Source organism: Ciconia boyciana, chromosome 2, assembly GCF_034638445.1.
Source record: "Ciconia boyciana chromosome 2, ASM3463844v1, whole genome shotgun sequence".
NCBI classification, from domain to species: domain Eukaryota; kingdom Metazoa; phylum Chordata; class Aves; order Ciconiiformes; family Ciconiidae; genus Ciconia; species Ciconia boyciana.
In genome coordinates this window covers 1,208,559-1,317,610 of record NC_132935.1, presented here as the reverse complement: position 1 = coordinate 1,317,610, position 109,052 = coordinate 1,208,559, and the positions used below count along the sequence as shown (strand labels likewise).

General features: G+C 54.8%; 10 protein-coding genes and 2 pseudogenes across 22 annotated transcripts; 4 read left to right on the top strand and 8 right to left on the bottom strand.

Annotated features, from left to right (window-relative positions):
- Positions 1 to 586: 586 nt before the first annotated feature.
- On the top strand, positions 587 to 20,637 carry LOC140647326 (1-phosphatidylinositol 4,5-bisphosphate phosphodiesterase gamma-1-like). Its single transcript, XM_072851803.1, has 33 exons — positions 587 to 839; positions 965 to 1,486; positions 7,557 to 7,706; positions 7,816 to 7,909; positions 8,020 to 8,067; positions 8,711 to 8,795; positions 8,930 to 9,010; positions 9,102 to 9,136; positions 10,115 to 10,187; positions 10,300 to 10,401; positions 10,481 to 10,599; positions 10,700 to 10,785; positions 10,980 to 11,100; positions 11,216 to 11,384; positions 11,667 to 11,786; positions 11,999 to 12,106; positions 12,259 to 12,446; positions 12,651 to 12,851; positions 12,991 to 13,110; positions 13,431 to 13,614; positions 13,932 to 14,009; positions 15,184 to 15,287; positions 15,508 to 15,604; positions 15,910 to 15,976; positions 16,429 to 16,592; positions 16,715 to 16,811; positions 16,933 to 17,157; positions 17,471 to 17,619; positions 18,408 to 18,522; positions 18,761 to 18,922; positions 19,143 to 19,231; positions 19,354 to 19,538; positions 19,616 to 20,637. The coding sequence occupies exons 2-33, from the start codon at positions 1,267 to 1,269 to the stop codon at positions 19,665 to 19,667; spliced, it is 3,888 nt and encodes a 1,295-aa protein (XP_072707904.1). The 5' UTR covers positions 587 to 839; positions 965 to 1,266; the 3' UTR covers positions 19,668 to 20,637.
- Positions 20,638 to 21,653: 1,016 nt separating this feature from the next.
- On the top strand, positions 21,654 to 37,571 carry LOC140647325 (ubiquitin carboxyl-terminal hydrolase CYLD-like). 2 transcript variants are annotated; one of them, XM_072851802.1, is made up of 15 exons: positions 21,654 to 21,754; positions 24,309 to 24,774; positions 24,854 to 25,135; positions 25,348 to 25,417; positions 26,233 to 26,453; positions 26,889 to 27,042; positions 28,310 to 28,448; positions 29,095 to 29,205; positions 30,539 to 30,630; positions 31,701 to 31,767; positions 32,859 to 32,991; positions 33,314 to 33,422; positions 33,618 to 33,736; positions 34,233 to 34,452; positions 34,905 to 37,570. In XM_072851802.1, exons 2-15 carry the CDS (start codon positions 24,313 to 24,315, stop codon positions 35,087 to 35,089), a joined length of 2,364 nt encoding a protein of 787 aa, XP_072707903.1. In that variant the 5' UTR covers positions 21,654 to 21,754; positions 24,309 to 24,312; the 3' UTR covers positions 35,090 to 37,570. The 2 variants fall into 2 exon arrangements, with proteins under 2 accessions (XP_072707903.1, XP_072707902.1); XM_072851801.1 differs by lacking the exon at positions 21,654 to 21,754 and adding an exon at positions 23,713 to 24,046 and having other exon boundaries at positions 34,905 to 37,571.
- Positions 37,572 to 37,916: 345 nt separating this feature from the next.
- Positions 37,917 to 44,587, bottom strand: NAPRT (nicotinate phosphoribosyltransferase). Of its 2 annotated transcripts, XM_072851799.1 has the most exons (13): positions 44,380 to 44,587; positions 42,897 to 43,024; positions 42,720 to 42,802; positions 42,376 to 42,506; positions 42,183 to 42,298; positions 41,876 to 42,069; positions 41,516 to 41,656; positions 41,261 to 41,345; positions 40,877 to 40,957; positions 39,577 to 39,679; positions 39,301 to 39,458; positions 38,922 to 39,029; positions 37,917 to 38,746 (listed from the first exon to the last, which is right to left on the bottom strand). In XM_072851799.1, exons 1-13 carry the CDS (start codon positions 44,564 to 44,566, stop codon positions 38,687 to 38,689), a joined length of 1,575 nt encoding a protein of 524 aa, XP_072707900.1. In that variant the 5' UTR covers positions 44,567 to 44,587; the 3' UTR covers positions 37,917 to 38,686. The 2 variants fall into 2 exon arrangements, with proteins under 2 accessions (XP_072707900.1, XP_072707901.1); XM_072851800.1 differs by lacking the exons at positions 37,917 to 38,746; positions 38,922 to 39,029; positions 39,301 to 39,458; positions 39,577 to 39,679 and adding an exon at positions 39,694 to 40,550.
- Positions 44,588 to 46,812: 2,225 nt separating this feature from the next.
- On the bottom strand, positions 46,813 to 73,068 carry LOC140647323 (elongation factor 1-delta-like). Of its 4 annotated transcripts, XM_072851795.1 has the most exons (9): positions 72,926 to 73,029; positions 71,087 to 71,115; positions 60,150 to 60,273; positions 58,208 to 58,279; positions 50,133 to 50,229; positions 49,766 to 49,869; positions 48,632 to 48,880; positions 47,762 to 47,956; positions 46,813 to 46,910 (listed from the first exon to the last, which is right to left on the bottom strand). In XM_072851795.1, exons 3-9 carry the CDS (start codon positions 60,267 to 60,269, stop codon positions 46,872 to 46,874), a joined length of 876 nt encoding a protein of 291 aa, XP_072707896.1. In that variant the 5' UTR covers positions 60,270 to 60,273; positions 71,087 to 71,115; positions 72,926 to 73,029; the 3' UTR covers positions 46,813 to 46,871. The 4 variants fall into 4 exon arrangements, with proteins under 4 accessions (XP_072707896.1, XP_072707895.1, XP_072707898.1 ...); XM_072851794.1 differs by lacking the exon at positions 71,087 to 71,115 and having other exon boundaries at positions 72,926 to 73,068; XM_072851797.1 differs by lacking the exon at positions 58,208 to 58,279.
- On the bottom strand, positions 62,390 to 66,316 carry LOC140647322 (uncharacterized). The gene is made up of 2 exons (XM_072851793.1): positions 66,134 to 66,316; positions 62,390 to 64,216 (listed from the first exon to the last, which is right to left on the bottom strand). The coding sequence occupies exons 1-2, from the start codon at positions 66,146 to 66,148 to the stop codon at positions 62,954 to 62,956; spliced, it is 1,278 nt and encodes a 425-aa protein (XP_072707894.1). The 5' UTR covers positions 66,149 to 66,316; the 3' UTR covers positions 62,390 to 62,953.
- Positions 73,069 to 73,341: 273 nt separating the features above from the next.
- On the top strand, positions 73,342 to 76,430 carry TIGD5 (tigger transposable element derived 5). The gene has a single exon (XM_072851792.1). It carries the CDS (start codon positions 73,463 to 73,465, stop codon positions 75,248 to 75,250), a length of 1,788 nt encoding a protein of 595 aa, XP_072707893.1. The 5' UTR covers positions 73,342 to 73,462; the 3' UTR covers positions 75,251 to 76,430.
- A 3,673-nt stretch (positions 76,431 to 80,103) lies between these two features.
- PYCR3 (pyrroline-5-carboxylate reductase 3) lies at positions 80,104 to 82,590 on the bottom strand. The gene is made up of 6 exons (XM_072851123.1): positions 82,491 to 82,590; positions 81,950 to 82,014; positions 81,499 to 81,678; positions 81,054 to 81,266; positions 80,828 to 80,920; positions 80,104 to 80,471 (listed from the first exon to the last, which is right to left on the bottom strand). Exons 1-6 carry the CDS (start codon positions 82,570 to 82,572, stop codon positions 80,289 to 80,291), a joined length of 816 nt encoding a protein of 271 aa, XP_072707224.1. The 5' UTR covers positions 82,573 to 82,590; the 3' UTR covers positions 80,104 to 80,288.
- A 218-nt stretch (positions 82,591 to 82,808) lies between these two features.
- On the top strand, positions 82,809 to 86,786 carry LOC140647318 (protein brambleberry-like). 7 transcript variants are annotated; one of them, XM_072851787.1, is made up of 12 exons: positions 82,809 to 83,256; positions 83,513 to 83,641; positions 83,898 to 83,979; positions 84,068 to 84,230; positions 84,312 to 84,419; positions 84,527 to 84,694; positions 84,773 to 84,955; positions 85,052 to 85,151; positions 85,364 to 85,524; positions 85,767 to 85,876; positions 86,226 to 86,308; positions 86,451 to 86,786. In XM_072851787.1, exons 3-12 carry the CDS (start codon positions 83,956 to 83,958, stop codon positions 86,560 to 86,562), a joined length of 1,212 nt encoding a protein of 403 aa, XP_072707888.1. In that variant the 5' UTR covers positions 82,809 to 83,256; positions 83,513 to 83,641; positions 83,898 to 83,955; the 3' UTR covers positions 86,563 to 86,786. The 7 variants fall into 7 exon arrangements, with proteins under 7 accessions (XP_072707888.1, XP_072707883.1, XP_072707882.1 ...); XM_072851782.1 differs by lacking the exon at positions 83,898 to 83,979 and having other exon boundaries at positions 85,463 to 85,524; XM_072851781.1 differs by lacking the exon at positions 83,898 to 83,979.
- Positions 86,723 to 91,111, bottom strand: GFUS (GDP-L-fucose synthase). 2 transcript variants are annotated; one of them, XM_072851790.1, is made up of 11 exons: positions 90,811 to 91,111; positions 89,768 to 89,947; positions 89,568 to 89,682; positions 89,236 to 89,364; positions 89,089 to 89,162; positions 88,726 to 88,859; positions 88,501 to 88,565; positions 88,225 to 88,291; positions 88,056 to 88,135; positions 87,791 to 87,890; positions 86,723 to 87,327 (listed from the first exon to the last, which is right to left on the bottom strand). In XM_072851790.1, exons 2-11 carry the CDS (start codon positions 89,917 to 89,919, stop codon positions 87,272 to 87,274), a joined length of 972 nt encoding a protein of 323 aa, XP_072707891.1. In that variant the 5' UTR covers positions 89,920 to 89,947; positions 90,811 to 91,111; the 3' UTR covers positions 86,723 to 87,271. The 2 variants fall into 2 exon arrangements, with proteins under 2 accessions (XP_072707891.1, XP_072707889.1); XM_072851788.1 differs by having other exon boundaries at positions 89,768 to 89,929; positions 90,811 to 91,110.
- Positions 91,112 to 99,123: 8,012 nt separating this feature from the next.
- LOC140647320 (feather keratin-like) lies at positions 99,124 to 99,426 on the bottom strand. Its single transcript, XM_072851791.1, has one exon. The coding sequence runs from the start codon at positions 99,424 to 99,426 to the stop codon at positions 99,124 to 99,126; it is 303 nt and encodes a 100-aa protein (XP_072707892.1).
- A 3,800-nt stretch (positions 99,427 to 103,226) lies between these two features.
- Positions 103,227 to 103,528, bottom strand: LOC140646804 (feather keratin 1-like; annotated as a pseudogene).
- Positions 103,529 to 107,322: 3,794 nt separating this feature from the next.
- LOC140646803 (feather keratin 1-like) lies at positions 107,323 to 107,624 on the bottom strand (annotated as a pseudogene).
- Positions 107,625 to 109,052: the final 1,428 nt, after the last annotated feature.

Below are 109,052 nucleotides of genomic sequence, written 5' to 3'. Positions count from 1 at the left end.
CCTCCCCCAAATCCCTGCACAAAGCATCTGCCCCCATAGCACCAGCGGGTCTTTGCCCATCCAGCACCCATCAAAGGGACAAATCAGAGGCCGTGACACCAAGCCCTGTCCCCTGCTGCCTTCCCCCCTCTCTCTGGCTGTGTTTCTTTCCCCCCACTGGAGTCTCCAGCCCCTTTCTTCCCATATATTTGAGGCAGGACAAAACTCATAACAGCAGTGACGCCAGTCCCGGTCACTCATGAGGCTTCAGTCCCAGATCAGCGTCACGGCGGAGACAGCCAGGAGCTAAAGCCACAGCAGCCGCTTTCCTTATCTTTAACCCTTTTTTGGCAAACAACCAACCACATTTCCACCCGGGCAAACCCATCCCCGTCCCAGGGTGCACCCCAGCCGGCAGCAGGGCCTGGGGCACCCCCACAAAGCCAGTCCCCATCTTGAGTTCCTCTAGATGTCACCCTCAACCGTCTTTTCCCCGGCTCGGATTTTCCTTTCTCCAAGATCCTGCATTTTTTTTTTTTTTTTTTTTTTAAATTCCTTTCTGATCTCTTTCCGGCCATGTGTGATTGCAGTTTCCTCTGGGCGTCCATTTCATCAGCCCGAAATTAAGGAGCGGAGGAGAGGGGCGGCGGGCAGACAGCAGGAGCCACCCCCCCTCAACCCACCACCACCCCAACCCCGCATCCCGCATCCCACCCCACCGGGACCCCCGCTGCTCCCTGGGCTGGCCGAGCACCCCTCGGCACCCCATCGCCGCACCCCTCTCCCAACCCCGGCCCCGCTTGGCCCGGAGGCCGGGGGGGGGGATCTGCCACCTCAACGCAGGCACCATCAGTTTTGGGGTGACTTTGCTTTTTTTTTTGGCTGGGCTTCCCCCCCCCCACGCCACCCTCTTCACCCGCAAAGGTGCCCCCACCATCTGGCAGTGGCTTGATGGTTTTTCTCCCCACTGGCTCTGAACCGCAAGGCCATCGCTGCTGGCGCTGCCCGTCTTCTCCCACCACCACTGGATGCCAACGCCGGGGCCGGATTCAGCCTCGGCGAGAAGGTCACGGTACCTCCAGCCCACCCTTTTCCTCCCCACCGCTGCTGAGTCTGACTCTGTGCCACGGCCGTGGTGCGGCAGAGGAGACATCGGCCGTAGAGGAAACCCGTGCCCAGGGCGAGTGGAGAAAATCCCCAGGGAGGTTTCAGCTATTTTGTTCGTCCTCTCCTGCATGAGACAACCCTGGCTCTGCGGCTCCGCTGGGCGATGGCCGTGCAGTGAAGATGTCCGTGGCCAGGCTCAACAGCGTCAATGGCTTTCTGGAGGACGGCAGGATGGAGGCAGGGGACATGGGCAGGATCCTCCGCTGCCTGGAGATGGGCACCGTCCTCACCTTGTTCTATCAGAAGAAGTCACAGAGGCCGGAGCGAAGGACCTTCCAGGTGAAGTTGGAGACCCGCCAGATCATCTGGAGCCGGACACCCGAGAAGGTGGAAGGGGACAGTGAGTATGAGCGGCAGCGGCACTGGGGGCTGGGGATGTGCCAGTGGGGTGCCTGGCCACGGTGGGGTCCCTGGCCGTGGGGTGCTTGGCCGTGGTGGGATGACTGCCCACAGTGGGGTGCCTGGCCGTGGTGTTTCTGGTCATGGTGGGATGTCCTACTGTGGTGGGGTTGCCTGGTTGTGGGGTGCCTGGCTGTAGTGGGATGCCCTACTGTGGTGGGGTGACTGGCCATGGGGTGCCCAGCCATGATGGGGTGCCTGGCAGTGGGGTGCCTGCCCATGGTGGTGTGCCCTGCTGTGGTGAGGTGCCTGGCTGCAGTGGTATGCCTAGCCACAGTGGGGTGGCTGGCTGTGGCAGGGTGCCTGCTGCAGTGGGGTGCTTGGGTATAGTGGGGTGCCTGGCTGCAATGGGGTGCCTGGACATGGTGGTCTGGCCACCCACAGTGGGATGCCCGGCTTTGGTGGGACGTCTGGCCATGGTGGGGCACCTGGCCATGATGGGCTGCCCGGTCGTGGTAGGGTGCCCGGCTGTGGTGGGGTGCCTGGAAATAGTGAGGTGCCTGGCTAGGGTGGGGTGCCAGGCCACAATGGGGTGCCCAGCCATAGTGGGGTGCCTGGCCGCAGTGGGGTGCCCAGCTGCAGTGGGATGTCTGACCATGGTGGGATGGCCGGCCACAGTGGGGTGCCTGGCTACGGTGGGATGTCTGACCATGGTGGGGTGCCCATCCATGGTGGGTAGCCTGGCCATAGTGAGGTCCTGGCCATATTTGGGTGCCCTACCACAGTGGGGGCTCTGGCCATGGTGGGGTGCCTGGATGCAGTGGGGTGCCCTGCCATACTGGGATGCCCTACCATGGTGGGATGCCCTATGGTGGTGGGGTGCCCTTCCTTGGTGGGATGCCTGGCCATGGTAGGATGCCCAGAGATATAAATGGACGAGCTGCTGGGCTGAGCAGCCCTCACCTCCTCCATGCCAGCTCACGAGGTCCATAAGTTGCCATGGGGCTCAAGCTGCTGCCATTTCATCCCTGGGGTTTTATACCCTCCCTGGCAAGGAGGTAAAGGAGCCGGCCACCACCTTGCCTGCTTATGGTGCTTTTAACCTCAAAAATGGGGTGCTCAGGCTTCCGGGGCAGGCAGCAGCATGGGGTGGAGCGTGGGGGTGGCTCCATGAGAGGACTTGGCCAGCTGGGCTCTGCCCCACATGCATTAATGACGTCAATGGAAAGTTTGGACTGGTGGCACTGGCGTCCGGCACAGGAGATGCTCCCACTGGAGCATCAATAAAAATCACCCTTACTTGTGGATTCGCTGGTGGCTAGTAGGCTGTTGAGGCATACTCCCACCACAGAGCATCAGTGGGGCTCCATGCCTTGGTGCTTGTTAGCTGGTTGCTCATTACCTCAAGGCTTGCACCTCCTGTTAAATTGAGATAAAAAGAGCCAATGGATGAAAACACGGGGTTGGGGTGACATGGAGCTAGACCATCGCCTCATCCCATATCCCCATGCGGGGAGGAACCCAGTTTTGGGGTATCATCTCACCTGGACAATGGCAAAGCCCATCCTGGAGGTTTGGGACATGAGAGGTGCCTTTTTCCTGGGGGAGGGCTCAGAGGGTGTCATTAAAAATCACCAATCACTCACCCAAAAATCACCACCCGCTGCTAATTTTGTGCGAGACAGAGCAAAATCCCCAGGAAGGTTCAGCTCCTGCTTGGAGGGGCCAACCCTGAGCCGGACTGCCAGCCATGGTGAGGCTTTGAGCTGGGAAGCAGGGTGGCACAGGAAGGAGATGAGCATCGGCATGAGCAGGATCTGTGCTTGTCAGGACCTACTGGGTGCAGGAGAGGATTTGTGGGAGGAGGAAGGCTGGGCGAGGAGAGGAAGGGCACCCATTTTTGGAGAGGTGGTTTTGGTCCTCATGGGGAAGAGCTCATTCTCCGCTCACAGAAATAAAGCGTTTCCAGCTCCTTGCTTTTTTTTGGGACCGCCACGCATCACCACGTCAGGGTCTCAGGTCGCTCCCGATGCCCTGCCTCAGTTTCCCCACCGGTGCCTTGGGATCTGGTTTCTCCTATGCGACAGCCCAAACTCCCCCCGCCCTGGGAATGAGTGGGCATCCTCCAAGGTCATCCAGAAAGGGGAAAAAAAAGGAAGATCCCTCTGGAAATGGTACAATCCTGCCATCCAACCCCACCACCCACTTTCCCCAGCCCTGGGTGGGAGCAATCCCAGTCTTGGTGCTGGGCTGGAGCATCTTTACCCCCTGGCCCAGCCCTGCTCCATGCCCTCATGTCCTCCCACTTGCCGTGATTTTATGGAAGCAGCAGGATCTCCTTTTCATCCCTGGGGTCTCGCTCCCACCCCACGCCTGACCTCACGCCTGCCCGGGCCATTTTAAATCCCCCCTTCAACCAGGCGCCCTGCTTGCAGGGGGATTAGCGGGGATGACCGACAGCACTGATGTCTCTGTTACAGACTGGCAGGGCCAGGACACGGATCCTGGCTCTCCCCGAGACGCCCTGCACCATGAAGCTAATTACACGCTTCGTTAAGCAGCCGATGGACGCGTGTCCGTGCTGATGGGGTCGCCTGTAGCATCGCCTCCAAAATTAACCTCATCCCGCAGGGTTTCCAGCTCATTGCCCTCGGCAGACCTTGGTCCCCAGTGCAAGGATGAAATCTAGCGGAAAACAGCCCAAAAGGGATCTTTACAAGAAATTAAAAGAAATAGGGGTGAAGGCAGCTTGGCAAACCCAGGAGCATTTCAGAGGGGTGGTTTGCCACGACGACAGCTAATTGGGATCACACCTCCAGCCTTGCTAATGCCAAATAATTAGAATTAGGACTGTTTGGGGAGGAGAAATTCCAGATGGGGTTTAACGCCACTGGACCAGGAGGAAATCTTTTATTTCAGGTTTTAAATCAGCTTCACAACACCGCAGGGAGCCCTGGGGGATGCGGTCGCCCAATTCCCCACGTACAGGAGGGTCTGAGCTGCCACGTGTCCTGCAAGAAGAGGTGACTGAGGCGAACATGAGGGAACGTGGCTCGTGCCACCGTAGCTCTGTCCAGGCCAGCAGGATTTCCCAGCACAACCATTCCCTCTGACTGCTTTGCTTTGCTTTGCTCCTAATGTATTAAGAAAACTCCCAGGCTGTCAGCATCCCTAAAAGCCACCGGGCAGACCCTGGTCCTACATCATCTTCCCACCATCCCTATATTTAAAACCTTCTTTGCACCACACTGCTTACTTTGCATTAGAAGAGAAAAGGGATTTTCGCAGCTGAAACCGACTTCCAGAGTGTTTTAATCACCCGGGACCCCTGAGACAATGCAGGGAGGAGTTTGGAGACATAGTTCTGACATGATCGCTGCAAATCCGCTGCAGATGTGGTTTCCAGGAAGCCACGGGCCGCGTTGCATTGTGCAGCCCCGCGCCGCTCCCTCTTCCCTCGGCTCTTCGTGGGGCTGGGCTATTTACCCTGCGGAGAAGGACTTGGGGGTACTGGTGGATGAAAAACTGGACATGAGCCAGCAATGTGCACTCACAGCCCAGAAAGCCAAGCGTCTCCTGGGCTGCATCCAAAGCAGCGTGGCCAGCAGGTCAAGGGAGAGGATTCTGCCCCTCTACTCCAATGTCCTGAGAACGCCCCTGGAGCACTGCGTCCAGCTCTGGGGTCCCCAGCATGACAGACATGGACCTGTTGGAGCAGGTCCAGAGGAGGCCACGGAAATGGTCCGAGGGCTGGAACACCTCTGCTGTGAGGAAAGGCTGAGGGAGTTGAGGTTGTTCAGCCTGGAGAAGAGAAGGCTCCGGGGAGACCTTCTTGTGGCCTTTCAGTACTTAAAAGGGGCTGATAAGAAAGATGGGGACGGACTGTAGCAATAGGATAAGGGGCAAAAGTTTTAAACTAAAGAAGGGTAAATTCAGACTAGATATAAGGAAGAAATTTTTTAGAATGATGGTGGTGAAACCCTGGCCCAGGTTGCCCAGAGAGGTGGTCGATGCCCCATCCCTGGAAACATTCAAGGTCCAGTTGGACGGGGCTCTGAGCAACCTGCTCGAGGTGAAGATGTCCCTGCTCACTGCAGGGGGGAATGGACTAGATGACCTTTGAAGGTCCCTTCTCACCCAAACCATTTGATGCTTCTATGATTATTGGCAGCACCCAGAGGTTTGGGTCCAAGGCCAGATCCTAGCAGCATTGAATCAGGGGGATGGCTGCGTTGCAACTTGTTGGTGGAGCCCCGGTAGCCACCAGCTTCTCACCCCTCTCCAGTGCCCTGTGCATGGGCAGGTTTGGGGATGAGCAGCTGGTTTTTAACCTATAAACCCATTTTTACCCCCAAATATCTGCCTGTTTATACCAAAATGGGTTTGCTCCAAGCCATGGGGGCTGCACGGAGACAGCAACAGGGTTTCATTTCTTGAGATCTAGTCCCAAAACAAAGCACATGCAGGGGTGCAGACCTTCTGTGTATCATGTGTGCTAAAATCCCACCCCAATCTGTGAAATTTGGCTTGTGGTCATCCAGCGAGGGAAGGCTGGATAAAGCCTCCAGTGTTTTCCGTAGCTTTTCTGCCAAGAAAAACTATTCTGCACCTCTTTTCTTGCTTAATAAGCCCAATTTCTCCCCCATCCCTTATTCCTCCCTGTGCTTGGCTTTTATTTATCTCCTTTGGATTAGGCTGAGGGTTTCTGTCGAGGCACCAGCACGCCTGCACCCTTCCCCACTGCCGCATCGGAAACGCGGCTGGGCTGGAAATTCTCCGGGAAATGACCCATTTCCTCGGCAGGACAATACCCCGGCACGGTGGTCTGGCCGCCCTCAGCCACACAAAGCCCTTTCCGGTGCCGGTGCCTCAGCCCCAGAGGGCAAAACTACCCAGGGGTGATGCTCATGGTATCAAGAATAACTTTGGGTATTATTACTAATATCATCATATTATTTTTCTCCTCCTGGTGGGACGTGTCCACTTGGCAAAACCAGGGGCTGGAAATCTCCCCCGGCGGCATAGCGGTGAGGAAGATCATGGTCCGGAAACCCAGCCCTCCTGCCGCCAGCAGGGCTTTATATAGCGAGATAATGAGAGAGCAGCACGGCAGGAAAGAAACGCCCTGTGGTCCGGGCTGCCAGGGCTCCAAATTGCCACCTTTGGGCAGATGTCTTCAATTAAAAGATGAGCTCAGCCTGCCCCAGAGCAGGGTCTGTCTTGGGGAGGAGAAGGCAGGGGAGAGGTGGCTGGAGATGTTCTGGTTGGGATGGGGCAGGCTGAGTCTGGAGGACATGTGGCACCCACAAAGCCAGGAAACCGGTGGGCAGCACTGTGGGGATGCCACATCCTGGGGACACGGGTCCCTGGAGGACACACAGGAGTGAGGTGCCATCACACACCTGGGGGAAGTGCTGCAGGGACGCCCTGTCCTGAGGACATGGCTCCCTGGAGGACACGTGGCCATTGCACCCATGGTGCTGTGACACAGCTGCAGCAGTGCTGCAGGGACACCCCTTCCTGGGGATGCAGTTCCCTTGAGGACACATGGCCATGGCACCCACGATGCTGTCACGCAGCTACAGCAGTGCTGTGGGGATGCCCTGTCCTGGGGACACGGTTCCCTGGAGGGCATATGGCCATGGCACCTGTAGTGCTGTCACGTAGCTGCTGCAGGGACACCCAGTCCTGGGGACATGATTCCCTGGAGAACACATGGGCCTGGCACCCATAATGCCATCATGCACCAACAAGCAGTGCCATGGGGACACCTTGTCCTGGGGACACAGCTCCCTGAAGGACATGCAAAGCCATGGTGCCATCACACTAGTGGACATGTCACTGCAGGGCTGCAGTGACATATCTCCCTGGAGGACATATGGCCATGGCACCCCCATGTCATCACACACCCATGGGCAGTGTCATGGGGACACCCCATCCTGGGGACAAGCCTCCCCAGAGGGCATGTGGTCTCCTGGCAGTCCCACCTCCTGCAGCCTCCCCAAGCCCCGTACATGGGTCCGCGGTGGCAGGATGTCAGGGGACTGTCCCATGTCCCTCTCTCCCCACAGTCGACATTCGGGAGATCAAGGAGATCCGCCTGGGGAAGAACTCGCGGGACTTCGAGCGCTACCCCGAGGACGCTCGCAAGCTCGACTTCACCATGTGCTTCATCATCCTCTACGGGATGGACTTCAGGCTGCGGACTCTCAGCGTGGCAGGTGCGTGGGCTCCCTTCCCACTCCTCCCCGCCACCCTTGGGCTCTCACCCCCTCCCCAGCATCCCATTTCCCCCATCCTGGCCTCACTATCCTCCTCTTCCTCCTCCAGCTTTCTGTGAGGAGGACATCAACCTGTGGATAACAGGCCTCAACTGGCTGGTGGCGGACACCCAGAAAGCCCAGACCCCGCTGCAGATCGAGAGGTGAGGAGGGCCAGTGGGTCCCATTTCCCAGTCCCCGTCTGGGGGACAAACCCCCCCTGGGTTTGGTCCCCCCCTGGGGCTGAGCACCATGTCCATCCCTTCCTTCCCAGGTGGCTGCGTAAACAGTTTGATGGGATGGACAGGTCACGGGAAGGCAGGTGAGCGCTGGCATAGTCACATGCCGGGAAGCGGCCAGTGGGTTTGGCTGGACAGGGCCGTATCCCCCCAGTTGCACCCCAGATCTGGAGGCTGAGCCAGGCTGGGAGTGGGGTTTGTGGGGAAAGGTAGTACCAGGTTAGTTGGGGTTCTTGAAGGCACCAAAAATCAGAGACTCAAGTGCAAGTCCCCTCCTTGCTGCTGTGGGGACCATGGGGACCCCAATGCCCCCATCGCCACTGCTACATTTCCACCCGTGCCAGGAGGGATTGGATCATTAATGCAGCCCATAAACATCTTCCCAAGTCAGGAAAAACCCCAAATCAAGTGAATTTGGACTTAAATGATTATGGTGATGGGCATCACCTCCAGATGGGATGATGTCTTAGAGCACCCAATGGGTTCTTGGATGAGCTCCCTCTCCTCCACCCTTTGCTCATGCTTGTGCCAGACCCCCTGTAGTTGGGGGTCCTATGCCACTGCAGGGATCCACAGCCCAGTAGGGTGGGAGCCCCACGCCAGAGACCATGCTGGCACCAGAATTTGGGGTGGGACCTTCAATGTCAGGAGCTGAGACCCATCCGGGTGTTGTCCATCCTCTGCGGGGTCTGGCCGGTGCCCTGATGCTGGCTCACCCTCCTGCAGCATCACGGTGAAGGACCTGAAGGCCATGCTGCCCCAGGTGAACTACCGCGTCCCCAACATGAGGTTCCTGCGGGACAAGCTCGTGGTAAGGACCCCCCAGGCACCCCAACTATGCAGGGAGAGGGTCTTCAAGGCACCCCACAGCCAGGCTGGAGCCAGCCTTGGTGTCGCTGGCTCCGGTCGGGTGGCCCTGCTCTCATGCAGCACCCTCTCTGGCAGGAGGTGGAAGCCAGGAATGAGATGACTTTCTCCCACTTCATCCAGTTCTACAAAAACCTGATGTTTGATGCACAGAAGTCGGTAAGAACCAATGCTTGTCCTCCCAAGCATCCCCCGCCTGGTGCATTGTGTCCCTGGCCAGCTAATCCCAGTCCCCTCCTTTGCCTTGCAGGTCATTGAGCAGCTGGAGCTCTCCTTCCCCTTGCGGTGAGTACCCAGAAGCCCCGTGGCTCCCATCCCAGCCAAGCCTCCGAAGGTTGGGTCCATCGGGTGGGCAATCCAGCCGGGCTGCGGGGCAGAGCCGGGGGAGAGCGGAGGGTCCGGGTGGTGTGCGTGGCCCCGGAGCATCTCCCAGTGTCGGGGCAGGTTTGGGGTGGAAGGGATGGTGGGGATGGCAAGGGTGGTCTGCAGGGCGGGGATGGGAGCAGGGATGGGAGCGGGGGTGAGCAGGGATGGGAGCGAGGATGGGAGCAGGGATGAGCAGGGATGGGAGAGGGGATGGGGGTGTGGATGAGCAGGGATGAGAGCAGGGATGAGCAGGGATAGGAGTGGAGATGGGAGCAGGGATAGCAACAGGGATGAGAGCAGGGATAAGTAGGGATGGGAGCAGGGTTGAGTAGGGATGGGAGCGGGGATGGAAGTGGGGATGGGAGCGGGGATGGAAGTGGGGATAGGAGCGAGGATGGAAGTGGGGATGGGAGCAGGGATGAAAGCAGGATGGGAGAGGGGATGGGAGCAGGGATGAGCAGGGGTGCGAGCAGGGATGGGAGCAGGAACGTGAGGAGGGATGTGAGGAGGGATGTGAGCAGGGGTGGGAGTAGGGATAGGAGCAGGGATGTGAGTAGGGATGGGTGCTGGGATGTAGGGACATGTCACCCTGCCCTCCGCTCCATATCCTCAGGCAACGCTGCACACTCCAGCTGTGTGCCCGCCTCTCCCAACTCACAGGGTGACACTGGGAGTGTTTGCTCTAGCAGCACCCAACAGCTCGAGCTGCCCCTTGCACCCCCATGGCCTGTTCTTTTCCCGAGCCCCTTGCCAGCTGCCACTGCTGGCAGGAATGGGGCAGGAGTGGGGGACATCGGGGGGCTGAGCTGCAGGTGGACACTGGTGGCCTCGACTCCTCCATGGGGTCTACCCCAAATCCTGCTCCCAGTCCTCGCTGATGGCTGCTCCATGTCCCAGGAACGTGGACCGCCCTGAGCTGTGCCAAGTCTCCCTTTACGACTTCCAGAAGTTCCTGCTGCACGACCAGAAGGTGGGTGCTCTTAGAGACCTCTGCAGCATCCCTCTCAGCCCCAACCTCGGGCACCCCCATGGGATGCCCCAGCGCAGTTTCCCCCATAACGGCAGCCACGTTTGCACCACAGGAACCCTGGGCCAGCGACGTGGGCATGGTGCGGGACTACATGTGCACCTACCTCAAGGAGGGCTCCAACGAGGCGGCGGACCCCTCCTTCCAGCTGGACGAGGTGGGTGGCCCCACGTAGCACCCACCCAGGGGTGTTTCTCCAGCCCCAGCAGGCTCTGACCTCTCTGTTTCCCCTCTAGTTCCTCACGTACCTCTTCTCCAAGGAGAACATGGTGATGGATGCCAAGTATGAGCGCGTGGTGCCCGAGGAGATGAACCACCCCCTGTCCCAGTACTGGATCTCCTCCTCCCACAACACGTAAGGACATAGTGGGCTCTCCTCGGGGACCTCCATGAGCATCCCATCACCCCAGCTGGGGCAGCCTTGGCTGCTGATGGTCCCTCTTGCTCCTCTGCAGGTACCTGACCGGGGACCAGTTCTCCAGCGAGTCCTCCCTGGAGGCGTACGCCCGCTGCCTCCGCATGGGCTGCCGCTGCATTGAGTGTGAGTCCCCCCAGCAGCCTACGGTGATGCTCAGTCCCCCCTGGCACCCCACAGTCCATCAGACAGACTGTCCTCTGCACCCATCCCATGGCACTGAGTGGGAGGTCTTCCATGTCCTTTGGGGGCCCCAAAACGTGGTCCCTGGTGCACAGTCGGTGACTGGTATGCATTAACTGAGGTGTCTCCCCACTCAGTGGACTGCTGGGATGGCCCAGACGATCTCCCCATCATCTACCATGGCCACACGCTCACCTCCAAGATCAAGTTCCTGGATGTGCTGCACACCATCAAGGAGCATGCGTTTGTCACCTCTGAGTAAGCCCCAGCCCCTCAATGACACCCCAATTCTAGGACAGGCAGGCATCCCCTGCCCAAATTCCCCTCTCCTTCACCTTCGTCCCAAGCCACCACTTCCACCTGCTTCCTCCAGGTTCCCCATCATCCTCTCCATCGAAGACCACTGCAGCATCGTCCAGCAGAGGAACATGGCCTCCCACTTCAAGAAGGTCTTCGGGGACATGCTACTCACTAAGCCGGTGGACATCAATGCCGACGAGCTGCCCTCACCCACCCAGCTCAAGAAGAAGATCCTAATCAAGGTGTGGAGTGGGCACCACCCTAGAGCCTCTCTTTGCAGGAGGGACAAGGACCACGTTGGGCTGGGAGGGATGGGGATTATCCCAAATCCTGGGACTCAAGTGATATCGATCTGTGCACAAGTAGGACATCTCTCCAATGTCCTACTGCAAGAGATGGTCAAGAGGAACAGGGGGTGGTGGAGAGGTACCTGCAGGAGCCCGAGCATGGCCTGAGGGCTGGGAGCTCAGTGTGATGGGGACACCGTGCCCACCACTGAGCTCCCCTCCCTGGGCTGTCCCCAGCACAAGAAGCTGGTCGAAGGGAACCTGTACGAGGAAGTCTCCACCGCCAGTTACTCGGAGAACGACATCAGCAACTCCATCAAGAACGGCATCCTCTACCTCGAAGACCCCATCGACCACGTAAGGGGCTCCCTGCCAATGGCAGCCAGGGGCCAAGTGGGGTCTGTCAGACAGGGATGAGCGCTGGGGTTTGGGTTGGGCATGGGGCATGGGCTCTCCTAGACCATTGCAATGCTGTGGGGGACAGGAGGGGTCAGAAAAAGGGGTCTCTAAGCCCTGTCCCTCCATGCCATCATCCTTCCCACCCTGGTGATGCTCTTCCTCCCTTCCAGACCTGGAGCCCCCATTATTTTGTCCTGACGAGCAACAAGATCTACTACTCAGAGGAGACATCCCGCTACCAGTTCAACGAGGATGAGGAGGAGGTGGAGCAGAAGGAGGTGCATGAGGGGCAGGATGCGTCCACGGGGCAGGGGGCTTTAGGGAGGACTCTGTGGGGAGGGAGAGAGGGTGGCAACGGCCTGGTTGATGCCGATGGCTGGCAGGAATGCTGACCCTAGGGCATCTCTCCCATTTTGGGGTGAACTCGCAGGAGTTCAACAACAACGAGCTGCACTTCACGGAGAAGTGGTTTCATGGGAAGCTGGGAGGTGGCCGCGACGGGCGGCAAATTGCTGAGAAGCTGCTGCACGAGTACTGCACCGAGACGGGCGGCAAGGATGGCACCTTCCTGGTGCGCGAGAGTGAGACCTTCGTGGGTGACTACACCCTCTCCTTCTGGTAGGAGCCCCAGGGGGGAGGCAGGATCCCACCCTCCCTGAGCCAGGCGTCGGCCCTCCAGCCGCTCCTTGGTTTGGTGGGTGGAATGGCGTTTTTGGGGGGAAACACCACCTTTTTGCACAGCACGTGGACCCCCAAGCGTGGGATGGTGGGGACATGGACCTGAATTGACTCACCCCCGCCTTCCCCCCACCACCGTGGCAGGAGGTCCAGCCGGGTGCAGCACTGCCGGATCCACTCACGGCAGGAGGCCGGCGCCACCAAGTTCTACCTGACGGACAACCTGGTCTTCGACAGCCTCTACAGCCTCATCTGCCACTACCGTGAGGTGCCGCTCCGCTGCAACGAGTTCGAGATGCGCCTCACCGACCCCGTCCCCCAACCCAATGCCCACGAGAGCAAAGAGTGAGGATGGTTCCCATCCCCATCCCCTTGGTCCCCTGGGTCCACCAGCCTCCTCCATCCCTCGTGTCAGGTCTTGGGTGCCCCCCGGGATGTGGGGATGCCAGCACCAGCCCACCGCCTCCGTTCTCTGCCCGGCCAGGTGGTACCACGCCAGCTTGACGCGCCTGCAGGCTGAGCACATGCTGATGCGGGTCCCGCGGGACGGAGCCTTCCTGGTGCGCAAGCGCAGTGAACCCAACTCCTACGCCATCTCCTTCCGGTGAGTGCGGCCATCTCGGCACCCTGAAGCCGGTCAGGCTTGGCCACGGTGCCCACATTGCCATCCGAGCTGAGAACTGCCCATCTCATGTCTGCTGTGACTCCGTGCCAGGTGGCGGGGGTTTGCTTTGGGTCAGCAGGGTGAGACGGTGGGACACAAGATGCTGTCATGGGGAGGCTGTGGTGATGGGAAAGACACATCCTCAGGGCGGTCACCCCAGTGGCATCCCTGCCTAGGCAGGGCATCGCCTCCTGCCCGTCCCCATCATGGAGCCAAGGTCTGGCCACACCTCATGGCCCCCCTGGCTCTCTTGGCCCCAGGGCGGAGGGGAAGATCAAGCACTGCCGCATCCAGCAGGAAGGTCGACTCTTCATGCTGGGCAGCTCGGCTGAGTTTGAGAGCCTTGTGGACCTCGTCAGCTACTATGAGAAGCACCCACTCTACCGCAAGATGAAGCTGCGCTACCCCATCAATGAGGAGACCCTGGAGAAGATGGGCACCACCGTGAGTGCTCTGGGCAGTGGGGATGGTGGGGATAGGGGCTCTGTGCCACAGGCAACCAAGCTCCGTCCCCAGCTCCACCACGGTGGGAAGGGCTCCTCCAGGCTTTTGGTTGAAGCCCAACTGGAACCAGCCAAGCTCGTTCCACAGCCAATGCCCACAGTTATAACTCCACTGTAATTCACTTCCAACGATTTGCAAAGGGATATTAGGTCCCTCTCAACATCCTCTGGATCACCTGTGGTGGCCCAGCTCCCACCACATCCCCTTGTAGCCCCTGCCTGCATCCAGGTGACCCACTCAGGTGTCTTTCTTTGCAGGAGCTGGACTATGGAGCCCTGTATGAGGTGCGGACCCCCCACTTCTACGTAGAGGCCAACAAGATGCCAATGGCCAGGGTAAGGGGCTGAGCTGGTGTCCCTGGGAGATGGAGGGTGGTGGGACATGGCGATTCTAGTGCTGGGGCTCCTGGGCAGTGTCCCCCCAGACCCACCACATCTCCCACTACTGACCTGAGAAGTGGTGATGTTTTGCTGCATTTTTATGACCTTTGAGTGATGCTGGAGCTGGTGGGACCTTTCCGCCTCCCCGTCATTTGGGGACAGTCCGAGTTCCAGCAACAGCATTGTAATGGCGTGGTGGGCGAGGTCTGGAGAGATCCCAGCCTGAAGCAAGGACCTGGCACAAGTTTGCCCCAACAGTGAGGAAACCCCCATGGATCCCTTTGCACTAGGGAACCCCAAAAGAGCAGGTTTAGGGTCAGTTCCCAGGTGGTGCTGTCTCCATCCTTGGAGGTGTTTGGGACAGGGCTGGTCTTGGAGTGATCCATCTGGTCTCAGAGCTGGTCCAGTCTCCATCCTCAGAGATTTCTCAGACCAGATTGGTCTCAGAGTTGACCCCGTCTCCATCCTCAGAGGTTTCTGAAACTGGGCTGGTCTCGGAGCTGACCCAATCTCCATCCTCAGAGGTTTTTGGGACCAGGCTGGTCTGGGAGCTGACCCCGTCTCCATCCTCAGAGGTTTTTGGGACTCGGCTGTTCTTGGAGCTGACCTAGTCTCCATCCTCAGAAGTTTTTGGGACCAGGCTGGTCTTGGAGCTTACCCTGGAGGAGGCTGGACTGGACCCCAAGGTTCCTTCCCTGTGATCCTACGATGCCATGGTCCAACGCTGCTGTGCCTTAAAGGTCCCATTGCAGCAGAGCAGCTCTCAGGCTAAGACCAGACATGGCAAAGCTTAACCCAAATAGTTTTTTTCCAGGGAGTGTGGGACTATCAGGGGATTAACCCCTTCAGTGCACCAGGAGAAACCATTGGGGGACCCAGAAGAGGAACCCGCTTTGCACTGAATGTGGTGGTCCTACAGGACCACGGGCACCCTGCAGCCCTCCTGTCCCCTCTAACATGTCTCACTGCTGGCATGGGCAATTTGGGGGCATCACTTGGGGTGTCGGACCCTCAGGAGCCCCCATGCTCCACCATGAGGGCTTGAGGAGCTAGGCTGAGTGGGGCACGCTGCCTGCCAGTGTCCCCGGGCGCTGGGTGGTGACATGTGTCCCTCTCCCCGATGGTCCAGTGCACAGTGAAGGCTCTCTACGACTACAAAGCACAACGGGAGGACGAGCTGTCGTTCTGCAAGCAGGCCATCATCCACAATGTTGACAAGCAGGACGGCGGCTGGTGAGGGCAGTTGGGTGGCCCCCGGGTGGGCATCACTGTGGGTGGGAGGTGGAGGGGACGCCCTGGGTTTTCCCGTGGGTTGTCCTGTGGTAGGTTTTAACTGCCTCCTTTTCTGTCCCCCCACCCCTTCTCCGACCACCCCCTGACATTGCATGCAGCATGAACACCCCTGTCCCACCCCAGATCGATCCACTTGCCTTGATCCTCTCACCCCTTGCAGGTGGCGGGGGGACTACGGGGGCAAGAAGCAACTGTGGTTCCCAGCCAACTACGTGGAGGAGATCGTCAGCATGCAAGCACAGGAGCAGGATGAGGCCGTGAGTGCCCTGTCCCCATGCACCTGGGACCAAGGCTGCCTGAGATGCTCCCAGCCCCGCTCCAGTCCAGACCCTTATGCGGAGGCTGGAGGATGCTCCTGGCCACACGCCAACCCAGACCCTTATCCAGAGGCTAGGAGATGCTCAACCGCGGAGCAGAGCATGCCGAGAGGGTGTTTTTTCTCTGCTTTTGCTCAGACTTGGCCAATTCAGAGGGCTGGAGGGAGGCTGCCAAACGGAGCGGGCGCTGGGCTCAGTCCCACACAGCCGCCCCTCACCACCCCTTCTTCCTTCCTGTCTTGCAGTCGTCAGAAAACAGCCCCCTGGGGAACTTCTTGAAGGGCTTTATCGACGTGCCATCCTGCCACGTAGGTGAGTGTCCCCACCACGTCCCCACCGCGGCTGCGGGAGCTCTCTGGGATGGCGTGCACCCCGTGCTGAAGCTCGGTGCCGTGAGCTGAGGCTCCCCAAACTCATCATGCAATTGCCAGCCAGGCTCATGCTTGGCACAACGTACTGGGGAGCAACACGGGGCTGGGTTCAGAGGAAATGGGCTGATTTTGGGGGGTTTTGGAGGAATTTAGAAGTCTAGATGGTTTGGGGGATATTTACCCCTGGCTGAAAGGAAAATGCATTTCAGCGTGGAAAGCTGAAACCATTCATTAGAAAAATGGGACCCTCACAAGAAGAGGACCCCAACAGCTGGTGGGGTGCCAGGGGGGCTGGTGGGGGCCCGGGAGCGGGACCGCTGAGGTTTCATTTGCTCCACAGAGCCATCCGTTGGGAATGTCTTCGAGTAAAGCCCCCCTCTGATGTCCTTATAGTTATCTCCAAAGACGGGAGGAGCTCCAAACCATTTGTCTTCACCATCCATTCCCAGCAGATGTCCCACGCAGCCCAGTCACTGGACGTGGCCGCGGACACGCAAGAGGAACTCAGCGAGTGGGTGGCCAAGATCCGAGAGGCCACGCAGAACGCCGATGCCAGGGTGAGGGGCACCAGGGTGCAGAGGATGGGGGTGGACGGTCCCATCCCCCAGCGGATGGTCCCCAACATCTCCAAAGGAGAAGCCTGGGGGAAGACTTTCAGCTCCTGTTTTCCCTTGTGCAGATGCAAGAGGGGAAGATCATGGAGCGGAGGAAGAAGATTGCACTGGAGCTCTCTGAGCTGGTTGTGTATTGCCGCCCAGTGCCGTTTGATGAGGACAGTAAGAGCTGCAGAAGAGGGGTGATGGGATGAGCATGGGAAGAGATGGGTAGGGGGAACCAAGTGGTCGTGGTGGGCCAACTCCCCATGTCCTCCACTGATGGCCACCTTGGTGCTTTCAGAAATTGGCACGGACAAGGCATGCTACCGGGACATGTCCTCCTTCCCGGAGACCAAGGCAGAGAAGTACGCCAACCGCAGCAAGGGCAAGAAGTTCCTGCAGTACAACCGGCGCCAGCTCAGCCGCATCTACCCCAAAGGGCAGCGCCTGGACTCCTCCAATTACGACCCGTTGCCCATGTGGATCTGTGGCAGCCAGCTCGTGGCCCTCAACTTCCAGACGCCTGGTAAATCCTGCTGCTGGGGTCGCTGCTGGGCTCATCCCCACAGGTCACCCCAAAATCCCCATCCCTGGTGGCTCTGCCCTGGGTCCTATTGCTGGAGGTGGTTTGGATGATTTCTCCAACCTTTGCCCTCATCCTGATGGGGACATCTCCATGCAATTCTTGGGTGCTTCATGCAAAACCCAGCTGTGTCCCTTCTCCAACCAGGGTTGGGGGCTCTTAGCAGGGGGGTTTCCAGGACAGGACCTGCTGCCCAGGGACCTCAGGGAGTCCCTGAGCCCCGCAGCTCAAAGCTGCTCTGTCCCCACGACCGCAGACAAGCCAATGCAGCTGAACCAGGCACTCTTCATGCTCGGCGGCCGCAGCGGCTACGTCCTGCAGCCTGACATCATGAGGGACGAGACATTTGACCCCTTCGACAAGAATAGCCTGAAGATTGTGGAGCCCATCACAGTGCAGCTGCAGGCAAGTGGGCGAGGACAGCAAGTCAACCCTGAGGTGGTCACCATCAAGATGGGGGCTTGCTTCTTCCTCTATTTTGGGTCAACTGGGAGTGGTTTTTACATGTTTCAGCCCCGTATTTGCTCCATGGAGATCGTTACCCCATGATCTCTTTAGTTTGTTGGTCTTTCTCCACTTGCAGCATCATTTTTCCAAGGGGAGAACCCCAAAATTGCACAGAGCTGAGCCCAACCTGAGCAGGAGCAAGGTGGAGGGTAAAGTAGCTAAAAAAAGCCCAGAAGCACCTTACCCAACCCTTGGGTAATTTTGGTGTTAGAACTTGGATGGGTGGGTTTGTAGGCACCTGAGTCTTGAGCGTGACATGAATCCAGCAAAGGTTTTGTAAATAATTTGGTGGATACACCTAAAATCAAGCTAAAACCGATCCAAGATCATAAATAAGGTGTGGCGTGGCTAATTATGGCCATGAAGCTTTTGGCAAGCCCAAAACACCCAGAATTGTTTATGCTGAGGGTGGTGAGACACTGGCCCAGGTTGGCCAGAGTGGTGGTGGATGCCCCATCCCTGGAAACATCCAAGGTCAGGTTGGACGGGGCTCTGAGCAACCTGCTCGAATTGAAGATGTCCCTGCTTATTGCAGGGGGGGTTGGACTAGATGGTCTTTAAAGGTCCCTTCCAACCCAAACCATTCTATCTTTCTATGATTCTAAAACAGCCAAGCCATGGGGTTGCCCCGGAGAGTCATTCCTCATCTGACGTAGCCAGACCTCACCCTCTTCTTCCTCCTGCAGATCCTCGGTGCCCGGCACCTACCCAAGAATGGGAGGAGCATCGTGTGCCCCTTCGTGGAGGTGGAGGTGTGCGGCTCCGAGTACGACAACAGCAAGAACAAGACGGACGTCGTAGGTGAGAATCCATGCGGGTGATGTTCCCACCCAGCCCCTGCGCCCTGGGGACAGGCGGGGATGCCAGGACAACCCTAGCTGTGCCCTTTGGGGTCCTCTTGGACATGTGAGTGATGGGGCTGGGTTTCATGGAGGAGTGAAGAGGACAGACATCTCCCACTAACGTGCTGGTGCCATGCTGGTGATGTCCATGTGTCTAGCCCTGCTCTGACCCTCCCCGCTCTCTCCTCGCCCCCTAGCCGACAACGGCTTCAACCCCGTCTGGCTCTTCAAGCAGTTTGTCTTCGACATCAACAACCCTGAGTTCGCCTTCCTCCGCTTTGTGGTGTACGAGGAGGACATGTTCAGCGACCCCAACTTCTTGGCACAAGCCACCTTCCCCGTCAAGGGCCTCAAAACAGGTATGGTCCTTCCATCCGCACCACCACCACCATCATCATCATCATAGAATCATAGAGTCATAGAATGGTTTGGGTTGGAAGGGACCTTTAAAGGTCATCTAGTCCAACCCCCCTGCAATCATCATCATCATCATCATCATCATCTTCTTGGGGATCTGGCCATGGCGAGGGGCTCAGACCCTGCCATGGGGCTGAGCTCGTGTCATGGTGTGGTGTCCAGGCTACCGGTCGGTGCCGTTGAAGAACAGCTACACTGAGGACCTGGAGCTCGCCGCCCTCCTTATCCACATCGAGATCATCAATGCCAAGGCAGGTGGCCCGGGCGGCTCAGGGAACCCCATGCCTCAGTTCCCCCAGCTGGAGCAGGGGGGCAACAGCACCCTGGGGTGTCCTGTCCACCCCACCAGCCCCATACCCTTGTGTTGGAGCAGGAGGAAGACGAGGAGAACCTCTACTCGTCCATCCAGCAGCTACGGGACCGTGCCAGCGAGCTCTCCAGCCAGGTCTCCAGCTACGAGCGCACCAACGGCTGTGACTCCCGCTACCAGCAGCGCCTCGACGAGTTACGGGCGGCACAGGAGCGGCTCATGGAGCTCACCGAAGTCCGCAACCGCAAGTGAGTGTCCCCTCCCTGTGCCTTCAGGAGGTCCCTTTCAGGAGGGTCCCTAAGGCCACCACCTTGCTCCCCACAAGGTTGATGGAGAAGAAGAAGAGGGACCGGCAAATGGTCACCAAACGCAGCTGAGCTGGATGGACATGAGCCTGCCAGCCCGCTGCGGACCCCCCCCCGCCACCTCCTCTCCTGCTGCAAAGGGAGGTGGGGTGGCCAGATCTGGACCCCTCCCATGCCCAGGGCTGGGTGATAGCGGTGTGACAAATCTGGGGACAAAAGGGGACTTCAGGTAGCTCTGCCTGTGACATTTCGCCATCGGGGCGAGGCAGGAGGTGGGATGCTCTGGCATAAATCCAGGGCACCTCCGGCTTCGTCCCATGTTCCCTGGGGCTGGTGGCCGCATCCCTGTCCCCATGGGGTGGCCACTGCGGCTCATCTTCACCCCACGTCCTCCATGTCCCACCACCCCATGGCAGGGAGGGGCGATGAGCCCCACAACCAATGGAGAAACTGAGGCACAGGTGCCCAGCCGGCCCAGGATGGGGCAGGACCGGCCACCTCCATCCTGGGGAGAGGGGACAGGACCAGCTGGCAGTGAGGCACCAGGATGGGGATGCAGGGGACACTTTGGGGGGGGGTGTAGGGGGGCATTTTGCCCCCCCCCCGCTATAAATATCTGTATTTTCTTCTTTTATCCAGCGTGTACATATGGCGCGGGGAGGGGAGGGTCTGTACCAGCCTCAGTATTAGGGCACGGGGTGGGACCCCAAAATGTCCGGAGATGCCCCTGGGACGGGCACGAGGGAGCAGGGGACCAGGTCTGGGGGTGCCCCACAGGGCAGGGTGGCCGGTGACAAGGTGGCCCAAACGGGCACCGGGCAGACACAGGCACCAAGGTGGCCCCAGAGGAGACAGGGATGTCCCTGAGGTGACATCAGCATTGGCACCAAACCCTGGGGACAGGGACAGATCCTGCCGGTAAAGCTAACGGAGGTGGTGCCCAGCGGGACGGTGGCTGGGGACATCTGGGGGTGTCCAGCAGGATCGGGGTGTCCCGGTGGGGGGATCTGTGTATTCTTTGTACGAAAATAAATCTATTTAGCCAATATTTATACCCCGTCGCTGTGGTCTGGTCCCCCCCTGCTCTGCCCACAGCGCCAATGTCCCTGGGGTGGGTGATGTCCCCAGGGTGGTGGCTCAGTGGTCCTGCACCCCTGAGCTCAGTGTGTCACCCTTGTCCCCATGATGTGTCCCAGCGACAGTAGGGACACCAGGGCAGCGTGTGGTTTTGTGGATGAGATGTGTGTGCTGTGGTGGGCAGGGCCACCTGGGGAGGGGACATGGGACACAGGGCACAGGGCCAGGGGGACACAGGCCAGCGGACACAGGCTACGAGGCAGAGAGCCAAGGGGACACAGGGCACAGGGGTGTGGGGACACAGGGACAATGGACACAGCACCATGCAGATGCAGGACAGAGGGTCATAGGGACACAGGGACATTGGGACAGAGGGTCCTGGGGACACGGGGCTATGGGGACATGGGACACAGGGTCATGGGGACACAGGGCTATGGGGATGCAGGATCACAGGGCCATGGGGACGCAGGGCTATGGAGACACACAGCTATGGGGACGCAGGAACTATGGGGACACGGGGACACAGGGCCATGGGGACACACAGCTATGGAGACGCAGGAACTACGGGGACACGGGGACACACAGCTATGGGGATGCAGGAACTATAGGGACACGGGGACACAAGGCCATTGGGACAGAGGGTCCTGGGGACACAGGGCTATGGGGACACAGGACACAGGGTCATGGGGACACAGGGCTACGGGGACACACAGTTATGGGGACGCAAGAACTATGGGGACACAGGACCATGGGGACACACAGCTATGGGGACACACAGCTATGGGGACACAGGAGACAGAACCATGAGGACACCGCAGCCCGCCCACAGCCCGCGGGGCCCCTCCCGGCCCCCCATAGCGCCCAGCAGGGGCGCGGGCGGTGCAGCCGCCAGACCCGCCCTCTCCCTTTCATTGGCTACCTGCCTTGCCTCTGCCTCTTCCTATTGGCTTAGCAAGCCAGCGGCAGCAGGGCGGGCCGGAAGCGCCGGCGCGTGGTGGCGCCGCTCTGGGCCGCGCTCCCCGTGGCTCTGTGGTGGCGTCCCCTGACGCGGAAGAGCGGGGCCGGGGCGGCGGCGGGAGACGGTGAGAGCGGGGGGTCGGGGGGGGGCCGCGCCGGGATCCCCCCCCCATGGCCTCTCCCTGCCGCCTCCCCTCCTCGGCCATCGCCCCACAGCGGAGCCTTCCCCCGCTGCCCCCCAGCCCTTCCGCTCCCCGGCCCCTGTGGGGCCCTTTCAGCCCCGTGTCCCCCCCGTCACCTCAGGGGCAGGCCCTTGAAGAGCCTTCCCCCACCCCAGCCTCAATTTACTGCTTTGATTTCGCTTTAATTTCAATTATCTGGCGCTTTCCAGGTTCCCCTCAGTGTAATCCGTCAGGTTTCAGAGCTGTTCAAAATGCCACAAACCCAAATATCACACACTGGCCTGAATGTGCTTTTATTTCTATTAACCTGGGAGGGAATTGTGCATATTCTGTTGTTTAAGAGATGGTTTATTCTTGGTTTTGATGAGGAAAACGGTTTATTCTTGGTTTTGATGAGGAAAGTGGTTTATTCTAGTTTGTTTATGACTAAAACAGTTTATTCTCGTTTCCCCCTTTGAGCAGCATTTAAAGCACAGTGAGGTTTGTTGTACTCCTTGTGGAGAGAAAACTTGGAAAAAAAAAGTAAAATAAAACCAAGGTCCTGAAAATGGAAGATTGAACAGGGGGGCTTGGGACACATAATGTTATTCTTTAATTCTATCCTTTAAAAAAATCACAGAATTTTAAGCCTTTCTTCCGCCGGCAGAGTTATAAAACGTCAGCAGTGAGTTGCGTGGATGGGAAATAAGGGAACGGCTGCGCACCACAGGATTTCTTCCACAGCCTGCTGTCGCCTCCCAGTTTGCTTATTGCAAAGCAGGGGGGCTCGCCCTGGCACAGCCGCTCCCGGGTACCCCTGTAGTGGCCCATGACTTTGAGGTGGTCATCCCGGAGTGAATTGCGCTGAGTTCCCTGCAGATGTGGTGTTCGGCTGGCAGGAGTCCCTCCTCGGTAGAAAGAAGGAAGAGCGTGAGCGTGGTTTGCACCACCAGCGCTGCGCGTTCGGCTCTTGAATCTCTGGCTATACACGTGAAATTAGCCACGATGGCAGACCCAAGTGGATGCTACTTGAGGAGACGCACAGTTTTCTGGGGGGTTATTCCGTTTGAAGACCAGACCTTCAACCACAGCAAACGAGCGTTGCCCAAAAGCAGTCCAGCAGCATTTGGATCACATCTCTGAGCCATCATCCCACCCGCTAAGGTTAAAAAATAAGAGTGAAAGGGAGACGGCTCCTGTAGGAAGCTGCCGCAATGAGCCCAAACGCAAGGAAAGCTCCAGGATCTGATCAGGCATCGGGTGATTTCTTCCAACACCAGCAGTGATTTATCTTTTCCTAATACTTTAAAAAATGAGCTCTCTTGATATTAATCTCTAGTGAAGTCCCCAGTAACGCTGCCCTCCTCCTTGCTGAGCTCTGCACAGCCTTTCTGTTCAAGCTCTGCCTACGTTTTCCTCCCAACGCACCTGTTTATTGTTCTTGCCAACAGCTGCATTCATGCTTCCTGCCGCAGTGCCCCGAGTGTGTTTCTACTTCCCTTAATTGCATCTGCTCAATTCCTCCTCTCTCCACTTTGAACTTTTATGAAACTTCTACTAGGTAGCCCATAGTGGAGACATCTTTTTTTCCTTTCTTAAGTTCCTCCATGGTCTAGAAACAGGCCTCTTATTTTCTCTATATTGGCCACGTTGGGCCAACCAGTCCTGTCCACCTGCAGGAAGAAGTTTCTGTATTCACCCCTTTTGTATCTTGTAACAAAAAGTTTGGGTCCTGGCTGTGCGTGGTATCGTCAAAAGTCAGATGCGGAGGGGACAACTGCATGAAAATTTAACTCGACTTATTTAACTAGAAAATAAGTGCAAAAACGTACTTCTGATTCTAGATATTTGAATTTGTTTCAATCTATTTGTTTTGAAAGACAGTGATCTTTAGTGCCTCAGCATAGTAATGCAGTAGGTGCTGTGCTTTGCGTTATGTTTTGAGTATTAACGTGCTTTAACCCAACACCGAAAAGCTCTAGTCGCAGACTAGAACTCCCTTTTTAGACAATTTTTAAAAGGCAGAATTTAGCCTTTGCCCCACTCCTGCAAGTAAGTATGAAAATAAAGCAGGAGGTGGAATTTAATGAGGCCGTTCTGGCTGTACAGTGTTGCAGAGAACAGGAGAGACGAGATGCCACTCTGTGCAACTTCTTACTGGGAGGGTTTAGTAGAGAAGACGGAGCCAGACTCATCCCGTGGATGCACAGTGAGGAGACGAGGCAACGGGGACAAGCAGGAACGTGGGAAACCTTGGTTAGATGGAATTTTTTCTTTTCCACCATGAGGGTGATCAAACACTGGAACAAGGGACCAGGGAGGCTGTGGGATCTCTGTCGTTGGAGATGCTCGAAACTCAACTGGGTGATGCTGAAAACTCAACTGGGTGAGGCTTTGAGCAACCTGCTTTGAGCGCAGGGTTGGGCTCGAGACCTCTTCTAACCTGAATTCTTCTGAGATCCTGTGATATCGTGCATGTACCTTCACTGGTGTGACTCTCTCCTTTCTCACAACCCAGGGGAATGACGATGACCAGCCTCCTGCCTTCAGCAGGGGACGGAAACTGCTATTACATCCTGACAGAAGACTGTGCCTATGGCAGCAAGTACTTCCAAGCTGGGAACATGTGCTTCTGCAGCGAGAGAAGTTACCTGCGCAACTTCTCCGATGACAGGCCCCCAGCTTGCTTCTTGAAAGTCGTCATGCTGGATGACAGCTCCACCGTCACGATAAACATAGAAATCCTTCAGCCTGTGCGTGAGGAGATGGCCGTCTTCCTCCTGGCCGTCGGCAGCCACAACGAACGTTTGAACTACTTCTTGGAGAGGCTGAGCCTTGAAGCAGCTCTGCGGGCCGTGCCAGGCCAAAAAGTGATGGTGGAGGTCGACCGGCAACTTTTCCCTGGTATCATCCGCTACATTGGGAGCATTTACAAAAACACTTCACCTGTGCTGTCTCCGTTCTTCTTCGGCGTGGAGTTACAGGTAAAGCGGCCGAGAAAGTAAGTTGCTTTTTTTGGCTTTATGTTTGTGTATGTAACATGCCTTTCTGGTGTGTTTTCAGGGCGAGGGTGAAAACAGAGGGCGCAGCGATGGATCTTACCATGGCACCGAGTATTTCAAGTGTAAGCGGAACTGTGGGATCTTCCTGCCATTTAGCAGAATCCAGTTTACTCCCATGCCAGACGACGACTATGTGAAACAGAAGCCAAAATCGGACATGGAGGAGGGGGTTCCTGTGAAAGTGGGAGATGCAGTTAGCTTCTACGTGGACGAGGTCCTCACAAAAGGAATAGCGATGGCAGTTTACAGGGAGGGAACCCAATGGTTCGTTAAAGTTTGTCCGGTAAGAGCAGTCTTGCTGCCTTTTCTTGGGGTTGGGGGATTTTTTAAAAACTATGTTATGGTGGGACGTTAAAAGAGAAGTGGAAGGAATGTCCAAAAGGGACATGAGGTTACATGCAAACTTTCCAGGCCTGTTTGAAAAATTGGTTTGTATTCCAGGAATGCCCTATGTCTTATAAAGCATTTGGCTGATAGGTTTTTCTCTCCTTTCAGGAAGAAGAAGGAACAACTGACATTTTCAGAGAAATCCCTATGGACTCTGTTGTGAAGGAAAGCTTGCAAAGTAGGTTATCATCAGATGTGTCTGCCCTGTGTACGTTCCTGGGGATTTAGCATTTATTTCTTCTCTGCAGGGTACTGATGAGCTGAAAGTCCAACAAAAACTAAGTCGTTCAGGAGGCAGAGAAGGTCCATAGAAAAGTCTCGAGTTCTGGTACTCTCTGTTAGGCAACTAAAGCTGAGTCCCCCCATTTATCAGGAAGAAGAAGAGAGAGTCTGATTGCAGTGCAGAAGTATTTCCTAGGGGAGAAGGCACCACTGGTTAAAGAGTCTTTCATTTAGCTGTAGAAGGTGGAGCAGTAGCTTCATTCTGATGCCAGACAAACTCGGAAAAGCACAGATGCCAGCAGCGATGGTGTGAGTCATTGGACAAGACAAGAAATTAGTGGAATCTCTCTGTTGCCATCAAAAGACACTGTGCAGCTGTCAGGGCCAGCCTGAGGGGAGCCGTCATTAGACTCTTCACTGAGTTGATTCATCTTACTAAAGGCAGAAAAATAATTTGGAAATAACCCCCCTGCTCCCTTTTCAGTAGTCTGAAATGGCTCTGTGAAGGGCTGGATTAGCTCCAGGGCCAGCAAGAGGCTGGAGTGTGCAGCCTTGAGTGGGGAAATGAGGAGCAGGATTGTCCCCTCTCGGCTTGTTAGACCAGCTTGGCCATATCACTGGGAATTACACCTTGTGTCTCTGGTGCTCAGCTTCATGCTTGTCCGTGTGGCCTATAATTTCAAAATAGACCTGGTATTAGGTGAGATCCAGAGGTGTCTGTCATTAGGTGTTGACTTCCTACCTCACCTGACATTTTGTATTGCCCACTAGGTTTGTTTTCACCGTTCGAGTCTGACATGGGCTTGGGACACACAAAGCAAATGAAACGAGAGATAAGCGAGAGCGGTGAAGAGTGTGAAAGTGGGAATTCATCCCTGGAGGTGAACTCCATGGTCCAGATCACCTTGGACAAGGGAAATCAGGTTTCAGGAATCATCCGCTGGTTGGGTTACCTGCCCCAGATTAAGCACAAAATGGCAGGAGTTGAACTGGTAAGGAGCAAAATACTTCCTGCTATGAGACTGTATATCAGAACGGGCAGGTCTTGGTTGCTCTTCTCTTCTCCTTGAAGTCCTTCAGCTTGTGGCTGTGTATCTCACAGCTTGACCTGGGCCTCTGACATGTCAGAGTGTGAACTGTGAGGGCACTAATCATGCCCTTAGGCTGGGGAGGAGAGCCTGCGGAAAGGTTATGAGGGTTGGTTTGCTCTCTTCTAGAGCAATGTTATTGGAATGTGGGATGGAATAATCATGAATCCTACAAGCGGCATCAATACGTTCAAAACATAACCAGAATAAATGAAAACAGTCAACAAAACAGGACCAAACTTGTACCCAGCTCTTAAGATATTAAATGGCCATATGGGGGATTGCACCAAATTTGTGGAAAGCCTGCTCCCATGTTATTCCTCAATGCTCTTATCCCAGGATGAAGATAAGGGGGTCACTGCTGGCGAATGGCTGGGCAAATACTACTTCCACTGCGCTCCAAAGCGTGGCCTTTTTGTGAAGCTGCAGTCCTGCCAGCCCGACGTTCGCTTCCAGTGTTTGCACAACAGTGACCTGAGCCTCGTGGATTATAGTAAGTTCTCTGGGGAGAGGGGAGACAGTGCCGTGCTGGGACAAGGCACGCTACAGAGAAGCCTCATACGCAGTGTCTTAATCAGTGGTTTAATATTCTTCACTTTCTTTGAGTGTTCCAAAAGATGTCAGTTTTAAGGATGCCGAGGTTGCCATGGTGGTATTTATAGGGAATGCCCCACAAGTGTGAGAGATGGTAAGTAATTTAATACAGGGATAACGTAGACTAGGGCACTGAATATAAGGCAACATACTGTGAGTGGCTCTAAAAATGAGGCCTCGGTGGCATGGATGTGTTGGAGAAGGGGAAGCTGGCAGGAAATGGGGGTTAATAGAGGAGAGAAGTCCAGAGCAAGTCTTTGCAAGGCATTGGGAATGCTGCAAGGAAGGCAGGGCTCTTCTGCCTGTGGTTTTCAGGGTAGTGGCTCTGGAGAATTGGAGGGAGTAACTCAGGCCCATGGCCAGGATGTCAGGGGATAACGGTGTTGGACCTGGGGACTGAGAAATAAGAGGAAGCTTGGAAAGGGAGAGAGGCTTAAATCAATTTTAATGTAGAGCTTGATGTGACGATAAGACATTCACAAGAAGATGTAGGGAAGAACAGGTCAGTATTTTCATTTGAACAGGAAGAAATTCCTCCAGAGCAGAGAACACAGTGTGAACTAGCCATTTAGAAACTGTAAATGAGATCACTGTAAACAAGAAAACAGGATTCCTGTAGGGACTGCCCAAAAACTGGGAGTAGGGACAAGGAAGAATGTCTTAAGACAGGGGATTGAATTACAAGGGGAGAATGCTGAAGAAACCAGAAAAGACCAGATTGAGAAAGCCACCTTTGAAGCTTAAGGAGATGACAGGCCAGCGGGATGAGGCTATTAAAGCACAGTTGCCTGTTTGTCCCCTTGCTACTGGGGTCACAAGTCTTTCAACAGAGAGATCCCAAGCTTGCATATAACGCAGCACCAGCTCATTTGTAGCTCTTTTTGTCTTCGTTATACTAGGCATAATGATGGCAGAGGCGGGATGGATTGCTAGGGCATGTCTCTGGTGAAGAAGAGGTGGTTTGATTTTTGTCTCCATTTCCAGTAGATGGATTACTAAAGAGACAAGTCTTCATCCCAGCAGGGTTGAGTCCCAGCAGGAGCAGCGCAGAAGAGCGTGGTGCAGTCTTCTGAGCGGAGCAGACCTCTGGGGCATCAGGGAAGGGCATAGCTGACCCAGATGAGGTGGGAAGCTAAAAGGAGTTGCTTCTGTTCCTTCTTTTGCAGGAGGACAGGAAGTTCTTCCACAGGCTTCAGACAGTTTTCCTCCCCTCAGGAACGAGGCAGCGGTGCATGTCCTACGAGGGCGGATGAAGGGGATCCAAGGCCACTGTAATTCCTGCTATATGGACGCAGCTCTCTTCAGGTAAGGACCTGCTTGGGTGGTGCCGTTTCATTAAATGAGTGCTTTTTTAATTGGGCAGAGCCCTAAACTGCAACGCTTCCCTGGACTTCCAAGGTGGCTGGAAACTTACCCGGTATAGAGTACAATATAACTGTGCGGAGATGCAGCCTCGATGCTTGCTGCTTTTTGATCTCCTTCCTAATCTGGTAGGTTCTCAGGCCCTGAAATACCCCTCGTGAGTACCTAAGGTACCCGTGTGTCTGTCATGCAGGGCGGTGAGAGATCGTAGCTCTCTGGACTTGGACTGTGCTGACTCTGTCACTGGAGGTAATGGCTGGAAACATTTCAAAGAAACTGCCCGGGAGGTCCCAGCTTCACTGTGCAGCACTGTTTGGAGAGGAAAAGACTCAGTGGTGCCCCCCCATGAGCAGTTTTGGCTGCAAAGTATGAGATTTCATTCTCTCTGAGCTGTTTCCTTGCTTAGTACCAGTGTTCATTAAACCAGATGTGGCTTATCTCACTGTGGAGACGCGCTGTCACTCACCCTTCTGTAATTGCATGCATGGCCTGTTGAAAATAAAAGCCACCAACTGTCACCAGGCATGATGGTTTGGTTCTAACTATTGCTGCAAACCCATTGGGCTTACACAGCACACTCTTTTCACAGCCTCTTCTCCTGTACGTCTGTGCTGGACTCCATGCTTTTCAAGCCCTTCCCGCTGTGTGACAGGAACGTCCAGAGCATTCTGCGGGATGAGATTGTTAATCCCCTTCGAAAGTGAGTATAGTATGTGGGAATCCTGGAAGTTGTCCATCTGCCTTCATACCTTCTCTGCTGCCCTGCCAGATGGTATCTGTCACTGAGGGAAAGGGTTACCTGGAGGGTTTCTCCTGCCAGCCACATCCAAAGGTCTTCATATTGGGTTTCTCTTCCAGTTCCCTTCCCCAGGTTGCGAGGCTGTCATGACTCCTACTGCATGTGCGTGAGTTTCTCCTGCTTTGAAGGAAGCCTTGTGAGCTGTAGTTCTCAGTGAAGGGATGAAAGGGGGATTCCTGGGGTTGAGGTCACCTCTGTGAAGGAACCCTGGAGCTGATGAAGCAAGGGCATTGCTTTAATCAGCAGTTAGTCCCAAAGGCAGTATGCAATGCCAAACTGGATGGGGGTTAGACCATGGCATGAGAGCTAAATTCTCTGGAATTTGGATCAACGATACCAGGTTCTTTCCTCATCCTCCCTAGAGAGATGTGGAAGAGAGGCATGGAGAGCTGATTGAACATAAGACATTTTAGCATCTTCCTTGAGGACTGGCGTCCTGGCACTGGCTGCAGAAATACAACCCTGGAGCATTCTGCGTTGCTGAGATTTGATTGAGAGCAGCCCTGCAGAGAAGGACTTGGGGATTAAAAGTTGGACATGAGCCGGCAATGTGCACTCACAGCCCAGAAAGCCAATTGTCTCCTGGCCTGCATCCCAAGCAATGTGGCCAGCAGGTCGAGGGAGGGGATTCTGCCCCTCTACTCCAATGTCCTGAGAACCCCCCTGGAGCACTGCGTCCAGCTCTGGGGTCCCCAGCACAAGACAGACATGGACCTGTTGGAGCGGGTCCAGAGGAGGCCATGGAAATGGTCAGAGGGCTGGAACACCTCTGCTATGGAGAAAGGCTGAGAGAGTTGGGGTTGTTCAGCCTGGAGAAGAGAAGGCTCCGGGGAGACCTTCTTGTGGCCTTTCAGTACTTAAAAGGGGCTGATAAGAAAGATGGGGACAGAGTTTTTAGCAGGGCCTGTAGTGATAGGACAAGGGGTAATGGTTTTAAACTGAAAGAAGATAGGGTTAGATGAGACGTAAGGAAGACACGTTTTACGCTGAGGGTAGTGAGACACTGGCCCAGGTTGCCCAGAGAAGTTGTGGATGCCCCATCCCTGGAAGCATCCAAGGTCAGGTTGGACGGGGCTCTGAGCAACCTGATCTAGTGGGAGATGTCCCTGCTCATTGCAGGGAGGTTGGACTAGATGACCTTGAAACCCAAGCAACCCTTCCAACCCAAACCATTCCATGATTCTATGATGTAAATAAACTGGAGAGATCATCTGCAGCTGCTTCTTGTTTCTAGGACTGGCTTCGTCAGGGCTGGGAGTGTGATGCACCTTAGGGAGCAGTTAACTGAAAAAGGCCAGTGTTCAAGCTTTACCAACGCTGAGAAAGGTAATGTGCTCTCTGGGGCCTTCCCAGGGCTGCTTCGCTGTGCGCCGCCTCATCCAGGCACCAGGCTGACAACTTAATTGTATACTTCTCCCAGGCACGTGCGTTAATGTGCCTGCTGTGCTCTTCGTTTACGTAAAAAAATGCACATGTAAAATACTTTCAGCTTTTAAAACTCTGCAGGCTTTTCAACTGAAATTTGTCCTGAAGCCTGATGGAAAGATGGGAATGGTCTCTACCTGGTGGCAGCTGTTGCCAGGAGGGAAGAGGAAGATCTGTGTGAGCAGGATTTAAACAAAGGAAATTTCCTTGACGTTTTATACTTTGAGTTATACCCTAATAAGTCCATCCCTGAAGTCCCTGCTAGAATCCAGCTTGATTTATCATTTTGCCGAGATCAACTTGTCTTTAAGTTCTGATAAGTTATTTGAGGTTCCTCAAAGACTGTAGTCTGGTTGAAATAAGACAGAAAACACCTACAGCCGAAACCCACCAATCTCTGGTTGCAATCGCCATGTTCCCATCCATGCACAGCAAGGCCCCATATAGTTTACAACAAGGAAACGGATTACACCAATGCCAAACATCACTGCAACAACCTCTAAGTACCTGGATACTAAACAAGTGGCATTGATTCTTCCAGAAACAGCAGGTATCTTCTCAGTGAACAGCACCTGTGTTTTGTACTATTGTATATTTATTTTAGCCAGGGATAGTTTAATTGTTCAGTTTCTTCAATTTCCGTAGCTGTTCCTGATTTCACTTTGAGTTTATACTTTAGGTGTTAGCAGTAACTGTCTGTTAAGGTCTCTGAGATAGTGTTGCTGTGATGGCCTGGCTTGTAAGAGTGCAGCATCTGAGGGCTGGTTTGCTTTTTTCATGCTAGGATTTATGCATTAACCAAGTGCTTTCAGCTTTTAGCCCAATTGTCCCCTTACCTAGAGTAAAAGAGGAGATTTCAGGTTCACAAAATGCTGGCTCATGTTTATCTGGCAGCTTTTGCCTTCTGGATGCAGTGGGGCAAGGCAGCGTTCCTGGTGTGGTGTGACCCATGCTTTTCTCTGACTTTCTAGATCCTGAGGAGTTCCTCAATCTCATCATGCATCAGATCCTGGGAATAGAGCCACTCTTGAAACTGCAGTAAGTTTCCATATCTAAGCGATACAATTTACCCAGGCCAGGCTCATTAGTTATCCACCTCGTGATCACTGCATGTTGCTTGTACCTTTTCATCGAGGCTTTGGAGGCACAGCTCAGTGAGTTGTGTGCGGCTCCTCTCTGCTGTCTGTGTGATCTTGCTTGTTGTGATCTTGTCCCAGGTGACGCATCCAGGAGAAGACACTTCTAAACTCTCCCTGGAGGTGCCGCCTTCAGAAAATGATGATAAAAACCTTGTCTTATCCTTAGGGAGAGCCAGCAGTGGTTTGAGAAATGTAGTGTCCAACTTCAGTGCAGAGCCAGCAGTATCTGACAGCCTTTGGATGCATTTGGGATGTGTCCAGACTGTCAAGTTGGCTCAGGTCCTGCAGCCTCTCAAACAGGCAGTCCATGGATGCAGTCCCAGTTTTTCAGCACTCTACAAAGAGGATGAGAGGCTGAAGGAAGCCAAAAATAACTGCGCTGTTCACGAGCATAGAAGAGGATTGTTCAGTTTCTGTGCTCCTTTGTTGAGACGTCAGTCAAGCTGTAGATCGTGGAGTCTCGGAAAGGCTGAACACAAAGATGACTTTGTACTGCAGCTCCCCTGCAGAGGGTCATGCGAAGGAAATCCTTTCTCTGCTGGCTCAGGGATTTAGGGGTAGTGGGAGATGTTCTGCACACAACTCACCTTTCAAATGCACCAAGTTTTGCTCTCTAACTTTTGTATGTGCAGTTATAAATAGATCTTTCACCTGAGAAGGAGTTTGCTGATTGTGCCATAGTGCAGTTGATTTTTAAAATATTGAAATGTCTTTTAATATTTACATTGATGAGGAGAAACCGAGTTTTGCTCATAGGAGCAGGATGTGATGCTATGGAGGGATAATGAGACTGAAGATGGTACTTGTATCCTCCTCTCATGACACGTATTTAGTATTTCTGGGTGGAAAAAGTGCTTTGTGTCAGTGTTGCACCAAGCAGCCCTTAGTGCCTTGGGCCCAGAAGCTCTTGCAGGACAAAACCGGTATGTCCTCTGGGAGCTCAGATGTTTGTGGCACCACGTAAACAAGCCCCGTGACCACTCCTTGCAGGTCAGGAGGCCAGAAGGAGCAGGACTGTTACTGTTACCAGATATTTATGGACAAACAGGAGGATTTGGTGGTTCCTGACGTGCAGCAGTTAGTGGAACACTCCTTCCTGTCCTCCGATCTGAAGCTAGTGGAGGTGAGCCCAGCTACCTTCCGCCTATGCTGCTATCTGCTGCCTCTTTCTTGCTTCCTCCAACGTACCTGTGCCTGCCAGTGAGCCTGCAGTGGGTCTAGTACGTCTTATATCCAACACTGCAAAGAAGCAGGATACAGCCACAAGAGAGAGGTCTTGGGGAATCTGAGCGTGACCTGGGAAGAGGGCTATGCTTTCCCTGTTGCCATTTTGTCTTGTAAATAACCGGAGCAGAAAGTCTTTACTCCCAGCAGCAATATGGAGAGAAGAGTCTCTAGGGCTTGTCTCTTCTGGCAGGGTGATTCGTTTGCCTTTCTTTTCCCAGATCCCATCTTGCTTCATTATCCAAATGCCACGTTTTGGGAAGGAATATAAAATGTTCAGCAAAATCATTCCTTCCCTGGAGCTGGATATAACAGATCTGCTGCTTGACAGTAAGTTGTTGGGCAATGGTAAAGCTGCCGGCTGGGACTGTGAGCAACCAGGTCTCACCTCTTTGGGTTGTGAGCAGATGTAAGGTGGAATCATGGTGTGATTCTTCTTCCCTGAACACCAGTTTTGGCAGGACAAGTTGGATTTCAGGTGAGATCTGGAGAAGACAGATCCTCTCACCCCTGTTGCCCCTGCAGGTCCCAGGGAGTGCTGCGTGTGCGGCGACGTCGCCACCCTGGAGTGTTCGGAGTGTTTCAAAGACAAAGTATTCGCAGCTGTGGGCCTGAAGCAGTTCTGCAGCTCCTGCTCCAGACAGGTATTCATTTTCTTTAGCTGCTCACGAAATCTGCCTTGGTGGCTGACAGCAGATTGAATCCCCCAAAATACCCACCTTTCCCCTGCTGTCCCTGCAGCCGTTCAGGTTGGGCGCAGAGTGGCCCCTTCCTGAGCATCAGTCCCACTGCCCGCATCAGCTGCATGAGCGGGGTTAGGTGCCACACGTTATTGAACCCTCTGCTTACATAGAGCCTAAATAAGCACTGATCCTGCACAGAATGAGTGCTGGGCCCTCCATGCTGTCTCACCAGGAGCAGTCCTCCAGCTTTCTGGCCTTTCTTTGGAGGGTGGTGGGCTCCCATCTCAGCTTCTTGCTGCCAGCCTGTTGACACAATGCCATTCCCTGGCATGCAGGGACCATGGGAGTCAGGTCAGTGGGGAATAAACTGGGGGTCTGACCCCTGCACAGTCCTCTTTCTGGCAGGCCAGGTTCAGTTCTGCCCGCTCAGCAGTGCCACCTCATCATCTCTCCTCAGGTTCACTCCCACTACCGACGCAAAACGCACAAGCCAACTAGGCTGCACGTCCCAGAAGAGTTTCACCGCCAGAACCCCCGGGGCAGCCAGCAGGTCCCTCGCGAGAAGATGGAGCTCTTCGCGGTGCTCTGCATCGAGACCAGTCATTACGTCTCCTTTGTGAAATATGGCCCCGAGAACGAACACTGGATGTTCTTTGATAGCATGGCTGACAGGCATGGTGAGGACATGGTGGTGGGCTCAGAGCTTTGATTGCAGCCAGGCGCTGCACGGTGGGCAGCTGTGAGGGTCTGCAACGCTCGTTGCATAGGTGCTGGTCAGTCCGCCTTTTCCTCTGAAGCCCCCTACACGATTTAGGCTTTCTCTGGACCCTGTTTCCAACAGCGACCATTTAAGTAGACCCCAGAGAAGAGTATGGCCAGGCCAAGCACGTGTGAGTTCCTCCTAGTGCTTTCATCCTCTGGCTGTGTTCAAACAAGGGACTTGTTGAGCCAGCCAGGACTGGCTGCTGTGTGGGTGAGGACCATTCTCCTGTCCTTCCCCACTTTGTTGTTAGCCTCCAGATCTCTCAGCTAAGGCACTATGTTACTGTCAAGTGTCATGGTATCTGCTTGAGCTGTAGGTACTCGTCCCCCGGGACCTGGTTTGGACTTTTCTCCTTCTTTCTGATAGGTGATGAAAACGGTTTCAACATTCCCATGGTAACACTGTGCCCTGAAGTTGCCAAATACCTGGACTTGCCACTGGCTGTGCTGGCCCTGGAGCAACCTCGGGACATGGATGGAGTGGCCAAGCGCCTCTTCTGTGACGCCTACATGTACATGTACCAGAGCAAGAAGATGGCGCTTTACAAATGACACTGCCTTGGGCTAGTCTCGCAGAGCAGCGAGGCATCGGAAACGGGAGCTTGGATCAACCCTGCAGCTCATAATCGGTGAAAGCAGCCGAGTCTGGGTGCACCGAGCTTGCGCTTCTGCCTCTTCTTACCTCTTCCAGTGTCTGGTATCAAGCTATCCACATCAGCCTGTCCGGGTTTGTTAAATCCTGTATATCGAGTGATAGTTTGTACTTCCGGCAGACCTGGACTCTGAATTATTTCCACTCAAATTCATTCTCATTTCCTACCTTCCCTTTCCACCCCCTTTTCTTGCCAGGCACTTTGCAGAGCTCTGCCCTACCTCAGAGTCCTCCCCAACATCCTTTTCTCCCTGCCAGCCCTTCCCTCCAAAGCTGAGGACCAGCATCTAATCAAAACATGAGCAGTTATTTTCAGGTTTGCAAAGAGCACAAGAAAACCACAGCCTCGCTGGCATAAGACATCCTCACGTGGACTTGCGGAGTGAGAAGACCAGGAGGTGTGAGCTGCACCGGTGTGGTTAAGAGATGGGTCAGGATGAGGGTTTTTCTTGAGGTCTGGGATGTGACCCCACACCTAAAGCTGGGTCCCTGAATAGTCTGCACTTCCCTTATCCAGCACTAATACTCTGGCACTTTTACCCACCTTTATTTTACCCACCCTTTTATCCCTTATTTTCAACCATGGGATTAATTGGATGTCTTGAGCTGCAAATATGCTTTAAAAAGACATATTTTTGTAAGAACAAAATTGGAAGAAAGATGGAGCAGAGGAACAGGTCCTTCCTCTTTTTTTGCAAAGTCTGCACTATTGCTACATGATCAGGTGTTTTAACCTCGCTTTCAGCACTTACTGTCCCATCTTTGCGTCCACTTCTGAGATCTGTGCCGAAGACCAATAACAGAATTCCAAGGGCAAAAATGGAAAAAATGAGCACTCTTGGATTTTCTGCTGTGACTGCAGTAAGGATTAGGGTCTCTGGGTGGGAACTGGTATTCCTTAAGTTAAATAACTTTCTGTAAACTGGGGGTTCTCTGCCATTAAGCACATGCTGTCATGGCAGTGGGAAGCTGTTACAGGAGTCAGGGCTATGAATTGGGTTGCCCAGATTCCAGATTGCACTGACAGGACACCAAAACCTTGAGGGACACATCCAGGAGCCCCACATGTGCAGCTGTAATCTTCCTCCTGCTTTTTTTTCCCCTCTCTAATGTAGCGTGCAGCAGTTGTAAGATGCAGCCTGTAGCTTTGTATCGATTCTGTTGGCTTGGGCCACGCGATACACATGGTTTAGGATCTTCTTTGCTGACAGCAGAGTTGTGATGCTAACTGGGACCTCAACAGCTTGATGGCTGTATCAGCTTTCTGGTGTGTCCCTTATTTCTGTATGTGGTGGCTACTAAGGACAGCTGGTGTGTAATGAACCCAGATTGTTAACAGTTAATGTTTTGAAAGCAGTGCTGTCCAATTCAGCTTCCAAATGTCGTTGCCTGAGCATTTTGGGCCTCAACACCAAGTTGACCATGAGGCAGCAATGTGTCCTCGTGGTAGAGAAGGTGAAAAATGTTCTGGGCTGCATTTGGAGAAGTGTTGCCAGTGGGTCAAGGGAGGTGATCCTTGCCCTCTGCTCAGTACTGGTAAGGCCAGACCTGGAGTACTGGGTCCGGTTTTGGGCTTCCCAGTACAAGAAAGTCGAAGAGAGTCCAGCAAAGGGCCACGAACATGATGAAGGGACTCATCATCATGTCCTCCTATGAGGAAAGGCTGAGAGAGCTGGGACTATTCAGCCTGGAGAAGAGAAGGCTCTGGGGGATCTCATCAATGTCTATAAATACCTGAAGGGAGGGTGCAAAGAAGACTGAGCCAGGATCTTCTCCATGGGGGCCAGTGACAAGACCAGAGGCCATGGGCACAAACTGAAACACAGGAGGTTCCCTCTGAACATCAAGAAACACTTCTTCATCAGGAGGGTGACAAGCCCTGGCACAGGTTGCCCAGAGAGGTGGTGGAGTCTCCATCCTTGGAGATACTCAAAATGGTCCTAGGCAAAGCCAAAGCAGCAGCAGTTGAAGTCTCTCTCTAGGGGTAGGAGAGATGGTGGCAGACCTAGCGATGGATCGTCCTGAGGATGGGTTTACCCTGCTCCCGCTTACTGCCCTCTGGCTGATCCTCTGTGGCCACAGAGAGGGCTGAGGGGCTGGAAGGTGCTGCTCTCTCACTGTCTTTCTTCATCTACTTAAAAGTTGCTCTTCATTCCTTCTCTCCTAAGAACTCAGGACAATCTCTACTCAGGTACGCTGGGGGTTGGGCTCTTATATCTCTGGTGCTTCTGCTCTAAAAATGTAAGTTTTAATAGCAAACTCTCGGTTTTCCTGGAGTTTTTTTTCCTCTTAAAATATTAAGTGTGATACAGTGCCTACAGCTGGAGCATTGCATAGAGGGAGGTCCAGTCTGTTTGGTTTTTTTAGAAACGAGACCATCAGGCCTTGATCTCTAATCGTGCCTAAATATGCGTGTCTCAGAAGATTCAGTCTGTGCAGTTTTTTTTCCATTCCATGCAACAACTTTTCTTGCCCCTGTTTTGATAAAGCCTGCAAACAGTCATTGCCTGGGCATGAGACCTACCCCCAGTGGAGCTACAAAGGGGTTTTCACTGGAATTAGGGTCACGGGATGTCATGAAATGGGGCTGTGAGGCACCTGCTGGGGCCACCCCCAGGTGCTCTCATGGGTCAGCTCTCATGAAGTAAAAGATGTTGAATTAAATGTTCAAGCTGAAGGCAAAGAAAGTTTTGAAAGACCAGGGCAGCCACACGGTGTGGCCGTAGCCATAGTGGGTAAAGGCCTTTATTTTGTTTTTTGCTTAGGATGAAGTTAATTGCGGGGATTAGTGCCACACTTGGTCTATGAACATCAGGTTAGAGAGTGCAGGCGTCAACCTGGAGCTGGTGTCAACCTGGAGCTGGCCTCCAGCCCCCAGGGAACACATACAAAATGGAACGAGATAAAAATGTGTCCACAGAGCCAAAGCCTAAAATAGGAAGCGCAAAGTGCATCTGCCATGGATGTCCCACAGGACATGGGTTGGGAGACAGGCTGGCCCTCCCCATGGTGGACCCCTTCTTGTGCACTCAAGATTTGGGCTCTAGTGCCACTGAGGAGCGTCAGCATGGGCTGCCACCACAGAAGGTGCAGGGCTGGCAGGGCCACCAAGGCGGGCAGCGCTGCCACAGCATAAGGCACAGGGTTTGGCAGGACTACCACTGTGGGCAGCACTGCCATGGCAGAAAGTGCAGGGCTGGCAAGGCCACCAAAGCAGGCAGGGAAGGACCGTCGCTTCCAGAGGACGCAGGGGCAGCTGCCTCCCAGCTCTGCCTGCCCTATCCCTCTGTGCCCAGCTTTGCTACTGGGATCCCAGGGAGCACTTCCAGTTCCTGCAGGGTCCTTGGCTCAGCACCATGCAGCAGCAACGTCATTAGAACCATTAATTCCCAATTAGTCACCTGGTCTTCAAAAGAGCACAGAGCAAAAGCTGGCCCCAGGCAGGGGCTGTGCCCGGCGTGGGCTGGCACAGGGTGGAGGGGTGAGCAGGGACCCCCTTACTGGCTGGCCTGCAGCAGCTCGGTGAGGAGATGGTGCAGCCTCTCTGTCATGGCCACCTGGCATGGGAGCAAGAGGGGATGGTGAGTGTGCACTCCCCAGGGGGGACTGCAGCCCCATATCCACGCACCACTGCAGCTCTGTGGTGGAGCCACGCTGGCTTTGCTCAGGCCACCGAGGCCAGGCAAGGTTCCTGGGTGTGTACCAATGGTGCCTGGCAAGTGGTGGACATACCGGGTAGGGCTGTGGCTCATGGAGCCGTCGATGAGCAGGGCTGAGCAGGCTGAGGGATGCCTGTGCGTGGCTCCTCACCTCCGGCAGGCTGGGCAGTGGCTCACACACCTGTAGGATGGAGATGCATGACCATGTCTATGTGGGGTGCTGGCCACCCAGCCCCAATCCCCAACGAGTCAGCTCCAGGCTGGACTCCAATGCCACCATGTGCAGGGTGGCACCTGGGTTGTTGTGACAGGGGACATCTCAGATGCAAGGGAATGCTGGGGTTTAACCCTTTGATACTGCCATTACTGCCAAGATGCCACCACCCTGGCTTGGTCCTTCACCCAACGTGGGGGAGGACACCCCAGCACCAGAAGGCAGAGCCGCCCCTAACCTGTCCGTCTCTGAAGTACGTGCGATGGAGGGGCTCCACAGCAGTAGGCACGACCTTGCTGGCCTCACCGAGCTGCCCCAGGACACGGACCGCCAGCTCCTGCCCCGCGCTGGGCGAGGGCTCCTCCTCCAGGGCCATGAGGTCCATGAAGGGGTGACCTGCAGGGGTGCCAGGTTAGGGGCCAGCAGGTGCACAAGACACCGGGGACAGGGTTATGCAGCAGGAGGGGAACACAGGTCAACGGGGCAGCACCATGGCAAGGGCGTCCCAACTCACCAGCAGCATCGTAGAGCCGATACATCGTCTTAGTCCCTGGGATCGTAACCTTATCCTCATCTTCTGTGAGTTTCAGGCATGGGGATCCATTGACCTCCACCAGCTGTAGAAGAAAGAGGTTATGGGGGATGGGCACCTTATTTTTGTCACACTCACCAGCTCATGCTGGTGCTGGGGACCGAGCTGAGCTCTGTCCCCTCTATATGTGTCCCTGCATGGTGGGGAGGCCACTGATACAAACCAGCTGAATAAAGCAAAAAAATCCCCAAACCCTCAAACCATCCCAAAGTTGGACATCTGTCTCCTCCTGCCTGCAAGCTTCTTGTTACAGCAGTCTCATGACCATTATTTCCAAGAAGGATGACATAGACGGTGGGATCAAGTGCTGCCTCAGCAAGTCTCCAGATGACACCAAGCTGAGTGAAGCAGTTGATTCCCTTGAGGGAAGGGATGCCATCCAGAGGGACCTTGACAAGCTGGAGGAGTGGGCCCATGCGAACCTCATGAAGTTCCAACAAGGCCAAGTGCAAGGTCCTGCACCTGGGTCGGGGCAATCCCCAGTATCCACACAGACTGGGGGATGAATGGATGGAGAGCAGCCCTGAAGAGAAGGAGTTGGGGGTACTGGTGAGTGAAGAATTGGCTATGAGCTAGCAATGTGTGCTTGCAGCCCAGAAAGCCAACTGTATCCTGGGCTGCATCCAGAGCAGCATGGCCAGCAGGTCGAGGGAGAGGATTCTGTCACACTACTCCGCTCTGGTGAGACTCCCCTGGAGCACTGCGTCCAGCTCTGGGGTCCCCAGCACAAGACAGACATGGACCTGTTGGAGCGGGTCCAGAGGAGGCCACGGAAATGGTCAGAGGGCTGGAACACCTCTGCTGTGAGGAAAGGCTGAGAGAGCTGGGGTTGTCCAGCCTGGAGAAGAGAAGGCTCTGGGGAGACCTTCTTGCGGCCTTTCAATACCTAAAGGGGGCTGATAAGAAAGATGGGGACAGAGTTTTCAGCAGGGCCTGTAGTGATAGGACAAGGGGGAATGGTTTTAAATTAAAAGAGGGGAGATTCAGACTAGGTATAAGGAAGAAATTTTTTATGATGAGGGTGGTGAAACCCTGGCCCAGGTTGCCCAGAGAGGTGGTCAATGCCCCGTCCCTGGAAACATTCAAGGTCAGGTTGGATGGGGCTCTGAGCAACCTGATCTAGTGGGAGATGTCCCTGCCCATGGCAGGAGGGTTGGGCTGGATGATCTTTGAAGGTCCCTTCCAACCCAACCCAAGCAGGGCAGAGAGCTGCCACCCCTACCTTGTAAACACAGCCCAGCGACGGCTGCAGGGGACACGTCACCAGGTTCGTCCCGACACCGATCATGTCGATCTCGCTCCCCTGGTGCAGCAGAGAAGACAGTGGCCATCAACAGCCCAGCCCCACCACTGTTTTTTAAGCCCATACCAAAACCAGAGCCACAGGGCAGGCCAGAGGATGCTCTGCCTGAAGGTGCGCGGTGCCTGTCTGCCTGTCTGTCCCACCCAGAAACTTTTTTTCCTCCCCAGCCTAGAAACTCTTCTCTGTTCTCACCCAGGGAGAAAGTCCCAGGGGACTCTCACGTCCACCCCACGCACCCCCAGACCTCAGCAGTGCCAGCAAAAAGCCAAGGTGATGTCCCAGCCCCTCCAGCAGCTACCTCACCTCCCGGCTGAACTCCTCCAGGCTCTGCTCGCTGATGTCGTTGCTGACGGCGATGAGGATTGTCTCAAACCAGGGAACCTGGAAGCTGGAGAGGGGCAAGGGAGCGAGCGAGGGTTTGGGGGGGACCCCTGCCTCTGCTTGCAGCACTCCCCTGAGCAGCGAGGGCTCCCACCCCGGCAGGACAAGGTGCTGAGTGCTCAAGGTGGGGAAGCCAGGGACTGGTGGCAGCCAACCCAGGCTTGGTGGAGGACTCACTGAGCACCGCAGGCTCGGAGCACTTGGCGGATCTCCTTGGACTGCTGGGCCAGGTCCCCGCTGTCCAGGCGCACCCCGATGGCCTGGTACCCCAGCTGGTGCAGGGCCAGCGCCACAGCACAGAAGTTTGGCAAGCCACTCCTGGCATGGGTGAGGAGAAGGTTAGTGTCCCTTGCCTGGGGGGACAGGGACCCGGGGCAGGTCCAGCAGCGGGTCCAAGCCCTGCATCATGCAACAGTGAAGCACGGGGATGCTGCCAGGTGAAAACATCCCTCCTTCGAGGTCACCGAGCAAGGAGGGACAGGTCCATCCCCTCTGCCACAGTGGCAAAGCCACCCTGGGGGGACCCAGTGTCCTCACCTCCTGACACAATACGTGTCCAGCAGCCCCTGGAAGTCCCGTGGGAAGGTGATGGCGTAGGACACGAAGGCAGCCAGCTCACCCCGGTTTGCCTTCTCAGGGGGAGTCTGCAGCAGCTCACACACCTGCCCCAGCCACAACTCGGCCAGGGCCACAAGATCCACGGGCTCTCCTCCTGCCAGCGGTGGCAGCTCCTGCCCAGGGGACACAGGCATTGTGCACCCCGTGGCATCCTCCACAGTGCCGGGAGCGCGGCCACGGGCAGAGCATCATCCCATCCCCATCCCCTGCCCGCGGTGATGCTCACCCGGGGCTGCACCTCCTCCAGCGAGGTGAAGGACATGATGAAAGAGTGGGCGATGGTGCCACGCACCGGGATGCCATAGAGCTTTCCCGCCAGGACGTTACTGGTGTAATCGAAGCCTGCGAGGAAGGACAGGAGAGGGACAGGGGTGACGGCGTGGCCACAGCGCCACGGGGCGCCATGGGGCAGCACTCACCCCCAATGTAGGAATACTTGGAGGCTGAAAGGGCACCGTCCGGCCCCTGAGCACGACGGAGCCCCATCTCCATCAGCTTCATATCCGGGCCAGCAAGAAGTCGGAAGCGAGTGGCGTTCGTGGCTACCAGGCTGGGGGAGGAAGGGACAGGTCACACCAAGTCAGGCTGAGCATGGAGCCAGCACGCAGCCAAGGGCCGGGGGGGACTCTGGGACCCTCTCCGCTTGACCACAGCTGACGTGCGGGGACGTGGGAGGGACCACCACGGAACTTGAAGGGTTTGGCACCGCGGAGACAAATGCGGTCGCCGGCAGCTGGGGGACCGGAGCAGGCCGTATCCCTACCTGGCGTAGCTGACCAAGCACAGCAACGTGGTCTCCAGCAGCTGCACCACCAGCAGCGGCCCCTTCACCTGCAGGAACGGGACCTGTGGGGACAGCCGGGCAGTGACATCCCTGTCCTCCCCGGGGACACAGGAGCCAATAGCCCCAAAGCAAGGGAGGGTACTGAGTGCATCCCACCCTAGCGAAGACGACGGAGCCCTCCGGCACGGCAGAGAGGGTCACCTCCGAGGCATCCAGGGTGGCCAGGTAATCGAAGAAGGCGTCCTCGGTGGTGCTGGGCAGGACAGAGCGCAGGTAGGCGACGTCTGCGGGGACAGAACTCCGTGAGCACCGGGGTGGGTGGTCCCCCGAGCTGCGGTCCCGTGGCACAGGTCAGGCTGGAGGGAGTGCTCCCCACCCCCCCCATGCCAGGGGCAGGTGACAGCTCACAGACAGGGCTGTCCCCAGCCCTTGGAGGGCACCATGGCCCCCCCAAGTCCCCTCTGAGGGACTGTCCATGGGAGCACTGTCCTCCTGGAAGGTGTCCCAGTGTCCCCCAAGTTTCCCTGAGGGCTGTCCATGTCCATGACCCCCCCCCCACCCCGTGTCCCCCTCAAGGGTCCCCCTGTCCCTCTCTAGCCTTCCCTGTCCTTCCAGGTTCCCCTGACAGATGTCACTGTCCCCACCCGATCCCCCTGAGGGATCTCCTTGTCCCTCTGAGGGATGTCCCTGTCCCCCTAAGGTGTCCTACTCTCCCCCTAAGGGATGTCCCTCTCCCCACCAACCCACCAGTCCCCGCTGACAGGTCCCCCTGAGGGATGTCCCTGTCCCACCCCAGGTCCCTCTGAGGGCTGTCCCTTTCCTGCCCCAGGTCCCCCTGTCCCTTGGGTCCCTCTGAGGGCTGTCCCTGTCCCACCCTGTGTCCCCCTCAAGGGTCCCCCTGTCCCTCAGGTCCCTCTGTGGGCTGTCCCTGTCCTCCCCAGGTCCCCCTGTCCCTTGGGTCCCTCTGAGGGCTGTCCCTGTCCCACCCTGTGTCCCCCTCAAGGGTCCCCCTGTCCCTGTCCTCCCCCAGGTCCCTCTGTGGGATGTCTCTGTCCTGCCACAGGTCCCTCTGTGGGCTGTCCCTGTCCCCACCAGGTCCCCCTGTCCCCAAGATCCCTCTGAGAGATGTCCCTGTCCCACCCCAGGTCCCTCTGAGGGCTGTCCCTTTCCTGCCCCAGGTACCCCTGTCCCTCGGGTCCCTCTGAGGGCTGTCCCTGTCCCACCCTGTGTCCCCCTCAAGAGTCCCCCTGTCCCTCAGGTCTCTCTGAGGGCTGTCCCTGTCCTTCAGGTCCCTCTGTGGGATCTCTCTGTCCTGCCACAGGTCCCTCTGAGGGCTGTCCCTGTCCCCACCAGGTCCCCCTGTCCCCAAGATCCCTCTGAGAGATGTCCCTGTCCCCTCAAGTCCCCCTGTGAACTCTCCCGGTCCCCTGCAAGTCCCCCCCTGAGGGGTTCCCCTGTCCCCCTGAGGGCTGGCTCTGTCCTCCCACAGGTCCCACTGGGGGGGTATCCCTGTCCCCCAGGTCCCCCCCGAAGGCTGTCCCTCTCCCCCACCATAGCCCCCTCTGTCCCTCAGGTCCCCCCCAAGAAGGACTCCCGGAGGTGTCCCGTGTGCGTGCGTGTGTCCCCGGTCCCCACGCACCGGCGGCGGAGAAGCGGAAGGCGCGGAGGCAGCGCAGCCCCTCGGCCAGGCCGGCGCCCAGCGCGAAGGAGCCGCGGAAGGGCCCGCGGCGGAAGAAGAGCTCGGCGGCGGCGGGGGCGCGGTGCCGCCCGGCCCGCCAGTGCCCGTAGGCCATGGTGAGCTGGTAGAGGTCTGTCAGCGGCGCCATGGCCCGGCCGCGCCGCCGCGGGGCAGGCTGGGAGCGGCGGGAACGGGGCGCCGCGGGGGGGTCAGGGACACGGGTGGGCGCGGGGAGGCGGGGCGGGGAGCGGGGGCAGCGGGGATGTGGGGCGGTGCTGGGCACGGGGTGGGGGGGGGGGTACGAGGGGACACTGGGCACGAGGGAGGGCAGCGCACAGGGGACACGGGGATGGCAGGACTCGGGGACGGCAGGACACAGGGATGGCAGCACACGGGACACAGGGCACACAGGGGACACAGGGATGGCAGCACACAGGGGACACCTGGCACCAGGGATGGAAGTACTCAGGGGACACGAGGCACACAGAGATGGCGGCACACAGGAGACACAGGACACACCTGGCACCAGGGATGGCAGCACACAGGGGACACGGGGCACACCTGGCACCGGGGACGGCAGCACTCAGGGGACAAAGGGCACACAGAGATGGCGGCACACAGGGGACACAGGGCACACCTGGCACCGGGGATGACAGCACTCAGGGGACACAGGGATTGCAGCACACAGGGGACACACCTGGCACCACGGATGACAGCACACAGGGGACACAGGGCACACCTGGCACCGGGGATGGCGGCACTCAGGGTACACAGGGCACAGAGGGCATCAGGCATGCCATCACACAGGACACACAGGGCACCAGGCATACGGGACACTGCACACACATGGCCTGAGCTGTGCCAGCACACCAGGGACTCTGGGGATGGCAGCACATGGGACACCAGGCACCCGGGACACTGGGTACCCAGGACACTGGGCACGTGGGACAACAGGCAGCACCAGGCACACAGGACACTGGACACACAGGACACCTGGCATCCCCAGCACCAGGCACATGGGACACTGGGCACACAGGACAGCAGGCATATGGGGCACTGGTGGCTTAAGTGACACATGGCATAGGGGGAAGGCAGCATGCAGGAGGACACAGGGGACATGGGCCATAGCAGGGAGGGGGGTGCACAGGACACGGGCATGCGGTGTGCTGGGCATGGGGAAGGGTGGTACAAGGGACACAGGGCACCAGGGATAGCAGCACACAGGGGACACAGGGCACCAGGGACCAGGCTTATAGGACACTGCCTGCCCAGCAGCAGGCACACATGGCCACAGCTGCGCCAGCACCAGGCACGTGGGACTCTGGGGATGGTAGTACATGGGACAAGAGGCACATGGGACACCAAGCACACAGGGCTCTAGGGATGGCAGCACATGGGACAACAGCCACACAGGCCACCAGGCACCCCCAGCACCAGGCAGGCAGGGCTCTGGGGACAGCAGCCCACAGCACACCATGCACAAGGAGTCCCAGGCACATCAGCGCAGGCACACCAGGTATCCCAACACCAAGCACGGGGCACGTGCCACACACCAGGCGTGACAAAACACTGGCCACACCAACACTGGGGCAAGGGACACGATGCACAGCAGGCACCACATGCATTGACACCAGCAGTGCGCACGCCAACACTGGCCCCAAGGGGCACAGCAGGCACAGAGCAGCCAGGCCCCAGACATACCCGCACACCAGGCGCTACGTGCGCAGGGCACCGCTCAACACCAGGCTCCCTGGGCACCTGCACATCCTCACAGGGCACACGCACACAGCCAGGAAAGCTGGCACTGGAGTCATCATCACTTGGCTGTTGCGTACCGCCCAGGCTGGGCGCTGCTGTGGCTTTGTCCGGCGCTTGCAGCGCAACCCCACGGCACTCCCCGTTTGCTCAGTGTTCACACTGTGCAACTTGCGCCTCGGCCTTGGACTCTGGCATTGCGACGCACCATGTGCGCCTACGGCTAGAAATGCCACCTGCCTCCCCTTTCCACAGGCCACTCTCAGCATGGCCCTGGCTCCTAATGATCCAAATGATCAGCTGAAGTGACCTGCGCAAGGTATCGAGAGCAGCAAGGGGAAACGAGGGAGGAAATTCAGCCCCAAACCAGCAATGCTGAATGCTTCCTGGTGATTCATCCTGGGTTTATTTTTATAAAGGCTGACTGAGGCCTCTACCCTGGGAAAAAGGTGAGTGCAAACACCCTTAGCACAGGCTAGTCGGACAGGATGCCGCTCAGACCTTCATTCCAACCCAGAAATGCAGGTCACCCCCATCTCAAGGCCTTTCTTTTTATGAAGGAGACAAGGAAGGGAAATATCCCCAAGTCTCACAACACGTCACTCCGGAGAAGTTGCACTTGGCAGAGAACAAACATCATCCAGTCTGCACTCTCGATCTTTATTAGTTACAGTTTCAGAGGGGATACAGTTTTGCTTCTAGATCTTGTTGAAAGCAGCAATGTCAACGCTCTGCACCTGAAAGAGAACAAAAGCAGCAGCTAAGATCACCAAGGTGTTTTCAGACATTCACAACAAAGAACGCACTCCCGTCGGGGATTTCTTCACAGCATGGGCTAGCAATGCTCAAACAGATCAAGCACGGCCCAGGTCTCTCAGGCCAGGTCCCCGACTGTGGTAAGAGGACTTTTAAGGACTGTTATTTAATATTCCTTGCAACATCAGTCACAACAGGACACTGCACTGTGCTAGTTACTGCGCACAAATCTTTATAGACAGTCCAGCCTACGAAGAACATCACATTAGGAGTTTCTAGCAACATTAAGATTAAAGTTCCTGATTTACTCTAAATATAAACAAAAGAATAGGCAAAGATCATCAATAAAAACAGATATCTGGCCTGCTGCTCTCCCAACAGCGAGACTGGGAACATTACTGAGCTTGCATATTACCTGGCACAGGGCTGGAGCTCCTGCTATCATTTCCATGGAAGGAGGAAGGATGGGGATGGAGACATCTCCAGCCCCAGCCACTAAGGTTAAACATTTGTGTGTCTGCCCCGGTGCTGCCCAGGCTAAGTGTAAAAGCAGGGGTTCCCCAAAGTAACAGTCAGTGGGGGCTGGATGAGCAGCAAGAGTCTGCAAAATGGCTCTACAAAATATCTGCAAGGTATCTGCATCAGCCAGCCTTAAAAAAAAAAAATATATTTCAACATACTATACAAGTGTCTCAGCAGGCAGACACCATCAATTCCACGTGGTTTTCTTTTAAAAATCCAAGCTTGCCAAAATCTGCAAATGAACCTTAGTTAAAAATTACCCCGCAGGTCAGGCAGCACCCAGCATTACGCAGCTCGCTGAAAGACTTACGTAGTCTTCAAACTTGGTGATCTCCTCCTCCAGGATGTCTGTCCCGACTTTGTCATCCTCCACTACGCACTGGATTTGGAGCTTCTTAATGCCATAGCCTACTGGGACCAGCTTGGAAGCTCCCCACACCAGTCCATCCATGTGGATGGACCGGACGCACTCCTCCATCTTCACCATGTCAGTCTCATCATCCCACTGCAAAAGCGTGAAGTATGAACTTTAGTGTTTTTCTAGAGATCACCATTAGCCCCAAGAGGTATCCAGCGACTTAAAAATTCAACACTACTCCTCTCGGGACATTTCAGCTGATCCAAGTTGCCCCCTTTCTTGGCTACTATTTTCACCAGAATTCACTGATGGGTTAAGCCAAGCTGAATCGGACTTTGCAGCAATGCTGCATAGCACGTTGTTTCCATTCTACCTATAGGCACTGCAGATGCAAGGGGGATTCTTCCTGCAGCAACACAACCACTTTGGAGCGCTCACTTTAAAGGGACTTTTACCAAGGGCATCTCTCAGAGCACTAGGCAGCCCAGAGTTTTTCTTCTACCAAGACAATTTGACAAAGACAGGTTTATTCCCATCTTTAGGGCATTTATTACCTGTCTTTTCTTCAAAGAAAAGGGCTAGTCCTGGTCAGGAGAACCTCAAATAACAACCTGCACTTGCCACGGTGCAAGGATCAGGGCAGCAGTGCAAAGGCTACAGATCTCAGCTGCAATATCCCACCTCGCTCTGACCCCTTGGTTTGGAAATCTGCAGGTCCTATCTTCACCGGTCCACTCAGATGTGCAAGTGAGAGGATTTACAGCCCCCTGCAGCACAAGACATACGGCTTCACGCAGGAGCAATCCCACTTCAGTTACTCACTGGCTTCACATCCAGAAGGATAGAAGACTTGGCAATAAGACCCGGTTTCTTGGCCTTCTTCTCTGCGTACTGACGCAGTCTCTCCTCTCGGACTTTGGCAGCCTCTTGGTCTTCCTCTTCATCATCACTACCAAAAAGGTCAATGTCATCATCGTCATCTTCCTCTGCAGCAGCTGGTTCAACTTTCTTTGCTGGTGAAGCAGGTGGGAGTTCCACTTTCTTGGAGGGAACACTGAATGGTTCCACTTTCTTCATTGGGGTGATGCGCATTCAAGTTTGCATTAAGGAAAAAGGGGAGAAGATTAAACTGAAGTTGAATCAGAGCAGCGCTCAGGAGAAGCTCAGGAACAGAAGTCTACATTGCTCAAGACAGTGAACATGGCCCACACCATGTGATTTTTGTGAAGAATCAGCTATCGGCCATCAAAATAGGACATTCGACCATATGGACCTTTGAATGGGCCCAGCATGGCCGCACTTATATTCCTAGAGCAAAAACCATCATGTAGCCAAGAGCTGATCCTTCTCCTAAGGGCTCAGGATATCTAGCCCATAAAAGTCTGGGTGGGACAGCAGCTGGGAACGCAACCAAGCGTCTTCCCCTAGCAGCCTACACATTCTGTAGGCTTACTGCAGAGACCACCAGCACCACTGGTAGCATGTCTTCCACCCTTACAACAAGAATCAATCAAATTGGTGCCACGCATTCAGCTCCCACATTAAATTAAATACATTCTTTTAGGGGACATTTGTTTAAAAAAAAGCATCACCAATTATGCTTATCTATTGTAATGAAGTGGCATTGTACCTGGTGTGTGCTAAGAAACTCACAGCACCGTGGGCTACATGCTAATCAAGTATACATTAACTCCAAACTTCTACAGATCTGCACCAGCTCTCCCTAGCTAAAATCTCTAACGTAGCTTCTTTGCTGGTCTTAGGGCAGAACACTCCTCGCTACACATACTATTTGGGAAAGATAATGAGGCAGGTGCCAAAACTGCTGGAAAAGCTGCAAACTCATCCTAACTATGAGCCTATCTCCATCCTCAGTAGACAACCAGGAGACCTCGGAAATAACCTGGCACCTTGTGACTGTGAAGCATTTAAGAACAGCACTTTGCCAAGGCTCACCTGGGTTGGAGGAACCGGTGAGGGCTGGTGGGAGGTAGATGACTTTTCCAGAGCATTCAGGCGGCTTTCCAACTTGAAGATGGCCATCTGAAGGTCTGCAACAACTGCGAGAAGAGGGAGGGAGGGGGAAAAGAACCTTATCTTGTAGGCTCTGCATCAGCTCTCAAGTCAGGACAAATTTGCTTCTGCTCAAAGTGGGCTTTAAAAAAAAAAAACAGTTTCCCCAGTCAGAGGGAAGCCTGCAAAGCTCTGATCAAGATACTGGCATGTGCTCACCTGGTGACAGACAAAGTCAGTAAGGGATACAACCCACAGAAGCAGGACCCCATCCAGTTTTGCTTTCATGCCAGAAGGTTCTCCTACTTACCACTGCGAAGGTTTTGATTTTCTACCTCCAGGTGAGAAATTCTGGAAAGGAGTTCATTTTGGTCACCAGCAGGCCCAGAAGAGGTTGTGCTTGCACTCTGCAACAAGGAAAACCGAGATGAAAACAAATCTGTTCGCCTACTCCAAAGCTCAGTGGTTCAGTGAAGCAAAGCACAGTCATGCCTTCAGGGAAGAAGAAAATTTGAGAGCTAATCTAAGACCAAGGACATTTTCTCTAAAGGTTTTATAAAAATAATGTACTAGCTCTATAGAATGAAGCATGGAACGTATCTCAAGAAATTTCAGCTGGCACTGATGAGCAAAGGATAAAGTCATCCTTTGCAGTCTCAGATCACAGACTGCCACTAAACACACAAAAAGGTTTGAAAATTTCATGCTAAACCCCTTAAATGGGGCAGCTGGTCTCCTCTTACAGACAAAATGAGGCACAGAGCACAGAAGTGACCTGCCTAACGTCACCCAGCAAGTCACTGTGAAAGCTGGAAAGAGATCCCGGCATTTCTATACTCCCACCTTTCACAGTCCAGCCTTTAATTCCTCTCAAAACCACTTAAACCTACTTTAACACATCCTGAGGGAGCAATTATACCAATCCAGCTTCAGAAGTATTTAACAGCAAAAAAGAGCTTTCATTTTTTAAGAAGGCCCTTATCTACAAATTCAAATCAGCAAAGGGAAAGAAAATAACAGGCCTTCACGCTTTGCTTCAAGTGTCATTTATAACTGAATGCAACAATAGAGGAAATAATTTATACTCTTTCAAGTGCACCCTGCATATAATTATAACATGGTTCTCTGTTGCAGCTGACACGCTTCTGAGATCTCAGCAGTCACAAGATGGAGAGAGGGAAATACAGGGGTTAAGATGAGGAATATGTGGCACACAGAAAGGAGGTCTGGGAGATGCCTGGCCCTGGGAGACACAAGGAGCAGTGCGAGCTGCCCCTAGCAGGACGTTCAAAGAGACCCTTCCCCGCCCACCCAAAAAGGGGCAGGGGCCAGAGGTCAAAAGCACCATGAAATCAATCTCCAACGCAGCCTTTGCAGTGGATGCAGGCTCAGGAAAGTGAGTGCAGAGCTGGGAGACCTAAATGCCCTGCTGTAAGATCCTCTCATATAGGTTGAGCTACGACCACGTGCCAAAGGACAAATGCTTCTCATCGTTAAGGAAGGAGAAGTTGGCCCATCTCTCCAAGGCAGGGCTGTCCTTGCCCTACAACCTCCTCTCAAATCCTACAACCTGCTCCATCCGTGCGCAGGTGACTTACAGTTGAGCGGCCTGACTGCCTCTTGTGACGGGCAGAAGGAGCTTCTTTGCTACGAGGAACTGTCTTCTGCTGCAAAGGGCAAAAGGTTTGGGGGACGTTTGGTTCAACAGGGAAGATAGAAAAGGATTTCACTCATGCTGGAAGAGGCAGTTCAAGTGCAGGAAGCAGATCCACATGCAGGACAAATCGTCAGGCAACGAGATACAGCCTCACACCAACTACACACCGCACAGAAACATTTATCCATGAACTCTGCCACCTTCTTGCTAAACATCTTAGTGCCTGCAGAAAGGTCATGCAGCTGGCTGGCAGAACTAGACTGAGATGTCAATCTAGTTCTAGATGTCAATCATGGTCTCAGTCATCTCCCCACCTGTAAAATCAGAGGAAGAGGTGCATGCCTTACTGCGGCATGCACCGCAATCTCCACTAGCTCTCCTGTCATGAGATAAAATCTAATACCTGACAGATGCAGAAACACAGACAAAGTTACCAAGACTCTTAACAAGTCCCCAGTTACCACTAATGCAACTCTCCTAGAGAGGAGTAAACACCAGTCTGCACTAACAACTTGAGGAGACCCCTGCATGGGCTTCCATCCTCACATGCACCACCAGAACAGAGGCTGCTAGCCACGGTGGGCTCATCACACCAGGCTAGCCCTAGCCTTATACACCAAGGACGAAAATGAAACCTAAGATGAACTCGTTGCCTGACCTCTTCCTGTTCTAGTTACACCATCAGGGCCGAGGTCTAAGTTAATTCAGTGAAAAGTGAATTCTGGCAATAGTCACATCCATCCCCGCCCCTTGAAAAAGCATTTCTGGTTTAGACTCATGATCAAACACAGAAGCTATCTCACCTGCAAAGAGATAAACAGCTGGGATCTTTTCCAAAAGCAGCCTGCTGATTCAGCTAAGCAGCAAGCACCACATATATTTGGCAGGTTGAAGCCCTAGTTACATTTTCAAGCCAAATGCTGACACATTTCAGCAGGGTCTGCGTTTGCCCTGGTGACTGGCTATCCTGCGCACGACCGTTGATGTTCAAGACACTGCAAGACTGCTACGGCTATTCGGCGCTGCAGAACAGCCTGCTTTTAAACCCTGGCTCTCATGTTTAGTGGAAGCATTTTCCACAGAAGCCAACTGTACCTCCACATTTCTCTTCCCTGTTAGTAATAACCCCTCAAAGATGAAAAATTCAAATTGAGGCAGTACCATCTACCTTGACACTTGTCAGTTGCCATCCTGGAGTCTCACACAGAATAGGTGAGCACTGCTCCTCCCTGTAGTCCCACAGGAAAAACATCTACAGCTTGGCAGGAGGCCTCCAGCTCAAGACAAACCTGCCAGCCTTGTGTGGTTGTTATCATTTAGGGGAAGAGTTTGAGAAAATCGCTGCCATTTGCCCCAAAAACGCTGTAGCTATGGCTTGCAACAGCAAGGTGAGAGGACTTCGAAACACTCTGCTCTGCATGAAGCTGTTCTCAACAAGGAAGAGCATGGAAAAATGCCATTTTGTTATTTCAACAGACCTTTTGAGTAGTATAAAATACTAGGATACAAATCTAGCTGGATACTCCTGTCCGGTGCTGTTTCTAAAGCTTTGCATAGCACCCAGGGAACTGCGCAAAGCAGAGCTCTACAATGCACAAATTCCTTCCCTTTTCAGCCTTCCTTTGCCAGCTTACGTTGAGCCTGCAGGTGAGATGACGTTAAGGTTGCAACTACAGATAATGAAGCCCAGAGGAGAGTCAGCATTCTCAGTGGGGCGTTTAAGTATGCGCTTGCCATCAGTATGCGGTAATACAGGTAGCACAGGCGCTCGAGGAGCTGCAGCACAGGTATCTGGGTGGCTCCGTGGGGAGTCGTCTCACCTCCAGGATTTCTCAGCTGCAAGTTGCTACTGAGGTCTCTGCGGAAATGGCAAGACTGGTTAAGAACCTGGATGCACCTACAGGTTAAACGCTCACAAGATTCATGTGAATAGTTCAGTGTTGTGCACCTGGACGAACGGATTCATCATATTACATGAGCTAAGCTAATCCTAAACCAGAACTCACTTGCTCCTCCGTGCTGTATTTTTCCCGCCTGTTTAAAAAGGAGGTTTACAACACAAAGGGGGCTGACAGTGCTCACAGACGTGGCACAGCAAAGTATTTAAATCAACACATCGTGGAATTCAGACATTTGTTAGTCCTGGGCAACCCCAGGGCAAGGTGAGCCTGAGCACAGCCATCTTTTGCTGGCAAGAAGAGAGGGTTGCCTGCCCCAAGCTCAGGCAAACAAGAGATTAAAGGTCTTCACAAACCAGGCCAGCTGTCCTTTGGGAACCTGTAACCTGTGTAAAGCACGGGCTAAGAGGCACAATGCTGAACCAAGTTCCCAATTCTGGGAGGTGGCCGAGCCACACTTTCAGAAATTGTGGGAAAAGTTGCCTTTATGAGACTGTGGGCTTTCCCCTGAGGTGAGGATTTTTCAAGCTTTTAGAGACGTGGTCACCAACCTAAGCTACACACTACCTACAGTGTGTTTTTTCCGTCTGCGCAGCCAAGCACTATTTCCTCTTCTGACTCAACTATGCCAAGAGGCAGCTCGACATGAGTGTTTGTGAATTTTATCAAGGACAGTAATTCAAAATCCCAAAGGTGGGGAGTTCCAGAGCATCACCTCAGTCATTTCCTGTGCATTGTCTTAAAACCTTTGTTTTTTCTAAGCTTAAACCATAGTTTTTGTGTTGAACCCACATTAGTGATACACTGACCAGTGCTGCAACCTATTCAAAATATTTTGCATAGCAGAAGCACTCAGCAAGCCTGGAACTGCACCAAGGACTGCATATAAATTTAATTATCCAAGCAAATGAAAACCCTGGGACTTCTTGCTTATGAAGGGTAGAAAATAGAATCTAGCCTCAGCCTCAAAGGGCTTTCAACATCTGTCTCTCTCTAAAGTTTGACTAAAACATACTTTAAAAATCAGAAATGAGAACACTGACTAAAGAAGAAGAAAAAAAATCGGCAAAAGTTACACTTCTCCATATTAGCTGAAAGAAATCTGTCTGGACAACTACAGGTAAAATCTCTTCCCTTGGTACGTCAGGCCCAACCAACGGACACAGCCAGAAAGCTGGCACTTCCCTCACTACAAGAAGTATCTGGAGGTATCAACCCTCTTCCCTTAATTTGAGTTAACCAGTTACAAAGAACAGCATGCAGATTTTACAAGCACGGTTACAGATGGGATGTGTAGGTTTTCCAGTCCAGAGCTCACAAAGCACTCATAGCTTCATCCAAAAAAATAAACCTATTTTGTGCATGCAGAGATACAACACCCTTCCCCCTCAGGTTGGTCTACCTGAGCTCTGGAAACATGAAAAGTTTAGCCATGGTCAGAGACACAAAACTGAACTGTGAGGAAATGATGTTGAAGAACTGGAAGAGACTTTCCCCCTCCTAAGACCAGCAGGATGGATCCTGGCTGATTTCCTACAGAAGATACGACTGCTCCCTGCACACAGATGCGTTTCTGAATGTGGCCTCTAAACACTTTAGCAAGATCAGAAGTTTTCTGGGAGTTTTTCTTGTTTGAAACCCACACGCAGGAAAGGCACAAATACAGAGCCTTTGTAAGAGGGAGCTTGGGCAGAGAGGGGAATAACAGAGCTTCAGACTTCCACACCAGCCGCCTACCCAGCGCCATCCCTTTCATTACAGGCTGTGGGAAGGGTGTAGGAAGTGAGAGTTCAGTCACCCGCTCTGTTGGACTTGCTTATGATCTCAGGGCAAGTCAATCCTTTCCATGCCTCAGGTCCTCAGCTGTAACATCTCTCACCACCTGCAGTCTCAATGCCACCAGCTGCAGTACTGCACATATTAACAACTTTATATCTAGGAAAACATTAGCGATCAAGCAGATGTCAACTGGAGAGATTGTTTAAAGCAGAGATGACCATGCAAAGCAGGATGAAAGGTATGTGCAAACAAATGTTTCCAGCATCAGAGCTTTGTACCCTCCTTCGGGAGGTACAAACCACTGCCTCAACCTTTCTAATGCTCATTCACACATTTCAGAACAACACTATCCAGCTGAAGCAGATCTGAAACCAGCTTTGGCCGAATTTCACAGCAAAAGAAAGGCACTAATTTTCCCTCTTCCCATCTTATAAGAGCCAACTCTTCACTTGCTACATCTTTAGACTCCTAACAAGAACTCTGTGTTCAGGTGGAAGGAAAGACTAAATCCTGACTACAAAAAACATGCTTCGCTATTGTTCTATAGATCACACAGTATAAATTTGGCTTTCTGAAACATAAAACCAAAGTTTAAGCGTGTTCTAAAGTCAAGCCTGCTCTATGGCACAGCTGTCCGATATCAATGATGACCCTTCAAAAATGCAAGCTACAAAAGCTGATGTTTCAGACTTGTTTCTCAACAGCTCAGTAACTCACACATTAACACAGAAGATCCGACCATGGTTTACCGCTTCAGGTTCCAAGGCAGAGATGTGGCAATGTGTGGAAAAACTAAAAAGGTGAGCTCTCCGGGGTATCGTATAAACCAGGGTAAGGAATGGTCAGTCAAATGGGATTACAAAACAGTAAGGAGGTCACCGTTGCCACGTGCTCTACTTATCCAAGCAGCTGCATACTTTGAGAGCAGAATGGCAGCTATAGGTTAAATTACCACGGCATGTCCCTGACAGCAATGTGGATTAGGGTGCACAACGCTTTCCCTAATAGTCATGCAGTAACGCAAAGTTTTTCCTTCAAGCCTTCACTGGAGAGTCTCTGTCCACTTCTTGCAACACCCCAGATTCCAGTTTTAAGGCCCTATGGCTCAGTCCTGACCTTAAATCCTCAAGCCCACCAAGCTTTCTTCACAGGAACAAAAAAAATCCAGCAGGTGAATTTTTATATTCAGCACCAACTCCAACAAGTGCCACAGGGGTGCAAAGGACTTTATATTCTCAAATTTCTCTTCTGGCTTTGGTCTGGTGCTTTGTCAGTTCTCCCAGTCTTCCCCATGACAGGACCTGGACAATCCAAACTTGCATGCTTCTCACAAAAAGCAGCTCTCTAACAGGAGTCACAGGCCAGGGCAAGAAACTCCTCATGTTTGGCAAACCACAGACCATCGAGCAAGATGAGAACATGCCTTCAGGGTAGACCAGCAGCACTGCCAGGTGATTTGTATTTAGGTTTCCTGCCCCTACTCACCACATCCAGTCTCTGCTCCTGAAGGAGGCAGGTCTTGGAGGAAGCAGCTGATGCTAGACCTTGCCCAGTTTGAAAAAGTCTTTCCAAAGTCATTAAACACTGTGCAAAAAGTTCTCCAACCCTGTCTGGGATGGGGGCTCATTTCCCCACATGCTTGCCTCACTGAAGACCAAACTAAAAGTCTTCGACAGGGGCTGATAAGTCTCTACTGAAAGCCCAAATGTTGTTTCAGATCTGTACTTAAATGAGCCAGTTCAGGAGGAAAATATTCCCTAAGCTGTTGGCTGAAATACTGATGCTGAAGTGAGAAACTCACATTAGAAAACTTTCAAGTATTTTCCTCCTCAACATGTTTTGGTTTGTTTTTAATATTACTAAGATGTCCCAACTTCCCAGTGATTCCCATGCTGTATTCAGGACCACTGAATCTAACCAAAGCAAATTTAATCCTCTCCCACTATCCTTTCATCAAATTTGCCCTGCTCTTCCTGCATCCACTTCCAAGTTTCCAGTGCAGTACTGAGTATCTTGGATAGCTCCCATGAGCGGTCGCAGAAGTTGCTTTTGTAGTGTCGAGTTCAACAGGCTCAGCGAGACCACCATGGGGAAAGCAATTAGCCTAACTCCTTCGCATTCACCCCAAATGTATGGCTCCTTTCTGCTTGTGTTGAGGAATATGAAGTATTCCCCTTGAGAAAGGCTCAATTCCCGGTTATTGTACTAATCTAAATAGAAACTGAGGGTGGTAAATACCCCAAAAGGGAGTTATGAGGCCAAATCAATATAAAGGATGGATACCCTCAGATGGAAGGTATGTACAGGTGTGTAGTAGTCCCGCTGCAGAGGTAAGAAATCAAGACACATGGGCTGTATTCTGTGAATTTTCTTCACTCATGAAACCAGTCCACCTTATTAGTTTAAGAACTCAGCTTCCTATTGAAAAATTAAGAGTTTTAACAGTGCTGTCTGTACATATCGGCACAAAAACGCCTCCAGAAAGGATGTGACTGAACTTCTACAGGATGGTCCAGACTTAGAGCTAGTAGCCAAGCTGAATTCCCTAGATGCAGCAGATGGAAGATAGCCATTTTTTTGCACATACCCTAACTGAAAGCAAAACAGGAAAGAGAAGGTGGCAGCCCAGTGTACCCCAAGAGAGACATACATACTCCTGCTGGCAGCTCAGTGCTTTGCTACTCAGCAAGGTTATTTTAACAGTGACTCATAACTTGTTAGATAAGGCTTGTGGGAACAAACTCTAGCATTCCACCAGGAGAAAAAGTAAAGAAATGCACAGCTGGAGACTTTTAACCCAAATCCAGTTAGTTTTAAAAAGCACTGCAGGCTAGCAAGCAGGTAAGCAGCATGCACTCTAGTAGCAACGGTGCTCTTGATCAGATGGAGCTATGCTGGTGGTACACAGCGCTGCACACCTTAGTCTTCTCCTCTAACTTAAAAATAAGTAGCCACACAATCTATGAAGTGGTCACAGCGGAGTTCTGTGAGATGCACCACAGCTAAAAATGGTTGCAGGTAGCCAGCTGGTGAGAGAGCTTGGGTACTCACTCCGGCCAGCGATTTCTGGATATTCTCCCTGGCTCTGGCAATGTCGCGTAGGATCGTGCTGGCTCCGTTCTCCTGCAAACAGTGCAGAAAGAACCAAGATTTTTTTTAAAAGAAATTAAACATGGGAAACTGGTCAGGGAAGTTAAAAAAAAGAGGGTAAGAGTGGGGGAGGGTTCCTTCCAATGATTCAGCAAGTAGTGCAAAATTAGCTGCAAGGAGGATTGGTTCTAAATCAGGCAGCACCGACTGCAATCCCTGGTCACATCAGGCCACGTGTCCAGAAGATCATCGAGTCAAGAGCTTTGAAATTCTCTGCTATTACCCTGAATAGTCTGGACAGCTGCCAGTCAGGCAGAGGGCTGGAGTCACTTCAGTACTCCTTAAAGAACAATTGTTAGGGAGCTCTTTGTCGTGGTATTACCTGTCATCGTATTCAGGCAAGAAGTGACAGCCCTAACTGAAGTCTTCTATGCAGAGGTATGACCCAGAGTACAGCAGCACAAGTTTCCCCCCCCACCCATGCTCCTGCTGCCGTGCCTTCGCCTGGATTTGAAGATTCCCCTCCTAGGGCACAAATTCAGTTTCCATGATCCATTCACTCCTTGCCTCTCCCAGACTGCAACCCCACAAGCAAGATCTGAGACATAAAACTGCCCACAAGCCCAAAACCCCATGTCAAATAGACCATAGAAGAGCAACAGCCTGGACACATTGGTATCCACGTGTCCAGGCACATGTGGATACCACTTCCAGGTTGCAGGAAGGTTTTAAGGAGCATGGATCTTTTTCCTTAGTGGAGAAGTGACTGATAAACTGCTGCAGAATCTCCCCCAGAGCCTTCACACCACCTCTCAAAGGCAGAACTTCTTCACTGGAAGCTCCTTACGTGGCATGGAGTAGTCTAACTGTTCTTCTAAGAGCACTGCAGAGGTTTGCACTTTAACATCGCCTTCAAGCGCTTATCTATAGCTTCTAATTTTTATGCACGTCCTAGGTGCTGTGCCACAACTATACTAGCATGGGCAGCAGGAATAGACAGAGTGTGCCTAGAAGCTATTACTTAAGCAAAAAGCTTCCCCTTAAACGCTTGCAAGACAGCCATTTAAAACTCTAAGCAGCTTTCTACATAACCAACCAAATGCATAAGCAGTTAACAGCTCTTTACATGGCAGGAAGAGGTTACAATAGCTCTGTAGCTTTAAATAGCAATAATTTCGGGCTAATATTTAAGCCTGAACTACTTCAGCTCAGGTGTGCTGCAGCAGCACCATGCTTCCCCTCCACCTGCTCCCCCCAACTCACCAGTACTGTGATGCAGTCTTCTGCAGGAGCACACTGAATATTTCAAGGGATAGAAAGACAGGCACATAATTCCTGGTCTCTTTGGAGCCACAGTGCCTCTCTTCAAACATCAAGCATCTCATATATACCCAGTATATCCCTTGCCAAGGAAAGCTTAGCTGCTCCAAAACCACATCTTCCCTGGCTGAATGGGGACAGATCAATTCTTCGCCCAGCATACCGCCCAGCCCAGTCAACAGAATCGCAGCTCTTGGGGCTTCACAGCTCAAACTGTGCCCCCAATAGATCACAGATCCATCCGTGCTCTGCCATAGCAGCCTGAAAAGATTAGGAGCAACTGCTGCAACCTGTAACTGGTTCGCCTGTTGTTACAAGGGTGTCTGATCTCACAGTACACTGGTGGTACTCGAGAAATTCTTCACAGTCCACCGAAGATGGTCTTTCAAAAGGCAAAAGGGGTCATAACTGGGGGTAGGCTTAAGGAGCTCCAGAGAAGACTCTCTCACTTGGAAAAAAGCAGCGCCCAGAGTGGAAATAATACAGAAATGCACGGCTAGGTGGATCGTGTCCTCTCACACGTTCTGTACTACCTCTTAAAGCTCCAGCACTCTGCTAAACCCCATCTGAGAACAAGCATTACCTGCTGGTGTGAAGAGCTGCTAACTGGCCCGTTCATCTGCTCATAGTATCTTCTCTCAGCATCGTCGTACTTGTATTTCTCAAACCAGATCTTCTCATGCAAAAAGTAGTCGACTGCCATTTTTCTGCAGAAAGGAAAAAAAAACCACCCACAAATTGAGTTCCTAAAAGTATTTAAGGTTAGCAGCTTGCAATGAGCTTGTCAGAAGAGCATTTTCTTCCCCCATAGAGCTGTGCCTGCAGCATTCTGCTCGACGGTTTCCCCTCCGGTGGAAAGCTTTAAGTAAACAGGATCCTATTAAGAAAGCAGGGCAGTCTAATCACCCACCCGTCTGCCTGGCCTGACCTGCATTTAGTGAGAGGACACCAAGTGGGGACAGAATAAATCAGCTGATCTGTACCTTCTTCCACAAAAAAGCTTTCAGAGCAGGGTTTTCTAGATCATGCTAGACACATGGGAATCTGCTGCTAAGGAAGATGTCTTGTGTATGAGAATCAAAAAGGGAATAATGCTTTTAATTCTTAAGATGCCTTGCCACGATGAAACCAAAGACGGAAGAATACGCAGCTCCAAGCAGCACATGCCACACTACAGCGCGCCAACGAGGGAGCACTCTGTATGAGACAAGCAACTCCTGACACTACAGCTCACGAACTTAAACGCATTTCAGTCTTCCTTGAACACGACTCAACTGTGTTGACAGCAACTGTTGGCTGTCTTAGGCTAGTACATGTGTCTACCTGGTCACGCCATGCTTCACTAGGTGCACCACCAAATCCTCCTGTAAGGAACAGCCTGGCACATCATACCGCCTGACACCGACCAGCCTCCAGAAATCCAGATACACACACGATTTACAACGGCACCACAGTTAACTGCACACGTGCCCTTTTGGAAGCTGCTGCAACTGTTTAGAAATTAAAATCATCAGCGATGCAACACTTGCAAGGGACAGATACCTGTCACTACAAGGAGGAACAGCATAAAACATCCTAACACTGCTGTGAAATGGTGTTATCCTTCTTCAGTCCAGCAGCTTCCAAAGGTTGTTTAATTTCTTAACTTGAAGGCAAACGATGCAGCGCTTGCAACAGTAAGAGAAGAGGATGTGCCCTTATTTCAAGCCACAGGACAGCTACAGAGCCAACATCAGTTGGAGAGGGTGGCAAGAGCAGGGATAGAGCATTACAACGAAACCACACCGTTACCAGGTTCCACCACACAACGTGAAGAAAGCAACTAATAGCAACCCGCAAACCCTTTCCTTATCAGCTCAAAACCCCGCAGCTCTCCAGTAAAACATTTCCATGGAAGCCAACAGATGAGTCTGTTGTAAAACAAGCACCCTTCTCCTCTACCCATTCAGAAGAGACCAGAGGCCACCATACCATACAGGTCGTCTACACTGAAGCTATTCCCAGCACTCAACCCTCCAAGACCCTGCTTGAGCTGCCAACCAGTATCATTAATACAGAATCCCAGTTACCAACAAACTTATGCCACATATTTTACAATGACACATGAACTTTCCCAGGGAAGGGTGACCAAATAGCTAGTTCTGTCCAACTAAAGAGAAAATTATCCCAAGTAAGACAGGGGGAAAGGCATGTGTGCTCTAAAGCTTGTCTGTAACCCCCTGTATCACTTGACATAAAGATCATAAAACTTTCGAACAAATCCTAAGAAACTCAAGGATCAAAAGTGTCAAAAATAAGGACTGATGCTCCAAGAGCCTTTTTTCCAAGGAGGTCAGTCACTGCAAAATAACATCTAAGCACTGGCCTTCGGACAGGATCCCAGAGCATTACAGTCCTCCGTGCAGCAGACTTCAGGCAGTCATATATAAAAGCACATTTTTAAACACAGAAAGCGTGGTATCATACTGCACCTCATCCAGGACTTAAAAAGAAGCCTTTAAATGTTTGACTGTCTGTAAACCAATTTATAACTGCAAGTTACAGCTATGAAGGTCATCTACAATTTGAGAACGCACTCTTCCTGCCCAGCTACACACATGCACATCAAACAAGCTATAATCCAGCTAGCCCTGTCCCAAAATGAACAGCAGCTTCCAGACCAAATGGTCTAACAAATTAGAAAAGCAATCTTCTCCCGCAATGAAGCAAATACAGCACATGCTCACGCCAGACTGATGCCCTAAATTGTATTTCACTGTTGTCCCCAAGCCTTCGCCAAGCTGGATGCTGGTAGTGCCGCTCAAATGTAGTCATGACCATAGAGCTCAATAACCAGCCTATGTGCTCTGCAAGAGAATTGGAGATAACAGCTTCTACTGAAGGACCTTGCAGTATTTTAACAGAAATAACACAGCAAATAACCACCACTAATTTCTCAAATTCAAAGACGAAACACTGCATCCTCTGCTGTCTCAGCAGGCCTGTTTAAAACATGTGATTACTCCCTCCAACTTCTCACTTTTACGGCTTTTTGTATGTAATAGGAATACCAGAAGGGGCACAGCCCCGGGCTTCCCCCATGTAAAGAGGGGGTCAAACCTAGCTCACTTACCAGCCCTGACTTTAAAAGCTTAACCTCTGGCACCACGCAAATACCACCTTTAGCCATCAGCACTCATCGGAAGGGGGTTCTTTGAAGGAGTTTCCCCCAGTTACCCTGCCCACGAACAGGCTCCCTGGCTCAGGAGCAGTGTCTCCCTACAGTTGCATGCACGCTCGGTCCTGCAGACACAAAGGATGCCCGTCTTCTACACATGCAAATTCTTTCAGCTCAATCCTGACCCGGCAGTTTTGCATGTGTGAGTGTTACCCCAGAATAAACTTCTCCTACTTCGTTTCTGGCGCAGGTACGCTTGAAGCATAAGCAGCTGGTTGGGAGGGTTTTACTACTGTGGATTCCTGCATTCCCGTACTCTCTCCCGCTCTTGACATCTTCAGAGCCTCGGCTGCATAGTATCGTGACTCGGCACTGTCATATGTCAGCTTATTAAGCCACACAGTTTCACTGTCCTCATGCAGAAAAAAGCAGGTAGGCGGAGGTTGCTCAGCATCACTGGGAAGCAGAGAGTCAGTGGCAATTTCCACAGGTTTGATGGCCACTTGCTTTCCAACGTTGTGGTTCTTCCTGTCCTCATCGTGGTTCTTCAATGCTTCGGGGCAGCCACGGTGCTGCTGTCTGACTTTGCCCGACGGATGACCATCAAACATGTTCTCGTAGAAGCTCTTCTCAGCATCGTCATAGAGAGGTTTCTCTAACCACACCTCCGACATGAGAGCCTGCAAGCTTGAAATGTGCGGCTTACCATTTACTGTCTGGTGTACAGAGCCAGGCAAACTGGTAACGAAGGAAGTAGCAGAATCAGCAACAACATCTGGAGCTAAGCTTGGCGTAGCAGGAGTAGGCAGGGCTGTAACATAGCCCTCATCCGGCGTTCTCAGCCCAACGTTGCCAGCATTTGACCACACAGACGGGATAGTTAGGACATTTGGAGGAACAAAGAACTGAGATTTTTCAATAAACACCTCCTCAGCCTTATCAAAGTCAAACTTGTTGACCCAGACATCCTGAACAACATGGTGACATGCAGACAGATTACCATGGGAGCAGGGCAGGGCTGCTGAAAGCATCCTTGGCTTAGGAACATCTTGGACAGCTTTTGACCTGGCCACTAAAGGGGACTGCTCAGCAGTTAGTGCAGTCTCAGGTGCCTCCTCATTCTGACAATCCACTATTTTTTTCCTGTACACGCTCTCAGCGTGATCATAGAAAGGCTTGTCAAACCACACATGGTCAGCTAACAAACCAGTCAGAATAGAGTCTAACTTGGAGGCCACATTTTTGGGTTTTGGAGAACGCTTCCGTTTCCTTTGTTTCTTTCCATTCCTTGCTCTCTTCAGGTCTCCCTTGAATTCATTTTCAACAGAGTCGTCATTGCAGACTCCGTTTACAGCCTCTACCTCCGGGCACTCCTCAGGGGCCGCAGCAGCTAGCATCGCTTCTCTTTCGTAATGCAGTCTCTCTGCTTCATCGTATTTGTGCTTGTCTACCCACACTTTTTCTACTGGGCAGGGAGGCTTCCTTGTCCTCATCTTCCAAAGAGTGGCAGCATTAAAAGATAAGCACAACAATGTAGTTGCAGCAAAACTAAATAAAGCAAGGGCATGCATCAGACTTTCGTAATTTCTTAAGTAATACAAGAGTATCAAAAGCTATCATGCCATTATTAATCATGGTAAAGAGCCTAAGCATTTAGTTTGATTTTTCCTTTGTTATAAATTTTAATTCAAAGAAATTAAACTGCCTAAACACGTCCAGTTTCTGAAGTCAAAACAACCTTCCTCCTAAAATACTTCTGCTGTTCTGACAAGTATTCTGCACATTACTATTTATAAATAAAAGCACTGGCTGAAAGCACTTCAAATTTCACTTCTGAAGACAGCTGGCAGGAAAAAAAAAAGGATGAGGTTTTGTTCAAATCCCTGGTAATGTCTAAGATATTCTTCCAAGTTAGTAGATTAGTCCTTAACTACTTGTTAGGTATTCTCAACTAGGCACTGTTTTGGGAAGACAGGCTAAAGAAAGATGCCCCAGTTCTTGAGTATCTTTAGAGGTCATTGCTCACGCCTATTTGTGTTTTCCTACTAAAAAGCCAGCAGAGGGAGCTGAGTGAAAAACTATGACTCAGTTTTGGTTTAAAACCCTAGTTCCTGGCAAATTAAAATTGACCAAAAGCTGGAGATCTCATGATTAATTTAGCTTATCAAAAAGATCTGCTATTGAAATGAAAAATATTGCATCTGTTTTGTGTCTTCCTGCCCTAGTCATACTTTACTGGAGAAAAAAATAATCAAGCAGCTCCCAGTATGTGTAGATTACTGGAAATGGTATAGGAAATACCTTTCCAAGTACAGAATTTACCATACTGCTCAAATATCTAATGGGTAGGTAACTACCTCTCTGCCAAACACTCCGTGGTCAGATCCCTAGAGTTAAAAAAAAAGGTCCGAAATTAAATACCTGTAAGCCAGCTGTCTCTTTAGCTACCGACAGCTGCAAGTTTTATAGCTACAAATTTATCTGTGACAGGTTGCCAAATAAAATTCACATACAGCTGAAATATCCTCCAGACTTCAGCTGATGGCTTACAGTTCCAACCATTCCTGGAAGATTTTACAAGCCTCAAGTCCAGGGCTTGACAGACCAGTAAAAATAAACCATTATTACAAGTAAACACTTTTGCCTTTTTCAACTTTCAGTTTAAATTTATATAGTTTAAAATATTAAAGCAAGGTAATACTATATTTTAATTCTAAAAATTACTAGGAAAAGCAAAAGTAGATATTTTTCTTCCTGGAGCTGTGAAACTGCTCCTTCACCAGCTGCTGAAAACACTATGATACAACTAAAAACATTTAAAAATATCTAAATTGACACTTATTTTCAAGTCTTTATTTTACTTTACACTCTTCTCTTGCCTTTTACACCAGTTATGGAGCACTAAAACACTTCTTACTACAGACAACTAGAAATAAACCAGTGCTTTCAATAAACATTAATCTACTTGTTACTATCAACATCAAAACCACCCCAGCTGGAAGCATACGCATTGCAAGGTAGGAGCAATGCTACGAGTAAGCAGAAACTCGGGTTTGCTCATCAGGATAAGCTCTGCTACTACAGCTTCCACAGCATTCTCATCAAGCAGTGAAAAATGACATCACATGTATCATGCGGACAAAAGACAAGCCAGTGCCACTAAAGAGCCCACACAAGTTATTTTGAGGATCAAGGATATGCTCCTGCTGTAAAAAAAAAAAAACAGCCACTGAGGCAGCCTCATACTCCTGATTGTCTCAGCTGCTGGACAATTAATTTAAGATATTTTTATATTCTTACATGGCAAACAGCATGTCCCTTAAAAAAATAATCTTTACAGGAGACGCCAATTTAAATGGGATTCTTGGAGGGTAACATCAAAGACAAGGCAACATCTGCTAGAGCAATACCTGCATTTCAGTCATCTGGCAGACTGGAAAAGGATTAAGTGATGCAAATTAAAAGTGTTGCGCACAAAGGCACTGCTTTGCGGTGCACACGTTCTACAATAACGGCCATCCGGATCTAGTGCAGTAACCTGCCAGCACAAAATCCACGGGAAAAGCAGAGTGCACAACTGAAAATACATAGGTAGGACGTGCAAAAGGGTGAATGCAATACATTTGAATTTTTATGTTACTTAGGTCAATAAAGACTGCTAAACAGATCATCAGATTTCTGCATTTGCCTGACATGCTCTACTTGGCTCTACATTCAGATTCAAGTTAGCCCAAGGAAAAATCATAGTCTATAGCCTTCAAGGAGATCCTTTATTGAGAATACTTCATCAACCCAGTGCAGGTGGTGTTATACTCAGAGGTTACGACTTCAACTATTTCAGGAAGATTCTCTAGTGGGTGTAACAAGAAACCCGGACGTGACTCAATACAGCTCAAACTGTCACACCTTTAAATATTTAATTTGCATTACAACCATTAACAATTCATATAGAAAGAGCACAACCATTTGACAAAAACAAAACTAAAATTTGCGGTTTAGTATTGGTTTTTTTTAATTATAGGTTGATTTTGCTCAAGTCCTTAACCAGCTTCAAGCACTGGAGTTGCAGCCCCCACATCGCTCATCTCAAGGGTGAGGTGCATTATTGAGGACTCCAACTATCAGGAGGTTCTCTCGAATCAAAGACCTGTCTTGAATCAAAGTGAAACATGGGTGAATTTAATAAACCAACCTGTAAAGATACACTTCTTTCCAGTGGAAATCAGAAAACCGTGCAATAAGCTGTCTAGTAATAAGTATCAGATCAGTGCCTATATTCCCCTGGTTTTCCAGAAACTGCAAAACCCACATGATAACTAGAGAATACTTACTTTTTTAGCTCCTATGATAGCATTAAGAAAAAAAGATAAAGTTAGAGAAAGCTTCCAGTTCTAGAGATGCAGCAGCTACTCAGCAAGGACAGAGAATGACAACAGCCAAATGTATTACCATATAGTTAACTCCCCCCATACATAATACATTTAATTAAGCTTACAGCTGGTTAACTCTCCAGAACTACATTACCTTCATCAACCAACACCACAGACACTCAGTTACTTTTAATTTTAAATAACAAGCCATAAAAAAATACACATATCTAAAAGGATCTACCCATCATGACAGGGAACCAGCTAGAGAGGCTCCCAACCTGCCATACCAATACCGTAGCTGGTGCAAAAGTGACACTCAGGTCCCCCAGTTTCAGGTAACTAAACACCAATAGCAAATACTTGAAAGAAATCTGAAAATGTAACAATTATAATGTCAAATAATGAATTCACATAATTGTAGTTATTTCTACCAGAAGTTAGCGATCTGTACAACATTCTAAGAACGGGACAGAAATAAAACACTAGCGCCAATACTCAGGCTATTAATTTTTCAGGAAAAGCATCAATATGACACGTGAACACCTGCAGTAGAATTTAAGACTTAAGAATTTAAGAACCATACCTATGAGGCTACACTTACGAAGCCTGACGAGACACAGCCTCTCATGTCACCCATTCAACATTACATGTAAAAAAGGGTATTTCTGCAAGGAAGCCACACAAACCCCCAAGCCAAAGTGACCACAAATGTTCCCCATCAAATCTGGCTGACAGGAATTCAAGTGCTGTTTTTGTTACGAAGATTATTACCAGGGAAAATAATCCTAAAGGGAAATTACCACAACAAGGGGCAATATCATTTTCCCCCAAAACAAGTCCAAGATACTTGCAACATCTATTTGTTTCCATGAGGGGCCAAACCTTAGGTTCAGTTATGATAAAGACCAGATTTTCAATGAACTAAAGTTTACAAACACAAGCAAAAATTTTTTTTAAAAAAGTCATTTCTACTCTGTGTTCCTAAATTTTCCCAGAGGAACATGGGAAAAGGCATATACAAGGATTTTAATACACAAACCATCACCTTAGCTGGCACAGACAGCCCGATGAGAGATGTGAGCTGCAGACCATTAACACCAGACCAGAGCACTACCAGTTCTCCCAGCATACAAATTTACTCCAGACAAAACAGGAGCTCACAATCCAGCTTCAGCCAAGTCTGCCAAAGCACAGTACGAAGAGTGAAGGGAGTAGACCTGATCTGACAGTCTGGAAGGACAAATTCACCTCTTCAAAGGTTTTGAAAGAAATTTAAACCGACCTGGAGTTCTTAAGAGCCTGCACCATACACCATGCTGCTCACAGGCTGGTCTGAGGCAGCTAAGATTTACCACTGCACCAAACCACAGCCTGCATGGTTGTTTCAATGCTTTCCACCTGGTATTCTCAACTACTCATTTCACCTCCTCCCACAGAAAGTTTTACAATTAAAAGTAAATATAATGAAGTAGTTGTATGTAAAAAAGTAGTTGTATGAACACTCTCCACTGGGAAAAATCAGAGCACGGAAACTAGAGCTCAGTCTGCACACTCAGAACCAAGCTGGCAGCTCAGAAGGTCTCTCCCCCAAAACACTCCCGAGAGCACATTCATCTGCTGCCTAGTAACATTTTTCAGAAGCAAAGCAGTTTTTCATTTAACTAGCAGGTTTTTAGCACGAAGATCAATTAATACTTTGAGACAGAGGCAGCAAACTTTTCATTAAAAATGCTTAAGAAACACAAATCTGTGACTGGAGTAGAAAAATGTAAGAAGGGCTCTTACTGCACGCACCAGAGACTAGCTCCTGCATACCCAGGACAATTTTGTTTTTCCAGTGACGGTGCAGACAATCTATCAGGTGCTTCACAAAGCATAAAGCCACTGGAAAGGCAAATGTTGTTATTAATATTTATCGATGCCAAATAAGCAAATAGTCCCAAGCAACAAAAAAATCACAGGTCAATGTTTAGGCCTCCCATGGACCACTACAGAGGGCTTACAAAAACCTGAAAGAAGAATTTTTAATCATAGCTACTGCTTCAGAGCTTTGTGCTTGGTGCTGTCTTGTCACCACTTCCTGGGTACTTCAAGCCAGAACAAATCTGTACAGTACTTCCAGCGCTGCAGGAAAATGCATAAAGTTAAAAATAGGCAATGAAAAGGTCTCTATTGTTCTGTAAATCCCAAATAAGCTTTGGACTTCAGCTATTTGGCCGCATTATCCCTTTAAGCCTAACTACTTTTTAAAAAGTCAGTAAAACAAAAGCATACAATACATTACCCTAAGGCTGTAGCCAAAAAAAGAAAGTTAAGTCAACTCCATTTATTGGTTAATGAAAGCCACTCTTTCTCTTCTGTCTATGAGAAAGTTACATTTCTCCTGAATTGAGAGGCCTATAAAATAAACGTGAGGGGTTTTTTGGGGGGAGTCAGCTTACAATTAAGTTTGTCACAGCCTCCCAGAGACCTCAATTCCATCCTGCACAATTTCTTGCACTGGAATTGAACTGATTTTAATTTCAGTTGTGTGCCAGGCTGACCTGTCAGCTCCCAACAAGGCACAGCAAGTCAGGCAGCACCACGATTTGAAAGCAGCTCTCCCAAATATAATTTAACAGTTTGATGTGGCTTAAAACATTTCTGATAGACTTGAAAAAGTATCTTTAGATGAGCAAGAGCAGCAAATCTCATCCGTCACCGATTTCTGGTGGGACATGACAGCTGCTTTCTGCAAGCCATAACCAAGAGGGCAAGATTACAGTCATAGTTCAACTCCCTTCTTCAGGGAAGATGTCAAAAAATGGGCATCAGGTGGCACCAGGGGACACAGGGTGATACAGACAGGGCAGCTTCCTGTGGTTCGACTCCAAAAACACCCTACAGACGCAGACCCAAAAGTTAGGCAGGAAAGTCCTGATTTCTGCAGGTCCAAGCAGCAACCAAGCCAATACCCGTTGCTCTTCCCCCAGCCCAGCACTGACGGGTTCTCACTGCAGGAGATTCTATCCCAATCCTCCATCTACATATATGCTTACGTGCCCTGGCACAGCTGATTTTGACTAGGCCAATGTGGTTATATATTTAGTGCTCCTGTCCCTATCGCATGTCACACCAGCCTCCCCACCAGAAGCTCTGGAACACTCATCCCAGCAGCAGCCAGAAAAATAAATGCCAGAAAACGCAGAAAGGGCCCATTTGATGTCAGAGAGAGCAGAGAGAGGAGCAAGGCGGCCCACGGGCACCAGTCTGTTCCTTTCTACAGCCTCAGACCGGCACCTGAGCTATGCCACACTCAAGACATCTGCACTGCCCACGCCTTCCTAGTGAAATGCTTCGCCTCTTCCCAAAACTGCTACTGCTGCAGTCCTGCACAAAAGTAAGAGCCATTTCAGCTAGGCATTTGGACACCAGTTAGACACAGCTGCCTCGTACCTACCTGCTCTACAGCAAAGGAAAGGCATCAACCCTGCCCCACCTCCTGATTTTTTCTTTTTGGTGATTCAGAGTTAAAAGAACCCAGACTGGTTTCACACCAGAGAGTCTGATAGCCTCTTGCAGCTGAAGGGAGCAAATCCACCCTCTCCTCAACACTGGCGCTGGCATTGAGTCAATATAGCTAAAGCAAAAAAAAATATTAATGCTTGTGTAGTATTGCTCTTCTGCTGGTTTAGCTCCATAAATTGGCTCTTCTTCAACTCACGGTGGCTCAAAGCAGCAGGACACAGAGTCAGGAAAGGGACCGCTTTCATTGCCTTTGCCATAATACGAAGCTCCACACTAACCTTTAGCCAGGGAAACGATGGCTCCCAACCTTGATCACCTAAAAATGCAACTCCTTGCTCCAAGCAAGAACGCTGATGATTGCTAATGAAGAGATAATCAAGGACATGGGAAATCGGCAGTAGGGAAAGACAGGAAAGAAGTCACCTTCACAAGAAAAAGCAAAGTAGTTGAAAAAAACCAGCTTAGGTGAAGAGAAAAAAGGCATACCTGCAAGGTCAGGGAGAAAGAGGGCACACCTAGAAAAGGAGAGGAAAGAATTACAGCTATACAGCCAAGCACAGTTATTTTCTCCTCCATACTGAGCCTGACAGGATTGTGAACATCAGATTACAATCAATTCCAAAACATCAATGATCTAGATGTGAAAGAACAAATCCATATTGATTTTGGTGAACACCGGGAGGGGAAGCGGGGAGGAATGACAAACCATAGCAGCCTCAGCAACTTTAGCTACCGCTGTAATCCTTCACAAACCCCTAGACAGCACATTAGCAGCCTCTGCACAACCACTCCTCCCCAGCTCTGCCCATTTCCTAAATATAGTTTTGAAACAGATATTTCCCGAGTGAGCTGTCATTCAGACAAAAAGGAAAAGCAGAAAGAGCAGGACAGGCTACCAGAGGCACTGCTAAGGTTACAGAGGGGGTGAGAACAGCAAGAGAGGCGAGATGAGCAAAGCCCAGGTGCACCCACAGAGCAAAGGCAGGACGACAGGGAGGCCTAACATTACAGGGCTCCCAGCTCCACACCAAGTTTGGAGAGACAGCTAAGGGTGCTGAGCCACGGGCTGGATTAGGCCGCCGCTTCAGTTACAGAGAGCTGCCAGCTGCTCTGTGCTAGGTCAGGGCAGCAGCTCAAGTTTCCCTTTGCAGTAAGCGACTCGACAAGAAACCCTTGCCAAGATGAGGAATGGGGAAAAGAGCAGACCCCCGAGGCACTCGGAGCTGCTGGGGACAGGGGGTCCCCTAAACTCCCCTTCCTACCAGGGCAGGAATTGCACTGACCCCGAGACTTGAAGGGGTGAAGCTCCATGTAGCAGGGGTATCCCTACAATCAGCACTCCAAAAGAGAAGGAACCTGCGCCCCTCCCAAAAGGTGCACAGGTTTAGGGAGACCTCCAGCATCGGCCCACCCAGCTCTTACACCAGGTAACAGGGTGCTCTTGCAACCACCTACCTAGAACCTGCGAAGGGGAAGCGGACCCCACACAGAGGGGAGAATCCTACAACCCCCCTTTGGCCTGAGAGTGGAAAAGGGATCTCACAGATAATAAGGGCCCCCCACAACCTCCTTTCCTAGGGTGTGAGGGGAGAAGAGACCCCACAGGGAATGGGGGGGCCTCCCACAACCCCTTTCCCAGACCTATTAAGAGGAAAGGGACCTAAGAGATTGTGGGGAGCATGGGGAGTGTATCACCACACTATTCCCTGGGACTTAGCACGGGGAAAAAGTAATCCCAAAGAGCAAGGGCATCCTAAGCCTTCTGCTTCAGGATTCTGGGGGCGGGGGGAAGGGACACCACAGATAATGGAGGGTGACCACCCCCATTCCCGAGGCCATGAAGAGGAAGGGACCACACAGACGACGGAGGAACCCCACAACCTCCCTTCTCTGAGACTGTAATGGGGGAAGAGACTCCCACATATAATGAGAATCCCCCACAACTCCCCCCTTCCCGCCACTGTGAAGGAAGGGGACCCACTGACAACGAGGAACCCCCAAATACCCCTTCCCCTGGCCTATGAGCAGGAAAGGACCCCACAAATAACAGGGGGGTGATCATAAACTCCTTCCTGGGGACTGTGACAGAAAAAAGGGTCCCCACGGATCGTGAGGAGCCCTCACAACCCCTTCTCCTGGCCCCTGAGCAGGAAAGGAGCCCCACGAGGGGCTCCCACACCTCCCATCCCAGGGCTGTAAAAGGAGCAAGGGACCCCCTAGAGACCCCCGAAACTCCCATTACTGAGGCCCACGGGGGGTGGGGGATGAAGGACCCCACGGAGCGGGGAGCCCGCCCGGCGGGCCGGTGAGGGGGGCAGCACTCACCGGCAGCGCTGGGCCCGGGCAGGCCGCAGGCGGCTTCGCTCCGCTCGGCCTTCACCAGGCAAAGGGAGGCGCCGCGCGCCGCGCGGGGGGGTGTGGGGGCGGCGCGGACCACGCGCGGCGGGGGAGGGGGGGGAAAAGAACGGCCGCGCGGAGGGAGACAACGCGGCGCACTCACAACGCGGGACTCCTCCCCCCCTCCCCTTCCCCACTATGGAACAGCCGGGTAAGGTGGGGGGGGGGGGGAAGCGGGGAGGCGCGCTCCCCCCCTCCTCGCAGAGTGGTACAACCCAGAGGCGGTGGCGGAGCTGCGGGGAAGAGTCCAACCGGGCAAGGAGGAGGGGGGAGGTGAGCGGCGCAACCTAATCGCTATGGGGGGCGCGCATGCGCGCTGCGCGCCGCCCCGCCCTACCGGCCGGCTCGGGGCCGGAGCGGAGACAAAGGCGCCGCGCCCCCCCCCCCCCACCCCCCCGCCCCGCCCCGGTTATAACGCGCCCCCCTCCCGGTACCGCGCCGGCCCATGGCTGTGGGGGCTACTCCATGCCCGGGGGGGAGCCGGAGGCGGGTGGGGGGCCGGCCGGTATGGCGGGAGGGCGGCGGGGCGGCAGCAGCGCAGCCGGGGGGGTGTCGGTGAAGATGGCGCTGCGACGGGCCTACTCCATCAAGGACAAGCTACAGGCCATCGAGCGGGTGAAGAAGGGCGAGCGGCAGGCGTCGGTGTGCCGGGCCTTCGGGGTGCCGGGGGGTACACTGAGGGGCTGGCTGAAGGACGAGGCCAAGCTACGGTGGTTCCTGGAGCAGCTGGGGGGTGAAGTGGGCACCCAACGCAAGAAGATGCGCCTGGCCAACGAGGAGGAGATCGACCGCGCCGTCTACGCCTGGTTCCTTGCCCTCCGCCAGCATGGCGTCCCCCTCTCCGGGCCCCTCATCCAGGCCCAGGCCGAGGCCTTCGCCCGGCAGATCTACGGTCCCGAGTGTACCTTCAAGGCCAGCCACGGCTGGTTCTGGCGCTGGCAGAAGCGTCACGGCATCTCCAGCCAGCGCATCTACGGTGAAGGCGGCCTCCCCGCTGAGCCCGAGCGGGCTCCTGCTGCCTGTCCTGAGACCTTGCCGATGCCGGCTGCTGATGCTGGGGGCTACGGCGACGAGCAGATCTACAATGCCAATGTCACCGGGCTCTACTGGAAGCTGCTGCCAGGGCAGGCCGGCGGGGTGACAGCAACAGCACGGCGGCGACCGGCTCCCCGCGAGCGGGTCACCGTGCTGCTGGCCGCCAATTTGACCGGCTCCCACAAGCTCAAGCCACTGGTGGTTGGGGGCCTTCGCGATCCCCCCAGCCTCCGCCATCACAACCAGGACAAATTCCCTGCTTGCTACCGCTACAGCCCCGAAGCCAGACTGGGGCCGGCCCTTCTCCGGGCTTGGTTCTTTGAGGACTTTGTGCCGGGCGTCAAACGCTATCTGCGCCGGAGCTGCCTGCAGCAGAAGGCTGTGTTGCTGCTCAGCTCCCCACCACCTCCCTCCGGGACAGGCCCCGAGGATTCCCCCCCACTGCAGACGCCCGACGGCTCCATCCGTGCCCTCTTCCTTTCCAAGGGCCCTGCCGGGAGTGGCTCGGCCGGAGGAGGAGGCCGAATCCCAGCCCCGCTGGAGCAGGGCGTGGTGTCTGCATTCAAGCAGCTCTACAAGCGGGAATTGCTGCGCCTGGCTGTGTCGTGTGCGGCCGGCGGCGGCGGCTCCAGTGGCCCCATGGACTTTGTGCGGTCCTTCCTCCTCAAGGATATGTTGTACCTGGCTGGCCTCTCCTGGGACCTCATCCCCCCTGGCTCCATTGAGAAGTGCTGGCTGCTGGGGCTGCGTGCTGCCTTCGAGCCTCAGCCTGGGGAGGAAGAGCACGGAGACCCTCCGCGTGGGGAGGAAGGCGGTGGGGACAGCAAAGTCTTTAGTGACCTGACCCACCTGGCCGCATTGGCCTACAAGCGCTTGGCTCCCGAGGAGGTGGCCGACTGGTTGCACTTGGATGATGCAGCCCCGGGTACGGAGGAGGACGATGGGGAAGAGGACGCTGAGGAGGAAGGCCCCAGGGGCTGTGGGGCAGAGGAGGATGAGGAGGAGGCAGCTGCCGGAGATGGGGATGGTAGAAGGGGTGGGGAAGGAGGGGATGCCTTGCTGCCCACGGCTCGGGAAGCCATCAAAGGTCTGGAGACGGCGCTGCGCTGGCTGGAGGGTCAGGACCCCCGGCAAGTGGGACCGCTGAAGCTGGTGCAGCTCCGCTCCCTCATCAGCATGGCCCAGCGGCTGCACCGCGGCGGCAGCCCCCATTCCTAGGGCAGGGCAACCAGCGACCTCTCGGCTACCAACCGCCCCGCTTGGGGTTTGGGGCACGGGGCTGGGGACACCCCGGTTGTCCCAGGGGGCTGGCGGCGGAGGTGCCAGCTCCCTTCACCCCTCCGTCACGGGCGGTCCCCGGGGCTCAGGAGGCCCAAACACCCCTGGGTCACCACGGCTAAGGGGGTTACGATTTAGGGCTAACGGGGGTTTTTTGGTGCAACAACCCCTCTGTACGTTGCGTATTCGAGGGTTGTTCCTCACCCTAAGTATATTTAGGAGGTGCTATTTTTTAAATCCCATGAGACTGAGCGGGGGTGGCCCCCTGGTCACTGGCACCGCTAGAAGGGGGTGGATACGGCCCGTGCTGCCCAGTCCCCCTGACCCTGTGGGGAGAAGGGGCGAGGGAGGGACCTGCTTGGCTTCACCATGAGGAGCCGGGACGATGGGGGAAGTTACACTAAGTAATTCCCCACATCTCGGAGCAGGGCTGAGGTGAGGACAGCCACCTGGACAGGGACCGCTCCTGGGGTGCTGTAAGGCAAACGTTCTGCCCTGGAAGAGGCTGGTGACGCCCTTCCCACTGCCAAAACGGAGTCCTGTTAAACTGGGGAGGTTTGGGGCTGGTTTAAGACAACTTTCTTCATGCACTGGATTGGGACAGGGACACTTGGGTGGCATTCAAGAAGCTGTGGCTCCCTGGAGAGGATCACCTCCATTATTCCCATGACAGCCCCGCACCCGGGAACGCCCAGACCACGGAGACTTTCTGAAACAGGTACCATCATCCGAGCATCCTCACGAAGCCGAAGGCTCCAGGGATGGGGGTTGAGGTGCCCCCCCGCCAGGGTTTGCGGGGCGGCTGGGGCTGGAGGACACGTTTCGTGGTGCAGGGGAGATGGCTGCTGGCATGACGTGCGTCGCGAGTTGAGATGGGAGCGGGGAGGGCTCCCGGTGCTGCCTTGAAATACTGGAGGCATCAGATGTGAATTTAGCAGCTCTTGACCTGATTTGGATTAAATTTTAGCCTGCTTAGTCAAATTATTGAAAGGAGGAAAATAAAAATAACTCATCAGTGCTGCCATGCCCCGTGTCAGCAGGCAGGGTGGGTGTTTTTACTTGTCGGGTCTTTGTCTCATAACTTCAGAGTTTATGAAAATTAAATGGATTTTTATTCCCACTTTGGGGTTGTTGTCTGTAAACAGTCACGTGGAGCCATCCCAGCGGGATGGGGGGTGGCACAAGGGGGACCTCCATGCGGTTGTGTCCTCTCAGTGTGGTCTTCTCCATCGTGTTCCCTGCCTCTCTGCAGCCCGTTTAACGTGGCAGGGCCAGGCAGGCACCCGAGCCACTGCGGCTGCTCCCCAACTTGACTTTTTAACTTTATTAGTAGGGTTAACTTGCCAATAAAGGAGGTTGCCAGGGAATTTAGGGAGCAGCAAGGAGAAAAACCACACAAAAAGTCAAATTAGGAGCTGAGGTTTGTCCTTTCCGATCCTGAAACTCCACTGGAGAACCAATTTCAAGAAATGCTTTGGATTAGGGGAGAAATGCACTTTTTTTTTCCCTGCAAACCCAACCAACCTCAATTTCTGGTGTTCATTTTCTGCCACGTTCACAGCCGGTATGCTGCATGGTGTCTCGCCTGTTTCATGCTTCTCCTTTAGCTTTGGTTTCCTACTGGTATGTGTTTGGGGCTTGATGCTGCCGTGCTTGAATGCAGGCTTTTATCCACCAATGGGCTGTAATCATGTAAAACCACATTTCTATTTATTTTTATAATCTTTTGCACCAAAAAAACCTCAACAAAAACATTTTAGAGCTTGGGATGTGGCTCACTGCAAGCAGTAGTTTGTGAATTAAAGGAGTTTTCAGTTGTTTGAAAAAAATGTTTCCAAGCTCAGCAGAAGGTACCGGGGCTGGAGGTCTTCACTTCTCGTGTAGGTCAGCCTGGGTGCACTTGTGGCACCATTTGGCCTGGTTTGGGGAGGTGAGAACATCAAACTATAGAATGGTTTGGGTTGGAAGGGACCTTCAAAGATCATCTAGTCCAACCCCCCTGCCATAGGCAGGGACATCTCCCACTAGAGGGGGTTGCTCACAGCCCCATCCAACCTGACCTTGAACACTTCCAATGATGGGGCATCCACAACCTCTCTGGGCAACCTGGGCCAGTGTCTCACCACCCTCATTGTAAAAAATGTCTTCCTTATCTCCAATCTAAACCTACCTTCTGTCAGTTTAAAACTTGCTCCATCTTTCTTATCAGCCCCCTTTAAGTACTGAAAGGCCGCAAGAAGGTCTCCCTGGAGCCTTCTCTTCTCCAGGCTGAACAACCCCAGCTCCCTCAGCCTTTCTCCATAGCAGAGGTGTTCCAGCCCTCTGACCATTTCTGTGTCCCTCCTCTGGACCCGCTCCAACAGGTCCATGTCTGTCTTGTGCTGGGGACCCCAGAGCTGGACGCAGTGCTCCGGGGGGGGGTCTCACCAGAGCGGAGTAGAGGGGCAGAATCCTCTCCCTTGACCTGCTGGCCACGCTGCTTTGGATGCAGCCCAGGATACAGTTGGCTTTCTGGGCTGCGAGTGCACATTGCTAGCTCATGTCCCATTTTTCACCCACCAGTACCCCCAAGTCCTTCTCCTCAGGGCTGCTCTCCATCCATTCATCCCCCAGTCTGTGTGGATACTGGGGATTGCCCCAACCCAGGTGCAGGACCTTGCCCGTGACCTTGTTGGAACTTCATGAGGTTCGCATGGGCCCACTCCTCCAGCTTGTCAAGGTCCCTCTGGATGGCATCCCTTCCCTCAAGGGAATCAACTGCTTCACTCAGCTTGGTGTCATCTGCAGACTTGCTGAGGCAGCACTCAATCCCACCGTCTATGCCATTGATGAAGATATTTAATAGTATTGGTCCCAGTACAGACCCTTGAGGGACACCATTTGTTACTGGTTTCCACTTGGACATTGAGTCATTGACTGTAACTCTTTGGACACAGCCATCCAACCAATACCTGATCCATCTAATGGTCCATCCATCAAACCCATCTCTCTCCAATTTAGCGGCAGGAATGTTCTGTGGGACCATACCAAAGGCCTTACAGAAGTCTAGGTAGATGACATCCGTAGCTCTTCCCTTGTCCACCAATGCAGTCACTCCAGAAGGCCACTACCTTTGTCAAGCATGATTTGCCCTTGGTGAAGCCATGTTGGTTGTCTCTAATCACCTCCCTGCCTTCCGTATGTTTTGACATGTCTTCCAGGAGGACCTGCTCCATGATCTCACTGGGCAGGATGAGATGCCTCTCTTGAAGGCAGGGGTACTAGCAGTAAGGTAGTAGCAATAATTTACCTGCAGTGAGTGCTGGCTTAATGGAATTTAAGCCGTTTTTGTTAAAACTAGCACTTAGCAAAATGATGGTGGTCATCAGCATCCTGGCTTGGGGGTTGAATGTGCCGTTAAGCCAACCTGAAAACCCAAAGCTCAAAAGCCTTTAGGAGGACACATGGAGATGGGGAATGGGCAGGGGCATCCCAAGCAGTGGGGCTGGATTTGGCCAAGGCTTTTCAGCCAGATATGTTAGAGTGGTGTGGAGGACACAGAAGAGATGGAGACGCCCAAGAATGAAATCGGAAGGCTGCATGTTTCGGAGAGATTGGCAGAATCGCCTGGGGGGGGACCTGGGGACAGGACAGGGACAAAAGCAGGCAGAAGGACAAAGGAGCTACCAGGTGGTTTGGAAACCTTGAAGACCACTGCTTCCTTGCACCATGTAGGTGCCATGAGCCCCTTCCCTGGCTACACAGCAAATCATAGAGATGGGCAGGAGAGACAGGCAGGCTTGAGCTCCATCTCCAGCTTTTGTGCAGCTTTGCTAATTAATTAGGTGCCTTGAGGAGGTGCCCAGGGAGGCCATGCCTTGGCGTGACCCGACAGCCCCATAGGGCTGCGGCATCTCTCTTGGCTTGGTGAGACTGGCATCTGGGGTGACGGCATCGCTGGGGTCAGGGTCAAAGCCATAGGAGCCGGAGGCTCAGCATCCAGCTGTTTCACCAGCGATGTTTTGCCCAGAAAAAGCCTTTCATCTTCAAAGCAGTTTGCAAATCATCACTAATTGCATCTGTGCTGGTGCCGGGAGGCAAACGAAGCTTAATTAGGGCATGCAAAAGGCTCCTTAGATCCTCTCCAGATAGGCAAGCGTTGAGTTTCTACTTCCTTGATGTGCAGCACCCTGGGGCTGAGAGCAGGTCTGGGCTTCCATCCCACTGCCTCGCTGCCAGAGCAAGACCTGTCTGTAGGACCGTGGTGCGATGCTGGTGCCTGGCCGGGGTGTGAGGTGGAGGATTTTTGGCTGGTTGACTTCTCACCCGTGGTTTTGGGATGTGGGTAGCAGCTCCGTGTTCATGCACGCATCTCCAGAGCTGAGCAGAGGAGCAGGCATCAGTGCCGACGTGTAACCCAAGCACTGAGCACCCCTGTTCGGCATTGAGTTGGGAAATCGAAGGTCTGTGCTCACCCCCAGAGCATCATCCTGCCAGCTCCCCACTTCTCGAGGTCCCTTGGCATCCTCACGGCACCTGCGATGGTCCTTCCCTCCTGCTGCAGGGATGCGGCCGCTCTGCCCAGCCCCAGCAGGCTTGATCTGGGATCAGCCCATCCCCAAAACCCTGTCCCCATCCCTGTCCCCAGTGCCATACATCCTGGCACAGCGCCGGTGAGCGTAGAGCCAACGTGGAATCAGCTCCATCCCTGCTGGCCCAGGGACCCGTGGCTGTCACCTCCCCATGGAGGTGACCCCGTGCTGGGTGCAGCAGCCCCCCAGGACTGAAGGGACCAGAAAGAGCCAAGCCCGCCATCGTGCTGCCTACATTTATTCGGTCCCAGCCCTGCCGAGGTAGCACGTGGTGTGGACGTGGGTCCGCACCATCTCCCACCCCCAGCCAGGGTCTCCTGGAGGTGTCAGGGTCCCCCTGCTCCCTGAAGGGGTTCAGTCTGGTCCCACAGGGGACGGGACAGAGGGGCTCGTCCCCAGCCAGGCTGCTAGTCCTTGGCCATGTCGCGTGCCCGGTTGGTGGCTGCCTCCACGGCGTTCATGACAGTGGCCCGCAGCGCGCCCTTCTCCAGCTGGTGCAGCGCGTGGATGGTGGTGCCCCCAGGAGTGCAGACATCTCCTCGCAGCTTTGCTGGGTGCTCCCCTGTCTCCAGCATCATCTTCGCTGCACCCTACAGGAGACCAGGGTGGATCAGAGAGAAGGGGACCTCCCAAACCCCCCCCTCTCCTTGCCCAGGGGGATGGTAGCATCCTCCCATCGCCCACACCCTGTGGGGGTGGACAAGGTGCCAAAGCATCTGTCCCATCGCCATGCCCTTCGCTGTCTCCTGGTGGCCTCATCTTTGGTTTCAAGAGGGGAAACTGAGGCAAGAGGCCATCCAGTGCCTCCTCCCTTGCTCTGCCACCCTGCCGGGTGCTGCAGAGCCCAGGGCAGTGATGGTGACAGGGTGCCCAAGCCGGGTGGGAGCTGCGGGGCAGGAGGGAGAGGAGTGATGCCGGGTGTCCCCAAGTGACAGCACCAACTCACCAGCAGCGTCTGAGCTGCGATCCTGCTGGCTAAGCCACCCGGCATGCCCATCTTCACCGCTCCCTCGGCCAAGGCTTCGGCAAACAGGTAGACCTGGGGAAGAAGAGCATCAGGGGTGAGCATGGCAAAAGGGGGGACCCCAAACCCCAACCCCGCATGGGTGGGATTTCTGCTGGCATGCCATGTCCCACTGGTGAGCCGGTGCCCACCGAGCGCAGGTGCTTACATAGGCCACCCCACTGCCACTGACGCCTGTGTGGATGTCGATGTAGGATTCGGGGACCTCCTCGCAGAGCCCGCAGGAGGACAGCAGGCTCTTCAGCAGGGCAGCTTCCTCATCACCGGCACCGCTGCCTCGGGCAAAGACCATTGCCCCTGCCTGCACCACGCACGGCAGGTTGGGCATGAGCCGCAGCACCTTGGTCCCGGCAGGGAGAAGCTGGGGAGAGATGGGGATGGAAGAGAGGTGCCAGCTCCGGGCAGCGCCCAAGGGTGCCCTGAGACATTGGTGGGTATCACCCACTGGGGCTGGTGGAGAAGCATGGTCCATGGAGAAGGACCTGGGGATGCAGGTGGGGACAGAGCCACAGAAGCATGTCCTTCTCCACGGGCCCAGGTGCAAATAGGAGGAGAAAGAGGAGGAGGAGGAGGAAGAAGAGGAGGAGGCTCACCCTCTGCAGTGTCTGGAGGGTGACACCGGCCGCCAGCGAGACGACAACGTGGTGGGGCCCCACAGCAGGACGGATCTCCTGCAAGACTCCTGGCAGGACGTGGGGTTTGGTGGCCAGGAAGACCAGGGTGCTCTCCTGCAGCACCTCCAGGTTGCAGTGCGTGGTCCGGCAGCCCGACTCCTGCCCGCGGGCAGGGAGAGGTGTCACAGCCTGGCACCCCCCACCCCCATGGGCAAGGCCCGTTCACACACGGGGACACGGCTTGGGGACTCGCTCTGGCTGTGAAGCCACCGAGGCTCTGCCTGGATTTCACCCAAACCTGGGAAGGATGAGCCAAAGCCATGCGTGGGGAGAAAAGGTGCCCTTAAATCATGGCGAGGGACACCCCAACATGCCTCCCACCTCCACGGCCGCCAAGCAGGGTGGCTTGTCACCCCATGGCCCCACTCACCCGCCAGGCGTCCAGGTTTTTGTCCGAGGGAGCACTGGCCAGGATGCTGCTGGCTGGCACCTTCCCTTGGGGAATACAGGGACCAGAGTGAGCGGCCAGGGTGGCCCCAGGGCATTGGGGACACCCCGGAGCAGCCCGGACACCCTGATCTCAGCCGGGATGTGCTTCTCTCCTCCAACCCCAGCCTGATCAGCCTGGGGGACGTGGAGCAAAGGGGGCCGGGGCCAGATCCTGCCAGTCCGGCATGAGCACCCCACAGGGACAGCTATAGGCACCCCGTTGTGTCACGGTGCAGTGACAAGGGAGGTGACCCCAAAAGCAGGGGCCATCTCCCAGCTTCTGAGTATGGGCAGGGCTGTCCCCACAGTGCGCTATGGGGCAGGGACAACCAGGGACACCCGAGGGGGGGGACACAGGACTGTGCCCCCACACTGATCTGTGGGGCAGGGACCCCAGGGAGGGCAGGCACCCCGGGGAGGGGGGACAGGACAGGGCTGTCCCCATGTCCCCACATCGTTCCGTGGGGCAGGGTCCCCCGTACCTGCCCGCAGCAGCCCCCGGGCCAGGCCGCCCGCCATTCGCCCGGCGCCCACGAACCCCACCCGCAGCTCCGCCGCCTCCATCGCGCCGGCCGCCGCACGGACACGCCCCTCCGGCTACGACCCCGAGCGCCCATTGGCAGCGCTCTTGCCCACCCCCGCTCCCGATTGGCGGTACTGGGTATAAGAGGCGGGGCCTCGATGAGGGGCGGGTATCTGCGCAGGTGCGGGGGAGCTACGTGGGGGTGGTGGCTACGTCCGGGGTGGAGTCGCCCAGGTCCACGCGTGGGGACCCCCTCCCCCCCCCCCCCAAACGGCGGGGAAATGGGGAGGGGGGAGACGGTCCCCAGCCCTTCCCACCGCCCCGGGGCTGGGCTGCAGCCGAGGCTCCTGGCACCCCTGGGTGTATTGGGGGGGTCTCCCCCAATGGGGTGGGTCCCCTCAATGGGGGGGGTCCCCCAAGCCTCCTCCTGGACTTGGGGGGCTGCTCCCGGCCTCGGGGTGCTCCCTATCCCTTTTCTCCCGGCAGGATCATCCTACCCCCCCAGCATGCTGTCCCGGAGCTGCTGGGCTCTGCTACTCCTCTGTGCTGCTGCCAGGTTTTTTGGGTGGCTGGGCCTCAGCAGCCCCCCAGAAGAGCTGCGGACCCCCCCAGAGGAGCTGGGGGTCCCCCCACATGACCCCTTCGAGATGACCACGGGTGATGAGCGGTTCCAGGCTGAAGCCACGTGCGGGGAGCTGCCATCCCCAGACTCCTGCCATGATCAGGTGTGGCAGTGGGGCTCCCAACCCCCCCTCCAGGCTGGGAAATGGGGGTCCCTGGGAGCCCCCACCCTGGGCAGCTACTTTGGGGTGCCCCATGTCCATGTAGGATGGTTTTGGGGGGTGAAGGCCAAGTGCTGGGCTGGGCTTACACCTTTCCCCTTAATTTCCCACCCAAAACCCACCCCTCTGTACCCCCACCCTGGCAGTGCTGGGAGCACCCGTGGGTGCTGAGCCCTGCTGACACCCGTGCTGCCGCCAGGTCATGGTGTGGCTCGATTCGTCCTGCGCCAACCTGAGCGAGGAGGAGGAGGCCAAGCTGGGGGTGGACCTGTTCAACCGCCAGGCCAGTGCTGAGGGTCACCGGACATACCCCTGCACCCCAGACATGGTAAGGTGCCTGGGCAGGACACCCCAAATCCTATAGTAATCCAATGCAATGCCCCCCCCCCCATCCCAAACTTTGTAGCTGCAGAGCCTGAGCTGCACCCAGCCACCTCTGCTCAGCCTCTCAGTCTCATTTTGGGGTAAAACCAGCCCTGTTTAGCCCATTTCCCCCACGGCAGATGGGGGTTTCTGCTCCTGATCCCCTTCCCACCCCCAGCTTTGCTCGCTTCCAAAGGCTTTTCCAAAATCTCTTCCCCCAGCACCGTGGGATGGAGATTAAACACTGGGGGCTCATTTTGGGATGCTGAGGGAGTGCCCATGGGGAGAGCCAGCATCCACCTGGTACGTGGTGGTGGGCATCACCGCAGGGTGATGGTTTGTGGGGGGCTGTGGGGCCACCCCCATCATCCCCCCCCAATGTTCACCACAGGAGGGGCAGAAGGAGCTGTGGGAGCGGCCGGCTGGGTGGCTGCGGCCGACACTGGAGACCCCCGTCCACCACAACCTGCAGCAGCTGGCACTGAATGAGACCCTCATTGCCAGTGGGCAGCGCCAGGTAGCCCAGCTCATGGAGGACATCACCCGGCGGATGGGTGAGAGCTGCCGTCTGGGATGCTGCTACGTCCCCGTGTCCCACCTTGGGGACTGACACAACCTCTTGTGCCTCCCTACAGGGAACGTGAGCAGCCGTGGGGCCACAGGGCTCTGGGAAGGGCACCGGGTTGTCCTGTCCGACCTCCACCGTGCACAGGAAAGAACTCGGGATGTCTATTCCCAACTAGGTGGGAACACGGCAAACCCCATTGCCAGCTCTTTTTTGTACCAGGACACCCCTGGGTGCAGCTTCCCCAGCTCATCCCAACGCTGTATCCATCTCCTCCACGTGCAGAGAGCGACCTGACCCTTCTCCTGGCCCAGCAGAGCCGGATGGAGGAGGTGATGGAGAAGCTGCGGCAGGTCAACCGGAGCCTGGGGCTGATGCTGGTGGCCATGGAGGGTGCACGAAGCCGGCTGGAGAACCATCTGCAGCAGTTCCATGCCGTCCTCGACCCAGCCGGTGAGCTGGGTACAGGTGCTGGAGGGCAGATGGGTGCTGGTGGGTGCCAACGCCGGGCTCTTGCTCCCCGTCCTGCAGGTCGAAGCCCAAGTGCCATCTCCACTGGCATCCTACACAGCTCCTGCTTTGTGCTGGTGGTTGTGCTACTGGTGCCCACGCCACCCCGTGCCATCCTCCTCCTCCTCTTCCTCGCCTCCAGCACCCTCGGCGAGCTCCTTGGCATCCCGGCACTCTCCACTCTCCTGGCCCTTGCCATGGCAGGTGGGGACGGGTATGGGGGGACCTGGTTGGGGACTCACCGCTATGGGGGTGGGCTGGGGGTGCTCTGCCCTCTCCCACCCTCTCGCTTCCCCGCAGGGCAGTGGCTGGTGGCAGCCGCCCGCCGTGGTGCTGGGGGAGCCTGGCTGGTGCTTCCCTGGGAGGAGCCCCGTCACCGGCTCACCTCCACCCCAGACAGGTAGGATATGGTTGCGGGGGGACAGACATGGCACCCTTGGGAGCTGCTAGGACCCATCCTGGGCACCCATCCTGGATGTCCCGTCCTGCTGCCATCTGGCAGAAGTCCCCAGGGTGGGCTGCTCATCCCCAGGAGGGGGTAGGACATGTCTTGATAGCTTGCCCACAGCTTTTGGGTGCCTCATCCCTGCTCCCTGCCCTATTTCTGCCCAGAGGAGGGTGTGAGGAGGCTGGAGAGGGGACTGCCATCATGATGGTGACGCAGAAGCTGCCAAGGCAATGGGGCTCCTGGTTTTCCTTCTTCCCACGTAGGGAGTGCAAAATGGAGCTGTTGCAGGAGGAGCTGGACAGGATGGAGATAAGCTGCCTGCAAGGTGAGAGCTGTCTGGGCAAGGGGACGTGGGAGAGATGACCATGAGGTGGGAAGTGTGCTGGCTGTAGGGACAGGGGTCTGAAGCCCCAGCATGTCTCCATCCTGTGCTGGGGCATGTATGTTACCCCAGAGTGTCCCCAAGCTATGCTAGGGCATGTGCAGCACCCCAGGGTGTCCCCATGCAACGGCAGCGGGGGACAGCAGTGCTGGGAGTGTGTCACCACCCATGCCATGTTCTTGCAGAGTCCTCGTGCCTGGAGCCGCCCTCAGCGATGGCAGGGGACCTCCCCAGCTTAGCAGGGCGGGTGTCATCCATTCCTGGTGGCTGGAGGACAAAGCTGAGCTCATGTAGGGTAAGCCTGAGCTGGGGGTAGGTGCTGGGTGACCTTGCTCCTGGGGGCCAGCTGGGTCCCTCTGAGGGTCAGGTCCTCTAGGGCTGGGGTGTCCTCAACATGACGGCACCTTTGGGTGCTGGATGCTCTGTTGGGAGAGGGGCCAGGGCTGGTGCTGCAGCGCTTGTGGGGACATGATGCCCAAGGGAGAACTTTTGGGTGGAGGGAGGTGTCCTCCAAGGATGGATGGCCAAGGGACCCATCCTGTATGACCTACATGTCCCCAGGGGACAAGGGACATCCCCTGCAGGACAGGAGGGTCACCAGGGACTGGAAGATGCCATGTCTGAACCCCTTCTTCCCTGACCAGGCGATGCCGGAGCTGGCCCTGGGTGCTGGGAAGCGTTGGGAGCCCAAACCCTACAACCCAAGCCAGTCTCTGGCCAGCGATGTGTGAGTGCCAACTATAGGGGACATCCCTTCTCCAGGGACACGTTGGGGCTGGTGTCACCTCAGGGTGCAGCCGGTGACCTGACAGTGGGGGGACAGCCCCACTAGGGGCTTCCTGGGGTGCTGATGGGTCTCTCTTCTTTAGGTCCTTGCTGTCCCCACGGTCCCCATGCCAGGGACTCACCAGGGCTGGGCAGCGGTGCCGGAAGAAAGCCATCCCTGGGCAGGACTTCTGCCACGTCCACACCACCGGTTGAGCCTTGCACAGCAGCTTGGCCATGGACTCACCCTGCCATGTTTGACCCTCTACCCCCTCCCAGAGGGGTTTTTAAACCCTTTTTTTGGCTCTTCCAGATCCTGGTGTAGAACACGTGGTGGTGCTCAGGACCCTAAGGTGCCATTCAACATGGGTACGGTACCATGCTGTGGGGCAGATGCTCCTCGTCCCACCAGTTTTATTCTATTTGCATATATTTTAATAAATGCCATATTTACAGCTGGAGCCTTCCTCGTTCTGGTCCCTCCCCCCCATCCTGATGCTGGGACAGGGGTGGCTTTGCTGGGGGCTTCGGGACCATCCCCATGTGCCAAAAGCAACAACCCTGATCACCTTCCCTTTATTACAGCCTAATTACAGGTAATTAGCGGAGTAGCCCATTACAGCTCAGCAGGAGCTGCCAGCCTCCTGCACATGGCCGCCGTGGTGGTGGTGGCTCTAGTTAGTTGCTACCACCCTATCTGGGGTCCCAGCACCTTCGGGGTGCCCCAACCTTCTTCCCCCCCTGCCCTGGGTCTCCTGTGCCGCTCCCAGCAGCGGCAGGAATGTGGGGGCTGCTCACTGCACTCTGGCTCCCCTTTTACTTTGGAAATGTCACTGTCACACCCCCCCAGCCCCGTCCTCTGCCCCAGCAAAGGACAACCCTGAGATGAAGAGGATGATGCCGGTCCCGGTGTTGTGTTGACCCGTCACTTCCTGGCGTTGGCGTAGTTGGCGCTGAACCAGGCGCAGGTCTCCTTCACGGCTGGGGAGGGAGAAGATGGGATGGGTTTTGGGATTGGGAATGCAGTTTGTTCATAGAATCACAGAATGATTTGGGTTGGAAGGGACCTTCAAAGATCACCTAGTCCAACCCCCCTGCCATGAGCAGGGACATCTTCAACTCGAGCAGGTTGCTCAGAGCCCTGTCCAACCTGACCTTGGATGTTTCCAGGGATGGGGCATCTACCACCACTCTGGGCAACCTGGGCCAGGGTTTCACCACCCTCAGCGTAAAACATTTCTTCCTTAGATCTAGTCTGAATCTCCCCTCTTTTAGTTTAAAACCATTCCCCCTTGTCCTATCACTACAGGCCCTGCTAAAAAGTCTGTCCCCATCTTTCTTACCAGCCCCCTTTAGGTATTGAAAGGATGGACCACCCTGATGCCACCAAGGCTAACTGCAGTGGATGGAGGACCTGCCTTTTTCCTGGAGCCCCTCATCTCACCTTGCCTGAAGGGTGTGAACTGGAAGCTGGGCAGGTAGTGCCGTAGCTTGGCATTGCTGGCCGTCTTCTTGAACTGCCCGTCTGCTTTGGTGGTGTCAAACTGGCATGGGAGGGATTAAGGGAAACCAAAGGGGGAAAACCAGGTCTCTTGGGGTGCTGCTCTGGGCCACAGCATCTCTCCTGGAGCCCTACAGCTGCTGGTAGAAAGTGGGGTGCCCCCCAAGCTGCAGCAGCCCTGTGGGGGTCAGCCTGCGGTGAAGGATACAACAAGCTCTCCCCTGAAGTCCATGGCCTCCACAATCGCCTCTGCTGCCTCCCTGATGGAGACTTCATCTTCTTCTCCCACTGTGGAGAAGGGCCATGATTGTGGCTGTTCCTCCATCCTCTTGGAAAGGGGCTGGAGGGGGAGTTATGGGGGTACAGCCGGGGCTTACCTGACAAAATTATGGGCTCCACCTCATCATATTCCCGCAGAACCCAAAGGAAGAGCCGGGCCAGGTCCTGCGGAGGGGCAGACAGCTCTTGGGGGGTTGCTGCTGTCCCCCAGCCCTCCCATTGCAAGGGGACCCAACCCTGAGGATGGCCAATGCTGCCCAGGACAACCTAGGCGGGCTCAGACCCTGCTGGGGTCCAGGCGCTGCCCCCCCCCAGCCCTGTACGCTGCCCTCCCCAAGCTGTGGGAGGCAAGTGCTCCCTGAGGCCACGCATACCAGGGAGTAGATGAACTGTCTCCTGGGCTTGCCTGTGCCCCAGACAGTCAGAGCTGAGCCGGTCTCTGCGGGAGGAAGGAGAGCATGTCCATGAGCATCAGAGCCACCTCCACTGACCCTGGTTACCCTGCAGAGCTCATGGAGCAGGCAGGGGAAGGAAAAAAAAAAAACCAAACATAACCCAACCCTCCCCAAAAAAGCCATAAGAAGTCCTGCTGCACTCACGTTTGGCCAGGTAGACCTTATGGATGAGCCCCGGCAAGACGTGGCCGTCCTCAATGTTGAAGTTGTCGTGCGGCCCGAAGACGTTGGTGGGGATGACGGCGGTGAAGCGGCAGCCGTGCTGCTCGAAGTAACCCCTGGGTGAGAGTGTTGGGGTGCAGGTGGGTTGTCCACCAGCCGCAGTCACCCACCCTCCAGCACAGAACTGTCCCCAGAAGACCCCAGCCAGCAGCATCTCCATCTACTGAGCTCAGGTATCTTCCCCAGCCCCACTTAATTCCTGGGAGCCGCGGGGGATTCCCCTTGCCCTGATAACCGGAGGGTGCTCACAGCCCACAAGGGCTCTCCCATGTTCCCCCCCCGCACCTATTCTGGATGTCGATCATCCTCTTGGCGTAGGAGTAGCCGAAGTTGGAGCTGTGAGGTGGCCCATTGTGAATCTGGGGACAAGAGAGCAGAGTTAAGCAGGGCAGGGACCCCCACTTGGCTGTGCATGGGGACGGAGATGCTCACCATGCTCTCGTTGATGGGGTACGTCGTCTTGTCCGGGAAGATGCAGGTGGAGAGGCAGGAGACCACCTTCTGCACACCCGTCTCATAGGCCGAGTGCAGGACGTTGTCATTGATATGGACGTTTCTCCTCTGGGGAGGGAGAGGTTTGTTAGATCTGTGGGGTGGGGACCCCCCAAAACCCTGCACCCTATGGGTAATAACTCATTAATAACTCCAGAAACCAGAGGAGCTCTGGTTTGGCCCCGGGAGCAGAGCAAGCCATGTCCTCATGTCCCGGCTCAGAGAGGGCAGGGGTTGCAGCATCTTCAGGGACCCATCTGCCGTGCGCTCACCCAAAAATCCAAGTTGTAGCGGATGTTTTTGAAGAGACCCCCAACCATGGCGGCCAGGTGGATGACGTGGGTGGGCTTGTGCTGCTCGAACAGGGCTTTGGTCTCCCTGGCATTCCTGGGATGGGAAATTTTGGGGTTCAGCAGTGCCGAGGCAGCAGACCAGGGGGTTTTCCAGGTGAAAACCCACACGGTCAACTCACGTCAAGTCAGCGTCTCTGGAGGACACGAAGATCCACTCCTCGTCCGGCCGCCCCTCTCCATCAGCCACCACCTTCTCGATGGCTCTCCCCACCAGGCCGGTGCCACCCGTCACCAGGATGCGCTTCGGCACCAGCCCCGCCGCCTCCGTCATGGCCAAAACCCTGCAGGCAGCGGGGGGGCTAAGCTGGGGTCACCTCGGGGTGCACCCCACTATGGACCACTGAGCTCACCCCCACCCTGGCATGGGCACCCATGAACATCAGCCACATGCCAGGCTGGTGGGATTATTTTTTTGGGGGGGGCTTTTACCCACTTCTGCCAGCAAAAGTGAAAAGTAAAGCAGAAGTGTTGTGTTTGGAGGTGACGTGGCCCGGCCAGGGCAGCAGAAACTCGTCAGCTGGAGTTGCTAATTAATGAAACTGGCTGGTGGCCCGTGGGCTCCCTGTGTGCAGGTGGCACTTGGGCTTGGGCCAGATGCTGCCACATGGCGCTGCCCGGCCTCCGGAAATGGAGGCTCACCCCGCACCCCATGCCTCCCTCGAGTCCCAGGTCTGCACCCCAAATCTCCTCCTGCACCCCAGGTCTGCACCCCACACCTCCCCCTGCACCCCAAACCCCAGATCTGCACTCCAAATCTCCTCCTGCACCCCAAATCCCAGGTCTGCACCCAGGTCTGCACCCCACACCTCCCCCTGCACCCCAAATCTCAGGTCTGCACCCAGGTCTGCACTCCACACCTCCCCCTGCACCCCAAATCCCAGGCCTGACCCTCACGCCTCCCCTGCACCCCGCGTCTCAGGTCTGCACCCCACTCTTCCCCGCACCCCAAACCCCAGGCCCGACCCCCATACACCCACAGCCCCCCCTCCCGCAGCACCTCCCACCGCGGGTCCCCTAGACCCCTCATACCCCCTGGGGCTCTCCCCTCCGTCCTGTGCCCCTCCCGAGGACCCCCCACTTCTACACCCCCCCGAGCACCCCCGCGTGTGCGGGAGGGTGCCCCGCAAACACCCCCTTAATGGGGCGGGGGGTCCCGTCTCACCCCTGCACGGGGCTCGGCTCGGCTCGGCTGGGTTCGGCTCGGCTCGGCCCCGCCCTCGGCTGGCCTCGGCTCGGCTCGGCTGTGTTCGGCTCGGCTCGGCCCCGCCCTCGGCTGGGCTCGGCTGGGTTCGGCTAGGTTCGGCTCGGCTTGGCCCCGCCCCTGGCTGGGCTCGACTCGGCCTCGGCTGAGTTCGGCTCGGCTCGGCCCCGCTCTCGGCTGGACTCAGCTCGGCTCGGCTGGGTTCGGCTCGGCCCCGCCCACGGCTGGGCTCGGCTCGGCGGGGCTCGGCTGTGTTCGGCTCGGCCCGGCGGGGCTCGGCCCGGCTCGGCTGGGCTCGGCCGCGCTTCCTGCCGCCCCGCCGCCATCACCGGGCGCCACCGCTCGGCTCCTCGGGAAATGGAGTCCGCGCCCGGGGTCACCGGTACCGGGACCTGCCACAGCGGTCACGGGGACACCGGCACCGCCACCCATCACTTGCATGGGGGTGCTGGTGCAAGGCCGGGGTGCTGGAGCAAGGCCAGGCACTTGCACACCTGCACGCAGCGGTTCAGGGAAAAGGGGTGCAGGGGAAGGGAAGGGGGTGCGCAGGTTCCCTCCCCTCCTCCCTAACACAAAGGGCTCGTCAAAAGGGATTTCCATGAGAAAAAGCTTAATCATCTTTAATGCACTTAAGCTGAGATTAAAAATGAGCAGGGCTTTCCGCTGGATGGTTTCAAAGACACCCCCCCTCCAGCTGGTTTTTCCTTCGGGATTTCTGTGCGGCAAAGGCAGGGCCTTGCACTGCTCTAAATTAAAATGGTGAAGAATGGGATTGAGGGAGACCCAGCCAGGAATTCCCACTTTTCCCCCAAAAGAGATATGGCCCTGTTGTCGAGGAGTAGTAGGATATCACGGCTTTTTCACTCCTTTTCTCCCTCCTCCTTTCTCCTGGGTAAGATCTGGAAGAGGAACATGCCCTTTTCCTTTGGGAAAGTCTCAGGAAAAGCTGAATCCTTGGGGAACCCCTTCCTGGAGGGGTGTGTGTGTCATTTTTTCCTCCTGCACATCAAAAGATGTCACCTTGTGTTCATGACCAGCTGTGTCCCATGGAAATGTCTAGACCCTTTCCCAGCTGGGTGAGTCCCAGCATGTCCCCAGCCCTCCCAGGGCTTTCCCAACTCCAAAATTCCGCTCCCATGAGTAACTCCAGTCCTGGCGCTATTTTCCCCCTCATGATGCAGGATGCCCTGGCTGATCTCACATGTGCAGCCAAGGATGAGGCACTAAAGCTCCTTCTCCATGCTGGCTAATCCCATGTCTGCCCTGCAAACAGCATCACCTCTTTAATCCTCTGTGAGACACCAAGGTTTGGCAAGAAGAAACCTCATGTTGATGTTTCCTGCATGTCCCACTCTACCTGCACCAGCTCAAGGCAGGGGGATGAATCGCAACCACCCCACATCCAGCTGCATCCACGCTTCCAGCTCACCGCATGGTAAAATTACAGAATAGAAGGGTTTGGGTTGAAAGGGACATTTAAAGATCATCTAGTCCAACCCCCTGCCACGGGCAGGGACATCTTTCACTAGATCAGGTTGCTCAAAGTCCTATTCAACCTGACCTTGAACACTTCCAACAATGGGGCATCCATTAGACAAGCTAGGGAAATGCAAAAGGCCAAGGAAGATTTTCCAGGTGCCGGAGGGAGGGTAAGGGCTTCCTGCTGCATCCTGAGAACTTCCGAGACTAATTAGGTGTAACCCCTGTTTCGGCTGAGGAATTGCTGTGAGGTGGCGCAGCCAGAGCTGCTGCAGCGGCAGCTGAATAACCACGGTGCTGGATTTAAATATGGTAATTCTGGAGCTAATTACCAAAGCAATGCTAGGGCATGAGGGAAGATCACAGGGGAGAGGTGTACACTTGCAGTGACCACATGGGATGGAGCAGGACTCTCTTGTTAATGAAATATCACCCAGGCTTCTCATATTATCTAGCAAGATCTTGTGAGCTAAGGATGAAAGCCTGGAGGAGACCCACTAGGTCAACTGGGCAGGTCTTCTGCATGACACGAACCAGAGGACCGCCCAGGACCTTGGAGCGGGCAGGATAAAGCTTGGGGTGGCTTGGTCAGATCCCATCACCATCAGAGAACCACTGCTTCATCTGACGCGTTGTTTCCATAACGAAGCTTCCTTGTGGGTGACCTCTTTCTCTCGAACTGGTCTGGTTTTGGCTCCAGCCATGATCCCTGCTCTGCCCTCCCCATTCCTCCCAGAAAAGCGGGGCAGATGGGTATGAGCTGCCCAAACGCAACCCATCCCAGCGTGGAAGTCGGCTCGTGGTGATGCTGCATGGCTGCAGCCAAGCTCCAGGAGCCCAGGTGAGACACACCAGCTCTAAGCATCCCTCTCTCACTTGGATTTCAGTTTTGTGGCTCTTTTTTATGCTTTTAGGTAGACAGCACACCAGCAGTGAGCCCCTTTCCAGGTCATGTCCTGCAGTACAGCCTGTGCCTCCCTCCATGTGTGATTTTGGCTGGCTGAAGTCCATTTTGTCCCAAGCAGCCCAGCTCCCACCAGTTTCCATAGGGGTTGGGGGTTGCTCCCCACCAATGTGCAGCTCCTTGGCAATGGGATAGTTGTCCAAAAGCACAGGACAGTCTTGCAGAGCCACAGAGAGGGAAGGCTGGGATGGGAACAGGAGCGATGGCCACAGCTTTTCCTATACCCCCTTGCTCTTGCTAATGATGGGAGGTTTCTTAGCATATGAAATATGAACCAGGAGCAGCTCGAATGGAAAATTTGTCACTTGGGTGGGATAGGAACGAATTCGACTCCTTGCAGACTCCTGGTTCATGGGATCGGCAGGAGCTGCTGTGCAGTAACGTCCTTGCCGTCATCGCTTTGCATTTGGCCCTGCCGAGTCCAGTCCTCTTGAAGGAGGAAGACAAGGGAAAAGGCCATGTGTGGCTGCAAGCTGCGACTGCTCCATGATGGGCTTTGGGGCTGCTCTGAGAGCGGGGTCCTGGCTGGGTGGCTGAGACTTCCATTGGGAGTCAGACACTGGGAGAGGTGCCACCCATTTCACTCGCAGCTTGGAGGGGTGCCTTCCAGCACGTCCTTTCTGCTGCGTGCCTGGCTTGGGGTCTCCTAAGGATGGGGTGCAGAAAGCTGGGCAGGGGGCAACCGAAGGGACCTGGCTTCCCCCCCACCAGGGTGGACGGGAGAGAGGCATGTGCTGGTCCATCCATCCTCTGGGCAGAGGACAATGTGGCTATGAGCCTCCTCCCAGCACTCCCTTGAAACCATCTGAGCTGACTGTGCCCAAAATGAGCGGCTCTGGAGCAAGTCTGGGCTGAGACATGCTCTGAAGCATGAGGCAGACATCCCGCCGGGCCTGGCTGCTCAGGCATGTCGCAGGGCTGTGGGGAGGTGAGATCCTGCACCCATTTCAGTCCAAGGGTTGATGTCAAGCTGGCTGAACTCCAAGGTGAACAACTATCGCTCATAAGAGCATGTATTACTTGAGTTTGTCTTCTATTGATTCGACATTACTTTAAGATGAGCTGAAGTAAGCCCCTCAAGGCCAATGAAGCATGTCTGCAGGGGAGATGCGCTATTTACACTAAATCACAGGATAAAAAGGCCAAACAGATCCAAAACCATTCCCTCTCTCCTTGCCCAGCTCCGAGGCAGGTGATGTTTGGTTTTGATTTTAGGGAAGGGCTTTGTTCCTAGGCAAAAGCTTCGTCTTTGAAACGAGGCCGACTCCAGCTGTGCACAGAGCTCTCTGGCACTGTGGATTCCAGCTGCTCTGGCGACGTTCTCTCAGTTTGCTTTTGATGAATATTTCAGTGCTGCCAATAGCCCTGGAGACTGCAAGCTCCCGTCTCAGCCCAGAGTTCACCTGTTTTGCAGGAGCCTTTTATTTTTCACTTACAGAGAGTGAAAAATAAAAACAACAAAGGAGAAGAAAGAGTGAACAGCATTGATGATAAGCAATTTGGGGAGGACCAAAGATCTTTGGTACACAAAGATCTGGGTTTGAGTGCCCAAGTTAGGAGGCACAGAGGTGGGAGGGTGGCATAAGGGAATGTGCCCACCCCACCAGCTCCTTGGCCGTTCAGCCCCACAGGAACCCCATCTTCACAGCAGAGCAGGGTCACAGGATTGTTCCTGCACCTGGTCCTCAGTGCCCCATGCTGTGCCTCAGGGACCTCACACTGAGGAGGATGGTGACCTCACACAGGGGGCTTTCTGTGTGATGTCAGAGCACAGGGATGGTGGCTTGGGGTCTCCTGTGCAGGTGGTCCAGAGACCCTGCAGCAGGGAGGATGGTGGTCTGGAGACGCTCTGCATGGGTCACTCTGGGACCCTGGAGGGAAGAGGAGATGTTGGCCTCGGGATTCCCCCAAGGGATCAGTTGGGGACCCCATAGCAAGGTGAGACTGTGGTCTGGGGACTCCCACGTAGGTGGAATGGTGACCATGCAGCCAGGCGGGCAGTGCAACAAGGACCCAGACTTGTGTCAGCTGAGAACCCTACAGCAAGGGGGGTGTGACCTGGGCACCCTGCATGGATTGCCCAGTGTCCTCGCAGCAAGGGGAGATGGGGACATGGGCCCCTGTGTGGGTGGCCTTGGGACCCCGCCGTGAGGGAAGAGTGTCACGGGGATTGCCAGGCAGTTGACCTGGGGACAGCAGAAAGGGGGGCCATGACAGGGGACCCCACATGGGTGTCCCTGGCACCCTGCAGCACGGGCAAGAAACACAGGGTCTGTCATATTTATTGATCGCAGCTTTTTTTGGGGGGTGTTATTTAATCAGGGCATTTTCCCTCCATCTTACCCCTCTTGAGTCCCCTCACTGCTTTTGTGTGAGGCGTTTGGTTTTCAGCAGCATTTCTACTCATTCATTCCCTCACTCACCTCCCACCCCTCCCAGCAGTTGTTTTGGGGGCCGTTTGGTAAAGATTATCTATTTATTGTACTGGAGGGGTTGATTTTGGGGTCCTGACAGGCACCTTCTGGAAGCTTCCAGGGGCTTCTGCAGCAGCTGGTGCCTGTCAGATGCCTCCTGATTGGCTGGTAGCTGAGGGTGCTGAGGGAGAGCCTGGCTGTCCTGAGGGAAGGCTGCAGTGTGGGGCTGAGGCTGGTGAGCTCTGGGAGAGTTGGTGAGGCCCATGAGAGGCCTGGGGGGAGCGGGACCGGCAGGCAGGGGAGGCTGGTGAGTAACTGCCTTTGGGGTCTTAATTTGGGGTGAGTGCCAAGGGGTGAGGCCATTTCTCTGCGCAGTGTTTGTGGGGCCAGAGTGGGATTGGATGTAGTGGAGGGGAAATGGGAGGTGTGCATGCTGGGCTGTGCACCTGAGAACCTTGAGGTGATGTTTGCATGCCAAAGGGTTGATGAAGCAGAATAGACTAGACTAGACTAGAACAGTTCAGTTGGAAGGGACCTACAGTGATCATCTAATCCAGCTGCCTGACTGCTTCAGGGCTGAGCAAAAGTTAAAGCATGTTATTAAGGGCATTATTTGTCCAAATGCCTCTGAGAGGCTTGGGGCATCAACCATCTCTCTAGGAAGTCTGTTCCAGTGTTTGACCACCCACTCGGTAATGTTTCCTAATGTCAATTCTGAACCTCCCCTGATGCAACTTTGAACCATTCCCACAAATCAGGTCACCAGATCCCAGGGAGAAGAGATCAGCACCTCCCTCTCCCCTTCCCCTCCTCAGGAAGCTGTAGAGAGCAATTAGGTTGCCCTTCAGTCTCCTTGTCTCCAGGCTAGACAAGCCCAAAGTCCTTAGCCGTTCCTCAGAAGACGTGCCTTCCAGCCCTTTCACCACCTTCGTTGTCCTCCTCTGGACACATTCAAGGACATTCACATTCTTCTTAAATGGTGGGGCCCAGAACTGCACACAGTACTCAAGGTGAGGCCGCACCAATGCTGAATACAACAGGATAATCACCTCTTTTGACTGGCTGGTTATGCTGTGTTTGATGCACCCCAGGATGTGGTTTGCCCTCTTGGGTGTCAGGGCACAGTGCTGACTCCTACTGAGCCTGCTGTCAGCCAGCACCCCCAGATCCCTTTCTGCAGGGCTGCTCTTCAGCCACTCCTCTCCCAATTTATACTTGTGTTCACTGTTACTCCGTCCTAGGTGCAGAATTTGGCATTTTTCTTGTTAAATTTCATGCCATTGATGATTGCCCAATACTCCAATCTGTTGAGATCCCTCTGCAAGGCCTTTTGTCCCTCAAGAGACTCAACAGCACCTCCCAGTTTGGTATCATCAACAAACCTGCTGATGGTGCATTCAACTCCTGCATCCAGATCATTGATAAAAATCTTGAACAGAACTGGCCCTAGAATGGAGCCCTGAGGCACACCACTGGTGACCGGTCGCCAGCCAGATGTAGCCCCATTCACTACAACTCTTTGAGCCCTGCTGTTCAGCCAGTTCTTCACCCAGCGTGGTGTGTACCTGCTCATCTCACAATTGGACAACTTGTCCAGAAGGATGCGTGAGGGACAGGATCAAAAGCCTTACTAAAATCCAGAAAAACTACATCCACCGCCTTCCCTTCATCCACGAGGCAGGTGACCTTATCATAGAAGGATATCAAATTAGTCAGGCACGACTTTCCCTTAGTGAACCCATGTTGACTGTGCCTGATGATTGCATTGTCCTTTAAATGTCTTTCAGTAGCACCCAGTATGATCTTGTCCATAATTTTTCTAGGTACTGCAGTTAGACTAACAGGACTGCAGTTTCCTGGGTCTTCCCTCATGGCCTTTTAATAAATTGCAATAAGGTTTGCTAGCTTCCACTCAGTGAGGACCTCTCCAGACTCCCAACACCTGCCCACATTCAGCGAAGGTGAGTGTTTTGTGAGTTATTCACTGTGTGAGCAGTGCTTGTTGGCGAGGAAGATGAGGTGAGGTAGGAAGGGAATCTGTGCTTCTGCGTGGATGGGTGCTGGAGTGCCTGGCAGGCAAGAGGCATGCTGGGTTGTGCTGGGGGTGCCAGTGGACTCATGGCTGCCTCCCTAGAAAGAGGGGGTTGTGTAATTGGATGTACGTAAGTCCATGGGGAAAGATGGTCTGAAGCCACAAATGCTGAGGGAGCTACCTGATTTCCTTGCACTGGACATAGAGGAATCTCATGGAGTTGAGCAAGGGGAGATGCAAAGTGCAGTTTCTGGGGAGGAGTCACTCCAGGTAGCAGGAATGCCTGGGGGCCAATTGGATAGAAAGCAGATTAGCAGAGAAGGACCTTGTGCTCCTGGTGGAGAACAAATGAATTTTGAGGTGGCAATGAACCCTTCTGGCAAAAGGGGCCAACAGTCTCCAGGGTGGCATTAGGAAAAGTGTTGCCAGCCGGTCAAGGAAGGTGAACCTTCCTGTCTCCTCAGCTCCTATCTCCTCCACTGGTGAGGTCCCATGGGTGCTGTGCGCAATTCTGGGCTCCCCAGTGTAAGAAGGACATGGACTTAGTGGATCAAGAGCACTACAGGGCCACCAAGATCCTGACGGGGCTGGAACATCCTTCCTATGAGGAGAAGCTGAGAGAGCTGGGACTGTTTAGCCAGGAGACAATAATGCGCAGGAGGGATATAATAAAGGTGTATAAATACCTGATGTCACGGAATGACGTCGAGGGACCTGGTTCTTCTGACTACCGTGCACTACCAGGACAAGAGGCCATGGGCACAAGTGAAAATACATAAAATACCATGGGGAAAGAAGGCAAGCCTTTTTCAGTGTGAGGCTGGTCAAATACTGGAAGAGGTGGTAGAGTCTCCATCCTTGGAGAAAGGGAGAAAGGAGGCTGCCTATTTGGGCTTCTTGCACTTGGTGCTCTCCCTGGAGATGGCAGTGCAAGCAGGCAGAGGAGGGGTGCTTGCGAGAGCACGAAGTTGTTGATAGGTGGAGGAATGGGGCTGTGAGGGGGGCAGTGTTGCAGACACGGTCATGGACAGGCTGCACGAGCTGACCCAGATGAGGAGATCGGTTAAACTACATAATCTCCAGAGGTACCTTGCACACTCAGTGATTCTGTTTCCTGTGATTCTGCTTGCTGTGATGGCCAGAGAAGGCGGTTGCAGCGGAGAGTACTGGACATAGCAGAAGGGGGGATGCAAAGAAGGAGGTACATGGGCCATGTTTCCAGGCAGGCCGGGCTGGCCCCTTCCCTGCTGGCTTTGTGCCTTGGGAGGAGGAGCCGTGGACAGTGGGGCCCATGTGCCAGCAATGGCCGGGAGGTGCGTCTCCTCAATGCATGAGGCGGCTTCCAGGCTGTGTGGGGTTGGTGTCAGGGGTGGTGGCGAGCGCCCTTAGCAGGGGTAGCAGCCTCTTCTGCCGCCGAAGCAGCCCAGGCCTCCGAAGCCGTAGCCGAAGCCGCCGGAGGAGACGGGCACTCCCTGGGAGCTGAGGACGTTGCCCACAGCAGCGGATGAGGAGGATCCGACGGCGGTGCTCTGGGGGAAGGAGCTGAGGATGGGTCCTGGCAGGGTGACCAGCACGGCGGGAGGCTGGATGACAACGCGGGAGTCCTGGCACTGCGTGACACAGGGCTCGTTGCAGCTGTTAGCCAGCGGGGTGGGTCCGCAGGGGCGGCAGAGGTCGTAGCAGGCCATGTGTGTGGTGCGGAGGGGCCCTGGAAGAGAGGGTGTTGAGGAAGCGGAGGGGCGTGGGGGTGCGAGGGGCGGTGTTGCAGGAGAGCGAGGGAGGCCAGGGGAGGCCTGGTGTGGGTGTGTGGGGAGCGTGGCGGTGGGGAGGCGTGAGGGCTGCTGAGGCTGGGAGCCAGAGCGTGCTGGAAGAGACGGGCCAGGTGTGGGGGCAGGAGAAGGAGGGGAAGGGTGTTGAGACTCACCTTGTTGACGGCGGAGGAGAAGGCGTGAGGAGAAGTGTGTGAGGGAGAGAGGCGCTGGGCCGGCTTTTATGCTGGTCCCCGAGGGGCAGGACAGCCTTTGCGCATGAGAGCATCGTGCAGCAAGCAGCTGTTGCATGCCAGAGGCTGGCAAGCAGTGAGGTGGGGTGTGTTTTCCTTCCCGCAATTCTGCAATTTCACGTCCTCCTCTTGAGGACGTGTCCACTTGCCCTGGCGGCAGCTTTTAAGTGCGAGTATTAGAGGCCAAAGGCTTGGTGTTTGGGCGCGTGTCAGGGCGGGCAGAAGACGCCACCAACGCGTAGGAGAGGTGGGGTGTCGTCAGGTGAGGTCATCCCGTGGCGCTCGTGTAGCGTGGTTTGGGGTTTTGTTGTGAAGAGGGAGGCCCCGTTTCCTCGCAGGCCTGGAAGGTGGGTCTGGGCTTTGGAGGTGTGCCAGGTGTGAGGTGCTGCCCCTTCCATGGCGTTGGGTCCGTCCTTGCCGTGCTGCCAGCTCGCTAAGCCTGTCTTTAGGCCTGGCCTTTCCCGTTGAGTGTGCTCTGTGGGTGTCTTGGTGCCTCTGTGGCTTGTGAGGTTGTAGGTGGGAGAAAGGAGGCTGCCCGTTTGGGCTTGTTCCCCCCTGGTGCCGTCCCTGGGGGTGGCAGTGCAAGCAGGCAGAGGAGGGGTGCTTGGGAGAGCAGGCCGTGGTCCTGGCAGCCCTGGTTGAGAGCTGGCAAGCCTTGTGATGTGGGGAGCCCTGCCCCGCTCCCCAGGGGCTTGTGTTGGCCCCTGGGTAGCGCTGCCCTTAGCTGGGGCCGGCAGATTTGCAGCCTGGGCTGTGGCGCAGACACGGTGCTTGATGTGGATCACCTCGCAAGGGCAGGTGAGTTTGTGGAGAGCCCAGGAGTGTGGCGAGAGGCAGAGGGGGAGTGGGAGTGTGAGCGGCAGGCAGGAGAGGCTGTTGAGCAAGGGCCTTTGGGCTCTTTACTTGGGGTGAGTGCCGAGGGCTGAGGCCACTTCTCTGCACAGTGTTGGAGGGGCAGAAAGAGGACTTGGATGTTGCAGAGGGCATTGGAGGCGAGCATGGTGCACGGGGCTGCAGAGCCGAGGCCCTGGTGGTGGTGGATGCATGCGGAAGGGTTGATGAATGGCAAGGCCTGGCCCAATTGAGCCAAGGTGAGTGTTTTTCAGGCTGTTTGTCAGGCGAGCAGTGCTTGTTGCTGAGGAAGATGAAGGGAGGTAGGAAGGAGTGCTGCGCGTGCGGAGGTCAGCGAGTGCGTAGGGCCTGAGGGGTCGTAGCCGTGAGCGCAGAGGGAGGTGGCTGATGTCCTTGGGAGGCTACTCTCCATTGTCTTGTGAAGGTCATGGTGCCTGGGAGCGGTTCCTGATGGCTGGAAGAGAGCTCCTAGCCCTTCTACCTTGAAGAAGATCAGGAAGGACCATGTGGGAAACTAGAGCTTGCGTAGCCTGAGCTCATTGCCGAGAAAGGTGATGGAGGAAATTGTCCAGGAAAGCACGGCCGAGCCCAGGAAGGACATGAAGGTGATGGGGAGCGGTCGGCGTGAATTTACAAAGGGGAAATCACGCTTGACCGACCTCCGTGTCTCCTCCGTTGAAGTGACTAGCTTTGTGGACGAGGAGAGAGCCGTGGCTGGTGTTTACCTCGACCTTTTAGTAAAGCCTTTGACGCTTTCTCCCCTTGCGTGCTCCTAGACAAGGCGAGAAAGTACGGGGTGCGTAAGTGGACAGTGAGGTGGAGTGCAAAGTGGCTGAAGGGCTGGGCCCAGAGGCTTGTGATCAGTGTCCCAGAGTCGAGATGGAGGCAAGTCTCAAGCGGTGTAGCGCTGGCCTCGGGTCCGTGGGGCCACCACTGTTCAACATCCTCCACAATGACGTGGGCAGCGGGACGGAGTGCCCACTCAGCAAGTTGTCAGATGGTGCAAAATGTGGCGGAGTGGCTGAGGCAGCGGCTGGATGTGGCACCATTGAGAGGGATGCGGAGAGGCTGGAGATGGGGGCGGAGAGGAATGTGCTGGAGTTGAAGAGAGGGAAAGGCCAAGTCCTGGGCCTGGGGAGGAATAGTGGTGGGCAGCCGGACGTGGTGGGGGCCAAGAGGCTGGAAAGCAGCTTTGCTGAGCACGACTTTGTGGTGCTGGCGGTGCAAAAGCTGACTATGAGGCAGCAATGCAGCCTTGGGTCAAAGGAGACCAAGAGTCTCCAGGGCGGCATTGGGCAGCGCGTTGCCAGCAGGTCGGGGGAGGTGCTCTTGCGCTCTGTTCAGCGCTGGTGAGGCCCCGTGTGGAGTCCTGTGTCCAGTGGAGGGCTCCCCAGTGGAAGAAGGACATGGCCTTAGTGGAGCGAGTCGAGCGCAGGGCCCCCTGGACTCTGAAGGAACTGGAGCATCCTTCGTATGAGGAGAAGCTGAGAGAGCTGTGAGGTTTTTGAGCCAGGAGGCAAGGCCACGCACCGCAGATGTCATCACTGTGTGTATATCACGGACGGGAGGGAATGAGGACGGGGGAGCCAGACTCTTCTCATGGGTGCCCACGGGCAGGGCAAGGGTGAATGGAGAAAGCTGCAAAGACGTGCCATTTCCTTGGAAGAGAAGACAACCTTTGTTCAGTGTGAGGGTGGTCAAACAGTGGAACCGGTTGGGCAGAGAGGTGTTGGAGCCTCCATCCTTGGAGCTACTGAAAACCTGACTGGACATGGTCGTGGACAGCCTGCTGGAGCTGACCCTGCTTGAGCAGGTTGGTTGGTCTCCAGAGGTTCCTGTTTGCTGTGATTCTGCTTGCTGTGATGGCCAGAGAGTCGTGCTGGGAAGAGAGTTGGTTCAAGTGCGTGCTGCCACGGGGAGCTTGGGTCAGAGGCAAGGGTCGAAGTGCATTAGCGTGTCCAAGCCTTTGTTTGGGCAAGTGAAGGGCTTGTGTGAGGGGCTCGAAGCCCCCGTGTGCTGCTCTGTGGTGGTGGTGGTGGTGGTGGTGTTGTTGTTGCTGGGGACGTACTTGCCAAGAGAGGCCTTGTAGCCCTTTCCACCCACCGCAACGGGCTCTTGAGCCCTGTCTTTGTGCTGGGTGAGGCTGGAAGAGCCTTGGGAGAAGAAAGGAAGTGGAGGCGTCATGGGCTGGGATGCAGGAGAACTTTATTGAGGGAAAAGAGTGAAAAGGCAGGAGCGCCAAGTGGAAGGGAGGCGGTGTGAGGGGCAAGTAGGGCGACCGTCAGCCCACATCTCTCTCTTGTGTGAGACAGATCTTGCCAGAGCACCAAGCTCTTCCTGCTCCGCAGTGGGAGCGGCACTCTGGAGGTCCCCGGTGGTCTTTGGCTTGTGAGAAGGCGGTTGCAGCGGAGAGTACTGGACATAGCAGAAGGGGGGATGCAAAGAAGGAGGTACATGGGCCATGTTTCCAGGCAGGCCGGGCTGGCCCCTTCCCTGCTGGCTTTGTGCCTTGGGAGGAGGAGCCGTGGACAGTGGGGCCCATGTGCCAGCAATGGCCGGGAGGTGCGTCTCCTCAATGCATGAGGCGGCTTCCAGGCTGTGTGGGGTTGGTGTCAGGGGTGGTGGCGAGCGCCCTTAGCAGGGGTAGCAGCCTCTTCTGCCGCCGAAGCAGCCCAGGCCTCCGAAGCCGTAGCCGAAGCCGCCGGAGGAGACGGGCACTCCCTGGGAGCTGAGGACGTTGCCCACAGCAGCGGATGAGGAGGATCCGACGGCGGTGCTCTGGGGAAGGAGCTGAGGATGGGTCCTGGCAGGGTGACCAGCACGGCGGGAGGCTGGATGACAACGCGGGAGTCCTGGCACTGCGTGACACAGGGCTCGTTGCAGCTGTTAGCCAGCGGGGTGGGTCCGCAGGGGCGGCAGAGGTCGTAGCAGGCCATGTGTGTGGTGCGGAGGGGCCCTGGAAGAGAGGGTGTTGAGGAAGCGGAGGGGCGTGGGGGTGCGAGGGGCGGTGTTGCAGGAGAGCGAGGGAGGCCAGGGGAGGCCTGGTGTGGGTGTGTGGGGAGCGTGGCGGTGGGGAGGCGTGAGGGCTGCTGAGGCTGGGAGCCAGAGCGTGCTGGAAGAGACGGGCCAGGTGTGGGGGCAGGAGAAGGAGGGGAAGGGTGTTGAGACTCACCTTGTTGACGGCGGAGGAGAAGGCGTGAGGAGAAGTGTGTGAGGGAGAGAGGCGCTGGGCCGGCTTTTATGCTGGTCCCCGAGGGGCAGGACAGCCTTTGCGCATGAGAGCATCGTGCAGCAAGCAGCTGTTGCATGCCAGAGGCTGGCAAGCAGTGAGGTGGGGTGTGTTTTCCTTCCCGCAATTCTGCAATTTCACGTCCTCCTCTTGAGGACGTGTCCACTTGGCCCTGGCGGCAGCTTTTAAGTGCGAGTATTAGAGGCCAAAGGCTTGGTGTTTGGGCGCGTGTCAGGGCGGGCAGAAGACGCCACCAACGCGTAGGAGAGGTGGGGTGTCGTCAGGTGAGGTCATCCCGTGGCGCTCGTGTAGCGTGGTTTGGGGTTTTGTTGTGAAGAGGGGGCCCCGTTTCCTCGCAGGCCTGGAAGGTGGGTCTGGGCTTTGGAGGTGTGCCAGGTGTGAGGTGCTGCCCCTTCCATGGCGTTGGGTCCGTCCTTGCCGTGCTGCCAGCTCGCTAAGCCTGTCTTTAGGCCTGGCCTTTCCCGTTGAGTGTGCTCTGTGGGTGTCTTGGTGCCTCTGTGGCTTGTGAGGTTGTAGGTGGGAGAAAGGAGGCTGCCCGTTTGGGCTTGTTCCCCCCTGGTGCCGTCCCTGGGGGTGGCAGTGCAAGCAGGCAGAGGAGGGGTGCTTGGGAGAGCAGGCCGTGGTCCTGGCAGCCCTGGTTGAGAGCTGGCAAGCCTTGTGATGTGGGGAGCCCTGCCCCGCTCCCCAGGGGCTTGTGTTGGCCCCTGGGTAGCGCTGCCCTTAGCTGGGGCCGGCAGATTTGCAGCCTGGGCTGTGGCGCAGACACGGTGCTTGATGTGGATCACCTCGCAAGGGCAGGTGAGTTTGTGGAGAGCCCAGGAGTGTGGCGAGAGGCAGAGGGGAGTGGGAGTGTGAGCGGCAGGCAGGAGAGGCTGTTGAGCAAGGGCCTTTGGGCTCTTTACTTGGGGTGAGTGCCGAGGGCTGAGGCCACTTCTCTGCACAGTGTTGGAGGGGCAGAAAGAGGACTTGGATGTTGCAGAGGGCATTGGAGGCGAGCATGGTGCACGGGGCTGCAGAGCCGAGGCCCTGGTGGTGGTGGATGCATGCGGAAGGGTTGATGAATGGCAAGGCCTGGCCCAATTGAGCCAAGGTGAGTGTTTTTCAGGCTGTTTGTCAGGCGAGCAGTGCTTGTTGCTGAGGAAGATGAAGGGAGGTAGGAAGGAGTGCTGCGCGTGCGGAGGTCAGCGAGTGCGTAGGGCCTGAGGGGTCGTAGCCGTGAGCGCAGAGGGAGGTGGCTGATGTCCTTGGGAGGCTACTCTCCATTGTCTTGTGAAGGTCATGGTGCCTGGGAGCGGTTCCTGATGGCTGGAAGAGAGCTCCTAGCCCTTCTACCTTGAAGAAGATCAGGAAGGACCATGTGGGAAACTAGAGCTTGCGTAGCCTGAGCTCATTGCCGAGAAAGGTGATGGAGGAAATTGTCCAGGAAAGCACGGCCGAGCCCAGGAAGGACATGAAGGTGATGGGGAGCGGTCGGCGTGAATTTACAAAGGGGAAATCACGCTTGACCGACCTCCGTGTCTCCTCCGTTGAAGTGACTAGCTTTGTGGACGAGGAGAGAGCCGTGGCTGGTGTTTACCTCGACCTTTTAGTAAAGCCTTTGACGCTTTCTCCCCTTGCGTGCTCCTAGACAAGGCGAGAAAGTACGGGGTGCGTAAGTGGACAGTGAGGTGGAGTGCAAAGTGGCTGAAGGGCTGGGCCCAGAGGCTTGTGATCAGTGTCCCAGAGTCGAGATGGAGGCAAGTCTCAAGCGGTGTAGCGCTGGCCTCGGGTCCGTGGGGCCACCACTGTTCAACATCCTCCACAATGACGTGGGCAGCGGGACGGAGTGCCCCTCAGCAAGTTGTCAGATGGTGCAAAATGTGGCGGAGTGGCTGAGGCAGCGGCTGGATGTGGCACCATTGAGAGGGATGCGGAGAGGCTGGAGATGGGGCGGAGAGGAATGTGCTGGAGTTGAAGAGAGGGAAAGGCCAAGTCCTGGGCCTGGGGAGGAATAGTGGTGGGCAGCCGGACGTGGTGGGGGCCAAGAGGCTGGAAAGCAGCTTTGCTGAGCACGACTTTGTGGTGCTGGCGGTGCAAAAGCTGACTATGAGGCAGCAATGCAGCCTTGGGTCAAAGGAGACCAAGAGTCTCCAGGGCGGCATTGGGCAGCGCGTTGCCAGCAGGTCGGCGCAGGTGCTCTTGCGCTCTGTTCAGCGCTGGTGAGGCCCCGTGTGGAGTCCTGTGTCCAGTGGAGGGCTCCCCAGTGGAAGAAGGACATGGCCTTAGTGGAGCGAGTCGAGCGCAGGGCCCCCTGGACTCTGAAGGAACTGGAGCATCCTTCGTATGAGGAGAAGCTGAGAGAGCTGTGAGGTTTTTGAGCCAGGAGGCAAGGCCACGCAGGGGAGATGTCATCACTGTGTGTATATCACGGACGGGAGGGAATGAGGACGGGGGAGCCAGACTCTTCTCATGGGTGCCCACGGGCAGGGCAAGGGTGAATGGAGAAAGCTGCAAAGACGTGCCATTTCCTTGGAAGAGAAGACAACCTTTGTTCAGTGTGAGGGTGGTCAAACAGTGGAACCGGTTGGGCAGAGAGGTGTTGGAGCCTCCATCCTTGGAGCTACTGAAAACCTGACTGGACATGGTCGTGGACAGCCTGCTGGAGCTGACCCTGCTTGAGCAGGTTGGTTGGTCTCCAGAGGTTCCTGTTTGCTGTGATTCTGCTTGCTGTGATGGCCAGAGAGTCGTGCTGGGAAGAGAGTTGGTTCAAGTGCGTGCTGCCACGGGGAGCTTGGGTCAGAGGCAAGGGTCGAAGTGCATTAGCGTGTCCAAGCCTTTGTTTGGGCAAGTGAAGGGCTTGTGTGAGGGGCTCGAAGCCCCCGTGTGCTGCTCTGTGGTGGTGGTGGTGGTGGTGGTGGTGTTGCTGGGGACGTAGTTCCCAAGAGAGGCCTTGTAGCCCTTTCCACCTACCGCAACGGGCTCTTGAGCCCTGTCTTTGTGCTGGGTGAGGCTGGAAGAGCCTTGGGAGAAGAAAGGAAGTGGAGGCGTCATGGGCTGGGATGCAGGAGAACTTTATTGAGGGAAAAGAGTGAAAAGGCAGGAGCGCCAAGTGGAAGGGAGGCGGTGTGAGGGGCAAGTAGGGCGACCGTCAGCCCACATCTCTCTCTTGTGTGAGACAGATCTTGCCAGAGCACCAAGCTCTTCCTGCTCCGCAGTGGGAGCGGCACTCTGGAGGTCCCCGGTGGTCTTTGGCTTGTGAGAAGGCGGTTGCAGCGGAGAGTACTGGACATAGCAGAAGGGGGGATGCAAAGAAGGAGGTACATGGGCCATGTTTCCAGGCAGGCCGGGCTGGCCCCTTCCCTGCTGGCTTTGTGCCTTGGGAGGAGGAGCCGTGGACAGTGGGGCCCATGTGCCAGCAATGGCCGGGAGGTGCGTCTCCTCAATGCATGAGGCGGCTTCCAGGCTGTGTGGGGTTGGTGTCAGGGGTGGTGGCGAGCGCCCTTAGCAGGGGTAGCAGCCTCTTCTGCCGCCGAAGCAGCCCAGGCCTCCGAAGCCGTAGCCGAAGCCGCCGGAGGAGACGGGCACTCCCTGGGAGCTGAGGACGTTGCCCACAGCAGCGGATGAGGAGGATCCGACGGCGGTGCTCTGGGGAAGGAGCTGAGGATGGGTCCTGGCAGGGTGACCAGCACGGCGGGAGGCTGGATGACAACGCGGGAGTCCTGGCACTGCGTGACACAGGGCTCGTTGCAGCTGTTAGCCAGCGGGGTGGGTCCGCAGGGGCGGCAGAGGTCGTAGCAGGCCATGTGTGTGGTGCGGAGGGGCCCTGGAAGAGAGGGTGTTGAGGAAGCGGAGGGGCGTGGGGGTGCGAGGAGCGGTGTTGCAGGAGAGCGAGGGAGGCCAGGGGAGGCCTGGTGTGGGTGTGTGGGGAGCGTGGCGGTGGGGAGGCGTGAGGGCTGCTGAGGCTGGGAGCCAGAGCGTGCTGGAAGAGACGGGCCAGGTGTGGGGGCAGGAGAAGGAGGGGAAGGGTGTTGAGACTCACCTTGTTGACGGCGGAGGAGAAGGCGTGAGGAGAAGTGTGTGAGGGAGAGAGGCGCTGGGCCGGCTTTTATGCTGGTCCCCGAGGGGCAGGACAGCCTTTGCGCATGAGAGCATCGTGCAGCAAGCAGCTGTTGCATGCCAGAGGCTGGCAAGCAGTGAGGTGGGGTGTGTTTTCCTTCCCGCAATTCTGCAATTTCACGTCCTCCTCTTGAGGACGTGTCCAATTGCGCCGGGCGGCAGCTTTTAAGTGCGAGTATTAGAGGCCAAAGGCTTGGTGTTTGGGCGCGTGTCAGGGCGGGCAGAAGACGCCACCAACGCGTAGGAGAGGTGGGGTGTCGTCAGGTGAGGTCATCCCGTGGCGCTCGTGTAGCGTGGTTTGGGGTTTTGTTGTGAAGAGGGGCCCCGTTTCCTCGCAGGCCTGGAAGGTGGGTCTGGGCTTTGGAGGTGTGCCAGGTGTGAGGTGCTGCCCCTTCCATGGCGTTGGGTCCGTCCTTGCCGTGCTGCCAGCTCGCTAAGCCTGTCTTTAGGCCTGGCCTTTCCCGTTGAGTGTGCTCTGTGGGTGTCTTGGTGCCTCTGTGGCTTGTGAGGTTGTAGGTGGGAGAAAGGAGGCTGCCCGTTTGGGCTTGTTCCCCCCTGGTGCCGTCCCTGGGGGTGGCAGTGCAAGCAGGCAGAGGAGGGGTGCTTGGGAGAGCAGGCCGTGGTCCTGGCAGCCCTGGTTGAGAGCTGGCAAGCCTTGTGATGTGGGGAGCCCTGCCCCGCTCCCCAGGGGCTTGTGTTGGCCCCTGGGTAGCGCTGCCCTTAGCTGGGGCCGGCAGATTTGCAGCCTGGGCTGTGGCGCAGACACGGTGCTTGATGTGGATCACCTCGCAAGGGCAGGTGAGTTTGTGGAGAGCCCAGGAGTGTGGCGAGAGGCAGAGGGGCAGTGGGAGTGTGAGCGGCAGGCAGGAGAGGCTGTTGAGCAAGGGCCTTTGGGCTCTTTACTTGGGGTGAGTGCCGAGGGCTGAGGCCACTTCTCTGCACAGTGTTGGAGGGGCAGAAAGAGGACTTGGATGTTGCAGAGGGCATTGGAGGCGAGCATGGTGCACGGGGCTGCAGAGCCGAGGCCCTGGTGGTGGTGGATGCATGCGGAAGGGTTGATGAATGGCAAGGCCTGGCCCAATTGAGCCAAGGTGAGTGTTTTTCAGGCTGTTTGT

Excerpts from the sequence above, each read along its gene's own strand:
- LOC140647326 (XM_072851803.1), top strand. The coding sequence starts at position 1,267 with ATGTCCGTGGCCAGGCTCAACAGCGTCAATGGCTTTCTGGAGGACGGC. Across the intron at positions 18,523-18,760 it reads GAACAAGACGGACGTCGTAG|CCGACAACGGCTTCAACCCC; the intron begins GTGAGAATCCAT and ends CTCGCCCCCTAG. Across the intron at positions 19,232-19,353 it reads TCGAGATCATCAATGCCAAG|GAGGAAGACGAGGAGAACCT; the intron begins GCAGGTGGCCCG and ends GTGTTGGAGCAG.
- LOC140647325 (XM_072851801.1), top strand. The coding sequence starts at position 23,877 with ATGAGGCCGTTCTGGCTGTACAGTGTTGCAGAGAACAGGAGAGACGAG. Across the intron at positions 24,047-24,308 it reads CAGGAACGTGGGAAACCTTG|GGGAATGACGATGACCAGCC; the intron begins GTTAGATGGAAT and ends CTCACAACCCAG. Across the intron at positions 33,737-34,232 it reads GCAGCTCCTGCTCCAGACAG|GTTCACTCCCACTACCGACG; the intron begins GTATTCATTTTC and ends ATCTCTCCTCAG.
- NAPRT (XM_072851799.1), bottom strand. The coding sequence starts at position 44,566 with ATGGCGCCGCTGACAGACCTCTACCAGCTCACCATGGCCTACGGGCAC. Across the intron at positions 41,346-41,515 it reads CTCCGAGCCTGCGGTGCTCA|CTTCCAGGTTCCCTGGTTTG; the intron begins GTGAGTCCTCCA and ends GCCCCTCTCCAG. Across the intron at positions 40,958-41,260 it reads TGGAGGAGTTCAGCCGGGAG|GGGAGCGAGATCGACATGAT; the intron begins GTGAGGTAGCTG and ends CTGCTGCACCAG.
- LOC140647323 (XM_072851794.1), bottom strand. The coding sequence starts at position 60,269 with ATGGCAGTCGACTACTTTTTGCATGAGAAGATCTGGTTTGAGAAATAC. Across the intron at positions 49,870-50,132 it reads AAATCAAAACCTTCGCAGTG|TTGTTGCAGACCTTCAGATG; the intron begins GTAAGTAGGAGA and ends CTCTTCTCGCAG. Across the intron at positions 46,911-47,761 it reads TCACCAAGTTTGAAGACTAC|GTGCAGAGCGTTGACATTGC; the intron begins GTAAGTCTTTCA and ends GTTCTCTTTCAG.
- TIGD5 (XM_072851792.1), top strand. The coding sequence starts at position 73,463 with ATGCCCGGGGGGGAGCCGGAGGCGGGTGGGGGGCCGGCCGGTATGGCG.
- PYCR3 (XM_072851123.1), bottom strand. The coding sequence starts at position 82,572 with ATGGAGGCGGCGGAGCTGCGGGTGGGGTTCGTGGGCGCCGGGCGAATG. Across the intron at positions 81,679-81,949 it reads AAAACCTGGACGCCTGGCGG|GAGTCGGGCTGCCGGACCAC; the intron begins GTGAGTGGGGCC and ends GCCCGCGGGCAG. Across the intron at positions 80,921-81,053 it reads GTGGCAGTGGGGTGGCCTAT|GTCTACCTGTTTGCCGAAGC; the intron begins GTAAGCACCTGC and ends CTTCTTCCCCAG.
- LOC140647318 (XM_072851781.1), top strand. The coding sequence starts at position 82,813 with ATGGGGAGGGGGGAGACGGTCCCCAGCCCTTCCCACCGCCCCGGGGCT. Across the intron at positions 85,525-85,766 it reads GGAGATAAGCTGCCTGCAAG|AGTCCTCGTGCCTGGAGCCG; the intron begins GTGAGAGCTGTC and ends ATGTTCTTGCAG. Across the intron at positions 86,309-86,450 it reads CAGTCTCTGGCCAGCGATGT|GTCCTTGCTGTCCCCACGGT; the intron begins GTGAGTGCCAAC and ends TCTCTTCTTTAG.
- GFUS (XM_072851790.1), bottom strand. The coding sequence starts at position 89,919 with ATGACGGAGGCGGCGGGGCTGGTGCCGAAGCGCATCCTGGTGACGGGT. Across the intron at positions 88,860-89,088 it reads ATGATCGACATCCAGAATAG|GGGTTACTTCGAGCAGCACG; the intron begins GTGCGGGGGGGG and ends ACTCTCACCCAG. Across the intron at positions 87,328-87,790 it reads GTTCACACCCTTCAGGCAAG|CCGTGAAGGAGACCTGCGCC; the intron begins GTGAGATGAGGG and ends CTCCCTCCCCAG.
- LOC140647320 (XM_072851791.1), bottom strand. The coding sequence starts at position 99,426 with ATGGCCTGCTACGACCTCTGCCGCCCCTGCGGACCCACCCCGCTGGCT.